General features: G+C 44.5%; 1 protein-coding gene across 1 annotated transcript; it reads left to right on the top strand.

Annotated features, from left to right (window-relative positions):
* Window positions 1–67180: 67180 nt before the first annotated feature.
* Window positions 67181–143210, top strand: RSPO1 (R-spondin 1). Its single transcript, XM_030219912.1, has 6 exons — window positions 67181–67694; window positions 112983–113340; window positions 130450–130644; window positions 134851–135000; window positions 136706–136894; window positions 142512–143210. Exons 2-6 carry the CDS (start codon window positions 113247–113249, stop codon window positions 142670–142672), a joined length of 789 nt encoding a protein of 262 aa, XP_030075772.1. The 5' UTR covers window positions 67181–67694; window positions 112983–113246; the 3' UTR covers window positions 142673–143210.
* The last annotated feature ends 969 nt before the right edge of the window (window positions 143211–144179 follow it).

Here is a 144179-nt window from a genome sequence, read left to right as displayed (position 1 = left end):
TGTAAAAAGAATTGAAGCGGTGCAAAGAAAAGCTACGAGAATGGTATGGGATTTCCGTTACAAGACGTATGAGGAGAGACTTGCTGACCTGAACATGTATACCCTGGAGGAAAGGAGGGTGATATGATACAGACGTTCAAATATTTGAAAGGTATTAATCTGCAAATGAACCTTTTCCTTAGATGGGAAGGTGGTAGAACAAGAGGACATGAAATGAGATTGAAGGGGGGCAGACTCAAGAAAAATGTCAGGAGGCGGGGCTAGTCGTTGGGAGGCGAAGCTAGTGCTGGGCAGACTTCTATGGTCTGTGCCCTGAAAATGACAGATACAAATCAAGGTCAGGTATACACATAAAGTAGCACATATGAGTTTATCTTGTTGGGCAGACTGGATGAACCATACAGGTCTTTCTCTGCCGTCATCTACTATGTTACTAAGTATGTAATATCGTCTGATAATAAGTAGTGGCCTGTCAAAGCTAATGGGCTGTATGTATTCACCAACATTTAATTTGCCTGTAATTCTTTCTTTTCAATGCAACATGCAACTAACTGTGGATAATTACTGCTTCTGGCAAAAGTCTGACCTTGAGATCAACAAGAGAGAGAAGGCGCATACATCAACGTACAGGATTACGTCTCTATGCATGCAAACATTGACAGGTAACAAGAAAAGCAAAGATCACCAAAGATGGATGAAGGAATGCACTGTATTATTTAGTTCACTTTGTTTTTATTCTCAAAAATTAAGGGCCATTAGGTCAATGGTTCTATTTACATTTCCCTCTTTAAAAACTATGAAAAGAAGTAGGGGGGGTCCTTTTACTAAGGCGTGCCGAAAAATGGCCTGTGCTAGTGTAGGCACATGTTTTGGACGCGCGCAGGTCCATTTCTCGGCGCGCCTGCAGAAAAGGTGTTTTTTTTAAAATTTTCAGCTGAAAATGGATGTGCGGCAAAATAAAAATTGGCACGCATCTATTTTGGGTTTGAGACCTTACCGCCAGCCACTGACTTAGCGGTAAGATCTCACGCGTTAACCGGGCGGTAATCATCAGCATGCGTACGCTGCCAATTACCGCCTAGTTAGCACCGCGTGCCAGAAAATAAAAATAATATTTTCCGGTGCATGTATTGGATGCGCTTAAAAATTAGAATTACCGCCTGGGGCACAGGGTAGCCGGGCGGTAATTCTTAATTTGACGCACATTGTACTCGCGTAGGCATCTACACGCCTTAGTAAAGGCCCCTCCCTAGGCTATTAGATAATCTTTTCTCATCTCAAGTTCAGACTCTTTTGTCTTCTGCTTTATGCTATTTTTCAGTTTTGAAAGCAAATCAAAACCTACCTATTCAAGAAATATGTTTGGCAATCTAATAATTAGTTCTGGGTTGGTATATATATTATTTTGAAGTTTAATTTAGTACGTGCATGCCGTTTTGAGGTTCGAAAGCCGTATCTCCTGGAAATGTCCAGCTTCTTCTATAACGTGATCCGATTTGAACCGTGAGGTATATGGCGAAATACAAGCTACATTGTTAATGTTATTGTTAATGTTAAGAGTGCTGACTACTGCTGGGCAGCTCTCAAGACAGTGATGAATGAGCTGAGCTTAAGTGGGACTGGACGCAGTTTCCAAATAATGCTATCTAATACAACACATATTTTTACAAAGCCAGTTAGTTAACTGCTCCATTTTCCATTCTGATATGAACTCATAGTCTACCGTCGGTCAAGTTTTCTGCTGCTCCTCAGAACTTTATCCAGTTCCCACTACTGAGTAATATAACCTTATAAAATCTGTGTTCTGTTTAAAGGTTGATTAAGGACTGAAACTGGCAAAATGAAGAAGTTGGCTTTATCTGGCCTGTTATAATAATTATTTTTTTTTAAAGGCAAGAAAGTTACTTTAGTTGCTTGTTCTTAGAAAACCTCGCTTTCTGCATATAACTGAGGAGTTCTTTTACTAAGCTGTGGGAAAGAAGGCCCTGCAGTAGCAGCAAAGACTGTTTTTCCCACATGCCAGGGCCCTTGTTACCGCAGTGGCTAAAATGACCCCCCCCCCCCCCAAAAAAAAATAGCCATGCAGCAGGGATCACTTACCGCCACCCATCGAGGTGGCAGTAAGGGCTCCCACGGTAACCCAGCGATAACCGGGCAGCACGATGCGATGCCTGATTACCGCTGGGTTAGCGCCTCGCTACAAAAAAAGAGCACAACTTCTTAGTTGTCGGCAAGTGGTCCCATGCTGTCTGCAAAAGTCCTGATTACTGTGCATAATATTTGCAGCATTACTTGTTAAATTAATCAATACACATTAACCCCCCAAATTCTATATATATGTCACTCAAAATTTCACACACAAATTTGGGCCCGTGCCCTATTTGCATGCACAATTTAATTGAATAAATATTCAATTAGCGCTGATAATTGGATACTAACAATCAATTATCGGTGCTAATTGGCAACAATTTGCATTTTCATGCGCATCTTCCTAGTCGGTATTCTTTAAAGATGTGCACATCAATATTTATGCATGGATCTGAAAAGTGGGCGTGACCATGGAAGGGCCATGGGCGCTTCAGGGGCGTTCTTAGAATTTGTACACGCTGTTATAGAATACGGCAGATCTGTGCCTAATTTAGGAGCGAGGATTTATACCAGGGTTCGGCTGGTGTAAATTTTTGTGCCCAAAACTGGACACAGATCCCAGCGCTATGCACTATTCAATAAATAGGACCCAACTCAGAGTACAGTTTATAGAATAGCGCTCTTAAGTTGATTTTACAAGATTGGAAGCATTTTGATTTATGATACAAATTAGCTGTGATTAGATGCTGTGACGATTTGGCTTATATAACTTTGGAACCCCCTACAGCAAGTAATTATTGACGTGTATCTAATGGATCCTGAGGGGTGGAGCTGGGGGTGGAATAGTATGGGCTTTGTTCTTTCTTTTTTTATGGATCATTAGGATATGAATGGTACTGGCCTGGTTCCATGTATTCTCCTCTCCATGATAAAATTCAATAAAGTATTCGAACAACAAATTTCTACGCCCTGGCGAAAAATTTTTGAGGAGAGACAGAGAGAAGGACAAATGTATTTGGAGGGCACTGCAACTCATTGTATGTCAAAGGATTCTTGGATTTGCTAGATTGTTGCAGTAGGTATACACATCAAGGATTAAGAGTATGAAATCTCTTTACAGTTTACCAATGCACAGTGACATGTAGCAAAAGCCATGTCTGGACTTAATGATCTCATAATGAAATTGACATGTGTTTGCTTACTGGCAAGTCTACTCTACATCCCCCTTCTCTGGCAATAACACTTGCTGCATTTGGAACTGAAGTATTTGTTCATCTTTACCGCTGTGTAATTGAAATTTCAAGCCATTTTTTTCTGTAACTTAGCACACAGTTGACCTCTTGAAGTGAGCAATGTTAATAAAGTCTCATAAAAGTGAGGATGAGAACAGCCATTTATTGCCAAAGAAAAACAAACGTTCTGTGGGTGATGTGGGTTTGCCATAACATGAAATGTTACATTTTATTCTTTCAGCCATTCAACTGAATTCAAACATTAAAAATGAGTCATGTTAGCTCTTGTGCTATATTTTAACTTGATAACTGGTGTTCGTTTTGCATCAACCTTTCTAGCATGGTGTAGGCCAGGGCTTCCAAAACTGTGCAAGATCCATTGTGGGTTTTCAGTATATCCACAATGAATATACATGAAAGAAATTTGCATATATTGGATGCTCACCATATGTAAATTTCTCATAATGGATTGTGATGTGCCCAGGCTGGGTTATCTCAACTGGTTATGGTATCCCGAGGATGGGCTATTTTTATGACTGTCTATGGTGTCCCCAGGATAGGTTATTTCATGATTGGTTGCAGTGTCCTCAGGATGGGTTGTCTCATAACAGGCTGTGAGGTCCCTACAATGGGTTGACTCATGACTGATTATGATGTCTCTAGGATAGGTTGTCTCATGACTGGTTGCACTGTCCCCAGGATGGGTTATCTCATGATTGGTTGTGATGTCCCCCAGATGGGTTGTCTGATGACTGGTTGTGGAGCCCCCAGGATGACTTGTGAAAGCTCTGGTATACTTGGTTTCCCACTGGGCAAGAGGGGGGGGGGGGTTAAGTAATTCAAAAGAAAAATAGCATAATAAGACATCAGAGTTTATTAATAAACATGAGTTCCCATTGGTTGAGGAACAAGGACAAGGTGGGTGAAAGAACATTGCTGAGGCATATTCAGACTCAAGAAACAGAATATGGCAACTCAAGAACCAAGTGGGACTTCCCCCCCCACCCCCCAAATAAATACATAAATAAATAAAGGAAGGAGCAGGAAACATAAAAATCATCTTCTGAGGAAGGGGCATTCTGTAGGACATTTTAACAACTTTTCTTTTTTAACTCCCCCAGCAAACATGCTTTGACTATCAGGTGGTTTGTATTACATACAGTGCAGGAAGAAATGCGTTTCTCTTTCTTGTAAAGTCTCACGCAGTAACCGGGCGATAATGGCCTACGCTCATCAAATGCCACTTGGAGTGCGTCCGATAAGCGCATCCGAAAATAAAAATTATTTTTCAGATGTGGGTATCTGACACACACAAAATATGAAATTACCGCAACAGCCACACGATAGCTGGGGAGTAACTCCATTTTGGTGCATGTAGGGCGCATGTAGACGATTACACGGCTTAGTAAAAAGGCCCCCAAGCCGGTAAAAACTAGTGGAAGACTGCTTAAAAAGAGTAATTCTATAAGACGCTCACTAGTTTTAGGAGACAGGAACGCGCATAAATGGTGGCATTGAATAAATTGCTCTTATAGCAACGAAGTTTGTGCCAGGATTATTAGGGACAGGCACCCCACAAAATTTAGTGTTCATGTTTGTTTTTCCATTGGCAGACTAATGCCTTTATGATTCCGCATTAAGGGCTAGATTCTATATATGGCGCCTGAAATTTCTGTGTGGAAAAGAAATACACCTAGGTTTAGTCTATAAAGTACGCCTACAATTTATAGAATATGCCTAATATTCTGCCTGGTTTATAGAATATGGCGAGCATCCATCCGCGTGAATAATTTTAGTCGCGGGCAGTTGCGTCAAGTAAAACTTGGTGTAAATGCCAACACCTGAATTAGGCGCAGACTGGGTGCATTCTATAACAACGCGCATAGATTTTAGAAAATGCCCACGCCACACCCCCTTTTCAACTGTGCGGCTTAGAATTTACGCACAGCCCTCGGCTTCCAGAAACCAAACCAAGATATACGTTGCTTTGACAAAGCATAAACCAGGGTCCCATAGCACGTTATTGCCATTCACTGCTGGATACCCTGACCTAGCAGCTCTGACAGTTTTTAATAAGTCACCACTGTATCCTGATTTATTGCATGAGAGATGAGGCCAGGAACCCCTCCAGAGCACAGCATTAACTCAGTCTGAAATGGTGGATTATGTAGTGCTGTCAGAAACTAAGTGACAAGACATACTTTGCGGCTAGTAGGAATGTTATTTATGAGCCTGCTAATCGGGGACACAGTGGACTGGGAGGTGGATTTATAAGTACATTTTCTGAACACTGAGAGGCCCTCAAAATTATTTCCCACATGATGCTACCGTGGTGGGTTTTCACAGACATCAAAATTTGAAAGAGAATACTGCTCAACAGTAATTCATCCTTGGGGAAAGATTTTACAGTGGCCAGACAGAAGCTATAAAGATGCAACCGCACAGCTTGGCAAATAATCTATCTCATTCCAAAGATTAGAGGCCGTAGGATCAATGCAAGCTAAGAGGACCAAAGAACAATCCACACCCAAATCTGCTCCCGAGAACAAAACCTACTGCAGACATCGTGTCAGGTTTTGAAGTTTATGTAGGAATAAACTTTTTCATTCAAGGGAGCATCAAAAGGAGTATAGTTCAAATTCCATTGCTGCTCCTTGGGGTCTTGGGTAAGATACTTAACCCTTCATTGCCACAGATACAAAAATAAGGGACCCTTCTACTAAGCCGCATAAGCGTCTGTGCGCGCCAAAATGGAGTTACCGTCCGACTACTGCGTGGCTCTTGCGGTAATTTCATTTTTGTCATGCGTCCGATATGCGCATCTGAAAAATATGTTTTATTTTCGGGCGCGCGTAACGGACGCACGCCAAGTGGCATTGGCGCACTTAGGTCATTACCGCCTGGTTATCGCATGAGTCTTTACCGCTAGGTCAATGGCTGGTGGTAAGATTTCAGACCCAAAATTGATGCGCAGCAATTTTCATTTTGCTGCACGTCCACTTTCGAGAAACAAAAAGGCCTTTTTTACAGGCGCGCTAAAAAATGGATCGTCGCGCACCCAAAACCTGCGCCTACACTACCGCAAGCCATTTTTCAGCACGCCTTTGTAAAAGGACCCCTTAGGTTGTGAGCCCCCCCCAAGGACAAGGACCTGAAAGTAACTGAAATAGGTGGGAGAAAAATCCAAAGAAAGAAGTAATACCCATTACAGAAACCAAGTAAGTAAATGAGATGTCTAGTTCACAGATATTGCAAAAGTGTAATATGCAACATACATTTTTTTCACAGCTTACGTCTTTGGAGCTTTGCATAGGCTTCTCCGTTGACCTACAGGACCATATGGGGCTTCACTGTTCTTTTTCTGTACATCAGATGATTCTCTAGACCTTCACCATTCTGTAATGGAATCTGGGCATCCAGATGTCCTTATACATTAGGCTTTCACTGTGTGGCATCAGGGTGTCACTTATAAAACTGTCCCCTTAGAGGGGAATTCTATAAAGAGATATCTAGATATGGGCATTAGGAAAGTACCTATTTATGAAGCCTATTCTATAAAGACAAAAAAGTGCTTATTTTTCTACATAAAATACTAGCAAAAGTGGCCAGAATGTTCCTGTATTTAAGGTATGGACACTTAGACCAGCGAGAGAGCTAGTGAAAATCTGCGAGCCTAGATTGCAAAAGACTGTGTGTAGATTATTATTATTGTTATCAGTAGTAGTTTAAATAGGTAGAAGAGTCTGACTCATAGCAAGACTCATAAAAGGTTGCAAGGGAAGTGACTACATCACACCATTTTTGCAAAAACTTCATTGGTTACCAGTACAATACAGGGCTAAATTTAAAACTCTATATCTGATCTTCAGGGACCTGAAAGGAAATGGCCTTGAGTATATGAAGAATAGGATGATCCTCCACGCACCGCCAAGGACACTAAGGTCCTCCCAAGGACTTTCACTAACCACACCCTCTCCAAAAGACACAAGACTACCTCTACTTCAGGAAGCAGGTGAAAGCTTCGCTCTTCAACCAAGCCTTTAATAGAAGAAGTAACTAACTTGTTAGTCTCACTCAAACACACAAGGAGTGACTCGGGCTGCAGATACTGCAGCAGGACATGTTAATCCACTCCTACCCTAGCTGAGATAATATTTAACAATGCTCAAGTGCAACTTTCTTCAAATCAGTGCATCTACAAACGTCAAATCTAAGACCCCTGAGGAAGGCCTGTTGGCCGAAACACGGACCGTGTAGGGTCCCAATAAACTTTTCTGGTGCTCTTACTCCCTATGGTCCTTCTCTGGTCTGTTTTGGTTCATCATCCGCTCTTTTTGTGGTTTTCATTACAAGTAGTATACCATGCCATACTTTGTATTGTTATTTGAATATTTTTACTGCTGTAAATTGTCTATTGCTCATGTTTGATCTATTCTTACTGTACACTGCCTTGAGTGAATTCCTTCAAAAAGGTGGTAAATAAATCCTAATAAGTAAATGAACTTAATTATTTCTGAAGCTAAGCAGGACAAAGCCTGGCTAGGATTTAGATAGGGGATCTCCAGGGAAGATTGGGTAGTGTGAGCTGCAGCAGGTAATGGTAAACCTTTGCAGTATTTTGCTAAAAAAAAAAAAGTTTCACAGGTCTATGCTGCTCCAGACAGGGGTAGAAGGAGAACAGAGAGAATTTGATTTTGTTGACTTAAATTTAACCACCCTGTATTTGGATTTTGCTCATGGCCTTCCTCGATAGTTTAATGGTACAGTATCAGGTTTAATTTCGAAAGAGAAGGATGCCCATCTTTTGACACAAATCGGAAGATGGGCGTCCTTCTCCCAGGGTCGCCCAAATCAGCATAATTGAAAGGCGATTTTGGCCGTCCCCAACTGCTTTCTGTCGCGGGGACGACCAATGTTCCCGGGGGCGTGTCGGAGGCATAGCTAAGGCGGGACTTGGGCGTGCCTAACACATGGGCGTCCTCAACCCATAATTGAAAAAAGTAGTGTGTCCCTGACAAGCACTTGGACGACTTTACTTGATCATTTTTTTGTTATGACCAAGCCACGAAAAGGTGCCCGAATTGTCCAGATGACCACCGGAGGGAATCTGGGATGACCTCCCCTTACACCCCCAGTGGTCACTAACCCCCTCATACCCTCAAAAATATTCTTTAAAAATATTTTTTGCCAGCCTCTATGCTAGCCTCAAATGTCATACTCAGGTCTATCGCAGCTGTATGCAGGTCCCTGGAGCAGTTTTAGTGGGTGCAGTGTATTTCAGGCAGGCGGACCCAAGCCCATTCCCCCCCCCCCCCCCCCCACCACCTGTTACACTTGTGGAGGTAAATGTGAGCCCTCCAAAACCCACCAGAAACCTACTGTACCCACATCTAGGTGCCCCTCTTCACCCATAAGGGCTATGGTAGTGGGTTTTGGGGGGGCTGAGTGGCTCAGCACACATGGTAAAGGAGCTATGCACATGGGAGCAATTTATGAAGTCCACTGCAGTGCCCCCTAGGGTGCCCGGTTGGTGTCCTGGCATGTCAGCGGGACCAGTGCACTACGAATGCTGACTCCAAATCCCGCGACCAAAGGGCTTGGATTTGGTCGTTTCTGAGATGAGTGTCCTCAGTTTCCATTATCACCAAAAATCAGAAATGACCAAGTCTATGGACAACCATCTCTAAGGTTGACCTAAATTTCCAGATTTGGGCGTCCCTGACCATATTATCAAAACGAAAGATAGACGTCCATCTTGTTTCGATAATACAGGTTTCCCCGCCCCTTCACGGGGATGTCCTGCGAGGACGTCCTCAGAAAAACTTGGGCGTCCCTTTTGATTATGCCCCTCCATGTATTTATGTCCCCAGAAGGCTTATAATCTAAATTTGTACCTAAAGCAATGGAGGACTGCGTGACTTACTCTAAATCACATCGAGCAGCAGTGGGAATTTCACCTGGTTTTGTTGGGTTGCAGTCCACTACTCTAATCATTAGTCTACCATGCCCCTGTAGTGTGGAGGTAAGCAGATGATGAGGGAGGGAGATTTAAACAGCTGACCCAAAAGTCACATAGGGAAACTGAATCTCTTGGGTTTTCAAGTTCTTCTCCATAATACACTTTAATCATTACACGTGTCAAGCTTTGCTTTGACAGAACCCTTCCAATTAGGACAAAGATGGGCAAGTTCACTGTATCTGCTTGGCTTGGATCCTGTAACCAAACTCCTGTATTTAACCCACACCAAGATGATTAAAGTCAACACAAATGATCAAAGCAGTATTCTAAAAGCCTGTAAAATTGAAAGAAGGTGTACAAACTTTGATTGTGCTTCTGAAGCAGAGCATCAGTATTTGAAAACAATAAATACATTTAGAAAAATATTACAAGAAAAACACATACAAACCCAAATTGGCAATGAAATCATTTTATTGTGTTAGTAATGAATGCTAACAGACCCTTAGATTTCTCCATGAACCCTAGTGCCAAGTGCTTAACAATGAAATATGTGTTTTTGTTCATAAAAAGAGAACTTTAGAGATAAAACAATAGCTTTATCCAGAACACCGTATTATCTCTTCTTAAGATCAATATAAAAGTGACTTCAAAATTGTAACTCAACACAAAGTCTTGTCATGTTCCATTATAACCAACTTTGAACAACTTCTCCACAAAGACTGCAGTTAAAATGTTTACCTTTGAAGGCAAATGATCCTTGAAATTTTTAAAATTGATAAAAAATAAAGCTGAAAAGGAGCATTTGGTCTTGTGTTTTTCTTCTTATAATGAGCCAAGAAAGAGGTTTTCATTAGAAGTCTGGCAGGGTTGGTTATCCTGATGGACATAGGAGAGGAGGATGGAAAAAGAAGTCTGGTTACCCGAACATAGAAGAAGTCAACTTGTATATTTGATTACGACTTTGGTTCCCCTTTAAAGAACTCTTCTGTCAATTCAAGGACACATCAACTTAAATTATACTGCAGAAACATTATTACATTTTAATACTACAGGACTGTCCCTACGACCCCAGTTGCCTAATAGAAAGATGTGTGTTTTCTATTATATCAGAGACAGAAATAAAAGTCAACTCAATAAACAAGTTGTAGGCAATATCTTTTTGGTGGACTAGTTTTCAAGAGCTTTCTTCCCTTCCCAACCTTTATTCCTTTTCACCCAATGGACTAACACAGTAACTAGACTACAGAAGACAGAAGACATTGCATATAGCCATGTTAAAAAGCAAGTGAACATAGGTCTCAAAATGTAAATTACCTTCAACTCCGAAACTCCACAGCCTGAATGTCCTTGAAATGAAAAGCATTTGAGACATAAAAATGAGGATGCAAAATGACAAATCCAGAAACCTTAAAGTACTTCTAAATTGAAATAAATATTTTCTTGGGGAGGCAGGATGCAAAAAGGAACACAGGCTGGAAACAGATCACCCTCAGGGAAAGGGGTAGGTGGGAAATGTGAGCCCTTTTCTATGTCTGAGTTATTCAAAGCCAGTATAGGGGTGTGTAGGTGGGGAGGGAAGAGGAGCTGGAGATTGCAGCAGGAACCGTCTCCCACCTTGCATGGGCAGATTGTTTGCATCTGTTCTTGAAGGATGAAAGTCAACCTGAGGGTTTACCAGAAGTTCAACTTGTGTAAGACATTTTACCTTAAAGTTCTGTATATGAGACCTTCGGGGAATAAATATCGAAACACAGAGACATGAGCAGATAAGGATTACTTGCTCCACCCAATCTGTTCATTTCATGCCTATGTATCGCTCCATGGTGCGACCGCACCTGGAGTATTGTGTTCAGTACTGGTCTCTGTATCTCAAAAAAGATATAGTAGAATTGGAAAAGGTACAGCGAAGGGCGACGAAAATGATAGTGGGGATGGGACGACTTTCCTATGAAGAGAGGCTGAGAAGGCTAGGGCTTTTCAGCTTGGAGAAGAGACGGCTGAGGGGAGATATGATAGAAGTGTATAAAATAATGAGTGGAATGGATCGGGTGGATGTGAAGCGACTGTTCACGCTATCCAAAAATACTAGGACTAGAGGGCATGAGTTGAAGCTACAGTGTGGTAAATTTAAAACGAATCGGAGAAAATTTTTCTTCACCCAACGTGTAATTAGACTCTGGAATTCGTTGCCGGAGAACGTGGTACGGGCGGTTAGCTTGACGGAGTTTAAAAAGGGGTTAGATAGATTCCTAAAGGACAAGTCCATAGACCGCTATTAAATGGACTTGGAAAAATTCCGCATTTTTAGGTATAACTTGTCTGGAATGTTTTTACGTTTGGGGAGCGTGCCAGGTGCCCTTGACCTGGATTGGCCACTGTCGGTGACAGGATGCTGGGCTAAATGGACCTTTGGTCTTTCCCAGTATGGCACTACTTATGTACTTATGTACTCTGCTGTTGCGGGTCTTACTTGTTCTGGGTTCTTTCCTCCAACCTCTTCTCTACCCTATGATCAGTCCCACACGTCCAAAAATTCATGTAGGCATGGCAGTTTGCTCTATGAACAATACAAATTCAAATCGCGTTCACATTACGAAGTGAAAAGCAGTGGGTCCTCTGAACTACCATGCATTAGCAACTGCAACCTTTCAAGAACTCTGGATGCTGGGGTCAGTGCATCGGTGCCAGTCCAACCTGGAGCACTCTTCGACGAGAAGTTTTGCATTGCATGTCTTCTACAGGAAACTATTGTGGTCAAGGTGGCAGGATATTTATGTGTGTGGTATCGTGTGATGTCACTGCGAAAAATTCTGCTGTACCTAAAGAACAGTTGGTTTATCAGTTCACTCTTTTAGCTAATGTTAATTAGATGAAGTATAAAGCAATCCCTTGCTGAAGCTCTGGGGAATATAATCTTCAAGAGTTCTACAGTTTTACAGCTGATTGTATTATCATAACAGTAAATTAAAGAAAATAGGATTTAAAAATGTAAGCATGTGAAAAACATAAAATGAAGCACTCGTAATAAGACAGTAAATAAACCAAAGGATATATCCTAGTACTACTACTTATCATTTCTATAGCATTACTAGAGGAAGGTAGTGCTGAACACAAACACATAAGACCCAGTCCCTGCTCGATAGAGCTTTTAATATAATCAACAGGATAAATAAGGGATTAGAGAGTTTAATTTATTGTGGGAATGACTAAAACAGTGTGGGTACTGAACAGGTGAATAAGGGGTGAATAAACAACCTTAAAAAGGTGGGTTTGCAGCTTAGACTTGAATAGGGCTAGAGATGGAGCATGACGTACCAACTCAAGAAGTCTATTTCAGGCGTGTAGCAGTCTGGTGTTGGCAATGGAGTAGAAGGGTACAGCTCCTAGTTACTCTGGGCAAGTCACTCAAGCCTCCATTGCCCCAGGTATAAATAAGTACCTGTATAATCCACACAACAACCCACTCAATTAAGATAACTCATCTACTATAACTCAGTTAAGATAACTCATCTACTATAACTACCTATATCACTCCTCTCCTTCTTCTTCTACCCTAATTTAACCTCTACACAACATTAAATGTATATGTCACCTTGCAATGACAATGTTAACAAAACTCTGTAAGCCACATTGAGCCTGCAAATAGGTGGGATAATGTGGGATACAAATGAAATAAAATAAATAAATAAACCACTTTGAATGTAGTTGCAAAAACCACAGAAAGGTGGTATATCAAGTCCCATTTTCCTTCCCTTCCCTATCTGATAAACGGTGTTCCCAAGTAGGAAGAAAGAGTGAGGAGCTGCAAAGTGAATACACTTGTACATCAGTAAGAGATGTATATATCTAGCTTCCACAGTGAAACCTCTTCTGTAGTGACAGTAAGCAAAAGAACATCATTCAAGGCGGAGCAGGTGGGGGAAGAGAGGTTGGTAGTTGGGAGGCGAGGATAGTGGAGGGCAGACTTATACGGTCTGTGCCAGAGCCGGAGGTGGGAGGCGGAACTGGTGGTTGGGAGGCGGGAAATACTGCTGGGCAGACTGGTACGGTCTGTGCCCTGAAAAAGGCAGGTACAAATCAAGGTAAGGTATACACATATGAATTTATCTTGTTGGGCAGACTGGATGGACCATGCAGGTCTTTTTCTGCCGTCATCTACTATGTTACTAGTGAGGAAGGTCTGTGCCAGAGCCGGTGGTGGGAGGCGGGGCTGGTGGTTGGGAGGCAGGGATAGTGCTGGGGAGACTTATACGGTCTATGCCAGAACCGGTGGTGGGAGGCGGGACTGGTGGTTGGGAGGCGGGGAATACTGCTGGGCAAGACTTATACGGTCTGTGCCCTGAAAAAGACAGGTACAAATCAAGGTAAGGTATACACATATGAATTTATCTTGTTGGGCAGACTGGATGGACCATGCAGGTCTTTTTCTGCCATCATCTACTATGTTACTATGTTACTAGTGAGGAAGTTCTGTGCCAGAGCTGGTGGTGGGAGGCGGGACTGGTGGTTGGGAGGCGGGGATAGTGCTGGGCAGACTTATACGGTCTGTGCCAGAACCGGTGGTGGGAGGGAGGCAGGGATAGTGCTGGGGAGACTTATACGGTCTGTGCCAGAACCGGTGGTGGGAGGCGGGACTGGTGGTTGGGAGGCGGGGAATACTGCTGGGTAAGACTTATACGGTCTGTGCCCTGAAAAAGACAGGTACAAATCAAGGTAAGGTATACACATATGAGTTTATCTTGTTGGGCAGACTGGATGGACCATGCAGGTCTTTTTCTGCCATCATCTACTATGTTACTATGTTACTAGTGAGGAAGGTCTGTGCCAGAGCCGGTGGTGGGAGGTGGGACTGGTGGTTGGGAGGCGGGGATAGTGCTGGGCAGACTTATACGGTCTGTGCCAGAACCGGTGGTGGGAGGCGGGGCTGGTGGTTGGGAGGCGGGGCTAATGCTAGGCAGAATTCTATGGTCTGTGCCCTGAAAAAGACAGGTACAAATCAAGGTAAGGTATACACATATGAATTTATCTTGTTGGGCAGACTGGATGGACCATGCAGGTCTTTTTCTGCTGTCATCTACAATCAGGCTCATTTTCAAAGCACTTAGACTCCTAAAGTTCCATAGAAACCTATGGAACTTAGCCTCGCAAAGTGCTTTGAAAATATGCCTCTATGTTACTATGTTTATACCTCCAGGAACTCCCTCTTGTTTTTAACAACATACGAACAGAAGAGCTGTTATACTGGATCAGACCAAAGGTCCATCATGCCCAGTGTCCTGTTTCAAACAGCGGCCTATCCAGGTCATGTGTACCAGGTAGGATCTCAAGAAGGAGATGGATTCCATATTGCTTGCCTCCAGGGAAAAGCAGTGGATTTCTCCAAGTCTACCTTCTTAATATTGGTTATGGACTGTTCTTCTAGCTGCTTTTACCACATCCTCCAACAGTGAATTCCAGAGCTTGATTATGCACTGAGTGAACAAATGTTTTCTCTAACTTAGTAACGTCATGGCATGTCGCCTAGCCTCTGTACTTTCTGAAAGAGTGAACAACTGATTCTTGTCCATTCATGGCTTTGTAGACCTCTATCTTACTACATCTCCCCTCGGCCATCTCTTCTTTGTTGGAGACATCTAACTTCTTTAGTCTTTCCTCTTCAGGGAGTTATTTTGTCTCCTTTATCATTTCTGTCATGCTTCCCTGTACCTTTTCTAATTGTGCTGTATCTCTTTTAAAGTATAGTAGTGACTGGAACTACATAGAACATTCTAGGTGCAGTCGCACCATGAGCCAAGACAGAACCATCGTGATATTCTCTGTTCTATTAGATCTTATGGTTGCTTTGACACCCTAAATGAAGGATTTCAACATATTGTCTATGGTGAAACCTAGATCCTTTTTTGGGGTGGTGACTCTTATAAGCTTGTCCAGCTTTCTGAATCTTGAATTAGATGCGTTTCTTTGGTAGGTCTTTCATAATGAAATGTTCTTTCTTCAAGCCATAGAAAAGAGAAGAATCATTTATGCTTTCATGAAGGGATGACAGAGCCATAAAAGACTCTATTTTTTTTCAATGATCCAAGATGGCCGCAGTCCATTGAGGCGCAGCAAGTCGCGCTTTACCTTTGTTCTTACAATGCCTAAACGACGAGGGCGAGTAGCAGCCAGAGCCCCGCTAGCTACCCCCTCTTTACCTGGTCCAATTGACCGCTTCGTTCGACCTCAGAGTGTTGCATTTGAAAGCGGGACGCCGCCAGTTCGGATGTCCGGTGAGTTAGGAGACTCGGTCTCCCCTGGCTTGGAAACCACCCTTAGCCCCGCTATGCGGACTCCGCCTCCCCAGCCGGTTGGAGCAAGCTCCTTTCTTGCTGACTCGATCGGGTCTCCCAACGAAGATGTGAGGGACCCGGAAGGAAATCGAGTGGAGAGCTCATTTTTATCTCAAGCAGGAGAAATGCTGCCTTCGTGGAACGCGGGGAGAGGTATCGAGGAACAGAGAGAGTTCCATGCGTTGGTTCCTGAAAGGTTTGAAATGCCTAAAGAATTAATTACTAAACCAAAAGAGGTTACTTTGGATAAATTATGGGACTTGGTTTCTGCCCTGGGACAAACTTTTTTGAAACAGACAAACGAGATTGTTCCAAAAGTAAATTTATTAGAGAAAGATTTGAGACAACTGGAGGGAAAAACTAAAGAAATAGACAATAAAGTTGAAAAGGCTGAGCAAAAAATTGAAAAATTGGAAACATTACAACCTTTGATGATAAATGACTTGGCTAATCTTCGGAAAAAGATGGAAACATTTGATAATTATACCAAAAGTCACAATTTAAGATTTGTAAACTTTCCCAGGATCCAGACAACACCTCCTCTTGATATGTTAAAGAGATATTTCCGAGATGTTTTGAATGTAACAGATCAGAATTTACCACCATTTACCTCTGTTTATTATGTCCCAGGAAAAGAGCTGAATCAAATTCCTGAAACCCCTTTAGATGTATCATTATTGCTTGAGACCTCTGATTCCGAGCAGGCAACGCCCGCAACTTTGGTTGCTACCGTTGCTTTGCTGCCGGACAAGGGTTGGATCTTCCGTCTTTTCTTTCGTAATAGAGAAAAACCCTTTTTGGGTTATAAGATATTATTATTTCCTGATGTCTCTAAGGAGACAAGAAAACGGAGGAAACAATTTTTGCTCCTGAAGTCTGGAATAATGCAGTTGGGGGGTACCTTTTTTTTAAGATACCCCTGCAAGTGTATAGTAAGACTTGATGGAAAGAAATATGTGTTCACAGAACCTATGCATGTATCTGCTCTTATAACTTCGAGTAAAAAGGACAACGCTTAAATATATAAGTAACACACCTCAATGGTACTAGCTTAATCCTGCTATTTTTTTTTTTTTTTTTTTTTTATAATTTGATTAGATTCTCCTTGTATTCCTGAATCTTGGATCTTCAGTTTATGGACTTGAGTAGCAATTATTTCCTTTAGATTGTTTAATCTTTAGTGTTATGTTATATGATACCTTTTTATGTTCTTTTCCGAACAAGATGTTTTCTTGTGTTTTTGATGAAAATGAATAAATAAAAAAAAAAAAAAAAAAAAAAAGACTCTATTTTTTCCTTGAGGTTTATGATTCTAGGGAAGATGCTATTGGTGTCCTTATTGGGAGGGAAGAAGTTTACGGAATGTCTCAATTATGGTTTTTTATTTGTTTTCTTTTTCACTGAAGAATTATTTTAATAGGTTTGTGTCTTGGGGGTTGATTTTATACCTGTTTGTATGTTTTTATGATGTGATTTTATGGTCCTTATTATAATTTGCTGAGGAGAAGGTCCTCTGTATTATTATTATGGTTGGAATAATAATATCTAATATAATAAAACGCACCGTGAACGTTCTGAAGACAACGTTCTGTGAAGCCGGAAGCTTGAAGCCGGAAGTCTGAAGCCTTGAAGCCTGAAGCCTGAAGCCTTGAAGCCTTGAAGCCATCTGACGTCACTCCCAGGCTGAGGCTGAAGGGTTCGGGGATTCGTGGTGTGAAGCCTTCAAGCCAGCCAGCCGTCTCTGCCCCGCCCTCGCGACAAAACAAACAAATCCGGAAGCGAAACGTCAGGGAAGGAGGCGGCGCTCCCGACGTCTAGCCTTCCCTTCGCTGTGTTCCGCCTTCAAAACAAGGCGGAACACAGCGAAGGGAAAGCTAGACGTCGGGAGCGCCGCCTCCTTCCCTGACGCTTCGCTGCACGAACCGCCACGGAGGTAAAGTTAAAAAGAATTAAAAAAAAAAAAAAGGGATGCATGGATGCGAAGGGGTGGGGGGGCATGGATGCGAAGGGGTGGGGGGGAAGAAGAGGGCGGGCCAGGCTGGGACATGGGAGAGAGCGTAGCATGGATGCGAGGGGGGGGGTCATGGAAGGGCGAGAGGGGACTTGCTGGAAAAGGATGAATGGAGGCGGCAGGGGACAGAGGAGCATGGATTACAGAGCAGGCCTCAGGCAGAGAGGGGAAATGCTGGATAGGGAAAAATGGAGGGGCCAGGTGACAGATGAGCATGGATGGGCATGGATTGGAAGGGCAGGACTCAGGGAGAGGGGAATTGCTGGATAGGGATGAATGGAGGGGACAGATGGGCATGGATGGATATGGATTACAGAGCAGGCCTCAGGCAGAGAGGGGAAATGCTGGATAGGGAAAAATGGAGGGGCCAGGTGACAGAGGAGCATGGATGGGCATGGATTGGAAGGGCAGGACACAGGGAGAGGGGAATTGCTGGATAGGGATGAATGGAGGGGACAGATGGGCATGGATGGATATGGATTGCAGAGCAGGCCTCAGGCAGAGAGGGGAAATGCTGGATAGGGAAAAATGGAGGGGCCAGTTGACAGAGGAGCATGGATGGGCATGGATTGGAAGGGCAGGACTCAGGGAGAGGGGAATTGCTGCATAGGGATGAATGGAGGGGACAGATGGGCATGGATGGATATGGATTGCAGGGCAGGCCTCAGGCAGAGAGGGGAAATGCTGGATAGGGAAAAATGGAGGGGCCAGGTGACAGAGGAGCATGGATGGGCATGGATTGGAAGGGCAGGACTCAGGGAGAGGGGAATTGCTGCATAGGGATGAATGGAGGGGACAGATGGGCATGGATGGATATGGATTGCAGGGCAGGCCTCAAGCAGAGAGGGGAAATGCTGGATAGGGATGAATGGAGGGGGCAGGTGACAGACAAACATGGATGGCCATGGATTGGGAGGGCAGGGCTCACGGACAGAGGGGAATTGCTGGAAAAGGATGAATGGAGGGGGCAGGGGACAGATGGCCATGGATTGGGAGGGCACGGCTCACACTCTCTCTCTCATATACAATGTCTTTCTCACTCTCACACACTCTGTCTCACACTGTATCACATTCACTCTCTATGTGCCACACAGTCACTCACACACTCGCTTGGTCTCATACACTCACTCAAACAGAGAATCTGTGTCTCACACACACTCTCTCTCTCGCCCACACACACACACTCTCACTCACACTGTGTCTCACATACACACTTGCACACACTCTCATTCTCACACACACACTCTCTCACAAACACACTCACACCCAGACTCACGCTCTCTCTCACACAATCACACTTTCACTCCGACTCTCAAACAGTCACTCTCACATACACTCTCCCAAACATACACACTCCGAGGAAAACCTTGCTAGCGCCCGTTTCATTTGTGTCAGAAACGGGCCTTTTTTACTAGTTTGCTAATAAAACACAGGAAGCTAGAAAACTCATTCCCAGGACAATCATTTAAGATTTGGGTTCCTCTAGGCAGGATTGAAAAGTAGGGGGATCCTACTCTGAACAAGAGTGGGGGGTGGGGAACAGAGCACACCAACCTATATAGCAGGACCAGAATCCCTTTTCAGTCTGGGCATTTGACATTTTCAAAACATCTCACCCTTGGCAGTTGTCTATCTTAAGCAGAGGCCTAGTATGAGATGATTTTTGAGGGGGTTGATGGCTGAATTGTTTTAAAACAGTGTTTGAATTAAGTTATTCCCCACAACTATTTTGCCCTGACCTACTGCAAGAGGCATAACCCTGGGAAGCTCTTACCACACACGAGCTATTCCAATGGCAAAAGCTTCACCTGACATTTTTAAAATTTTATCCAAGTCAGATTTTTGAGATAACACTTCTAACATGTCCTCAGTCTGGCACATTGGGAAATTAACAATAAAAAGAAGAAAAAAAGAGTAATCAAACAGACAACAGACCGCTGTAAATTTCAGTCAGGGATCCTCTGAAGTCGGCATTCTTGGGATTCTAGGCAACAGTCTAGTGCAATCACCAGTTGCACTTCTTAATTTAACACAGCTTGTTCAAAAATGAGATTCCACCTAGCTGCCAGTTGTTTAGCATTGATCACAGCTGCCAGTGATCTCATCACTGTTAATTATAAACAAAATTGTTCATGTGTTTCATAGGCATTGGGACAAAGGGGAAAAATCCTTCATTGAAAAGCCATCATGGTTTAGCTCTTCCAACGTTTGGGAAGTTGTGACGTGAGGTTAACTGAAAAGTCAGCCAAGACTTTACTTAACTGCTTTGGAAAATTAAATGTGATTTTTTTTTTTTAGAACAAATGTATAATATGTTCATTATACTGAGAAATTTCTAAGATAAGTCATAATGCTCTTATGTACAGAATGATAGGGAGGGGTATGTACCTCATGTTTGGATCCTCTTCCTTCCTTTCCTCACCCCCCCCCCCCCCACCCGGTCCAAAATAAGGTAGCCTGATAGTTCCATGGGTGGCATAAGGAGAAACCTTTGTCAGACCTGTGTTGTGTATGGGCCAAGGTGCATGCGTAATTTTGTAAATCTCAATTCCCTATTATAAACAGAATTGCAAACAATGGAGCAACACTAAAACCAGTTCTCAGCCTGTTCTGAAAGAAGAAAAAGAGACCAGCTAGTGACCCTAAATCAAAGTCATTGGATTTCACCATGAAATAACCCTCTGTCAGAGGATTAAAATATGCAACAAACAAGAGGAAACTGTAGGTTGAGGGCAAACAATCTGGACCCTATCTGGACCCTATGCAGACTGTGAAGGTGCTCAGGATCACTGAGGTTTGAATCCTTTTCTAATGGTTTGAGTCAATCTGCTATGGAAAGATCATGTGAATCAGATCTGGACCAGTTCTGAGATATTAAGGAACATAGTTATCAACGTGAGCTGTTGTTGACTGGATATTTTACCTCTAACTCATGCTATTTCAGCACATGTTAGTACATAAGTAATGCCACACTGGGAAAAGACCAAGGGTCCATCAAGCCCAGCATCCTGTCCACGACAGCGGCCAATCCAGGCAAAGGGCACCTGGTGAGCTTCCTAAACTTCCATTTTATGCAATGAGACCTAGCTACTAATAGTAACCCAGGAGATGACAGGCAGATAAAGACCTGAACAGTCCATACCATCTGCCCAACAGTCACACTCATTATCAATTCTCGCTGCACCCTACGCCTGGAATAAACGTCCTGAGCCCCTACGTCTTGCCCCTTCCTTGGCCACCTTTAAATCTAGACTGAAAGCCCACCTCTTTAACATTGCTTTTGACTCGTAACCACTTGTAACCACCTGCCTCCACCTACCCTCCTCCTTCCTGTACACATTAATTGATTTGATTTGCTTACTTTATTTTTTGTCTATTAGATTGTAAGCTCTTTGAGCAGGGACTGTCTTTCTTCTATGTTTGTACAGCGCTGCGTACGCCTTGTAGCGCTATAGAAATGCTAAATAGTAGTAGTAGTAGTAGTAGTAATGTGGTAGAAATTCTTGATCCTGGTCTTACTTTGCCATTAAACCTTGGAGACAGGACCCGTTCGACCCGGCATACCCCTCCACCCCCCCCCCCCTCTCCCTTTTCCCCATCACCTTTCCCATTACCAATAACTCACTTCACACCTGAGGTGGGTTAACCTAGGCCGCAGCTTGATTTATTATTAACAGTTCAACTTTAACATTATAACAGAATAGCCCCCCCCCACCCCAAGCTACAAGTGTCCGGGCATAACATCAGCAGTCAAACCCCCCCCCCCCCCCCCCCCGCTCACCCTGTTAGCAAAACGGCACTTCCGCCTCTGGCCGCCACCCTCCGGGCTCCGCCTTCCCAGCAAGAGCACCGATACCGTGTGGACCTCCACACAATTTCCGGGTCACCCGACCCGCCTTTCAAGCCCTGGCTCAGACCCCCTGAGCCCACTCTCCGTAGCTCGGGGTTTGTTTGTTTGTTGCCACTGCGACAACTCTGCTGTCCTCCATCTGAGACACAAGAACAAGACTTCACCGCAACCCTCCACCCCGCCTCCCACACCCGTTATGAGGGTGGGAGGGTGGGCAAACCTCCTCCGCAGGTCAGGAAATGCCCTGAGCCTTGGAGGAGCCCTGAGTTTAATTTTCTTCTTTAGCCCCGCCCTCGAGCCGCCTCTCCTCCAATGGGCAGCTCCGTTGCGTTACCAGGGCACTCTAGCATCCTCTGCTCAGCCAATCATGCTCTCCTCCTTCCCTCACTCGAGGTCGTACCTCCCCCTGTCTGATTTCTCGAATGGGCCCGACACCCTCGTTTAAGGGGGGCCCTTCGAGACAAGCTCTCGGGCTGCTTTTTCTGGGACACACACCATAGAACTCCGCTTCAGTACTGTCCTCACATCCCAACTACTGAAGTTGCCATTGAAATCCTTTCCAGACCAATATACAGAACAGGGGTTAACAAGTAAAATAACCCATCTTAATGACATCCCATATTGATAATTCCCCCCCTAAATTTTGCAACAGTCTGCCTAACTTGTGAAAAGAGTATGCACCTAGGTTACAGCAAGTATGTACTTACTTTCCCATTGAAAATTATCCCATGTGAGTACACACATTGTAAAAAGTTACAGATACTCCAGAATGTGGGGGGAAATGCTTGGGAGCATTTCCTATGAAGGAAAGTGCTAAATTTAAACTATTAACTTTCAACATTTATTAGAAACCTAAAGGAGAAACGTACATTTTATATGCCTAATCAATCCTTGAGGTCCACACAGGGGAATTTGTTGGAAGTTTGTTTATTTATTTATTTATTTGTTACATTTATATCCCACATTTTCCCACCTATTTGTAGGCTCAATGTGGCTTACATAGTACCGTAGAGGCATTTGCAAACTCCGGTGTAAACAAATACAAAGTGATATTGTGGTAAGATAAAGTTCATGTGGCACAGCCACAATTAGGGAAACGTACATCGGAAGAGTTGTGTTTTGTCCACTACGTACTTTAGTTTTGTTGCAGGGATCAGGCTTAGATAGCATAAGGAAGGTTGGATGACAATCTAAGGGACCCTTTTACAGAGCGTTGGTAAGCCCAATGTGGGTTTACCGCATGCTAAATTGGAACTACTGCCAGCCCAACAAGGCCACCGGTGGTAGTTCTGGCTTGAGTGCACGCCATTCCTGGCACACCGGGAAACGTTTTTTTTTCTAACATGGCACTAAGCCAGCGGTAATTGGGCAGTCTTGTGCAGTGCCCGGTTACCGCTGGAGCCCTTCCCACCATCTCAATGGGTGGCGGTAAGTGCTCCCTGCCGCATGGCCACACGGTAAGACTTATCTTGCCGCATGGCCATTTTTGGGGGAGGCTTTTTACCTGGCGCAGTTAGTGATTACCACAGCTTGGTAAAATGGTCCCTTGGTATTTAGGAAAAAAATGTAAATGTATTTATTCCCCCCCCCCCCCCCCCCCCAATTTATGTATTTATTTATTTAATTTGTATCCTGCCTTTGCCCAAAGCAGTCAACAAGAAAAACACACATAATCAATAAAACACAAAAACATAACAATAAAAATAATAATAATTAATACATTCATTCAAGTAACTAAAAAACAGTCATTACAATACCCTTCATTCTTCCAAAAAGGCCTTCAAAAAATAATGAGTCTTCAGAAAATGTTTAAATTGTTGAACTTTTTCACAAGATCTCAAAGGTCCTGGCAAAGCACTCCACAGTGATGGACCAGCAGTCGAAACTGTGCGCATTTCCTAATTAAGATGACTGGTTGTTTTGATTAGAAATTGTTCTGTAGTGTTTTCCTGCTTTTATTATCTTTTTATCATATGTAAACCATTTTGTATGGTATCTTTTTTTTTTTTTTTTAGCCAGGAAAATGATATGGAAATTTAAATAAAATAACATAAAGAAATAAAATGCAGCTGCTAGTTAATGCACTCAATATTTCCTCCAAAATATATGCACACAGTTCCAGAGGTATGTGCCTAACTCCAGTCTCTGCTCCGTGTAGGTACAATTGCATAACACACATATTTCTACCTGCATCATCTCTTTTATGAGATAAATGGTTTTTAAAATTACCCCGTACATTTGAATAAAAATCTGTTTTCTTCCATCGGGAATATCTACATGAAGCAACAATTCGTATGTTGGAAGAAAACAATGAACGGATAGATTTCATTATTTAGAAATGCCATGGCCCGCTGTACTTCCAAAAATTATGTGTAATGAAGCCGCTTTGAGTAAAATCATGAAGTAGAAGGATTACCTTTGAAAGCTAATCAAAAAATGTATTTAAGGGCCCTTTTACTAAGCTGCGTAAGCGTCTACGCACGCCCAACGTCTGCCAAAATGGAGTTACTGCCCGGCTACTGCATGGCTTTTGTGGTAATTTCATTTTTGGTGCGCAGCCGAAAAATAATTTTTATTTTCGGACGCGCGTATGAGAGGTGTGCCAAGTGGCATTTGACGTGAGTAGGTCATTACCGCCCGGTTACCGCATGAGACTTTGCTGCTAGGTCTGTGGCTGGCGGTAAGGTCACAGACCCAAAATGGATTCACGGCAATTCTGATTTTGCCGCATGTCCATTTTCGGCAAAAAGTTTAAAAAGGCCCTTTTTTTACAGGTGCGCTGAAAAGTGGATCGGCTCGTGCCCAAAACCCGCGCCTACACTACCGCAAGCCATTTTTCAGCGCACCTTAGTAAAAGGACCCCTAAGGTAGTCCAATAAAAAAGGTATTGTTTTATTTTCTTTTCTATGTTGTATTTTATTTCCATTTCTTACCAGTAAAAACATGGAGACTAAGAAATAACTCAAAGGTAAGGAAGACATTTTTAAAAACTAGGTCTAGCTAATATTCAAGGGGTAATGGGCTCTAGTGCTGGAGTACCTGTAATTGTGAAGGCATACTGCTTTTGATATTCAAGCACCCCTTCAGCTCTTGTTTGATGAGAGTGTATGCAAGTACTAGACTTTCAGCTTGAAAGTACTGATCAAAGGCAAAGCCTTAGAGCAAGCTACTTCTAAGGCCTACCTATCTCTGTAGTACTGTGAAGCAAGACTCCGCAGGAAGGATAATGGCTTCTTTCTGTCTTACTTTGGGTTCTCCATACTCCACGCTCAAAGTTAAAACGTCTTTGAACAATGAAGCAATAATGATAGGGCGCTCTCCTCCACTCAGTGGACATGAGAGGACTTTTATTGGGATCTTCTGAAGCGTGGGCGTCGGAGAGTAAAAGACAGCTTTTTTAGCTTGGGAAGCTTAACAAAGAAACGCCAAACTTGTCATTGAATAGCATTTCATGTATTTCTAGTCAAACATACGGTAAGATGCAAAAAACACCTCCTAGATTTTTTGTCTAAATGGTTTATTGCTTGTATTTCTATTGATCTAGTGAATTAAAAAAATAATGTCCATATCACTCATGACACCTAGGACTTTTCTATAATATCGTTTCTGACCTATCAAATCTTTTTAATCTTAGTGAATTACTTCTTTGTGTCATCTTTTAATCATCCTCATTCATCCCACGCATGTCAATGTCTCTTGCCAATCTAATCTTCACATTTAACCGTCTTCTCCTCACAATCCCACATGCTTCCTGTTAGCAGTAGTTGCTATCAGGGGCTCTTTTACTAAGCTGTGTATGTGCCTACGCATGCCCAACACGCGTCAATTTTTAATTACCACCCGGCTACCGCATAGCCCTTGTAATTTCATTTTTGACGCTTGTCTACTATGCACGCTGGAAAATATTTTTATGTTCTGGCACACGGGCGGTAATCAGGTGGTAATCGGTGTTTTATACGCGTAGACCATTACCGCGTGAGACCTTATGGCTAGGTTAATGGCTAGTAGTAAGGTCTCAGACCCAAAATGGACGCACGGCAATTTTCATTTTGCCGCATGTCCATTTTCGGCAAAAATTTAAAAAAAGGCATTTTTTACAGGTAGGCTGAGAAATGATTCTGCATGCGCCCCAAAAACGCATCTACACTACTGCAGGCTAATAAAAGGACCTCTAAGAGCAGAACAGTGTTACCCTGTTGGCCTTCATAAGAACGTTAAGAATTGCCATAATGGGTCAGACAGAAGGTCCATCTAGCTCAACATCCTGTTTCCAAAGTGGCCATCCAGGTGACAAACACCTGCTGGAATCTCCCCAAAAATAGCAAGATTCCATACTCCTAGGGATACGTAGTGGCTTTCCCTGTGTCTACTTCGATAAAGATTTATGGACTTTTCCTCCAGGAATTTGACCAAACCTTTTTTCAACCCAGCTATACTAACTGCTTTTAACATATCCTCTAACAACGTTTCACAACTTTATATGTTGAGAGAAAAAAATGTTTTCTCTAACTACTTAGTAACTTCATGTTAACGATTGATGTTTACCCATTCCACCTTACTCAAGATTTTATAGACCTCTATCATATCTCCCCTACAATCCAGTCCCATGAAGAGTACTGACTGGGACTATATTTTGAGAGAGTGAGAGAGACTCTACAGCCTTTTTGGTGTACATAAATAAAGTACTTTTGACTTTTGCCTGCAACCTGTGTGTATGTGTATGTGTGTGCGCATTTCTGTGAGGCCCTCTTCAGCCAGCCGTGAGCCACGATGCTACAACTGCTTTGATTGTAACCACAGAAAGGCAGTATATCAAAGACTATCCCCTTCCCCTTAAAATGGAAAAAAACAAATGACTGATATTCAAATGCACTGATCCCAGTAGCAGTGGCTGGAACCAACCCTTGATTTTCGGCAGCATTGTCATTGCAGAGTGCCAGGGGAGTCCATAAAGCAATAAAGCTGTCCTAAATTAATCCGGATAGTGGGCTAAATATCACTACTAGTGAGAATGCTGGCATTGACTGCCCTATCCAGATATTCAGTTCCAGCCAGTATCCGGATAACCCGCATTGAACACCTGGGGGCCGCAAATGCCGGATAGTCCATGCTGGGCTATTTCTAGTGACCAGCATTGAATACCCAGTTTAATTTGGGTTGGTTTGAACTTAACTGACCAAGATGATATTCAGCGCTGGCCAATTAAGTTCAAACTGATCAAATATATTACCAGCTATACACGTGGCCAAAGATGGCCGCCAAACCCACACCTAAAAAAATCGGTGGCTAGTCAGTTATATTGTGCGATATAACCAGCTATCTGCTAGCCACTAACCAGCGATAGCCAGTGGGAGAAGGGGGGAAGAAGGTGTACAGATTGGACTCAGCCCCTAAGGGTAAGTTGGTCTCTAGGAACTTGATCAGTTGGATGCGGTTCCTTCTTGCATTTGGCCAGTTTGTGGGGGTACAACACGCCTACGCACTACAGGAGGTGACAGACTGTGACTGTATTCAATTCCTTGTTGTTCCCAATTTGCAGTTGTCCCATATGTAGTGCCTTTTGCCTTCATTGGGTCAACAGCTTGAGTTCACAGGTTAAGAAAGGCCCCAGGCTTATTGCCAAAGGCTTTATGAGCAATCTACAGAATTATAGAGGTCGACCACTGATAGGGAGACACTGAATGAAAAATCATTGGAAACCTATGTAATGTGCTTTGAGAATAAGCCTCTAAATATCTTTTCATCCTCAAAAGTATTCTCCAGAAATGATAAATCATGCAACACCAAGTCCTTGAAAGTGGCAACCACTGGGTTCATCCTGTCCTCTCCCAGCCCCTCAGCTGCCTCCATTTTATCATATTCCATAGCCTCCTCCCCACAAGGTTCCCCCAGCTGCTTCTCATCATCCTGATCAGAGACCATTCCTCAATCATCTCCCCCGCCCTCCAACTCCTGAGAGTCTTGCATGGGAAGTGATGGATTCTGGAGATGGTAGTTCCTACCCTTAGTCAATATGCTGACCGGCCTCTTGGCCACTAGGGGGCGAATTTCATGTCTACTAGGAACCTGTGAGTGAACCTTTCTCTTCCTTAAGAACACCTCTTCCTCGAGCCCCTGCCTCAGCCCTCTTTTAGTCAGACTTTTTTCCAACCCCTTACAATATAGGCTCACAAACTGAACCATCCAAACCCGACGGATTGTCTTTGAAACAGATCTTCAATTGCAATTTCCGCAAAAGTCTAAAAAAAAAGCTTCCCTCAACTGAAAAGGATCATAACGTCCAGCTGGTACAAAACCCCGACCTAACTACGTGTTAATTCAACGTCAGCCAATAATATTAGTGATGATGTTGATTCGTTCTCATTCTTACTGCTGATGCCCCTGGCGGTCTGTCCTGAGGTCTTAGATCTCCTTTCATCTGACCTCTGGTAGAGTTCAACTTCTCTGATTGGGAATCATCCCCCGATGATTTACTTCCTTGAACTTCACTTTTCCTTACTACCCTTGACAGACCACCTTATAATCGAAAGAGAAAAACGCCTAGATTTCGACCCAAATCGGGAGATAGACGTTTATCTCACAAAAACGAATAAATCGGTATAATCGAAAGCCGATTTTGGACGTTTTCAACTGCACTCCGTCGCGAATGCGGACAAAGTTGATGGGGGCGTGTCAGAGGTGTGGCGAAGGTGGAACTGGGGCGTGGTTATTGGCCGAGGAGAGATGTACGCGTTAGGGTGATAATCGAAAAAAATAAAGGCGTTTTTAGCGAACATTTAGGACACTTTTCCTGGACCCTGTTTTTTCACGAATAAGGCCCCAAAAAGTGCCCTAAATGACCAGATGACCATCGGAGGGAATTGGGGATGACCTCCCCTGACTCCCCCAGTGGTTACTAACCCCCTCCCACCATAAAAAAATGATGTTTCACAACTTTTTATTTTCACCCTCAAATGTCATCCACCTCCCTGGTAGCAGTATGCAGGTCCCTGGAGCAGTTGTTAGGGGGTGCAATGGACTTCAGGCAGGTGGACCCAGGCCCATCCCCCCCTACCTGTTACAATTGTGCTGCTAAATGCTTATTAGTCATCCAGCCCCCCCAAACCCACTGTACCCACATGTAGGTGCCCCCCTTCACCCCTTAGGGCTATAATAATGGTGTAGACTTGTGGGCAGTGGGTTTTGAGGGGGATTTGTGGGGCTCAACACACAAGGGAAGGGTGCTATGCACCTGGGAGCTCTTTGACCTTTTTTTTTGTTTTTGTAAAAGTGCCCCCTAGGGTGCCCGGTTGGTGTCCTGGCATGTGAGGGGGACCAGTGCACTACGACTCCTGCCCCCCCCCCCCCCACAAACAAATGCCTTGGATTTATTCGTTTTTGAGCTGGGCGCTTTCATTTTCCATTATCGCTGAAAAACAAAAACGCCCAGCTCACAAATTGTCGAATAAAACATGGACATCTATTTTTTGCGAAAATACGGTTCGGTCCGCCCCTTCACAGACCCGTTCTCGGAGATAAACGCCCATGGAGATAGACGTTTTCGTTCGATTATGCCCCTCAGAGTCTCCCAAGGACCCCTCCGAGACCAGCTTCTTTCTCAAAGGCTCCTGATTCCATAAATATACTCTATCCAATTGGTAATCACGTTCATCACACTTTAATTTCTTTATTTTAACTTGGAACTTAGCCATACTTTGTTGCAATTCCTGCATCTGGTTTTCATATTCTGAGGTCCTTTGAAAAAGATTGTGAAGAAGTGTTTTTGCTTTGATAGTGTTAGTATGCAGGCTCTTTCGAAAGATTATATTGCCTTGATTAGTTTTAGTTATAGAATAAGGTCAGTTGTGTTTGTAACTTAATTTAATAATGAGCTGATAATTGGTGTTAATGAGTAATAAAAGGCTATAATTGGCCTCTATTAGCAGTTACATTTGTAACTGCCCTTAGTCACTATTCTATAAGTTACACACTCCACTTCAAGGGGGACATGGACCTGGGAGGGGCATGGGAAGATCAGAGACATGTCAAAGTTATGTGCACGGGTTATAGAATACTATCGTTTACATACCTAACTGCCTACAGTTAGGCATGTAAATGTGGACATGCTGCTAGCATAGACTTTGTGGTGGTAGTCATGGCCAGGTGGTTAAGGAGTCTTTCCACATGGGTTCAAGTCCTGCTGACTACAGGGCTGTACATTTGATCATTTTTACGTTCTTATCAGAGAAAATATTTCTTCACCCAATATGTAATTAAACTCTGTAATTTGTGGCCAAAGAATGTGGCAAAAGCAGTTAGCTCAGCAGGGTTAAAAAAAAAAAGCTTTGGATCATATTTTGCTATTATGTAATTGTATTTTCCTGATTTTTCTTAAAATGTTACCTTTGTAATGGATGTAAATTGCAATAAAAATATAAAATAAAAAAGGTTTGGATAATTTCCTAAAAGAAAAGAAGTCCATAAACCATTATTAAGATGGACTTAGCAAAATCCACTGCTGAATATCTAAATTCTGTTTGAAAATTGACTTCCAACTGTCCTTGCACATTTGCACCCGCTGTTTCTGTATAAAACTGTTTATATACAGTGGGGGAAATAAGTATTTGATCCCTTGCTGATTTTGTAAGTTTGCCCACTGACAAAGACATGAGCAGCCCATAATTGAAGGGTAGGTTATTGGTAACAGTGAGAGATAGCACATCACAAATTAAATCCGGAAAATCACATTGTGGAAAGTATATGAATTTATTTGCATTCTGCAGAGGGAAATAAGTATTTGATCCCCCACCAACCAGTAAGAGATCTGGCCCCTACAGACCAGGTAGATGCTCCAAATCAACTCGTTACCTGCATGACAGACAGCTGTCGGCAATGGTCACCTGTAAGAAAGACACCTGTCCACAGACTCAGTGAATCAGTCAGACTCTAACCTCTACAAAATGGCCAAGAGCAAGGAGCTGTCTAAGGATGTCAGGGACAAGATCATACACCTGCACAAGGCTGGAATGGGCTACAAAACCATCAGTAAGACGCTGGGCGAGAAGGAGACAACTGTTGGTGCCATAGTAAGAAAATGGAAGAAGTACAAAATGACTGTCAATCGACAAAGATCTGGGGCTCCACGCAAAATCTCACCTCGTGGGGTATCCTTGATCATGAGGAAGGTTAGAAATCAGCCTACAACTACAAGGGGGGAACTTGTCAATGATCTCAAGGCAGCTGGGACCACTGTCACCACGAAAACCATTGGTAACACATTACGACATAACGGATTGCAATCCTGCAGTGCCCGCAAGGTCCCCCTGCTCCGGAAGGCACATGTGACGGCCCGTCTGAAGTTTGCCAGTGAACACCTGGATGATGCCGAGAGTGATTGGGAGAAGGTGCTGTGGTCAGATGAGACAAAAATTGAGCTCTTTGGCATGAACTCAACTCGCCGTGTTTGGAGGAAGAGAAATGCTGCCTATGACCCAAAGAACACCGTCCCCACTGTCAAGCATGGAGGTGGAAATGTTATGTTTTGGGGGTGTTTCTCTGCTAAGGGCACAGGACTACTTCACCGCATCAATGGGAGAATGGATGGGGCCATGTACCATACAATTCTGAGTGACAACCTCCTTCCCTCCGCCAGGGCCTTAAAATGGGTCGTGGCTGGGTCTTCCAGCACGACAATGACCCAAAACATACAGCCAAGGCAACAAAGGAGTGGCTCAGGAAGAAGCACATTAGGGTCATGGAGTGGCCTAGCCAGTCACCAGACCTTAATCCCATTGAAAACTTATGGAGGGAGCTGAAGCTGCGAGTTGCCAAGCGACAGCCCAGAACTCTTAATGATTTAGAGATGATCTGCAAAGAGGAGTGGACCAAAATTCCTCCTGACATGTGTGCAAACCTCATCATCAACTACAGAAGACGTCTGACCGCTGTGCTTGCCAACAAGGGTTTTGCCACCAAGTATTAGGTCTTGTTTGCCAGAGGGATTAAATACTTATTTCCCTCTGCAGAATGCAAATAAATTCATATACTTTCCACAATGTGATTTTCCGGATTTAATTTGTGATGTGCTATCTCTCACTGTTACCAATAACCTACCCTTCAATTATGGGCTGCTCATGTCTTTGTCAGTGGGCAAACTTACAAAATCAGCAAGGGATCAAATACTTATTTCCCCCACTGTACATTTGAAAAATCATGTACTCAAATTCCTTTTCAACACATAAGCAGCAGTCAATAGTAAATACCACCCTCCTTCACTCACACTTCCCATGCCCTCTCTTTTGAACCCAGCAGTGAGTATGTGCACAAAGGTACAGAAGTACATAAGTATTGCCATACTGGGACAAACCAAAGATCCATCAAGCCCAGCATCCTGTTTCCAATAGTGGCCAATCCAGGTCACAAATACCTGGCAAAATCCCAAAAAAGTACAAAACATTTTATACTGCTTATCCCAGACATAGTGCAGAAATAGTGGATTTTCCCCAAGTCCAGTTTAATAATGGTCTATGGACTTTTCCTTTAGGAAGCTGTCCAAATCATTTTTTAAACTCTGCTAAGCTAACTGCCTTATTTTTGGAAAGCATAAACAGATGCTTCACATCTACCCGTTCAACTCCACTCATTATTTTACAGCCCACACATATTTTTAGCCAGCCTTGAGGTAGGAGGGGTAATTTTCAACTAGGACAATCTAGTCATGTAAATATCTACTGACCCAGCTGGATCCCTTTGAAAATTGATCTGTAGGGAGGCAAATTTCATCCTAATTGCTTTATTATTATGAATCTGTGGCTACTCTTTTGCACCATATTTTCAAAGGGAAGGTGCATATGCATTTTCCTATTAAAAATTGCTACTAATGCAAAGTCACTGCAGCTGTTTGCCCCTGTTTTTTGTGCAGGTAGAGTTGGAATGAAAAATAATGGGCACAGATTTCAATATTCATTGTACAGCTGTTATTTTCCAACCCTACCCAAAACAGCCCCTCTGAAACATCTCCCCCAAACGCAGCTAAATATATAAGCATTGTTGAACACAGCGAATGGTGGAGGAAGCAGCAATATTCAGACAGCTGCCTTGGGAGGGTAAAGTGCTATTTTCCCAAGCAAATGCCTTGAAAATAACCCCCTATAACTCTGAGAGCAAGTGAATTGCTACAGGCTCCTCCAGTGGCTGATCGATAAAGAGATCCAGATCTTGCATTTGTCTTCACATGCATGATGGAACTAATTAATTGCATTTATTGTTCAAGTTTGATAAATTTTCTCCCATCTTTTCCTCTCACTGTGTATGGATTTGCGAGGGAGAAGGAGCTCAGATCACCAATTTTTTTTTCAGGGTGCACAAGGAGAGATCTGCATTCTTGAAAAGCTGATGTGTTACTTACAGAGAGGCCAATCACAAATGAACTCACAGACTCTGAGTGGGGGGAGGGGGTGGTATTTCCTCATACTCTGAATCCTGGCTGCTTTCTGCCAGCTATATTTTCTTTATGAAATGAAGGGGCTTAGAATGACATTAGTGTTTGATACCATATGGAGCGCCAAACATCTAAAAGCCCGAGAGAGAGGCTGCAAACCGATTAATGTAGCTCCCTTTTGCTTTGGAGCACAATGATCCAATTAGCCCTCCTGCCACATGCTCCGAAATTTCACAGCTGCTGAAAATCTGACTCAACAAAAGCGTCTTATATATTAAAGCATGAAAAGGCAAGGAAATTAATTATAGGAACAGTTTAGCCAAGGTAAAGGAAATGGGTGATGTTCTTGAGCCAATAAGATCTAGGATGGAGGAGTGGCCTAGTGGTTAGGGTGGTGGACTTTGGTCCTGAGGAACTGAGTTGGATTCCCACTTCAGGCACAGGCAGCTCCTTGTGACTCTGGGCAAGTCACTTAACCCTCCATTGCCCCATGTAAGCCACATTGAGCCTGCCATGAGTGGGAAAGCACGGGGTACAAATGTAACAACAATAAAATAGATACTATTGGAGATTCTACATTGAATATTGCTACTATTGGACATTCTACATGGAATGTTCCTATTCCACTAGCAACATTCCATGTAGAAGGCTGCGCAGGCTTCTGTTTCTGTGACTCACAGAAGCAGAAGCCTGCGCGGCCACATTGGTGATCTGCAAGGGCCGACTTCTACATGGAATGTTGCTAGTGGAATAGCAACATTCCATGTAGAATCTCAAATAGTAGCAACAGTGGAGGAGTGGCCTAGTGGTTAGGGTGGTGGACTTTGGTCCTGAGGAACTGAGTTGGATTCCCACTTCAGGCACAGGCAGCTCCTTGTGACTCTGGGCAAGTCACTTAACCCTCCATTGCCCCATGTAAGGTGCATTGAGCCTGCCATGAGTGGGAAAGCGCAGGGTACAAATGTAACAAAAAATAAAAAAAATATCTGCTAGAAAAAGGGAGTTCTCACAACTTCAATGAGTTCACGATACTTAGTTTAGTTTAATCACGACTTATACGGTCTGAGCCGGTGATGGGAGGTGGGACTGGTGGTTGGAAGGCGGGGAATCCTGCTGGGCAGACTTATACGGTCTGTGCCCTGAAAAAGACAGGTACAAATCAAGGTAAGGTATACCCATATGAATTTATCTTGTTGGGCAGACTGGATGGACCATCCAGGTCTTTTTCTGCCGTCATCTACTATGTTACTATCAAGTTACTTATATTTCACCTATATCTAAGCGGAGCACAAAAATACAGAACAACAACACAATCAAAATAAAATAACATCCAAACCCGTAGCCCCCTGCCCATCACAGGCTGCTATAAACAGAGACCAAGAACACTAAGGTCTTACTTTACAAAGGTTGTGCTCCTAAATTTACGAGCATAATATATGCTCGTAAATTTTCGCTCGTAAATTTAGGAGCGTAATTTATGCTCCTAAATATATACTAAATCTGTGAGCGTAAAAGGCCCTAATTAAGAGCATAAATTTAGCATACATCACTCTCCTGATTTAAGAGCATAACTTTAGGAGTATAACCTTTATAGAATAAGGCCCTAAGCTTACAGTAGTTGGTAAACCTTTACAAACAAATGATGTTTCAGCATTTCTTAAATCGCATTGTATCTGTAACCTTTCCCCTTTCTTGTAGGGAAAACGGAGCTGTCAGCTAAACGCAAGACACATTGGAGGTAATTCTAGAAAGAGGGAAAGGGAAATGGGACTTGATATACCACCTTTCTGAGGTTTTTGCAACTACATTCAAAGCGGTTTGCATATATTCAGGTACTTATTTTGTACCAGGGGCAATGGAGGGTTAAGTGACTTGCCCAGAGTCACAAGGAGCTGCAGTGGGAATTGAACTTAGTTCCCCAGGATCAGAGTCTGCTGCACTAACCACTAGGATACTCCTCCACTAGCAACATTCTATGTAGAAGCCTGCCCTTGCAGATCAGCAATGCAGCCTCGCAGGCTTCTGTTTCTGTGAGTCTGAGGTCCTGCACGTAATTAGAATTTACACACACAACTGTCTGAGACCTGTGTTTACAAAGTCATCCTATAGGCATGTTAGTGCTTTTGACGTGTGTTAATGGTTGACGCGAGTTAAACGCTAACACACCTATAGGAATGTATTGGTGCGTTAGCGTTCAATGTGCCTTAACTTTAAAAGCACATTAAAAATGCTAATGTGCCTTAGTAAACATACCCCTAAGTGTATTCTGTAACATGATGTGCATAAATTGTATGTCGCATAGTTGAAAAGGGGGCATGGCCATGGGTGTAGAATGGGCGGGTCATGGACGTTTCTAAAATCTATGTGCATTTTTGTAGAATACACCTGGCCCCACGCCTAATTTAGGTGTCAGCATTGGCGTAACTGCCTGTGACTAAATTTAGTCACGCAGGTGGGCGCTCAGCGTATTCTTTAAACCACGCTGAAATTTGGGTATATTCTAAAAAGTACACCTAAATTTAGGCATACTTTTTCGGTGTCATTTTTTTCAAAGTGATATATAGAATCTAGCCCATAATACCTAGGGAGAGAGGACAGAACAATGACAACAAAGGGGGAAGGGAAGGACAGGAAAAAGGGGGGGGGGGCAAACCAAAGGGGGGAACATCAATGGTGAGCACAGATTTGCCTAAGTCGATTCAAATGCTTGTGTAAATAGGTTTTAATCTGATAAAACTCTGACCAAATGGAGAGAGGGAGGGACTTCCAAAATGATGGTGCTGTAAAGTAAAAAGCACTACACCAAGTGGGCTGAAGCCGGGCCAAGTGGGGACCCGGGAGAACCGAATGACGATCATTTATAGAGTGAAACAGCCATGTGGGTGAATACGGACCATATGGGTGTGGAAAGATAAGGTGGCAAACCTAGTCTATAAGCCTTAAATATCAGAGTGAGCAGTTTATAGATTATATGTTGTTTAACTGGAAACTGGAGCAACTTACACAGGTGGGGGGGGGGGGGGGGGAACATGATCTGTTTTACAGAGATGATACAAGAGATGAAAAGGCAGTATTTGAAATGATTGAAGTTTCTGTAGCACTGATTGAGAGCATCCTAAGTATGCGATATTACAATAGTCTATTTTAGTAATTAGTAACGCTAGAATGAGGGAATGAAAATGGGTGTACACAAGAGTGAAATCTGGGTGAAGCAAGGGCAGTGTGTAACTTATAGAAAACTATCATTTTTTTTTTTTACATTTGTACCCTGCGCTTTCCTACTACTACTACTATTACTACTATTTAGCATTTCTATAGCGCTACAAAGCATACGCAGCGCTGCACAAACATAGAAGAAAGACAGTCCCTGCTCAAAGAGCTTACAATCTAATAGACAAAAAATAAATAAAGTAAGCAAATCAAATCAATTAATGTGAACGGGAAGAGAGGAGGGTAGGTGGAGGCGAGTGGTTACGAGTCAAAAGCAATGTTAAAGAGGTGGGCTTTCAGTCTAGGTTTAAAGGTGGCCAAGGATGGGGCAAGACGTAGGGGCTCAGGAAGTTTATTCCAGGCGTAGGGTGCAGCGAGACAAAAGGCGCAAAGTCTGGAGTTGGCAGTAGTGGAGAAGGGAACAGATAAGAAGGATTTATCCATGGAGCGGAGTGCACGGGAAGGGGTGTAGGGAAGGACGAGTGTGGAGAGATACTGGGGAGCAGTAGAGTGAGTACATTTATAGGTTAGTAGAAGAAGTTTGAACAGGATGCGAAAACGGATAGGGAGCCAGTGAAGGGTCTTGAGGAGAGGGGTAGTATGAGTAAAGCGACCCTGGCGGAAGATGAGACGGGCAGCAGAGTTTTGAACCGACTGGAGAGGGGAGAGGTGACTAAGTGGGAGGCCAGCAAGAAGCAGATTGCAGTAGTCTAAACGAGAGGTGACAAGGGTGTGGATGAGGGTTTTGGTAGAGTGCTCGGAAAGAAAGGGGCGGATTTTACGGATGTTGTAAAGAAAGAAACGACAGGTCTTGGCAATCTGCTGGATATGAGCAGAGAAGGAGAGAGAAGAGTCAAAGATGACCCCAAGGTTTCGAGCTGAGGAGACAGGGAGAATGAGAGAGCCATGAACAGAAATAGAAAACGGGGGGAGCGGGGAGGTGGGTTTGGGGGGGAAAATGAGAAGCTCGGTTTTGGTCATATTTAATTTCAGGTGGCGTTGAGACATCCAGACAGCAATGTCAGACAAGCACGCTGAAACTTTGGTTTGGATGCAAGGTGAGATATCAGGGGTAGAAAGGTAGATTTGGGAGTCATCAGCATAGAGATGGTAGGAAAAGCCATGGGCTTTCCCACTCTTGGCAGGCTCAATGCGGCTTATATGGAACAATGGAGGGTTAAGTGACTTGCCAAGAGTCACAAGGAGCTGTCTGTGCCTGAAGTGGGAATCGAACTCAGTTCCAAAGTCCACCACCCTAACCACTAGGCCACTCCTATCTAGACAGAAGCATTTACACCAGCTCGATGGTATGAATGATTGCACCTAAAATATGTTTGGCTTTGACCTGTTACACTAGTGTTATATAAAGAAAGATTGGTGCCTACAATCCTTCATAGAATAGGTTCCAGATAGGTGCCAAAATGTAGCCCCTCCCCAATTATAGTATTGCCCTGAGGTAATGAGGATTGATTTTTATTCTTCTGCAGTGTTTAGTTTGATGTAATCTAGAAGGTATCGGACTACACTGGAAGAGAAATTAGAGAAAACTCCAGAGTCAGGGTAAGGGTATTAGATGCTATAGGCAAATATGCAAACTTGCCCCCCCCCCCCCCACCCCTTTAATTAACTTCAAGATCCATAAGAACATAAGCGTTGCCTTACTGGGACAGACCGAAAGTCCATCAAGCCCAGGTATCTTGTTTCCAACAGTAGCCAATCCAGGTCACAAGTACCTGGTAAGATCCCAAAAGAGTAAACCAAATTTAATGCTGCTTATCCTAGAAATAAACAAGTATATGGCTTGACTTACTCCTATTATAATGTAGGCTACTAAAAAATATATAGATTGAGGAGAAAATCACTAAGAATACTTGCAGTTAACAACAAGGTGGAGTCTCATATCTTTTTGCACGGATATTCATATCACTCCCCTGGTGACTCTATCAACATGCATAGGTTTAATCATCGACTAAAACCACCTCCACCCTAATGTTGTAATTGCAAAATGTAACTTGTATTGCCACACCATCATGTGCAAATATACATGAATATATACCAAACAAAAGACACTTAGCTTAAGGAGCATATAAACTCCATCATTCAGACTGGCGTGTGTAGAAGCCCCGACAGTGCCTGTTTCGCTATGCTTCTTCTGGGGGAACCCACACCATTTAGCTGAATCGTGTCTGGACACGGCTTCTTAGCTATCCAGAAGAAGCATAGCGAAACAGGCACTGTCGGGGCTTCTACACACGCCAGTCTGAATGATGGAGTTTATATGCTCCTTAAGCTAAGTGTCTTTTGTTATATATTTATGTATATTTGCACATGATGGTGTGGCAATACAAGTTACATTTTGCAATTACAACATTAGGGTGCAGGTGGTTTTAGTCGATGATTAAACCTATGCATGTTGATAGAGTCACCAGGGGAGTGATATGAATATCCGTGCAAAAAGATATGAGACTCCACCTTGTTGTTAACTGCAAGTATTCTTAGTGATTTTCTCCTCAATCTATATATTTTTTAGTATCCTAGAAATAAGCAGTGGATTTTCCCAAGTCCACTTAATAATGGCTTATGGACTTTTTTTTAGGAATGTGTCCAAACCTTTTTAAAACCCCGCTAAGCTAAATGCTTTTACCACATTCTCTGGCAACAAATTCCAGAGTTTAATTATATGTTGAGTAACAAAATATTTTCTCCAATTTGTTTTAAATTTACTACTTAGTAGCTTCACTGCATGAACAAGTAATTCATGTCTACCTATTTCACTCCACTCATTACCTCTATCAATTTTTTCACGGAGAGGGTGGTGGATATGTGAAATGCCCTCCCACAGGAGGTGGTGGAGATGAAAACAGTAATGGAATTCAAACATGCGTGGGATAAACACAAAAGAATCCTGTTTCGAATGAATGGATCTACGGAATCTTAGCAGAGATTAGGTGGCGACGCCGGTAATTGGGAAACAAAACCAGTGCTGGGCACACTTCTACAGTCTACGCCCTGATCATGACTGAATAGATAGGGATGGCCTGGAGTGTAAATTTTAAGGGGCTTCGACGTTAGCTTCAGAACTTAGTACAAGAACAGTGCTGGGCAGACTTCTATGGTCTAAGCCCTGATCATGACTGAATAGATATGGAAAGGCTGGCGTGTAAATTTTTAAGGGTCTTCAACGTTAGCTTCAGAACTTAGTACAAGAACAGTGTTGGACAGACTTCTATGCTCTGTGCCCTGAGAATGGCAAGGACAAATCAAACTCGGATATAAAGTATCACATACAGTACCATGCAAAATGAGTTTATCTTGTTGGGCAGACTGGATGGACCATTCAGGTCAGGTTTTATCTACCATCATTTACTATGTTACTCTTTGGGGTTCTACATGGAATTTTGCTACTAATTGGGATTCCAGAATCTTGTAACTCTTTAGGATTCCAGAATCTTCTGAACTTTTAGTACAAGAACAGTGCTGGGCAGACTTCTACGGTCTGTGCCCCGAGAATGGCAAGGACAAATCAAACTCTGGTATGCATATAAAGTAACACATACCATGTAAAATGAGTTTATCTTGTTGGGCAGACTGGATGAACCGTTCAGGTCTTTATCTGCTGTCATTTACTATGTTACATATCTCCCCTCAGCCGTCTGTTCTCCAAACTGAAAAGCCCTAGGCAGTTTTGCCTTTCCTCATGTTAGTATACTTTGCCATACTTTGTATTGTTATCCAAATAATTTTACTGTTGTAATTCTCTATTGCTGTACACCACCTTGAGTGAATTCCTTCAAAAAGGCAGTAAATAAATCCTAATAAATAAATAAATTAAATATGCACTGTTTGTTTTATTATGTTAGATTCTATAAATTATGTATGTAATTCTTGTGAACCACCACCTAGGCTTATAGAAAGTGCAGATCACAAAATATTTAAAATGGGACTGGAAGATTCAGGGGATAGGTGAAGGGATACAGAGTATGTCAGGTCTAGCACTGAAGGGTGTAGAGACAGGACCAGGGATGCAGAGTCTGTCACTTCAAGAAGTGGATGGCTTAGGTAATGCAAATGAGACTCCAGAAGGAAAACTTCTTTAATTGGATGCATCAGGCCAGGAATTTCTCATTAATGTAAATGATTCCTAAGTTCTTGCACAGAGTTTTGAGAGCAATGAATGGTGAAATAACAAGACATTACACCATGTGATACCCGCAAGGGAGCCTTCTCTGGAGTAGCCCCCACACTCTGGAATGCACTGCCTTAAAGGCTGGGCTTAACACAAGACTATCTCTACTTCAGGAAGCAGGTTCAAGCTTAGCTCTTCAACCAGGCCTTTAATGGGAGAAGTAACTAACTTATTAGTCTCGCTCACACACACAAGGAGTGACTCGGGCTGCACATACTGCAGCGGGACATGTTTATCCACTCCTATTCTAGCTGAGATAATATTTAACCATGTCAGCGTGTAATTAAACTCTGGAATTCGTTGCCAGAGAATGTGGTAAAGGCGGCTAGCTTAGCGGAGTTTAAAAAAGGTTTGGACGGCTTCCTAAAGGAAAAGTCCATAGACCGTTATTAAAATGGACTTGGGGAAAATCCACTATTTCTGGGATAAGCAGTATAAAATGTTTTGTACATTTTTGGGATCTTGCCGGGTATTTGTGACCTGGATTGGCCACTGTTGGAAACAGGATGCTGGGCTCGATGGACCTTTGGTCTTTCCCAGTATGGCAATACTTATGTACTTATGTCTTTGACCTCATGTGCAACTTTCTTTAATTTAGTCACTTTACTTTCTAACTTCTCTTACCTATCTATGGGGGTCCTTTTACTAAGCTGTGTAGGCGCCTATGTGCACCCAATTGCGTCAATTCAGAGTTACCGCCTGGCTACCGCGTGGCCCAGGCGGTAATTTTGTTTTTTACACACGTCCGCTACGCGTGCCGGAAAATTATTTTTATTTTCTGGCACACGGCAGAAACCGGGCAGTAATCGTCATTCTATGCACATAGATGATTACCGCCCGGTTACCGCGTGAGACCTTACCACTAAGTCAATGGGTGGCGGTAAGGTCTCAGACCCAAAATGAACGCGGGCCAATTTTTATGTTGCTGCACGTCCGTTTTCTGCAAAAATGTTTAAAAGGCCTTTTTTACAGGCGCACTGAAAAATGGATCTGTGTGCGCCCAAAACACACGCCTACACCAGCGCAGCCCATTTTTCAGTGTGCCTTAGTAAAAGGACCTCTAAATGTTCTGTCTTTGCGTATACCCTACGCTGTCAATTAAAATGTTCTATTACGTATTGTGTTGACATTGTAAGTAGTATACTATGCCATGCTTTGTATTATTTGAATAGTTTTACTCCTGTAATTGTCTATTGCTCATGTTTGATTTATTCTTACTGTACACCGCCTTGAGTGAAAACGCAGTAAATAAATCCTAAAATAAATAAATAAAATGTGTGATGTACTGTTTCTTATCGAGGAAAGGGAGGATAGGTGAAAATGTTCTTATATATGGAATTTAACATATCAGGGCATAATCCTGTTATAAAGTGGAGTGGAGGAGTGGCCTAGTGGTTAGGGTGGTGGACTTTGGTCCTGAGGAACTGAGTTCGATTCCCACTTCAGGCACAGGCAGCTCCTTGTGACTCTGGGCAAGTCACTTAACCCTCCATTGCCCCATGTAAGCCGCATTGAGCCTGCCATGAGTGGGAAAGCGCAGGGTACAAATGTAACAAAAATAAAATAGATACTATTGGAGATTCTACATGGAATGTTGCTACTATTGGAGATTCTACATGGAATGTTGCTATTCCACTAGCAACATTCCATGTAGAAGGCTGCGCAGGCTTCTGTTTCTGTGAGTCTGACGTCCTGCACGTGCAGGACGTCAGACTCACAGAAGCAGAAACCTGCGCGGCCACATTGGTGATCTGCAAGGGCTGACTTCTACATGGAATGTTGCTAGTGGAATAGCAACATTCCATGTAGAATCTCAAATAGTAGCAACAGTGGAGGAGGAGTGGCCTAGTGGTTAGGGTGGTGGACTTTGGTCCTGAGGAACTGAGTTCGATTCCCACTTCAGGCACAGGCAGCTCCTTGTGACTCTGGGCAAGTCACTTAACCCTCCATTGCCCCATGTAAGCTGCCTTGAGCCTGCCATGAGTGGGAAAGCGCAAGGTACAAATGTAACAAAAAAAAAAACCTACACTGTTACATTGTATCAAAATATCAGCATACATTCCTGTTTGCAGTATCATTTTTCCTGCTAACATTTAATAAATGGTCTCCTGAATTCTCTTTTGGAGAGGCATCTTGGTCTTATATCAGGGTTGAAGGTAAAGAGAAAAACTAACCTCATGGTGAAAAAAGTCTTCCAGTGTTTAAAAAAAACATAAAAAATCTTGCCAGGAAGCAATTTCTACAATATTTCTGAATGGACAGAGGCACAGCTTCCTCTCATGCTACCCCTAGAGAACTCATGAGGAGGCAGAGTCTATGACAGCCGCATGGAGGAACGCCAGCTCCACTGTGAGACTTGTCTACCTTCCCCTGCTTGTTAGGTAATGGATTCCAGTCCTCTGAACCTGAGACTTGCTCAGCAGCTTCCCAAACTGCTTAAAGGCAAAATGCTAGCTGGAGAGAGAAAAGGCAGCTGTTTGTCAGTTCAGAAACCACATTCATTTTGCTTGCAAATACCTTTCATGCCATGCAGAAAAAGTCCGTACCATGGGCCGATGCTGGAGACAAACCCGCCAATGTAAAAGAACATTGTATCATGTATGTTTTTGTACTAGCAGAACCCCAAAAACATTCGAGGTGAAATGAAGATAGTGGAACACATCCCTCCCCTTCCCTTTTATTCCTTGCCCATCATCTCACATCAGCACCCATCCATCTTACCCCTCTCTCAGTTCTCTTGCCCTTTTGTGGAGGAGTAGCCTAGTGGTTAGAGCAGTGGACTCTGATTCTGGGGAACTGAGTTCAATTCCCACTGCAGCTCCTTGTGACTCTGGGCAAGTCACTTAACCCTCCATTGCCCCTGGTACAAAATAAGTACCTGAATATATGTAAACCACTTTGAATGTAGTTGGAAAAACCTCAGAAAGGCGGTATATCAAGTCCCATTTCCCTTTTCCCTTATGACATCACAATATCAGAAGTGAGCCAAGTATCAGGCAATCAAGCCATTGTGACATCACTGATGAGGTTGGCTCTTATTGGTGGAATGAGTTGAGTAGCCTAGTGGTCAGTGCAGTGGACTTTGATCCTGGGGAACTGAGTTTGATTCCCACTGCAGCTCCTTCTGATTGGGCAAGTCACTGAACCCTCCATTGCCCCTGGTACAAAATAAGTACCTGAATATATGTAAACCACTTTGAATGTAGTTGGAAAAACCTCAGAAAGGCGGTATATCAAGTCCCATTTCCCTTTTCCCTTATGACATCACAATATCAGAAGTGAGCCAAGTATCAGGCAATCAAGCCATTGTGACATCACTGATGAGGTTGGCTCTTATTGGTGGAATGAGTTTAGCCTAGTGGTCAGTGCAGTGGACTTTGATCCTGGGGAACTGAGTTTGATTCCCACTGCAGCTCCTTCTGATTGGGCAAGTCACTGAACCCTCCATTGCCCCTGGTACAAAATAAGTACCTGAATATATGTAAACCACTTTGAATGTAGTTGCAAAAACCTCAGAAAGGCAGTTGATCAAGTCCCATTTCTTTTTCCCCCTCCCCTTTCTCTTATGACGTCACAATATGAGAAGTGAGCCAAGTATCGGGCAATCAAGCCATTGTGACATCACTGATGAGGTTGGCTCTTATTGGTGGAATGAGTGTAGGAGTAGCCTAGTGGTTAGTGCAGCAGACTTTGATCCTGGGGAACTGAGTTCAATTCCCACTGCAGCTCCTTGTGACTCTGGGCAACTCACTTAACCCTCCATTGCCCCTGGTACAAAATAAGTACCTGAATATATGTAAACCGCTTTGAATGTAGTTGCAAAAACCTCAGAAAGGCAGTTGATCAAGTCCAATTTCCCTTTCCCTTTCTCCCTGATTCTTCTTCCTCTCAATCTGTCCCCCTCCCCTTCCCAGCGCGAGCCCTGCCCTCTCTCCTCCCCCCAATCAAGCCCCCACAGTGGTTTCCTCCTGCCTTCATTTACAGAGTCTGTTTTAAGCAGTAACAAGACAAAAAGCCAAAATGCACTAAAAATAAATAGTTAATCTTAACACCCTGTCTGTCCCCTTGAAGCCATAGCTAAAGCTACATGGACAGATATATATCAAAGTCCTCCAGTGCATTACATAGAGGCAGATGTGTGAAAATTGGGGACAGATATTAAATTGATTCCTGTCTTATCGTTATTATTACATTTGTACCCCGCACTTTCCCACATAATGCAGGCTCAATGCGGCTTACATAGTAATTTAAAATACAAAGTTAATAGAATTTTAATAAAACAGTAGTAAAACAATGTAAAGTTGGGCTTAGTAGTGTATGATAAGTTGAGCTAGATAATAGATGACTAGGATAAAAGAGGGTAGACAGGATAGGATAGTGTAATTTGGGAGAAAGGGTAAGGAGGGATAAAATTAAGGAGAGATGGAAAGAGAAGGATGGGAGGTTAGTATTTAAGTCAGAACAGAATTGGGGGTGGAAGTTGGCGAGATTAGGTTGGGGCATTTGGGTTGACTTAAAAAATGAGTTTTGTGAGTCCTGTTTAGCTGCCAGAAGACACTACATCACTAAGACCATGGGGAAAGGGGAGCCAAGATGATGAACCCAACTTAAATGCCTCGATCCCACAACACAACGAAACTAAGACTCGAATTGATCACAACTCAACCCTTCCTCCTTATTCCCTGATGTGTTTATCCTATACGAACCTTCTACATTGTCACTCTGTATCTGCTATACCAGAACTGGCGATCGCCATCACGGTTACTATGTAAGCCACATTGAGCCTGCAAATAGGTGGGAAAATGTGGGATACAAATGCAATAAATAAATAAACATTACTGCCATGTCTCTCTGAAAATCTGCACTTGACTGGCTAAATACCAACTCCACCTGTTGAATGCCCTCAAAATAGCCAGTTTTGGCTTAGGTGCTAACTGGGCATTTTCAGCAGCACTATCCAGTCAGAGGACACATTGATTCAGTCCAGGTTTTGCTTCCATTGAAAGCAATGGAAGTAAAACCCAGACTGGCTCAATCTAAGTCATGTGCCATTGAAAATGCCAAGTTAGCCCCAGCGAGAGGTGATTTAAACAGCCAGGAGCCTCTACTGGCTTTTTAAATCATTTTGAATATGGGGCCCTTAGTCCCCATTTCAGAAGGAGACTCTACATCCTAAAAGATCAACCTGCAATCAAGCACATTTAAGATATGGGAAACAGCTGCTACTGAGCAGCACCACAGTGGAGGGATGGGGGTTCTTCCCTTAATTCCCAGTGGTTTATGTCTCCCCCCTCCCCCCCCATGCCAAACTGACAGGGGAAACTGATCACACTGTGACAGCATCATGATAAAACTGTTATGTTTCTAAGCTTGTAGAGGAAAATCATAAGAGACCTACAGCCGTTACTCCAGGAGGATGAATTACTGAAAGAGATATTCCCATCCCCACCAGTGCTGGCCTTCCGACAGCCACCAAACTTAAAACACAAGCTGATCAGAAGTAAACTCCCAACACAGACTGAAAAAGAAAAGGGCACGTTTCCCTGTAACACATCCAGCTGCAAGCTATGCCAAAACATTTCACAAGACCCCACAGTCATTCACAAGGGAAAAATATTCAACATAAGGGCCTATTTTACATGCTCATCTTCCGATGTGGTACATATCATTCAGTGTAAAAAATGTAACGAAGGATGCTATATTGGAGAAACAGGCAAGATGCTTAAGACAAAATTCAATCTGCACAGACATCACATGAAAATAGCCAGTGCCAGTCAAGTCCCCACCCCTGTGGGCCAACACTTTACAAGACCAGAAAACTGCACCAGTGATTTCACAGTAAGAATACTGAAAGGTAATTTTAAAACAATACAGGGACGTAAGACCTTTGAAATAAGAATGATTGAATATTTTAACACCCAACAGACAGGACTTAACAAGGATCTGGGTTTTCTAACCCATTATAAACCATAAAGTTGTATTTCTCTGTTTATTACCCTCCTCTCACCTACCAACACCCATCCTGTTAGAATATCAATGAAATGCTTTGATGTCCCAATGCATACCCCCACCCTCCCACTCTGTCAGACTGTCAAAGTAATGCTTTGATGTTTCTCTCATATATACTATCTGCTAACACATTTGCTTATTTCCGATCTGACGAAGAAGGGCAACCTTCGAAAGCTAATCAAGAAATGTATTAAGTTATGTCCAATAAAAAAGGTATCATCTTATTTTCTTTTCCATGTTTTCTTTTGTTTGATTTCTATTGATAAGCTTGTAAAGATAACCAGTTATGCGCTGGCTTTGAACCCATCAATATTACATACATTTATTTCCCTAACATGGAGGTTTATGCTGCACAGCCCCATGAATATCCAGTTCTCCTGTATTTCAGCAGATTCTGATGCAAAATACTTGTGAAACTTGAGACGCACTGACCTGCAGATCTCAATTCAAAGCTGGCCACTCCTCTAGCCAGTGGGGAGGCAGTGAGGGGTGCAGAGATTTTATTTTTCTCCTGGTAAAAGGGCCACAAGAAACAGACATGTTATGAGAATCAGGTGCTCAACATTTAGAGTTTTTCTTTATTTACTTATTTATGACATGTATATCCCACATCGAATATGAATTAGGTTGAAACCTGGGAGCATTTCAAATCTTTTTTTTTCCTAGATCAAAGGAGAAAGATGGTTTGTGGGACCTTACTCCTTTTTTTTTTTGTTACATTTGTACCCCGCGCTTTCCCACTCATGGCAGGCTCAATGCGGCTTACATGGGGCAATGGAGGGTTAAGTGACTTGCCTAGAGTCACAAGGAGCTGCCTGTGCCTGCAGTGGGAATCGAACCCAGTTCCCCAGGACCAAAGTCCACCACCCTAACCACTAGGCCACTCCTCCACTCCACTTTTGTTTTATGGATTGCAGTGGTATATTATAAAAATGCACTTAATTTTGTTTATTACTACTATTTATAAGAGAGATATTGAATAATGCATAAGATATGTCCTTGGGGATAATGATGGATAAGGGAAAGCAGCAGTAGAAGAGTTAGAACTGAATGACATTTATGTTTTCCAAATGGTGATCCATAGCTTGATGGGTTTTCTTTGTTGTAAGACCAGAGTAAATCATTTCTTAGCTTCTCCTTTAAAATCAAGTAGGAACAAATCTGGTGGATGGGGAAATGAGTCAGCATGAGTTCAGCAAATAAAATCTAGCCTTAAAACTATTATCTGGTTGATTGTTCAGCAGAAGTTAACCAAGTTGACTTCAAGCTTCCTAATATAATTTGATAAAAGCATTTTCTCAGTTATTACCCAAATGCAAAGACAATTATAATGTTAATTATACGATAGCGTCTGCCTCTGATGGTAGTTAGGCTAACCCAGTGGTTCCCAAACCTGGTCCAGAGGCACTACAGGCAGTCAATGCATGCAAATCTCTAATGAATATTCATTGTGGATATCCTGAAAACCTGACTGCCCGTGCCTCCAGGACCAGGCTGCATGTTTCCACCATATTCGTGCTAATGCATTATGAATCCTGTATTACTATTTAGGAGGAAGATAAAAAAGCAGATCGTGTAAAAGGACAAATGTAATTTATTTCAAACAATATACTAATGCTTATATAAATATAGACAGCCCGACACAGGCCGTGTTTCGCCCAACTGGGCTGCTTCAGGGGCTATAAAAAACATATAAATTGTCTGTTATAATATCAAACTACACACATAAATAACATATATAATATATATATATATATACAGTGGTGGAAATAAGTATTTGATCCCTTGCTGATTTTGTAAGTTTGCCCACTGACAAAGACATGAGCAGCCCATAATTGAAGGGTAGGTTATTGGTAACAGTGAGAGATAGCACATCACAAATTAAATCCGGAAAATCACATTGTGGAAAGTATATGAATTTATTTGCATTCTGCAGAGGGAAATAAGTATTTAATCCCTCTGGCAAACAAGACCTAATACTTGGTGGCAAAACCCTTGTTGGCAAGCACAGCGGTCAGACGTCTTCTGTAGTTGATGATGAGGTTTGCACACATGTCAGGAGGAATTTTGGTCCACTCCTCTTTGCAGATCATCTCTAAATCATTAAGAGTTCTGGGCTGTCGCTTGGCAACTCGCAGCTTCAGCTCCCTCCATAAGTTTTCAATGGGATTAAGGTCTGGTGACTGGCTAGGCCACTCCATGACCCTAATGTGCTTCTTCCTGAGCCACTCCTTTGTTGCCTTGGCTGTATGTTTTGGGTCATTGTCGTGCTGGAAGACCCAGCCACGACCCATTTTTAAGGCCCTGGCGGAGGGAAGGAAGTTGTCACTCAGAATTGTACGGTACATGGCCCCATCCATTCTCCCATTGATGCGGTGAAGTAGTCCTGTGCCCTTAGCAGAGAAACACCCCCAAAACATAACATTTCCACCTCCATGCTTGACAGTGGGGACGGTGTTCTTTGGGTCATAGGCAGCATTTCTCTTCCTCCAAACACGGCAAGTTGAGTTCATGCCAAAGAGCTCAATTTTTGTCTCATCTGACCACAGCACCTTCTCCCAATCACTCTCGGCATCATCCAGGTGTTCACTGGCAAACTTCAGACGGGCCGTCACATGTGCCTTCCGGAGCAGGGGGACCTTGCGGGCACTGCAGGATTGCAATCCGTTATGTCGTAATGTGTTACCAATGGTTTTCGTGGTGACAGTGGTCCCAGCTGCCTTGAGATCATTGACAAGTTCCCCCCTTGTAGTTGTAGGCTGATTTCTAACCTTCCTCATGATCAAGGATACCCCACGAGGTGAGATTTTGCGTGGAGCCCCAGATCTTTGTCGATTGACAGTCATTTTGTACTTCTTCCATTTTCTTACTATGGCACCAACAGTTGTCTCCTTCTCGCCCAGCGTCTTACTGATGGTTTTGTAGCCCATTCCAGCCTTGTGCAGGTGTATGATCTTGTCCCTGACATCCTTAGACAGCTCCTTGCTCTTGGCCATTTTGTAGAGGTTAGAGTCTGACTGATTCACTGAGTCTGTGGACAGGTGTCTTTCATACAGGTGACCATTGCCGACAGCTGTCTGTCATGCAGGTAACGAGTTGATTTGGAGCATCTACCTGGTCTGTAGGGGCCAGATCTCTTACTGGTTGGTGGGGGATCAAATACTTATTTCCCTCTGCAGAATGCAAATAAATTCATATACTTTCCACAATGTGATTTTCCGGATTTAATTTGTGATGTGCTATCTCTCACTGTTACCAATAACCTACCCTTCAATTATGGGCTGCTCATGTCTTTGTCAGTGGGCAAACTTACAAAATCAGCAAGGGATCAAATACTTATTTCCACCACTGTACACATACATGTATATGCACATATAAAACCCTTTGGAAATTATATTAAATATTAATATTTAATATAATTTCCAAAGGGTTTTATATAGAGCATGTTTTGGTATGTATCATTTTAGATTTATGTATGTATATTGATATAGACACTATATTTGTTGTATGTGCATATACATGTATGTGTATATATATATATATATTATATATGTTATTTATGTGTGTAGTTTGATATTATAACAGACAATTTATATGTTTTTTTATAAGCATTAGTATATTGTTTGAAATAAATTACATTTGTCCTTTTACACGATCTGCTTTTTTTATCTTCCACCTTGGAGTTTGCAGACCGTCTGCCTTTGTGCTTTCTTGGACCCTTACTATTTAGGAGATGTCTTGTGTTAGAGGCTGTGAATCATTATCTACAGCCCAAAGTCTGTAGTAATTGCACAGTTCCAGACACTCAGATAAGACAGGAACAAGCAACAACAAAATTCTGACCCCTTATGATGCTTGTTTAGTAATCAGAGAAATGCCTGAAGTCAATGTCTTACCGTCTGAATATTTACTTTAAAAGTAAACTTCAAGTTACTACATGAAGGTATAACATATCTGAAGGCAAATTAACTCTGTGTCATTGGACAATTTCAATCTGGGGCTGAATTTCTAACTCTCTGCATAGTGTATTTGGATTTAATTGTGTGTATTTTCCAAATCCAGGCTAAGGTGGGTTAGTTACATTTATGAACTCTAAGTATTTCCATGTCCCTGGAAGGTTTATGGTTTAAATTTGTACCCAAGGCAATATAGGATTAAGTGACTTTTCCAAGCTTATATGGACCTTCAGTGGCTTCCCTGGATTTCAGCCCATTACTCTATTGGGCTATTCTAAACTCAACTTGCCAAAATGGAAAACACAGAGACACAGTGGTATGCATTCTGCCTAAGTAGCCCATGGGGTGGGGGCACAAGATAGAAGAGGGCTCACTGTTAACCACTCTTCAATCTCCTGAGATGAGCCCCCTGCCCTGGGGTCACCTTTCTGAAACTGCTGCCTGGCGGCTCTTAATTTGTCATTATGCTGCTGTTAGGGTGAGAATTAAACAGCCAATAGCAGCACTGAGAGTATCCCACCCTGGTACCATCCCTTTCAAGGTTGTCACCTCGTCCTAAGCCCACAAAACAGTCTGATCCAGTTATGTTTTAGTCCCATTGCATGGATTTGCACACAACACACTTTTCAAACCAACTCCAGGCTCCGCCCTTTCTGCCTCGCCTCACCCCATGCTTGGAATAAACTCCCTGAGCCCATACGCCAGGCCCCCTCCCTGCCCATCTTCAAATCCTTGCTCAAAGCCCACCTCTTCAATGTCGCCTTCGGCACCTAACCACTATACCTCTACTCAGGAAATCTAGACTGCCACGACTTGTCATTTCGTCCTTTAGATTGTAAGATCCTTTGAGCAGGGACTGTCCTTTTTGTTAAACTGTACAGCGCTGCGTAACCCTAGTAGCGCTCTAGAAATGTCAAGTAGTAGTAGTAGTAAATTGAGAAAAACACAACACACATATGCACAAATTGTTACTGAGATTTTGTACAGTCAAAATATGGTGAACATTTTATAAAACAAAACACAAAAAAACAATTTCTCAGTAAAACAATATGAAAAAGCAAATTTTCCAACAATTTTGACCTTCTCCCCAAATTTTACCTGGAACCAATGGATCTCTGAGAATGTGTTTCTGAGTACAGGGCAAAGATTTACAGTATAAAGCGGGGATTTTACACGAAATACTGAAAGGGGCGAAAGTGCCATGTTTTTTTTTAGAATTTTTGCAAAAAACAAACAAACCTGTTTATATCTAAATTCAGGTATCCAGGGGGCTTGAGTCACCATATTCTTTCTCCAAGAGATATGGAGCAAAGTTATCAGAGAACTCTCTAGGAGTATAACCTGGAAAAAAATGACGTTTTTGGTAACTTCGATTTTTCCTTACGATTTTTTTCTCATTTCACTTGTTTATTCTGTTTCATTTGAATCAAAATGAAATAAAATGAAAAACAAAGAAAAAGTAAACCAAAAAAGCACATTTGAGTCCAGTCTAAAGCTCCACCCACTTGAGTCAGCTCATGAAGATGAATTGCTACCTCACCCCTCCACCCCAGTGACCCACAAATGCCACAGACACCTCCTAATGGCACCAGCCAACCCAAGGCTGGTACCATTAGGAAAAAAGCACCAGCAGGACAGGAGCAACTAAGGATCATTCCTGGCCTTTGAGATAAGAGCTGGATCCTCGGGTGCTGGCCACAACCCCAAGGGGCATTTCTTCATTTAAAAGACATTTGGGAAGAGGGGGGGTTACACTACTTTTGAAAATGAAACAAACATAAAATTTTGTTTGTGCAATGGTACTAAAGTAATTTTATGATAGTAACATTGCAAATGGCAGTAGATCAAGGCTTTAAAAATGGTCTGTTCAGTCTTCCCAGCTGAGATTTATCCACTCTGTATAACTGCACTTACAAATTATATGCAACCCAGCACTAACACCCCGCTCTCATCTTGTGTTGAGGACATGAAACGAGATTGAAGGGGGGTCAGACTCAAGAAAAATGTCAGGAAGTATTTTTTCACGGAGAGAGTGGTGGATACTTGGAATGCCCTCCCACGGGAGGTGGTTGAGATGAAAAAGGTAACGGAATTCAAACATGCGTGGGATAAACATAAAGGAATCCTGTTCAGAAGGAATGGATCCTTAGCCGAGATTGGGTGGCAGAGCCGGTGGTGGGAGGTGGGGCTGGTGGTTGGGAGGCGAGGCTAGTGCTGGGCAAGACTTCTACGGTCTGTGCCCTGAAAATGGCAGATACAAATCAAGGAAAGGTATACACAAAAAGTAGCACATATGAGTTTATCTTGTTGGGCAGACTGGATGGACCCTGCAGGTCTTTTTCTGCCGTCATCTACTATGTTACCACGTTACCTGACCCGCACCCTTGTCCGACCATTGCTCTTCATATCTGTCCCATGTGTGCCCAAAATCTATTATCGTGCTTCCATTTGCCACTTCCACTAAATAATTCATATCAAGCCTTCTTGTTTTCAGCTTCCCTTGCAGGAAACATGCTGAAGCCATCTCTCAGACCCCTTTCTACATCTTATTAACAAGGTTTGTAATAATCCCCAGGTATCTAAAAATACACCATACATTTTATTCATACTGTATGTGAAGCATTTTTCATAACATACTTTAGAGGTCTGCAGGATAAATCTCTTTGGTCAAGTATGTTTTTAAACAGTTACATCTGTGGCTTGTGGTTTCTAAGATGTGCTCTTTGAATTTAAATTACTTTCAAACATTTAACAAAGAAAGGATATCTAACCCTTGCATCCTTCAGTCTTTAAATATGGGTCTCTCATATTTTTTTTATTTTTTGTTACTTTTGTACCCCGCACTTTCCCACTCATGGCAGGCTCAATGCGGCTTACATGGGGCAATGGAGGGTTAAGTGACTTGCCCAGAGTCACAAGGAGCTGCCTGTGCCTGAAGTGGGAATCCAACTCAGTTCCTCAGTTCCCCAGGACCAAAGTCCACCACCCTAACCACTAGGCCACTCCTCCTCCACTGTTGCTACTATTTGAGATTCTACATGGAATGTTGCTATTCCACTAGCAACATTCCATGTAGAAGTCGGCCCTTGCAGATCACCAATGTGGCCGCGCAGGCTTCTGCTTCTGTGAGTCTGACGTCCTGCACATACGTGCAGGATGTCAGACTCACAGAAACAGAAGCCTGCGCAGCCTTCTACATGGAATGTTGCTAGTAGAATAGCAACATTCCATGTAGAATCTCAAAGAGTAGCAACATTCCATGTAGAATCTCCAATAGTATCTATTTTATTTTTGTTACATTTGTACCCCGCGCTTTCCCACTCATGGCAGGCTCAATGCGGCTTACATGGGGCAATGGAGGGTTAAGTGACTTGCCCAGAGTCACAAGGAGCTGCCTGTGCCTGAAGTGGGAATCAAACTCAGTTCCTCAGTTCCCCAGGACCAAAGTCCACCACCCTAACCACTAGGTCACTCCTCCAAGTCTTCCCTATTAAAAGGATTACATTTTTGCTTGATACAGGTAAAATAAATTGTGACAGCCTTTAAAAAGAGCTAATAAGTGTGTGTGTGGTGGGGGGGGGGGGGGTTGGTTTTAAAACAATACTAAAGTAGATTTCAATTTTAAACTTTCAGAGGAGGTTCAGAACTCCTCAAATTCTGTTAATCCTAAGAGATCACACATGGAAATTGCTCAGCTGTATCATTTGTTTTCAACGCCCCTCCTGTCAGCACCAATCTTTTGGTAATATTTCTTTGTGGTTTCAATGCTAGGATAAGGCCCGACAGCCTTTCTTCAAAAAATTTACCCAGATAGAAAGATTTCATATGGTGGCAGGATTAATAAAAGGCCTTTTGCTTCCTCTCCACAGCCCTTCTAGTAGGAAAAGGGTATGGAATTTGGTACAATCAAAGCAGTTTACATATTATATAAGGGTACTTATTTTGTACCTGGGGCAGCAGAGGGTTAAGTGATTTGTCCAGAGTCACAAGGAGATGCAGTGGGAATTGAACCCAGTTCCCCAGAATCAAAGTGTGCTGCACTAACCACTAGGCTACTCCTCCACTAGCAACACTCCATGTGGAACCTCAAATAGTAGAAACATTCCAAGTAGAACCTCAAATAGTAGCAACAGTCCATGTAGAATCTCAAATAGTAGCAACAGACTCAAATAGTAGCAACATTCTATGTAGAACCTCAAATAGTAGCAACATTCCATGTAGAATCTCAAATAGTAGCAACAGAATCTCAAATAGTAGCAACATTCCATGTTGAATCTCAAATAGAGAAAGGGAAATGGGACTTGACATACCACCTTTCTGTGTTTTTTTTGCAACTACATTCAACGTGGTTTACGTTGTATATTCAGGTACTTATTTGTACCTGGGGCAATGGAGGGTTAAAGTGACTTGCCCAGAGTCACAAGGAGCTGCAGTGGGAATAGAACCCGGTTCCCCAGAATCAAAGTGTGCTGCACTAACCACTAGGCTACTCCTCCACTAGCAACACTCCATGTGGAACCTCAAATAGTAGCAACATTCCAAGTAAAATCTCAACTAGTAGCAACATTCCATGTAGAACCTCAAATAGTAGCAACAGTCCATGTAGAATCTCAAATAGTAGCAACAGACTCAAATAGTAGCAACATTCTATGTAGAACCTCAAATAGTAGCAACAGAATCTCAAATAGTAGCAACATTCCACGTAGAATCTCAAATAGTAGCAACATTCCATGTAGAACCTCAAATAGTAGCAACAGTCCATGTAGAATCTCAAATAGTAGCAACATTCCATGTAGAGCCTCAAATAGTAGCAACATTCCATGTAGAATCTCAAATAGTAGCAACATTCCATGTAGAACCTCAAATAGTAGCAACAGAATCTCAAATAGTAGCAACATTCCATGTTGAATCTCAAATAGAGAAAGGGAAATGGGACTTGACATACCACCTTTCTGTGTTTTTTTGCAACTACATTCAACGTGGTTTACGTTGTATATTCAGGTACTTATTTGTACCTGGGGCAATGGAGGGTTAAAGTGACTTGCCCAGAGTCACAAGGAGCTGCAGTGGGAATAGAACCCGGTTCCCCAGAATCAAAGTGTGCTGCACTAACCACTAGGCTACTCCTCCACTAGCAACACTCCATGTGGAACCTCAAATAGTAGCAACATTCCAAGTAGAATCTCAAATAGTAGCAACATTCCATGTAGAACCTCAAATAGTAGCAACAGTCCATGTAGAATCTCAAATAGTAGCAACAGACTCAAATAGTAGCAACATTCTATGTAGAACCTCAAATAGTAGCAACAGAATCTCAAATAGTAGCAACATTCCACGTAGAATCTCAAATAGTAGCAACATTCCATGTAGAACGTCAAATAGTAGCAACATTCCATGTAGAATCTCAAATAGTAGCAACATTCCATGTAGAACCTCAAATAGTAGCAACAGAATCTCAAATAGTAGCAACATTCCATGTTGAATCTCAAATAGAGAAAGGGAAATGGGACTTGACATACCACCTTTCTGTGTTTTTTTGCAACTACATTCAACGTGGTTTACGTTGTATATTCAGGTACTTATTTGTACCTGGGGCAATGGAGGGTTAAAGTGACTTGCCCAGAGTCACAAGGAGCTGCAGTGGGAATAGAACCCAGTTCCCCTGGTTCTCAGGCCACTGTACTAAACATTAAGCTAGCCCTCCTCTTCATCAGGCTACTCCTCATCATTTGTATCATGTTACAAGATGCACACACTGTACAAAAACACAAGAGGCAGTCCCTGCTAGACAGAGGTCGCAATTTTTTCAAGACTGTCAAAAAAGACAAATAAGGGATTAGGGAGTTACATGTACTATGAGAATGATGAAAACAAAAAAGGCATTGAACAGGTGAATAAGAGCTTAAGAGTTAAACACAGCCTCAAACAGATGGACTTTTAGTCTGGGTTTAAATAGGATCAGAAACAGAGCATGACGTACCAACCCAGGAAGTCCATTCCAGGTATATGGTGTAGCAAGAAATGGAAGGAACAGGGTCTGGAGTTGGTGTGGAAAAGAAGGGTATAGGTAACAGTGACATAAGAACATAAGCGTTGCCATACTGGGACAGATCGAAGGTCCATCAAGCCCAGCGTCCTGTTTCCAATAGTGGCCAATCCAGGTTACAAGTACCTGGCAAGATCCCAAAACAGTACATTTTATGCTGCGTATTTTAGAAATAAACAGTTGATTTTCCCCATGGCCATCTTAATAATAGCTTATGGACTTTTCATTTAGGAAGTTATCCAAACCTTTTTAAAACCCTGCCAAGCTAACTGCTTTTACCACATTCTCAAAGAAATATTTTCTCTGATTTACTACTTTGTAGCTTTATTGCGTGCCCCCTAGTCCTAGTATATAGTCCTAGTCCTAGTCCGAATATATCAGCTTTTGTCTCACCTCCAGCCAGAACAAATGATTCCCCTATTCTGATAGTATCATTTTGGCAGTTTGTGAATAAAGTAAGATCCACTGTGGATTTTTTTTAAAGCATTTTTCAGAGATGCCAAGTTACCCAGTTCGGACACATTTTGGCCATTCCTGGTTTTGAACTTACATACTACTACTACTACTTAACATTTCTAGAGCACTACTAGGGTTACGCAGTGCTGTACAGTTTAACAAAGAAGGACAGTCCCTGCTCAAAGGAGCTTACAATCTAAAGGACGAAATGTCAAGTTGGGGCAGTCTAGATTTCCTGGTATAGTGATTAGGTGCCGAAGGCGACATTGAAGAGGTGGGCTTTGAGCAAGGATTTGAAGATGGGCAGGGAGGGGGCCTGGCATATGGGCTCAGGGAGTTTATTCCAAGCATGGGGTGAGGCGAGGCAGAAAGGGCAGAGCCTCATGGTGGGATTTATAGTGCCTGGTCCTATCCAGTGAAATCAGTGCTGCAGGTCCCATAATGTACCAGGATGGGGTGGCCAGAAATCCAGAACTGGCCCGAAATCTTCAACCTGGAACTAGGTAACTTGGCATCTCCGGAGCTTCCAAGTTACCTAGTTCCAGGAGGGAGACTTTTTGGCTGGTCCTGGTTTCACACTCACATCCCAGAGCAGTGTGGAATTTGTAGTCTCTGATTATTCTACCCATTGAAATCAGTATTTCAGGTCCCATAATGCATCAGGTCGAGATTGGCAGAAAACCCAGGTCTGGTCTAAAATCACCCTCCTGGAACTGGGTAACTCCGGAAGCTCTGTATCTCTGATTTTTGCAACCGGCACCACTGCAGACCCAAACCGACCTGCTCGTTTTTAGAAAATCAAATTTCTTACTGGTGGAGAGGTTGCTCTGAAGCTGCGAAGTGCAATGTTTCCTTCTTGTGGTGCCGGCTCCAGAAAGGCCTGGGAGGCCTGAACCCTTCAAGGGGCCAGTCCTATCCTGTGCGTGACAGGATCGGCAATGAGCTGAGAGCGCATACTGGGAATTCCAGTGCTACCTTTCCATATTCACAGCCATATCTGGGAGCAGGTTGTCATGGCAGCCAAATAAACAGCTGCTTTTGTTTGTATCTTCTGTAGTTTAAAATTAATACCTATTGGATCAAGTATTTAAAAACAAAAAAGCTTCTTGTTTTTTTTCAACAGATCGACAAGAGCACTACAATGAATCTACTTCCCTCAGAAGACTCAGATGAAGACTCAGATTCCCGTGCAGGGGCATAATCGAACGCGAACGCCCATCTCCATGGGCGTCTATCTCCGAGAACGGGTACGTGAAGGGGCGGGACAGACCTATTTTCGAAAAAGATGGGCGTCCATCTTTTTTTTTTCGATAATACGGGTCGTGCCGGGCAAATGCACCGGATTTGTGCGGATTTGAGCTGGGCGGTATCGTTTTTCAGCAATAATGGAAACCGAAGGCGCCCAGCTCAAAAACGAACACATCCAAGGCATTTGGTCGTGGGAGGGGCCAGGATTCATAGTGCACTGGTCCCCCTCACATGCCAGGACACCAACCGGGCACCTAGAGGGCACTTGTAACAATTAAAAAAAAAAGTAAAATACCTCCCAAGTCCATAGCTCCCTTCCCTTGGGTGCTGAGCCCCCCAAATCCCACTCCCCACAACTCTACACCATTACCATAGCACTTATGGCTGAAGGGGGGCACCTAGATTTGGGTACAGTGGGTTTTGGGGGTGGTTTGGAGCGCTCCCATTTACCAGCACAAGTGTAACAGGTAGGGGGGATGGGCCTGGGTCCACCTGGCTGAAGTCCACTGCACCCACTAACAACTGCTTCAGGGACCTGCATACTGCTGTGATGGAGCTGGGTATGGCATCTGAGGCTGGCAAAAAAGTTTTTAAAGTTCTTTTTTTTTTGGTGGGAGGGGGTTAGTGACCACTGGGGGAGTCAGGGGTGGTCATCTCCGATTCCCTCCAGTGGTCATCTAGTCATTTAGGGCACTTTTTTGGAACTTGTTCGTGAAAAAAAGGGTCCAAAAAGTGATCTAATTTCACACTAAAAATGCCTTTTTTTTCCATTATTGGCCGAGGGCACCCATCTTTCCTCGGCCGATAAAAACGCCCCAGTCCCGACTTCACCACGCCTCCAACACGCCCCCGTCAAGTTTGCCCATTTCCGCGACAGATTGCAGTTGAAAACGCCCAAAATCGGCTTTTGATTATACCGATTTGAGCGCCCACGGGAGAAAGACGCCCATCTCCCGATTTGGGTCGAAATATGGGCGTCTTTCTCTTTCGAAAATAAGCTGGATAGTCATTTCTCTCCCTTAAGGCTGCCAACTGGATCCAGATTCACAGGACAGGGTTCTCCTAGTCCTGGGTTTACCCCATTGCATGCAGGGAGTTGGCAGTTCGGATTTCCCCATTGCATTCCCTAAGAAAAGCAATGCACTGGGGTAAACCCAGGACTGTTCTACAATTCTGGATCCAGTTCCTTTTCTCCTTTAGTCAGCTGAGTCATTGGGGGAAGCAGCTTATTTAGTTACTTATTGCATTTGTATCCCACATTTTCCCACCTATTTGCAGGCTCAATGTGGCTTACAGAGGTCTGTTATGGCATTGCCATCCCAGGGTGTCAGATACAATTGGTGATGCAAAGAGATTAAGGATGGAAAGAAGTACTAAGAAAGCAGATATAGAAAGATGACTTTCGGATTGGTGGGGTGGTATAGTTAAGCTATGGGTCCTCTTTGTAGGCTTTATTGAAGAGATACATCTTCAGGGATTTACGAAAGTTGGATATTTTGTCGATTGTTTTAAGATCAGCTGGTATTTATTTATTGTTTATGTATTTATTGCATTTGTATCCCACATTTTCCCACCTTTTTGCGGGTTCAGTGTGGCTTACAATACGTTATGAAAGCTGGAAGTACAGTTTGTTACAACTCAGTTATGGATTACATTGTGATGAGTTATGCGAGACGTGGAGGGGCATAATTGAATGAAAACGTCTATCTCCATGGGCGTTTATCTCCGAGAACGGGTCCGTGAAGGGGCGGACCGAACCGTATTTTCGAAAAAAATAGACGTCCATGTTTTATTCGACAATTTGTGAGCTGGGCGTTTTTGTTTTTCAGTGATAATGGAAAATGAAAGCGCCCAGCTCAAAAACGAATAAATCCAAGGCATTTGTTCGTGGGAGGGGCCAGGATTCGTAGTGCACATGCCAGGACACCAACCAGGCACCCTAGGGGGCACTTTTACAAAAACCAAAAAAAAGGTAAAAGAGCTCCCAGGTGCATAGCACCCTTCCCTTGTGTGTTGAGCCCCCCAAATCCCCCTCAAAACCCACTGCCCACAAGTCTACACCATTACTATAGCCCTAAGGGGTGAAGGGGGGCACCTACATGTGGGTACAGTGGGTTTGGGGGGGTTGGACGACTAAGCATTAAGCAGCACAATTGTAATAGGTGGGGGGGGGATGGGCCTGGGTCCACCTGCCTGAAGTCCACTGCACCCCCTAACAACTGCTCCAGGGACCTGCATACTGCTGCCAGGGAGGTGGGTATGACATTTGAGGGTGAAAATAAAAAGTTGTGAAACATCATGTTTTGTGGTGGGAGGGGGTTAGTGACCACTGGGGGAGTCAGGGGAGGTCATCCCCGATTCCCTCTGGTGGTAATCTGGTCATTTAGGGCACTTTTTGGGGCCTTATTCGTGAAAAAACAGGGTCCAGGAAAAGTGCCCTAAATTCTAGCTACAAACGTATACTTTTTTTCCATTATCGGCGAAAGGCGCCCATCTCTCCTTGGCCGATAACCACGCCCCAGTTCCACCTTTGCCACGCCTCTGACACGCCCCCGTCAACTTTGTACGCTTCCGCGATGGAGTGCAGTTGAAAACGTCCAAAATCGGCTTTCCATTATACCAATTTATTCGTTTTTGTGAGATAAACGTCTATCTCCCGATTTGGGTCGAAATCTAGGCGTTTTTCTCTTTCAATTATAAAGTGGATAGTCAAAGTATCGTTAAGGAATATAGTAGTGGAAACGAGCATTGGAAGGAAATAACGGAAACAAAAAGGGCAGTATATAATAACAGGAAAACATTTGGTATACATTTTCTGTGAGTAAAGGTATGAGTGTGGTGAGATTACGGGGGATGAGAATTCAGAAGTGGCTGCATTGATGCATTACTGAACAGTGAGTGTGGGCTTTATGTGTTTTGGTTCTTTCCGTAAATTTTCTCAAAAAGATGGGTCTTCAATAGTTTGCGGAAGGTGGCTTGCTCGTAGATCGTTTTCAGGTTGCGCGGCAGTGTATTCCAGAACTGCGTGCTCATGTAAGAGAAGGTTGACGCGTGCAGCGCCTTGTATTTCAAGCCCTTGCAATTAGGGAAGTGGAGGTTGAGGAAAGTTCGGGATGATCTTTTAGCGTTTCTGGGTGGTAAGTCTATTAAATCAGACATGTAGGCTGGGGCTTCACCGTGAATGATTTTGTGGACTAATGTGCATGCTTTAAAAGTAATGCGTTCCTTAAGTGGGAGCCACTGTAGCTTCTCTCGTAAGGGTTTTGCACTTTCATATTTTGGTTTTCCGAAGATGAGTCTGGCTGCTGTATTCTGGGCTGTTTGAAGTTTCTTCAGTATTTGCTCTTTGCAACCTGCGTATAGTGAGTTGCAGTAGTCCAGATGGCTGAGTACGAGGGATTGCACTAGGCTGCAAAAGACAAAAAAGAAAAAAAAGACAAAAAAGTAGTGCATTCCACAACTGCGTACTCATGTAGGAGAAGGAGGTGGCGTGTATAAGCTTGTATTTAAGTCCTTTACAGCTGGGGAAGTGCAGGTTAAGAAATTTTGGGGATGATATTTTGGCATTTCTGGGAGGCAGGTCCACGAGGTTTAGCATGTAGGTCGGGGCATCAGAATGAATGCCAGAACTAAGGGTTTCTGCATTCGATAGGATAAAGCCAGGACTGGATCCACCTGTCCTCCAGAAACGAAAGTAGCTCTAGACTAGGAGTTCTCAAACCAGTCCTCAGGACATATCAGCCCAGTCTGATTTTCAAGACATCCACAATGAATATGCATGAGATACATTTGCATACGCTGCCTCCATTGTTTGTTAATCTGTCTGATGCATATTCATTGTGGGTATCCTGAAAACATGTCTTGGCTGGATGTGTCTCCAGGATTGGGTTGAGAACCACTGCCCTAGACATACCTCGGTCACCCATGTGCTTCACCCTCTAACAGGTGGATTCTGCGTCTCCCCAGCTGCACTGGATGAGTGCAGAGGATTAACAGTAAAAAGCATCCAGATGTGAAAATGAAGATGTGTTGCCTTCTTCCCTGGCAAATTTGGGCCAAGTACCTTTGATTTTGCCTCAGGGTCACAGAGCCAGTTTCCAGTGGCAGTTCGATGAAATCGCATTTTGGATTTTATGTTTACAATGTTCAACAGAGTTTGTTTTGTTTAGTAATGTTATAAGAAACTTTTAACAGTCGTCCGAAAATTGCAGGCAGCCTGTATCATTCTGTGAATTGCACCATATCATAAAAAACTTACAATTTTGTTAACATCGTAACCGTAGTAAAATGACCAAATCTAAACATAAATACAGTTAGTGAGGGACTTGTCTATGGGGCATTTAGTCAAGCACATGGCTCAAAATTGATACCTCATTAGTCTAATTTCCTCCCACCCTATTCAGCCATTGTCACAAGTTGGGTTGGTTCAGTAGCGATAAAGTGCCAAATGTATCCCACGACACTGTAAAGGCCAATGTGTCTAATATTAGTGTTACTGCCTGATGGTCTGTACAGAACAGAAACAGTTACCTCTGCCTGGAGCAACCATAATTAAAGATACATAACCTTAACTCAGGGAAAGAAAAAAAAATCTAGAAAATGGTTTCATGAGTTGTAGAGATGGGGGAAAAGATAACCATAGGTCAGGCTCTACCAAGCCCTTCTCACCACCCTAGGGGTCATCACACCTGGTTAGTCGAGTGGGATTTAGAGACCATGACCCACTATCATAGTACTGACATACCACCATCTTGCAAGTCACATGGGGTTCACTGAAGGACAAAATGTGGCTCATCACCCCCCTCTCCCCCCCCCCAGAACACAAGCATTGCCATATTGGGGCAGCCCAGTATCCTGTTTCCAACAGTGGCCAATACAGGTCACAAGTATCTGGAAAGATTCCAGAACAGCAAAACAGATTTTATGCTGCTCATCCTAAAATATGCAGTGGGTTTTCCCTAGTCCATCTTAATAATGGCTTATGACCTTTTTTTTTTTTTAAAGGAAATTATCCAAACCTTTTTTAAACCCTGCTAAACTAACTGCTTTTACCACATTCTCTGACATGGAGCTCTTCAGCTCCTCGCTGTCCCACCCTCAGCTGCTGTTTGCATATTTTTAAAACTTCTGTGCCAGATCTTATGTATCATGAGCAGCAATTAGGAAACTCCAGTCCAAGAGTTTTAAAAATATAGCATTGGCATCGCCCACCACTAGGTGAGCTAGGCATCCACCTAGGGTGGCAGGCTTGAGGAAAGGCAGCCCTGTACAGGTAATGTCAGTGACATATCTTTGATCATCTAAATGAGTGTTCAAGGCATGCTGCATCCCACCCCTTCTGACATGATACCAAAGACCCATCACTGCATTTTCCTTTCTATTAATATGCAGTTTCCATTCTGACAGCAGTTCAGGTAGGATGGCAACAGCAGCGGCAGCTGACAGGGGAAAGAAAGAGTGGTACGATGCTGGAAACCTTGGGAGTGGGAAGGAAAGGGGGAGAGATGCTAAATACTTGGGGAAGAGGAGGAAGGAGGACAACTTGGGGGCAAGAGAGGAGCAAGATGCTGGACAGCTGCAGGAGAAGGATAGAGCTGAACTAGGTGGTGACCTAGGGGATCAGACATCCTTGGGCCAGTCCTGATAGAACCCACCTGCTGGCCACCAAAGAAATGCAGAAGGAGGTCCAGGGCAGATGCTGGACCCCATATGCTAGCAACCAAACACTGGAGGAGGTTCAAGTAAGCTAAGAGACAGCCCATGGGGGGGAGGGGTTGAGAAACTGCATAGGGAGAGAGAGAAAATGGGAGGAGAACAAGAGAGGAAGAGGTTGGGTAGCATGTATGAGGGGTAAAAGAGAGAGACATATGTGGGCCAAGTGTGGGAGAGAGAGGAAGGAGAGGAGGAGAGGGAAAAGAGAAAAGGAATAAGAGAGAGGCTGCCCGGGGTGGGAGATTTGGAGAGCGAGACTGGTGGGGATAAGGACCCGATGCTTCAAAATACTGCCAGAACAGCGCAGAACAAAGCCCTAAAGCTGAACCCTAATGAGATGCAAATATAGGCGCGCTCATAGCGTTCAGCATTAGGGAGTTCGGCGGGAAGATTGTGCTTGGCGCATGCGCAGAAGAGTTCCGCGGTAACCTCAGCTCCTGTGCGCATGCGCCTGGTAAAACCCGAACGCAAAGCGTACATTGGCATCCGTGTTCTGCAGCCTAAATATAAGCGTTTTTTTTTTTTTATTTACTTATTTTTGCTTGAATGCTTATATTTAGGTGCAGGAAACAGTCGCCAATGTGTGCTTTCACTGGGAATTTTATTTATTTATTTATTTATTTTAGCATGGACACTTTAAATTTAGATGCAGGAAACAGACGCTGACAGGCGCTTTCACATGGGGCTTCTGTTTCTCACGACCAGTACTTAAGGGCTCGCACGGGCTCCCTTCTTCTTCCAAAAATCCTCTCTTCCAACACCCTAACGCCTGCTCTGACCTAGCGTCATTTTTAGCAGCGGTAAGGCAGTTTTGTTCCGGGCGCTCTTTTCTGAGCATTGGGGGAGGAATACAAAATGACCTCATTTACATGAGCTGGACTACATCTGCGCTAGTGCCTGGCACACTTGTTTCCCGTGCTAGATAAATGCAGGCGCTAGTGCAGCGCTAATGGCCTCTAGCACCCGCGTTTAATTTTGAGCATCGGGGCCCGAGAGAGTTTGCAGCCTCCAGCCCTAGCCACACTCCCCATGTTCTTACTTTTCTTCCTAGTTCTTTGGTTCTTGGCGCGTGAAAGGTCGGTTACCCATGCACTGTCGCAGCCTTGCTGCTTATCTCAGGAGAGCTGTATTGCTACAGTCAGTGCCTTGGGATCTGCAGATTGAAGGTTTCTGCCCATGTCTTTTTAGGTACCAAAAATATACCTTTCTCTTTTGCTGCATCCAATTGAGAACTTGGTAGCTGATACACAATAGATAGGTATCAACTTATATATTGTAAGTATCAACTAATTTTGCACAGTGGGTTGATACAGTTTTTGCCCATCCTTCCTGTTAGACTAACTCAAGCTCTTCAAGTTGGCTAGGGATTATCTGTGAACTACAACTGGGTCACTTGAACTTTCACTTTCTTCTGAATCACTTCATTGTTACCTTGCTTTGTGCCTAGGATTCACTTGTTCAGAACCCTTATTTTATCATCCTCTCTTTAATATTCCCTTATCTCTTGTTTGTCTGTCCTAATTAGATTGTAAGCTCTGTGGAGCAGGGACTGTCTCTTCGTGTTCAAGTGTACAGCGCTGCGTACGTCTAGTAGCGCTATAGAAATGATAAGTAGTAGTAGTAGTCTTTGGGATTCCGGAAACTTGCTACTCTTCGGGATTCTGCACAGAATTTTGCTACTCTTTGGGATTCCGGAATCTTGCTACTCTTCAGGATTCTGCACAGAATTTTGCTACTCTTTGGGATTCCGGAATCTTGCTACTCCTTGGGATTCTAGAATCTTGCTACTCTTTGTCCTTATCCCTTATTTGTCTTGTTTGTCTGTCCTAATTAGATTGTAAGCTCTGTGGAGCAGGGACTGTCTCTTCGTGTTCAAGTGTACAGCGCTGCGTACGTCTAGTAGCGCTATAGAAATAATAAGTAGTAGTAGTAGTCTTTGGGATTCCGGAATCTTGCTACTCTTTGGGATTCCAGAATCTTGCTACTCCTTGGGATTCCAGAATCTTGCTACTCTTTGTCCTTATCCCTTATTTGTCTTGTTTGTCTGTCCTAATTAGATTGTAAACTCTGTCGAGCAGGGACTGTCTCTTCGTGTTCAAGTGTACAGCGCTGCGTAGGTCTAGTAGCGCTATAGAAATGATAAGTAGTAGTAGTAATAAGAAACTCAAAACTCACACTGTCACACTAACTGTGTTTATTATAAGATACAAGAGTCCGTTGTCGCCCACAGATCAATACAAGTCTTTCAGCATGTAAAGTGGAGAAAAAAAGGGGATTCTGTAACGCCACCCAGCCAGCCCAAGATCATCGGACTATAAGGCATGGGCAGGGCGCAGCATCATCTAACCCCCCCCCCCCAAAAAAAAAAAACTCCACACTATCAAATGTCCAATATTATCAAAAAAATAGACTTGAAGGGTAGACACTGAGTATATCCCTGTATCAAAAAGTTGAGATCACAGAGTATATCTATCTCAAAAAGTATGTTAAGTATTTCTGCTTTACAATATGCTATTGTCGAAACGCCACAGGTTACTTATCTTGACTCCCAGGGTACTGGTGTCAAACACCCGATCTGTAGCTGATACACAATGACATCTTCTGCCGGTATTTTCATACTGTCTAAAATCAGAGATCTGAACAGCCTCCTAGTGGAGGTAATGGAGACAATGACAGTTTTCTGAATTCAAGAACCCCCCCCCCCCCCTAGGACAAGCTCAGAGGATCTTTCAGGGAGAAAAATAAAGTTAGAGAGCTGATTATTTGGTGAGGACGGGCACACTAGCTAGGCTGTATGTATCATATGGTCTTGTTCTCTGCTTGTTAAACACTATGCAGTAATTTCAAATTCCTAAGGACCCCCTAGTTTACAAACATAAACACACACCAGCCCACAAAACAGGTCTAATTTTCAGGCTATCACCTACCGTTCCTCTGCATTCTACAGAAAAGGAAACTTTCTCATTAGAAGGACACTGGGAATGAACTCACCAACTCAGGACTGGGCCAGTACTTTATACTGACGGAATGTGGTGTTTGGCAAGTTCTGATTACCTTTGCATCTGAAGGTTTCATTTTCAGTAACCGGCACACAAGAGGAATCCCATGTTTGTAAAATAATAATTAAAAAAATAATAATAATAAAGTTTGACCAGAAAGAGAAACTGGACCAACATCAGCACAGAGGGAAAGTGGGAATAAAGTTGGTATTTTGAGGAGGGGCTTTCAACATCCCTTTGGTTGAGGGTTTATGTTAAAAGCAAGGCTTCCCTAACCTGTTCTGGGAATCCCATGGCACCAGCCAGTCCAGGTTTTCTGGATCTCCACAATGACCACACATGAGGTAAATCTGCATGCAATGGAAATCCAGCATATGCAAGCCCAGCTCATGCATATTCATTGCGGAGATCCAGGCTTGGGAAGCCCTGCCTCAGATCTCTGTGGTCGTTGATTGCCCTATAAAGGCAGGGTCCTGAGGCTGCTCCACTCCTGGTCTTGCAGGGAGCACTGGGTCTGGCATCTTTGGGGCTGAGGAGGTGGTCCGTGAGGTGTGGAGTTGCTCCCGCATGCTGCAGTCTGCTTTATACGTCTTAGTACAGCTGGATGCAAAAAAATAAAAAAATTAATCCACTTCTGCGTGATTGGGGATGGCACCGAAAGCTGGATTTATGAACCTGCAAATTGCTCAGAAATGATTCCACACTATCAGATTTGGAGGAGATAGGGAGACGTGGGCACACTCATCCATCCCTGGATCCTTAAACAGGTCGGGTTTGATTTGGGGGTTTTTCTGTTGTTTTTCCTGCGCAACTCTTCCAGGCTGCAGACTGAAAAGTCGTAGAAGCAGCAGTGTGGGGGATAATTTGGATAACGCGGGGATTTTTTTCTTCTCCAAAAGAAAGCCCAAGCACTCGGAAAGAAGTACGGATTTTAAGTGCAGTAGGAACCCCCGGGATCGGCGAGCCCTGGATGTCAGCTGCGAGGTAAGGACGGTCCCCTCCCGCGGGACTTTGCAAAAGCCAATTGACTCCTGCAGAATCTCGATTAAGCGTCCAATTCCTGCGATCAGAACGCGCTTTATTTTTTACGGGGTTTTTTTTTTCTTGTACGTTTCAGATGCACCGTGGAAATTCTTCTGTGCTCACGCAACCCTTTAAAGAAATGATTTTAAATGGGGGGGGGGGGGGGGGGAGAATTAAAAAAAACGCACCAGAGAGGAGAGAGATTGAAATCTGGCTGCGTCTGCTCCGGTTTTATTCTGATTTATCCCAACGTTTGGAACAAATGGCCAAGCGGGTGGGGTCAGCCGTTTGTAAGTGCGACTTGGCTCCTCAGTGAGGAAGAGGGGGCTCACCCCCTCCCCCTTTTTGACAACTTTTTTTTCTCCGTTTGCAATGCGAGCAATGCGAAACATTTGAAAAATACATAAACAGGGGAGAGGGGGCTGCATGGGGGGGTGCTTTTGCGAGCCGAGTGCTGGGAATGAAATATGAGGGCTTTGCAAAGATTGAAGCTTCCTAGAACCAGTTTAAAACCCACGTTACTGTGCGTGATACCCTGGAGCTCCTTGGTGGTTTCGGCTTTTTCTTTCTTCTTTTGATAGGTGGGATGGCGTTAGAAACAGGTTTTCTCCTCTAACACAGATCAAACAGAATTTGTCCTGGCAAAATTCGGCTCTGCATGGGAAAAAAAAATGTGAGTTTGGTGGAAACTGCCGAAAATAAAGAATAAAAATCTACCGTGCTTTAGCGCAGGTACCATCCCAAAGTCTGAACTTAACCAGCTTTTGCAAACTTTTCTCTTTCTCACACCCCGCCCGCCCCAACTTTACACTTGCTTAAAATACCTTCTGCTTAGATGCAATAAGATGCACCTCGCTACATTTAAATGTAACCCCAAGTCGATTTCAAGACATGAAGCCCAGCATTTGTGGTGACGTCTTTCACTTGGTTTCACGACTGCCAAAGTGCAAAACTTGGCAGAACCCTTGACCGTGGAAAAAAACAACAACCCAAAAACGTGTTTGTTTCGCCCATCCTTTGCTCGGTTCTAGATGCTCCATGATGCAGACTTGGGAATTTTGGAGGAAACTGGCTGATGGGCAAATAGACCTTTTCCCGTTTCCCTCCTCCACCTTCTGCCCTGCACACTTCCAATAACCCTAATGACCCCGGGGAGAAAGCTGGAATCCTACAACAATTTTTAAAAAAGGGTGGGGGAGGGAGAAAAATAACGCAGGGACTTTTCAGAACCACACAGATCCCTTCTTCAGATTTCACCCCCCCCCCCCCCCACCCATCCATTTTTTCCCTGCGAAGTTGGATTTGCGATCCAGATTTTTGCCCAAATAAAAGAAAACTTGGCACGTGGATAGAAAAGTCAGTGGTTACTGCAGAGACATCATCCCAGGATTATTTTCCTGTGTATCGTTACAGAAACTTCCTGATCAGAGAGGGGGTGAGGGGGCGAGGGGGCGTAATAACTCTGCTTTTACCCGAAGCTGCTAAAGGCTTTGCCTGGTCCAGGGCTGTTTCTCGCTGGCTGTCTTCCAAGGGGAAGCTGGGCTTTTTGGTGTTAGAGGTTGTTTTGCCAGGTTCAAAACAGTGTGGCATTTTTAAAAATGGGTTGCGCAGAGATGAAATGTGAACCGTGTATACGTTTATGTTTAGTAGATGCGTCATTTCTCCTCCAGTTTTGTATCGAGAAGGCGATGGTGGGGGGTGTGTATGTGTGTGTGTGTGTGTGTGTGTGGGGGGGGGGGGGGGGGGGAATTATCAGTGCCCTGGCAGTGAGCAAAAACTTTCGTGTTTCCGGAGCGAGAGGGGAAAATGTTGAGGAGTCTGAAACTACAGAGTAGTAAATTTAAAACAAATCGGAGAAATTTTTTCTTCACCCAAAGCATAATTAAACTCTGGAATTCGTTACCGGAGAACGTGGTGAAGGCGGTTAGCTTGGCGGAGTTTAAAAAGGGGTTAGACGGTTTCCTAAAGGACAAGTCCATAAACCGCTACTAAATGGACTTGGGAAAAATCCAAAATCCCAGGAATAACATGTATAGAATGTTTGTACGTTTGGGAAGCTCATCAGGTACCCTTGGCCTGGATTGGCCGCTGTTATGGACAGGATGCTGGGCTCGATGGACCCTTGGTCTTTTCCCAGTGTGGCATTACTTATGTACTTATGAACCCCTCCGAATCGTGGTGGCTCTGGTATGTCACCTAGGCACCCAGAAAACAAAATTTCTCCCCTCGCCAGGGTGTTTTGACGCTGCTATGGGGTTGTTAACTCTTTGAGATTTGTCTTTGGTGAAATGTTTTTTTTCTCAATCTCCTTTCAGCTAGTGAAAAAGCATAGAATGGTTATTACTGTGCAGCAGCAGCAGCAGGGCAAATGAAAACTAGGGTGAGAGGGGGCAGTGGACATTTTAGCCCTAGGGAAAGAAGCCTACTACTACTATTTAGCATTTCTATAGCGCTACAAGGCGTACGCAGCGCTGCACAAACATAGAAGAAAGACAGTCCCTGCTCAAAGAGCTATGTAATAAAAGTGAGCCAAGTATAGGACAATCAAGCCATTGTGACATCACTGATGAGGTTGGCTCTTATTGGTGGACTGAGGCATTATGACATCACAATATTAGCTCTGGTTACAAGAGACTACTACTACTACTATTTAGCATTTCTATAGCGCTACAAGGCGTACGCAGCGCTGCACAAGCATAGAAGAAAGACAGTCCCTGCTCAAAGAGCTTACAATCTAATAGACAAGAAATAAAGTAATCAAATCAATTAATGTGTACAGGAAGGAGGAGAGGAGGGTAGGTGGAGGCGAGTGGTTACAAGTGGTTACGAGTCAAAAGCAATGTTAAAGAGGTGGGCTTTCAGTCTAGATTTAAAGGTGGCCAAGGATGGGGCAAGACGTAGGGGCTCAGGAAGTTTATTCCAGGCGTAGGGTGCAGCGAGACAGAAGGCGCGAAGTCTGGAGTTGGCAGTAGTGGAGAAGGGAACAGATAAGAAGGATTTATCCATGGAGCGGAGTGCACGGGAAGGGGTGTAGGGAAGGACGAGTGTGGAGAGATACTGGGGAGCAGCAGAGTGAGTACATTTATAGGTTAGTAGAAGAAGTTTGAACAGGATGCGAAAACGGATAGGGAGCCAGTGAAACGACTTGAGGAGAGGGGGTAGTATGAGTAAAGCGACCCTGGCGGAAGGCGAGACGGGCAGCCTACAGAAGGTATCGCATATCCAGCCACTGGATTAACAGCTCCATGAAACCATCGTTTTCCAAACAGAGAAAATGTACAGGTGTTGGATTTAGGGGAACAGGGGTACTTGAGTCCAAAGCAGTTTTCCACATTCTTCTAAAAAAAAAAAAACCAATTCATTCTGTTTACCTGCTGCTATCATTCTAAATATGAGTAAATTGTGAGCTGCTATATCCTTTTTTTTTAATCAATGCAGATGTCACGTGGATACAGCACAGACAGATGCTTTCATAAAGTACAAAGAAACACCATGAATGTACACAGTGCATTTTAAACAAATAGGAGAAAATATTTTTTTGTCACGCAATACACTGATAACTTATGGAACTACTACTACTACAAATCATTTCTATAGCGCTACCAGTTGTACGCAGCGCTTCACAGTTGAACATGAAGAAAAGACAGTCCCTGCTCAAAAGAGCTTACAATCTAAATCAGGACAGACAGACAGGACAAAGAAGGGGTAAGGGTAGGACAGACAGATAGGACACATAGGAATGATTCTAAATGGAATGTTGCTACTATTGGAGATTCTGTTGCTACTATTTGAGATTCTGGAATGTTGCTACTGTTTGAGATTCTACATGGAATGTTAATGTTCCTATTCCACTAGCAACATTCCATGTAGAAGTCGGCCCTTGCAGATCAGCAACGCGGCCGCGCAGGCTTCTATTTCTGTGAGTCTGACGTCCTGCACGTATGTGCAGGACGTCAGACTCACAGAAACAGAAGCCTGCGCGGCTGCGTTGCTGATCTGCAAGGGCAGGCTTCTACTACTACTACTACTACTACTACTACAAATCATTTCTATAGCGCTACCAGTTGTACGCAGCGCTTCACAGTTGAACATGAAGAAAAGACAGTCCCTGCTCAAAAGAGCTTACAATCTAAATCAGGACAGACAGACACCAATAAGGATAAGGGTAGAAGGACACATAGGAATGATTCTAAATGGAATGTTGCTACTATTGGAGATTCTGTTGCTACTATTTGAGATTCTGGAATGTTGCTACTGTTTGAGATTCTACATGGAATGTTAATGTTGCTATTCCACTAGCAACATTCCATGTAGAAGTCGGCCCTTGCAGATCAGCAACGCGGCCGCGCAGGCTTCTATTTCTGTGAGTCTGACGTCCTGCACGTATGTGCAGGACGTCAGACTCACAGAAACAGAAGCCTGCGTGGCTGCGTTGCTGATCTGCAAGGGCAGGCTTCTACTACTACTACTACTACAAATCATTTCTATAGCGCTACCAGTTGTACGCAGCGCTTCACAGTTGAACATGAAGAAAAGACAGTCCCTGCTCAAAAGAGCTTACAATCTAAATCAGGACAGACAGACACCAATAAGGATAAGGGTAGAAGGACACATAGGAATGATTCTAAATGGAATGTTGCTACTATTGGAGATTCTGTTGCTACTATTTGAGATTCTGGAATGTTGCTACTGTTTGAGATTCTACATGGAATGTTAATGTTGCTATTCCACTAGCAACATTCCATGTAGAAGTCGGCCCTTGCAGATCAGCAACGCGGCCGCGCAGGCTTCTATTTCTGTGAGTCTGACGTCCTGCACGTATGTGCAGGACGTCAGACTCACAGAAACAGAAGCCTGCGCGGCTGCGTTGCTGATCTGCAAGGGCAGGCTTCTACTACTACTACTACTACTACTACTACAAATCATTTCTATAGCGCTACCAGTTGTACGCAGCGCTTCACAGTTGAACATGAAGAAAAGACAGTCCCTGCTCAAAAGAGCTTACAATCTAAATCAGGACAGACAGACAGGACAAAGAAGGGATAAGGGTAAGACAGACAGGACACTAAAAGACAGGAAGACAAGATAAAGGTTACGAGCAGGTGACAAGTTAGGAATTAAAAGCAGCATCAAACAGGTAGACCTTTAGCCCGGATTTGAAGGCGGCCAGGGATGGAGCTTGACGTAATGGCTCAGGCAGGCATAAGGTATAACCTTTAGAATATTGAGAAGCACTCAGTTTTGAAGCTGGGTGTTGCAAGATGATGTCCTGCTGAATGTATCAGTACTACTACTACTACTAACGAACATTTCTAAAGCGCTACTAGGGTTACGCAGCGCTGTACAATTTAAACATAGAAGGACAGTCCCTGCTCAAAGAGCTTACAATCTAAAAGACAAGAGAACAATCTAAAGACAAGTGTACAATCTAGAGGACGAGTGAACAGTTAATCTGATAGGGTGGATAGATTGGGGTATTTTATATTTCTCGAGCGGTTAGACGCCGAAGTCAGCATTGAAGAGGTGAGTTTTAAGCAGAGATTTGAAGATGGGTAGGGAGGGGGCATGGCGTATGGGTAAAGGAAGATTATTCCAGGCATAGGGTGAGGCAAGGCAAAATGAGCAGAGCCTGGAGTTGGCAATGGTGGAGAAGGGTACTGAGAGGAGGGATTTGTCATGTGAGCGGAGGTTACGGGCGGGAACATAGGGGGAGATGAGGGTGGAGAGGTAGTGAGGAGCCACAGACTGAGTGCATTTGTAGGTAAGGAGGAGGAGCTTGAATTGTATGCGATATCTGATCGGAAGCCAATGAAGTGATTTGAGGAGAGGGGTGATATTTTAGTATATCGGTTCTGGCGGAATATAAGACGTGCGGCAGAAATGCAGAAAAATAAATAAACTTGGACAAAGATTTGCTCAGAACACAAGAATAGCTATATCAGGTCAGATCCAGGGTCCAGTAAAGATGGCAGAAACAGGAATAAGCATAAAAATAACTCATTGAAGGAGCAAGTGATAAAAGAGTTAGTGTAGCTATGTTTAAAAAAGGTTTGGATAAATTCCTGGAGGAAAAGTCCCATTAACTGCTATTAAGGGGACGAGAAGAACGGAATCTTGCTACTGCTTGGGATTCTGCCAGGTTCTTGTGACCTGGATTGGCCACTGTTGAAAACAGAGTCAGAAAACAACCAGGCAGCCGGTCTGCCAAATCCAATACAGAAGATAAAAACAATGAGGCAGACCTTGTAAAAAAAAAAACCTGTCTTTATTTGTAGATTAAAAGCTCCCAGGTATTCAACACAAAATGCCCAACATGGCCATGTTTCGCCAGTATAAAAATGGCTGCGTCAGGGGCAGTGGGTCACTGTTTTATCTTCACCATTGAAAACAGGACCCTGGATCTGACCTGATATGGCTATTCTTATGTTCTGAGCAAATCTTTGTCCAAGTTTATTTATTTTTCTGCATTTCTACCCCACATTCTCCCACCTAATGCTAGGTTCAATGTGGCTTACAGTCATCTAAAAGTTTATCCGCTCCTACCCTAGCTGAGATAATATGTAACCACCTCTCTGACCTCATGTGCACCTTTCTTTAAATTAGTCACCTTACTTTCTAACTCCTCTTACTCTCTTACCTATCTATATGTTCCATCTTTGCTTATACCCTTCACTGTCTATTAAAATGTTCTATTACGTATTGTGTTGACACTATAAGTAGTCTACTTTGCCATACTTTGTCTTGTTATTTGAATATTTCTACTGCTGTAATTATCTATTGCTCATGTTTGATCTATTCTTACTGAACAACCGCCTTGAGTGAATTCCTCCAAAAAGGCGGTAAATAACCCCAAATAAAGAAATAAATGGTTTGCATGTTTATAGGTTCAATGTGGTTTCTAATTCACTTAAAGTAAGCAGGTTGCTTACTTTAAATGTGTTTCATGAGGGCATCACTAAATCTAAAGCATGTATATATATACAGATAACTAAAGCATGGATCCTCATCAGAGCCCCATAGGTGTATCATCCTGATCCCATTGAACCATGAATACAGCATGAGTGGCTGATAACTGCATTCACTCTGCCGCTCCCCAGTACCTCTCCACTCTCGTCTCTCCCTACGCCCCCCCCCCTCGGGTACTCCGTTCTGTTGATAAATCTCTCTTATCTGTCCCCTTCTCCTCTTTTGCTAATTCCAGACTCCGTTCCTTTTATCTTGCTGCACCTCACGCCTGGAATAGACTTCCCGAGCCTGTACGTCTAGCCCCCTGTTCGGCCATTTTCAAGTCCAAACTTAAAGCCCACCTCTTTACCACTGCTTTTGACTCCTAACCACTGCTCGCTTGCCCTGTCCTTTTATCCTCAGCTCTTTATTCCCTTGCCCTTAATTGTTCTGTCTGTCTGCCTGTCTTATCTAGATTGTAAGCTCTTTGAGCAGGGACTGTCTTTTTTTGTGTATGGTGTACAGCGCTGCGTATGCCTTGTAGCGCTATGGAAATGATAAGTAGTAGTTGGTGAGCTCAGAGAAAGGCAGTTTTAAATAAACAGCGGACATGCTCATAATAATAGAAGCACCTACAATTAATGCCTTGTGAAGATACGAAATAAGAGAAATAGAAGAAAGGAGACCTAAGACTGAGACAGAACGGGGAAGCAACTGAGTGAACATAGAAAACAGTCAATTATAATGACATTTGTATCCCACATTATCCTGAGCAAGTTCAGATTCAATGTGGTTTACATTCAAGAAAAGCATCAAAAATATGATACAGTCAGATAATTAACTATAACATTTTAACATATTAGGAATAACTGTGTGTCATGAAGCTAGGCAAGAGTATTGGTTACGTTGAAACATAAGAGAGACGGAAACATTTTATTGTTATTAGATCTTTTGAAGCCTATTCGCAATTTTAAGATGCTGCTGTGCTGCTTTACACTAGGAAAGACAAGTGACTCAGTTTCTGGAGGGATACTAGGTTTTCTGATGCTGTGCTCTCCCCCCCCCCCCCCCCCCCCCCCCCCAGTGCTTTTGTAGCTACAAGTGGAAGAAGTCAGGACTAAAAGTATCTGATTGAACTGAGCTGCAAATGTTAAGAATATATGGAGGGGCATAATTGAACGAAAACGCCTATCTCCATGGGCGTTTATCTCCAAGAACGGGTCCGTGAAGGGGCGGACCGAACCGTATTTTGGGAAAAAAATAGACGCCCATGTTTTATTCAACAATGTGTGAGCTGGGCGTTTTTGTTTTTCAGCGATAATGGAAAATAAAAGCGCCCAGCTCAAAAACGAATAAATCCAAGGCATTTGTTCGTGGGAGGGGCCAGGATTCGTAGTGCACTGGTCCCCCTCACATGCCAGGACATCAACCGGGCACCCTAGGGGGCACTTTTACAAAACCAAACAAAAAGGTAAAAGAGCTCCCAGGTGCATAGCACCCTTCCCTTGGGTGTTTAGCCCCCCAAATCCCCCTCAAAACCCACTGCCCACAAGTCTACACCATTACTATAGCCCTAAGGGGTGAAGGGGGGCACCTACATGTGGGTACAGTGGGTTTGGGGGGGTTGGACGACTAATAAGCATTAAGCAGCACAATTGTAACAGGTAGGGGGGATGGGCCTGGGTCCACCTGCCTGAAGTCCACTGCACCCTCTAACAACTCCTCCAGTGACCTGCATACTGCTGCCAGGGAGCTGGGTATGACATTTGAGGGTGAAAATAAAAAGTTGAGAAACTTCATTTTTTGTGGTGGGAGGGGATTAGTGACCACTGGGGGAGTCAGGGGAGGTCATCCCCGATTCCCTCCAGTGGTCATCTGGTCATTTAGGGCACTTTTTGGGGCCTTATTCGTGAAAAAACAGGGTCCAGGAAAAGTGTCCTAAATTCTAGCTAAAAACGCATACTTTTTTCCCATTATCGGTGAAATGCGCCCATCTCTGTTCGGCAGATAACCACGCCCCAGTTCCGCCTTCGCCACACCTCTGACACGCCCCCATCAACTTTGTACGCATCCGCGACGGATTGCAGTTGAAAACGTCCAAAAATCGGCTTTCGATTATACCGCTTTATTCGGTTTTGTGAGATAAACGTCCATCTCCCGATTTAGGTCGGAACTTGGGCGTTTTTCTCATTCGATTATAAGCAGGATAGTTTCTCTTCAAGAGTAGGGCACAATGAATCAAAACCTTCTTGAAACTATTTTCTCCCAAGTTTCCATCTTGCCCACCAGTTTGGAATCTGTAGTGTGAGGATTTAAACCAGATCTTCCGAAGCACTAGGCTTCCTTGACCTGGCACCTTCTCCTCCTGTGAACTTGGGAGAGATGGAGGTAGTGGCAGCCTGTAAGCAGAGTAAGACTTCCTAGCACAAAGTTTTACGATACTACAATTACTGCCGGCGAACAGAATTCTTGCATACTGTCTGCTCAATAAACCACTTTTAAAATTGCTTTTATTGGGAACTGTTGTGCAATTTGGATTTGAGAAGGATGAGCACGGGTACTGCTGTGTCTTTAGTGCTAGTTAAAGGGCACAAAATGATAGGGATGGGCACGGAAAAGAGCGCAATCAGCAGATGTGACGGTCACGTTGTGGAAAAGTGTGAGGCCAGCGCTGATAAGTTGCATTAAAATTCCAAATCATAATCAGACACTTTGAAGACCACTGAACAGTTCAATGCAACTTTGCTCAACTTTGCACCTTCACATAGCCAGATTTTGGTGTTCATCGTCTAAACAGAATCCCTATGGGTTATAGTACAAATAAAAAAGTAGCACATATGAATTTATCTTCTTGGGCAGACTGGATGGACTCTGCAGGTCTTTTTCTGCCGTCATCTACTATGTTACTATAGCACCACAGTTTGTAAGGAATACATGCAGCCTCCTCTGGGGTGGATAACTGAGCACATAGGGGTTAATTTTCACAAGGACACCGACATTAAGATGCCAGGGTGATGCGTGCAAAGGAGGGATTTTACATATGGTGCCTAAAAAATCAGCACGGAAAACATTTTCACCTAAGCGTATTCTATAGGCGATGCCTAGGTTTAGGCGTGATATATAGAATACATTTAATTGATATCCCAGCACCTAAATCTACGCACCTCTATTTACACCAACGAAAACATGGCGTAAATCCCAGCGCAAAGATTTAGGCACAAAGGGCCATATTTAATAATGACATATGTAAATCGTGGAACACCCACAAAACACCAATTTCCCCGCCCATAACCACACCCTTTTGTCTGCATGCATTAGAAGTTGGGCACAGTGCATTACAGAACACGCTGAGCAAGTTGTGTGCATACATTCCAATTAGTGCTTATTATTGCTTGTTAAGAGCTATTATCAATGGTAAATAGCTTGTTACGCCAATTAAGTGACACGTGTTGCTATAGAATCCGCTTGGATTTTGGTGCGGATCTGTAGCGTGCTATATAGAATATGAGGGATAGTGTGAATGCTATAATGGCAGTTGTGCACCTAGTATAAGTCTGTAATATGCACCTAACTTTAGGCACTGGCACTTGCGCCAGCTGAATGGCTGGCATAAATTCTCATGCCTAACTATAAGCAGTTAGGGGCATAAACGATAGTATTCTATAACCCATGTGTGTAACTGCCTGATAGTTCCCCAACCCACCCATGCCCTTCCCAGGTCCACATCCCCTTGAAGTTGTGCTCTCTGGAATTTGAGTGTGCAACTTTTAAAATAGTAACTAAGGGCAGTTACGCATGTAACTGTTAACTTGTACCAATTATAGCCAATAACTGGCTGTTAATTCCAATTATTGAATGAAGTTACATCTGCAACTGACCTTGGGGGTCTGTAGCAGGACCCATAGGAATAACATGGGCACTGTTGCAGATAACTCGAGCTAAGCTTTAGTAAACCTCCCCCCTCCCCACCCCCTTATTCTACAACTTATGTGCACAAATTTTCTCACTAGTTGGAAATCTGAGCGTGCAAATTCATAGAATTAGGGGGGATGATATATTGAAAGATGACCGTTCCCAAAAGGAAGATACGTGAGTAATGGTTTTATCATCTCTCTTACATGGATGCCACATTCTTCCAGTCATAAATTGGTTTGTCTTGTGTCAAGCTTCCTGCTTGAGTTCCAATCCCGCCCCTTCCTCTGCCCCCCCCCCCCCCCTAGATCTGTGATGTGAGCAGGTAGGAAAAAGATTTTCCTCCTGTGTCTTTGGCAGGTTTCCAGAACAACAGTTCCTAAAGGAATAATACATTACTGGAATAACATCAAGAAGCTCCAATTAAAACTTCAATAACATGATATAACATCCAACATTAAAATCCTGACATGGCCATTCTTCTCTCGTAGGCTGGTTCTAACAGTTCTGGTTCTTAAAAGAAAAGACACTCCTTTGTACAGCTGTCAGTGCTTGGAATTGCTCAACCTTATGAAATATTTCTTTAATATCAAAAAATTTGAATGCAATCCTGAAAAGCGCAAGCAACTTAATTGGGTATCAAGCCAATCAACTACACTAATTGGGCGCTAGAAAGTGTAAATCTTTTTTCCCAAAGTTGGACGTGGAACTCTGAGCTAAGCACAAGTCTATAAAGGGTCAAGCAGCCTGTATAAAATTACACTTAGTGTGGATTTTTTATGGTAAACAAATTTTGGTGCCATTCACTGAATCCAGTCTTATATATCAAGCATAAATATATTTATAGAATAGTGCTTAGGCACCCCAGCCTGCCAGGTTTTCAGGATACCCACAATGAATATTCATAAGAGAGATTTGCATGCACTGCCTCCGCTGCATGCAAATCTGTCTCATGAATATTCATCATGAGTATCCTCAGCTTGTTAGGTTTACAGAATACCCACAATGAATATTCATGAGAGAGATTTGCATGCACTGCCTCTGCTGCATGCAAATCTGTCTCATGAATATTCATCATGAGTATCCTCAGCTTGTTAGGTTTACAGAATACCCACAATGAATATTCATGAGAGAGATTTGCATGCACTGCTTCTGCTGCATGCAAATCTGTCTCATGAATATTCATCATGAGTATCCTCAGCTTGTTAGGTTTACAGGATACCCACAATGAATATTCATGAGAGAGATTTGCATACACTTCCTCCACTGCATGCCATTCCAATCTATCTCATGAATATTCATTGTGAGTATCCTGAAAACCTGACTGGCTGGGATACCTTCAGGACCAGGTTTGGGAACCACTGGCTTAGGCAGTTATGCCTGGGTGTCTGCACACATATATACCTAAATGGCATTATTTTAAACATTCACACAAATGTTAGCTTCTACAATCACCCACTTTGTGACTTTTTTTTTCCCAGCTGCTACTATACTTTTTCAAATCTTAGGAAACGAAGTTTCTGATGGTGCAGAGGTTGAATATCAATGATTCTAGAATGATTCAGAGCATCGTTGCATGCTGGAGTTTAGCTGACTTTTCATTATTCACACTATGCTTGTGTAATTCTAGAATTAATTTAGTCCTTTTTCATTTCCTTCCACGGGTCTGGTAGAGCTTAAGATCTGCTTTCTTAACAGCAAAAGCAAGTGGCATGAAAAATGCCACCATGGGAAGTTCAAATCCTAGGAAAGCTCAGCTGAAAACCACATAGGCAACCATGGGGTGGTACATTTAGGAACACAATCAGTGGGGTAGGTCCAGTTCTCTATTAGGGACGGAATGGATTCAGTAGGACCTGACATTAGCTGATACTAACTTATGTGCTTCAAAGGGGCAAAGACCCAGGCACGAGTAGGTCTGGAATGGAAAGAGAGTAAGATACCCCGGAAAATTTCCATCACACCTAGACAGGGAAAGGGGATGGGGTTTGATGGAGGGCAGAACAGAGTGGAGGAGTGGCCTCTTGGTTAAGTGTAGCCTGGGCAAGTCACCTAACCCTACATCACCCCAGGTACAAAATAGGTACCTGTATATAATATGTAAACCACTTTGCTTTTTGCTACAGAGAGCTGGTATATCAAATCCCATCCCCTTTCCCTTTAAGTCACTTGTCCTGAGTCACAAGCAACTACAGTGGGAATGGAACCCAGTTCCCCCCCCCCCCCCCCCCCCCCCCCCCCCCCCCCCCCGATTATCATGCTGCTGCACTAACCATTAGGCTGCTCCTAATTGCTCATAAAGCAAAAAAAAAAACCCCACAATATCAGAAGTACAAAAATGCGTTATTCTTCTCAATGAACAATCATTCATGATTTATCGTTCCCACCTTAGTAATTCCCTTATCTCTTATCTGTCCTGTTTGTCCTAATTAGATTGTAAGCTCTGTTAAGCAGGGGCTGTCTCTTCATGTCCAGTGTACAGTGTTGGTACGTGGAGTAGTGCTATAGAAATAAGTAGTAGCAGTCTTTGGGATTCCGGAATCTTGCTTTTTCAGCTTGGAGAAGAGATGGCTGAGGGGAGACATGATAGAGGTATATAAAATAATGAGTAGAGTGGAACAGGTGGATGTGAAGCGTCTGTTTACGCTTTCCAAAAAATGCGATGAAACTACAGTGTAGTACATTTAAAACAAATAGGAGAAAATCTTTCTTCACCCAACGTGTAATTAAACTCTGGAATTCGTTGCCGGAGAATGTGGTGAAGGCGGTTAGCTTGGCAGAGTTTAAAAAGGGTTTGGCCGGTTTCCTAAAGGACAAGTCCATAGACCGCTACTAAATGGACTTGGAAAAATCCACAATTTCGGGAATAACATGTATAGAATGTTTGTACGTTTGGGAAGCTTGCCAGGTGCCCTTGACCTGGATTGGCCGCTGTCGGGGACAGGATGCTGGGCTTGATGGGCCTTTGGTCTTTTCCCAGTATGGCATTACTTATGTACTTATACTATTCTTTAGGATTCCTGTATCTTGCTACTCTTTGGGTTTATGCTCAGAATCTTACTACTCTTTGGGATTCCGGAATCTTGCTAGTCATTGGGATTCCAGAATCTTGCTATTCTTTGGGATTCCAGAATCTTGCTACTCTTTGAGATTCCGGAATCTTGCTATTCTTTGGGATTCTGGAATCTTGCTACTCTTTGAGATTCCGGAATCTTGCTATTCTTTGGGATTCTGGAATCTTGCTATTCTTTGGGATTCTGGAATCTTGCTACTCTTTGGGATTCCGGAATCTTGGTACTCTTTGTCCTTTTCCCTTACTTGTCTTGTCTGGCCTAATTAGCTTGTAAGCTCTCTCGAGCAGGGACTGTCTCTTCATGTCCAGTGTACAGTGCTGCATACGTCAAGTAGCACTATAGAAATGATAAGTAGTAATAGTCATAGCCAGGATCCCAAATTCTCAAAAATAATTATAAACAGAACTAAAACAATGATTCCATTGTTCCTTTGGAAGATGGATGGATGTGCAAGACAGGCATAGGTTGGGAGGTACTAGTGTTACACTGGGGGTCCACTCCACCACCACCCGTCAACTGCATTGAATAAAATAGGAACTAGTAAGCCCAGCCTTAGCTCTCGGGGGGAGAGACCTACTTGCTATGCCTGAATTTTTAACTTCGCCTTGATCTTCTTTTAAAAATGTTAAGTGATCATATCCAAATCCAGTACAGCAATGGCTGATTCCCTGACAAAGCAAAAGTTCATTTTTTTTTTTGCCCTTCTGACTCATTGAAAACAGATCTTTCCCAGATTATTTCACCACTGGCCACAGCAGCTTGTCCTAGTGCCGTGAGCCCAGTTTCCTGATGTTTTCACTGTTTGCAGTTTCAGTTTATGAACCAGTAAAGTGACTGGACTGCTTTAGGAAGTGTTTATTGCTCTACAACAGACTGTCTTAATTTATTGCAGAAATCTCAAAAACAATCAATCCCCTGCGCTGATCGGAGTTCAAAACAGTGTCTCTTCTTTTAAGAGCCAGAACACACTGTTAGGACTATTGTGGGGTTGAGAAGAAGAAAAGGTGAATGTTCTGTACACCATTACTAATCCCCGAAGCAGCCTTTGGGCAAAACATGGCCGTATCAGGTTTCATTGTTTGATGCTGTATGATTTCATTAAAGTTTTTAGTGGTACTTCTTCCTCTTTCTTGATATTAGGGCAGGGGCGTAGCCAGAAAACAGATTTTGGGTGGGCCTAGGCAAGAATTAGGTGGGCACCAAGTGTTCTCCCCCACCACCAAAAAAAAAAATCTCAGCTAGCGGGAAAATGCTTCTTTCCACCTTGGCAGTCTGCAGCAGGCATGCGCAGGTGCTGGTATCACGGAGAGTAGCGCTTTCGTTACCATCGGGGGAAGCCTTCAGCTGGCAGAGCTTGGGATCCCCACCAGCTACCACTAAATATGCGGTACTGTTGGGTGGGCCTGAGCCCTAAGTGGCCCACCTGTGGCTAGGCCACTGATATTGTACCCTGTGTGTGGCTTGGTTGCCTCATTTTGAGCTTATGTTTACTGTCTCACAATCCAAGCTTGTGTTGTACCACAATGAAAATATCAGAAGCCTTAGCCCTGTTTAGCCAACAAGAGTCAATATGCAAAATATTTTCAGCACTGGAACATCTAGAGTTATTGTTTGGAACTTTATGTGGTGGGGCGGCGCAGGCAGACAGTGGGTAGCTGTGAAACATGAGACCTCTCAGCAGAGGTCGCCCAAGGCAATCTGCGGCATGAAGCAGGGATGAGATGGCACCCTGGCACGCCCCCTCCCCCGACATCTCGCCCCTCCCCAGTCCAATATCTTTCAAAAATTCTCTCTGCTAACTCCCTCCCCCCCTCCCCCAGCCACAGTCTGGCATCTCCCCCCTTCCCTTCCTTCCTCCCCCAACCCCCCTCCCTGCGCCTACCTTCTTTTTTTGTTGTTGTTTTGAAAAGTTGGCAGCGGCAGCGATCCCCATATGCTGCCCTGCAACCGGCACAGGCATCTCCTCTGTACTGCGGCCCGCCTGTGAGGAAACAGGAAATGACATCAGAGAGGGGGCTGGCAGCAGGGCAGAAGATCACTGGCACCGCCAACTTTTGAAAAACAAAAAAAAGATGGTGGGGGGGGGGGGAGTTGAGGGAGGAAGGGGGAAATGATGCCACTCCATAACGAGTGTCACCTGAGTCCCACCTCAGTTGGTGTATTGTTAGGGCCTCTCGGGTTCCAGAATCCAGACCTGTCCTTGCCTCTGGGGTATTACATGAATGGTCTGAGAAGAGCCACTTTAAAACATTAAAATAATATGTGGAAATAAGACCTTTTTTTATTGGACTAGATTAATAAAAAAGGCATCATCTTATTTTCTTTTCTATGTGTTGTCTTACTTGCATTTATTACCTACCACTTTAAACAATAAAATGATTGAACCCCGATCACACAGTCTCAAATGTTTGTGCCGTGTCTATTCTGCGTCCTCCATGATCCAGACGTCTGGCTCTCATCCTTTGACAAAGGACAGGCCGTTTCAAGACTGAGGGGTCCTTTTATTGAGCTGTGGCAAAAAGTGGTCTTAATTGCGCCCCTTACTCAAATCTTTTCTGCACGATAAGGCCACGTCCAGAAAATGACTGATTTTCCATTTTCCAATTCAATGGCCATTAGCAAAGATTAGTACACGAGCCCTTACCGTAACCTCGTTTGTAGGTGTTAAGGGATCACATGCTAATCAGTTAGCACACGGTAATGGAACTGTGCTAATGGATTAGTGCAGACAAGCCCACTCTCCGCCACCCCCCTGAACATGCCCTTTGGCAAAAAAATATATATTTTATTTTTGAGTGTGCCAGTAGAATGCACACATGTTGAAAATATCGCGAGCCACCTCAGCGCACCCCACGGTTCATCACTTTAAGGTGCGGGAAGCACAAGTTAGTGCTAACTGAAGCTTGGTAAAAGGGCCCCTGAATTTGTATATTTTTCTGGTCTTTAATTTGCTTGTTACACATGTAATGTACATTTTTTATATAAAGATCATACATGATTGGATTATTAGTTTTTCATATTTCTGTCCCATATGATTATTATTTTAATTATTATTTCTGCACATTAAGGTCCCTGTTTACTAATGTATGCTAGAGTTTTTACTGTGTGCTAAAAATCAGTGCACGCAAGCACTAGAGACACCCAAAGGAATATATGGGTTTCTCTAGCATTATTGCGCTAAAAACACTAGCGTGCCTACAGTGTGACGTGGATAGGCATAATCGAACGGGGGCGCCCATCTATAAGGGCAGCCATCTCTAATGACGACCCCGTAAAGCGGCGTACCCGACCGTATTATTGAAACAAGATGGCTGGCCATCTTTCGTTTCGATAATACGGTCGGGGCCGGGCAAATCTCAACATTTGGGCCGCCCTTAGAGATGGCAGACATTGGTTTTCACCGATAATGGAAACCGATGCCGGCCATCTCAAACCCGGCCAAATCCAAGGCATTTGGTCGTGGGAGGGGCCAGCATTTGTAGTGCACTGGTCCCCCTTACATGCCAGGACACCAACCAGGCAGCCTAGGGGGCACTGCAGTGGACTTCACAAATTGAAGCCAGATACATAGCTCCCTTACCTTGTGTGCTGAGCCCCCCAAAACCCACTCCCCACAACTGCACACCACTACCATAGCCCTTAAAGGGTAACGGGGGGCACCTAGATGTGGGTACAGTAGGTTTCAGGTGGGTTTTGGAGGGCTCACATTTACCACCACAAGTGTGACAGGTGTGGGGGGGGGGAGTTGGGCCTGGGTCCGCCTGCCTGAAGTGCACTGCAGTACCCACTAAAAAGTGCTCCAGGGACTTGCATAGTGCTGTGATGGAGCTGGGTATGACATCTGAGGCTGGCATATAGGCTGGCAACAAAATTTTTTTATATTTTTTTTTGGGTGGGAGGGGGTTGGTAACCACTGGGGGAGTAAGGGGAGGTGATCCCCGATTCCCTCCGGTGGTCATCTGGTCAGTTCAGGCACCTTTTCAAGGCTTGGTCGTGAACAAAAAGGGACCAAGTAAAGTTGGCCAAATGCTCATCAGGGCCAGCCTTCTTTATTCCATTATTGGCTGAGGATGGCCATCTCTTAACCACGCCCCCGACCTGCCTTTGGTACACTGCCAACACGCCCCCTTGAACTTTGGCCAGCCCTGCGACGGAAAGCAGTTGAAGCTGGCCAAAATCGGCTTTTGATTATACCAATTTGGCCGGCCTTAGGAGAAGGCCGGCCATCTCCCGATTTGTGTTGGAAGATGGCCGCCCTTTTCCTTCGAAAATAAGCAGGATAGTAACATAGTAGATGACGGCAGAGAAAGACCTGTACGGTCCATCCAGTCTGCCCAACAAGATAAACTCATATGTGCTACTTTATATGTATACCTGACCTTGATTTGTCCCTGCCATTTTCAGGGCACAGACCGCAGAAGTCTGCCCAGCACTAGCCCTGCCTCCCAACCATTAGCCCCGCCTCCTAACCACCGGTGCTGCCACCCAATCTCCGCTAAGCTTCTGAGGATCCATTCCTTCTGAACAGAATTCTTTTGTATTTATCCCCCGAGTGAATTCCTTCAAAAGGCGGTAAATAAATCCTAATAAGTAAAATAAAAAATGAATGGGAAAGGAGAATATTCTGGGTGTTAGAAGGGATAAGTGGAAAGCACATTCCTCTGATGCCTAATGTATGCCACCCGTATAAATTCAGAAATGCCTTCAGGTTGGAGGACTGTGAGAGAATTTTGAAGGGCAGCCAGGTCTGGTTGGAAATCTGCTGTAATTTGCAAGAAAACTTTGAAGTCGATCCAAGTTGGCAGTGGAGCCAGTTAGCTTCACGTATTTATACATCCAGTGTCTCTGTCTTGGAAGAGCCATGTTCAAGATTCAGGAGGTGTTGGGGAACAGTTAGAGCTATAACCATTCTTCTTTGAGACAGCAAACCGTTCTTGCCATGAGTTGAATACCATTGGCAGCCATATTTGTTCAGGGAAGAATGTGATCTATTGAGATCATCTGTTAGAACTGTCCGACAACTGAGCTTTTATGAGAACCGTTTTGGTCTGCTTGTGTGCATCATCTGTGACTGATTTCAGACTACATTTGCAACCCTGAGATTACTCTAAGACTGCAGAAACTTTATTTTTAGGGAGATTTTAATGCAAAAGTAGAATAGCACAATGTTCAAAGAGTCAACAAGTTCTTTGGAAACAGCCAGCGTATGTGGTAAAGTTATTCACCCTTGAGTGAAAACTGAACTGCACTGGAGTTGCTGTAACCCAGAGGTTCTCAACCTGATCCTTAGGATACACCCAACCAACCAGGGGGTCCTTTTACTAAGGTGCGCTGAAAATTGGCCTGCACTAGTGTAAGCGTGTGTTTCGGACAGGCGCCGATCCATTTTTCAGCGCATCTGTAAAAAAGGCCTATTTTTTGGCCAAAAATGGATGTGTGGCAAAATGAAAAAAAATTTTAATTTTTTTTATTTGAATTTTCACCTTTACATTTATGCAATAAACATAAATCTTGAAATATGGAAAATACAAATCAATGAATTATATCAAAATTAGGCAATTATATAAATGCAATTCAGTCCACAATTAATGATCCAAGATCTAGGAAAAGAAATTTATACAGAATTCAAATGAATTATAAGAAATAATATATCTAAGCATGGAAGGAATTAGAGCTAGCGCAGCCGACTTATAGCGCTTAATCTAAGAAATATTCAAAAACCCTGCTCTTTACTAGAAATAAATTCTAACAACTTCCCTGGATCAAAGAAAATGTAATTAGTGGATTGCAGCAAAATGAAAATTGGCGTGCGGCCATTTTTGGACCTGAAACCATACCGCCACCCATTCACTTAGCAGTAAGGTCTCACGCGTTAACTGGGCGGTGATTGTCAGCGCACATACAATGCCAATTACCACCTGGTTAGCGCCAATGCACCAGAAAATAAAATAGATTTTCTGGCACGCGCAGTGAATGCACATAAAAAATGAAATTACTGTCCGAACCATGTGGTAGCCAGGCATTAGTTCTGAATTGGCGTGCATTGGGCGCATGTAGGTGCTTACGTGGCTTAGTAACGGGGCCCCCAAGTTTTTAGGATGTCCTCAATGAATATGCATGAGAGAGATTTGCATATAATGACAGCAATGCATGCAGCTGTCTCAAGATTCTTGATGTCACTTTTGACTCTACCCTTCAAACCTCACATAGATTCGATTCTTCGTGCTTCCTTTTTCGCTCTTCATCGTCCTCGGTCTGTCCGTTCCATCCTTCCTGCCACATTTGTACGTCCACTTATACATGATTATTTCTCATTTGGACTATTGTAACTCCCTTCTTGCAGGCCTAACTTTAAATTGTATAAAATGCTTACAACTCAACCAATCAACGGCAGTCAAATTACTTCACAATGCACAACGTCTTGATCATGTCACTCCTCTTCTGATTTCAGAACACTGGCTTTCTATTTCCTACCGAATAAAATTCAAGATTCTACTGTTGGTGTATAAATCTAGGTCCCTTCTCTATCTGAACAGATGTCTTATTCCCTACTCTCCTTTACGTTGTCTTAGATCGGCTGATAAAAATCATCTTTCCTTACCAACGCCCTCTTCTAACCGTCTCACCAGTACTCGAGATTCTATTGTTAGCTATTTAGGTCCTAAACTCTGGAATGAGCTCCTACATCAGATCTGGGATCAAGTCACCATTGCATCTTTCAAACTGGCACTAAAAACTCTCACCTTTTCAGAACTGCATTTGACCCTCCTTCATAGGGTTACCATATTTACGGAGACAAAAAAGAAGACAGTAAAAAAATAAAAATGGTTGCTTCCTTTGCTACAGAAATATTTAATCATAGCCTTTAGTTAATGAACACACATCATAGTAACATAGTAGATGACGGCAGAAAAAGACCTGCATGGTCCATCCAGTCTGCCCAACAAGACAAACTCATGTGTATACCCTACCTTGATTTGTACCTGCCTTATTCAGGGCACAGACCGTACAAATCTGCCCAGCAGTATTTCCCGCCTCCCAACCACCAGTCCCGCCTCCCATCACCGGCTCTGGCACAGCCCGTATAAGTCTGCCCTCCACTATCCTCACCTCCCAACCACCAAACCTCTTCCCCCCACCTGCTCCGCCAACCAATTTCATCTAAGCTTCTGAGGATCCCTTCCTTCTGCACAGGATTCCTTTATGCATATCCCACGCATGTTTGAATTCCGTTACCGTTTTCATCTCCACCACCTCCCGCGGGAGGGCATTCCAAGCATCCACTACTCTCTCTGTGAAAAAAAATACTTCCTGACATCTTTCCTGAGTCTGCCCCCCTTCAACCTCATTTCATGTCCTCTCGTTCTACCGCCTTCCCATCTCTGGTCTTCCCATCAAACAGGGACTTACTTACAGTCTAGAAGTAGACAATCTACTTTTCAAGAACTTCTGGATTTGAGTTTGATTGAGTCTGAGCCCAAGCGTACTTGTCAGAAGACTGGATATCCCTCAACAACTTTGTCTGGCTTCTGAGATACATGTGAAAGAGTCGTGCTGCACAAATTTCATTTGACAGATTCAACCAGCAGGAGAACAGAGAGGGGATCAGCAATGCCTTTCTCTCTTTAGCACCCCATTGACTAATAGGCCAGAAATGGTTTCTTTCATTATATGGGTAGGTGTCTTGGTCATAGGCACATAAAAGAAAAAGAGGACATTTCCCTAAAAATTAAAAAAACCTGGAGGACATATCTAAAGAAGTCCAAAAGGAGGACATGTCCTCTTAAGAGGACATATTGAGGGGCATAATCGAAAGGGACGCCCAAGTTTTCCTGAGGACGTCCTCGCAGGACGTCCCGGCGAAGGGGCGGGGAAACCCGTATTATCGAAACAAGATGGGTGTCCATCTTTCGTTTCGATAATACGGTTGGGGACACCCCAATCTTGACATTTAGGTCGTCCTTAGACTTGGTCATTTCTGATTTTCAGCGATAATGGAAACTAAGGACTCCCATCTCAGAAACGACCAAATGCAAGCCCTTTGGTCATGGGAAGAGCCAGCATTCATAGTGCACTGGTCCCCCTGACATGCCAGGACACTACCGGGCACCCTAGGGGACACTGCAGTGGACTTCAGAAAAAGCTCCCAGGTACATAGCTCCCTTACCTTGTGTGCTGAGCCCCCCCCAAACCCACTACCCACAACTGTACACCACTACCATAGCCCTTATGGGTGAAGGGGGGCACCTAGATGTGGGTACAGTGGGTTTCTGGTGGGTTTTGGAGGGCTCACATTTACCACCACAAGTGCACTGCACCCACTAAAACTGCTCCAGGGACCTGCATACTGCTGCAATGTACCTGGGTATGACATTTGAGGCTAGCACAAAATATTTTTAAGTTCTTTTTTGAGGGTGGGAGGGGGTTAGTGATCACTGGGGGAGTAAGGGGAGGTCATCCCCGATTCCCTCTGGTGGTCATCTGTTCAGTTCAGTTCGGACATATTTTTGTGCCTTGCTCGTAAGAAAAACTGGGCCAGGTAAAGTCGTCCAAATGCTCGTCAGGGACGCCCTTTTTTTTCCATTATGGGTCGAGGACGCCTATGTGTTAGGCACGCCTCCAACACGCCCCCGGAAACTTTGGTCATCCCCGCGATGGAAAGCAGTTGGGGACGCCCAAAATCGGCTTTCCATTATACCGATTTGGGCGACCCTGTGAGAAGGACGCCCATCTTCTGATTTGTGTCGAAAGATGGGCATCCTTCTCTTTCGAAAATAAGCCTGATAGTAACCCTACTCCTTCATAACCTTTCCCTTTTTGCCCAATTTTTCTGATTTCCTCCCTCTCCTTTCTCTGTCTCCTCCCCTCCTCCTTCTCACTCCACGGTGTCCCCCCCCCCCCCCTTTTCTTCTCCCTTTTTCTTCTTTTTCTCTCTTCCATCTTTCTTTTTCTTCTGTGCCCTAGCTTTTAATTTGTTTTTGTAAACCTCATTGAAGCCTTGGCTAAGTCCCATGTGGTGTATCAAGAAATAAATATTCATTTTGGATATCCTGAAAACCTGACTAGCCGGGTGTGTTCCGAGGACTGTGTTGAGAACCCCTGCTGTAACCTTCAATCTGTGCCAAAGTTCCGCCACCCAAATATGAGGTTATGTGCGTCAGCAAGAGGCTGTGAATCAGTCTTTAAAAACCTGGCGATTAATGAATACAATACTCAGGTATTCTTCTGTCTATCCTTATTCTTCTGTCTATCCTTATTCCTGAATCAGAACAGATTGAAGTGAAGGCCTCTGAGACTTTAACAATGCAGAAAGAGAATATCTACTTATCAGCCACAGATATCTCCAACCTAAACAGAAGAGCTCAATAGTAACAGTCCTGAAATATCTGTGTTCACTCAAGGGTCTGCCAGACTGGATAAATACAGAGTTGCCAAGGGTGCCAGTTCAGCCTAGGTCCAAATACTTTACTGTCCTGACTTCTCACTTTTCAGTGTCTTTGAGGTTCAGGTCAAGTGTCGGGTCTGACAAATTTATTTATTTTTATTTATTTATTGCATTTGTATCCCACATTTTCCCACCTCTTTGCAGGCTCAATGTGGCTTACAATAAATCATGGATAGTGGAAATGTGAGGAGAATAGACATTTGGTGTTACAAAAGGAATTGGGTTGCATGGTAATGTAATTCATAATAGTAGGAAAAAAGAAAAAAAAACAGAAGGCAATAATTTACATTCAGGGTATATGTGGGAAATTCAGATGACTTGGTCTTTGTGATAGGTCTTGTCGAAGAGTTGGGTCTTTAGCAGTTTCTGGAAGTTGGTCAATTCGTAGACCGCTTTCAGGTTACGTGGCAGTTCGTTCCAGAGTTGTGCACTCATATAAGAAAAGGTTGATGCGTGCATTAGTTTGTACTTTAGACCTTTACAACTGGGGAAGTAGAGATTGAGGAATGTGCGAGACGATTTTTTAGCATTCCTGGATGGTAGGTCTATCAGGTCTGACATATAGGCTGGAGCATCGCCATGGATGATCTTATGTACTAGGGTGCATACTTTGAACGTGATGCGTTCTTTGAGTGGGAGCCAGTGTAGCTTCTCTCGTAGGGGTTTTGCACTCTTGAATTTTGGTTTTCCAAATATGAGTCTGGCTGCCGTGTTTTGGGCTGTTTGGAGTTTTTTGAGTATTTGCTCTTTGCAGCCAGCGTAGAGTGAGTTGCAGTAATCTAGATGGCTGAGTACTAATGATTGTACCAGATTACGGAAGACTGTCCCTGGGAAGAATGGTCGTACTCTTTTTAATTTCCACCTTGATTGGAACATCTTTTTGGTTGTGTTTTTCGCGTGATTCTCAAGCGTTAGGTGCCGGTCAATGGTAACTCCGAGAATTTTCAAGGTTTCCGAGATGGGTAGGTTTAATTTTGGTGTGTTGATGGTGGTGAATTTGCTCGTATTGTGTTGAGAAGTAAGTACTAATGACAAATGATCCGAAGAGTCTCTTACGATGAGATCTGGTGTAGTACGAAGGAAAGGAACTTGAAATAGCAAACCAAACCTGTTGGAGTAAACCCTGCTATTAGAAAAATATAGAACATTGCAGTCCTGTTTTTTTTTATTTTTTTCCATTTGAATTCAGTGCTGGAGGAGCCTCCACCTACCCTCCTCTCCTCCTTCCTGTACACGTTAATTGATTTGATTTGCTTACTTTATTTCTTGTCTATTAGATTGTAAGCTCTTTGAGCAGGGACTGTCTTTCTTCTATGTTTGTGCAGCGCTGCGTATGCCTTGTAGCACTATAAAAATGCGTAGTAGTAGTAATCTCAAGGAGTATCAACATTCCATGTAGAACCCCAAAGAATAGCAAGATTCTGGAATCCTAAAGAGTGACAAGATTCCATGCAGAATCTCAAAGAGTAGTAACATTCCATGTAGAACCCCCAAAAACAGCAAGATTCTGGAATCGTAAAGAGTGACAAGATTCCATGCAAGATTCATAACCACTTGTAACCACTCGCCTCCACCTACCCCTCCTCTCTTCTTTCCTGTACATATTAATTGATTTGATTTGCTTACTTTATTTCTTGTCTATTAGATTGTAAGCTCTTTGAGCAGGGATTGTCTTTCTTCTATGTTTGCGCAGCGCTGCGTACGCCTTGTAGCGCTATAGAAATGCTAATAGTAGTAGGAGCCAAAAAGGATCAGAAACCATATCAGAAAAACCCTCTGGACCTAGCCTCAAATCTCCATCCAGTGACTGGATCTCTGGGCAGTCTACAAATGTCTACATACAGACCTGAGATAATCTAATCAATACATGTATTCTTCACAGCGTGGAGTCATAAGAACGTAAGAGTAGCCACACTGGGTCAGACCAATGGTCCATCTAGCCCAGTATCCTGCTTCCAATAGTGGTCAATCCAGGTCACAAGTATCTGGCAAGATCCCAGAACAGTACAATACATTTTATGCTGCTTATCCTAGAAATAAACAGGGGATTTTCCCCAAATCCATCTTAACAATGGCTTATGGACTTTTCTTTTAGGAAGATATCCAAACCATTTTCAAACCCTGCTAAGCTAACTGCTTTTACCACATTCTCCGGCAATGAATTCCAGAGTTCAATTACACATTGAGTGAAGAAATATTTTCTCCGATTTGTTTTAAATGTACCACTTTGTAGCTTCATTGCATGCCCCCTGGTCATAGTATTTTTGGAAAGAGTAAACAAGCGATTCACGTCTACCCGTTCGACTCCATTCATTTTTTTTAATAGGCCTTTATCATATCTCCACTCAGCCATTTTTTTCTCCAAGCTGAAGAGCCCTAGCCGCTTTAGCCTTTCCTCATAGGGAAGTTGTCCCATCCCCTTTATCATTCTTGTTGCCCTTCTCTGTACCTTTTCCTGAAACCCATGGTTGTACTGTTGGGGGGCTGCATCCACCTTACAGAACTGCTGCATCTCTGTTTATCTAGACTGCATGGGACCAGTAGAACTATGAAGAGATTCCTCAAGTGTTGATGCGTTTGTTAAAAAATTACCTTCCACACCACCTCCCTGTCTTGTCTGCACTACAGCAGCCCAGACATCTGTCTCCCCTTTCCTTGATAGAATAATCCTTTAAGAAAATTCAGTTTACATTACACATAACTTGTTTCATGAAACGAAGTGTAATATGTCAGTGATCTGGGTAGCAGGGGATTATTTTTGAGATATTTGTGGTATTATTACAATCTTTATTTTACAGATGTGGGAGGACTGATGGTCTGGTTTACATTTTATGCCCTCTGTCAGCGTTCTTCCAGGCAGATTTATCTGCTGGGATTTATGCTGAGTATCTCTTATGTTAACACGGTGCGGCCACACAGAAATGTGCATGGAGGAATTCCTGGTCTTCCCGTCTTTTTAAAATTTCTAATCAAATGGTATCTGCGAACGAGGTGGTGAGCCTTGTACCTGCTCGAGGCATTTTGCCTTGATAGACGCATGTCTCAATGACACAGTAGCTGTCAGCAGGTAAGGGCAACTCAATACGTCCAGTGGAAATTCTGTAAAGACTACTATTACTACTATTTATCATTTCTATAGCAGCGCTGTACACTTGAACATGAAGAGACAGTCCCTGCTCCACAGAGCTTACAATCTAATTAAGACAAACAGGACGAATAAGGGATAAGGACAAAGAGTAGCAAGATTCCGGAATCCCAAAGAGTAGCAAGATTCTAGAATTCCAAACACTACTACTACTACTTATCATTTCTATAGCGCTACTAGACGTACACAGCGCTGTACACTTGAACATGAAGAGACAGTCCCTGCTCCACAGAGCTTACAATCTAATCAGGACAGACAAACAGGACAAATAAGAGATGAGGGAATATTAAAGTGAGGATGATAAAATAAGGGTTCTGAACAAGTGAATAAGGGTTAGGAGTTAAAAGCAGCATCAAAAAGGTGGGCTTTTAGCTTAGATTTGAAGACGGCCAGAGATGGAGCTTGACGTACCGGCTAAGAAAGTCTATTCCAGGCATATGGTGCAGCAAGATAAAAGGAACGGAGTCTGGAGTTAGCAGTGGAGGAGAAGGGTGCAGATAAGAGAGATTTACCCAGTGAACGGAGTTCCCGGGGAGGAATGTAGGGAGAGATGAGAGTGGAGAGGTACTGAGGAGCTGCAGAGTGAATGCACTTATAGGTCAATAAGAGGAGTTTGAACAGTATGCGGAAACGGATAGGAAGCCAGTGAAGTGACTTGAGGAGAGGGCTAATATGAGCATAGCGACCCTGGTGGAATATTAGTCGTGCAGCAGAATTTTGAACAGATTGAAGAGAGAGATGGCTAAGTGGGAGACCTGTGAGAAGCAAGTCACAATAGTCTAAGCCAGAGGTGATAAGAGTGTGGATGATGGTTCTGGTGGTGTGCTCAGAAAGGAGCCCCCAAAATTAGGCACTAAGATGCAGCATGCTAAGTGTTAATTCTGTAACAGCATCTGAGTACAGAAGTCAGCATTTACACATTCCCACTTACACTACATCAATAGCAGGTGTAAATCAGGGCCGCCGAGAGGGGGCAGGGGGGCCTGGTGCTCCCTCAGTCTCTCTCTCTCCTGCTCCTGTGTGTCAGGACCTGGTGGATTGTGTTAACACGATAATAACCCGGGTCCCAGCACACATGAGCCAGGAGAGTGACAGACCAAGGGAGGAGCAGACGCAGGAAGGTCCGTGGGCGGTTGCAGCCCGAGTGAGGGGGCAGTGTCCCTGCCCCGGCTCTGTCCCTCGGTGACCCTGGTGTAAATGTGGGACTTTAGCATCTAATGTACAGTATTGTGTTACATGTGTAAATGTGGGGCCGGCCCTTTGCGTTTAAATGCATTACAGTTACGGTTTATTAAAACTTAATACTTTACCAGATCAAGGCGTTTAGAATAAAAGAAAAAAACAAAACATAAAATTAAAAAAAGAACTCCATAAAGTTGATGGGAAAGACCTAAACACATCCATTCTGACAAAAAGACAAAACCAAAACAACCATTCTAACAGAAAACCAAACACTAGAAAACATATGTTATAATGTGTTTTCCATTCTACATCAGTATATTTTTCTCTCCCCCTCTGGTACAATATTAAAAGCTAACAAAAAAAAAGATCTAGCAATCAGGGGCATAAGTTCTGGCAACCTATTACTTGTGCACGCAACTGGCCCTGACCTGTTATAGAACGAGGGGCCGAGCTGACCAGCTTCACCAACATACTGTCTTAGCAGAGACCCTGCTCCATTTTCATCATCTTCCTGCCTGGCGCTCACCAGTCAGCGCTGCTAGAGAATGACATAAGGACAAAGTTTGTCCCCATCCCGGCAAACTCAAACTCCATCTCCAACCCGTCCCCACAAGCTATGGCCTTATCTCACCCCATCCCCATGGGTAATTCCATTAAAATATTACCGATACTGCGGTTTACCATGGGATTACCGCCCACCCCCATCTCCATGTCATTCTATAACCACTGCCCTATGTATCTGTCCCAAACACAGGGGTCCTTGTACTAAGCTGCGCCAAAAAATGGGCTGAGCTAGTGTAGGCACGTGCTTTGGCCAGGCGCAGATACATTTTTCAGTGCGCCTGTATAAAAAGGCCTTTTTTAAAATTTTTCCCAAAAATGGATGCGCGGCAAAATAAAAATTGGCACGTGTCCATTTTGGGTCTGAGACCTTGCTGCCAGCCGTTGACTTAGCAGCAAGGTCTCGTGCGGTAACCGAGCGGTAAATCATCTACATGTGTAAAATGATGATTACCACCCAATTTCTGCCGCACGCCGGAAAATAATTATTTTCCGGCGCGTAGCAGACGCATGTCAAAAATGAAATTACAGCGAGGGCCACACGGTAGCCGGGTGGTAACTCAAAACTGACGTACATTGGGCGCACATAGGTGCCTGCATGGCTTTGTAAAAGGGCCCCATAATTAATTAATTTATTTATTTATTTGCTGCATTTGTATCCCACATTTTCCCACTTATTTGCAGGCTCAACGTGGCTTACAAAATGTTATAAAGATGATCACATTAATGGAATAAGAATTTCAGAATATTGTTGCAAATAAGGTGCATAAGAATATCATGTAGGATTAGAAGTAGATAAGTAGATAAAGCATAACATAATGAGATGTGTAATTAAAATGACCAAATTAGAAGAGTTCCAAGTAGTTAAATCTGATGAAGTTTAGGAATCAGTTCGTTATGGAGGATCCTTTATGTATGTCTTTTTGAACAGGTTAGTCTTCAATAATCTCCGGAAGGTTGTCAAATCGTGTGTTGTTTTTATGGTGGTCGGTAATTCATCAAATCAAAAAAATCCGCTGTTCAGTGGAGAACTCGAACGCCTCATGGGAGAACACAGGTATGGAAGAAAGTGGGATGTTTGGCCACGGAAATACAAGACCTGGAGAGATGGATCTTAAAAATACTTGTTTATTGATGAAAAAAAGACTCTACACAACTGTTGTGGTTCGGCCGTTAGGCCTGCATCAGGAGTCTCACTCGACGTGTTCCGTATAGTGGGTCTCAGACGTCGTAAATCAGCTGATGCGTGCGCTGGGAAACACTTAATGTGATAGTCTATAGAGTGGGTCTTTAAAAAGACCTTTATGAAAGAACTTGCGCGTAAACAAACAAAATGTCCGCGGACCCATAGTTGTGTGCAGATGTATGAGAAGCTAGATGTATGTATAGATTTGTATTTAAGTCCTCTGCAGTTGGGATAATGGAGGTTTAAGAAGGTACGTGATGAACTTTTGTTGTTTCTCTCTGGTAAATCTATCAGGTCAGATATGTAAGATGGGGCATTTCCATAAATGATTTTATGAGCTAACGTGCAGATTTAGTTCTACTACCTCTGCATTAGGCAGTTCCAAGCGCATGTTACCCTTTCACAGCGGCGTAGCAAGGGCGGGGCGGTGGGGGTGGTCTGCCTTGGGTGCATGCCGCTGGCTCCGCTGGTTCCATGCTCCCTCTGCCCCGGAACGTGGGGAGCCAGCGGAGCAGAGAGCCACGTGGCTGCTCCCAGCAGCCAAGAATGCACCCGGGGGGGGGGGGGTTGATGCGCTGGAGGGGGTTGTCATTGCACCGCAGCCGACCTAGGATCGTCACTGCCCTTTCAGTAAAAAAGTGTTTCCTCACATGTTTTCTGAGCTGCCCCTCCTTCTAACTTAATATCATCAGCCCCTTTCCGTTGCATTTCTTTTCACTAATGTTGCCTTGAGTACTCAGTTGAACCCTCCTATATAGTTACATATTTTTAATTTAATTTTTCAATAATCAGTTCAAACCACCCTAGTCCTAGTATTTTTGGAAAGCGTGAACAGACGCTTCACATCTACCCGTTCAACTCCACTCATTATTTTATAGACCTGTATCATATCTCTCCTCTCTATTACTTGTAGAGAACGATCACCACAGACAGCTCACAGCTATCAATTGGACCCTTCAATTTTTTAGTGATCTTTGCCAAATAAGCATTTGCACACTTTTTTTTTTTGGGGGGGGGGGGCTATTTATTTATTTATTCAGGGGCCCTTTTACTAAGCCGCGTAAGCGTCTACACATGCCCAATGTGCGCCAAAATGGAGTTACCATGTGGCTACTGCGTGGCTTTTGTGATAGTTTCATTTTTGGTGCACGTCCGAAAAATAATTTTTATTTTCAGACGCACGTATCGGACGCGCGCCAAGTGGCATTTGACGCGCGCAGGTCATTACCGCCCGGTTACTGCGTGAGACTTTACCGCTAGGTCAATGGCTAGCGGTAAGGCCTCAGTCCCAAAATGGACGCGCGGCAATTTTCATTTTGTCGCACGTCCATTTTTTGGCAAAAAAGTTTAAAAAGGCATTTTTTTTACAGGTGCGCTGAAAAAAATGGATCTGCGTGTGCACAAAACCTGCACCTACACTACCGCAGGCCATTTTTCAGCGCACCTTAGTAAAAGGACCCCTTATTCTTATAACCCACAATTATCTGTATTTTCTGTGCCAAGGATGCTGGTTGACCCATCAAGTATTATTCTTTTTTGGTTCTTTGAGCAGTTTGCTTCTGTTTTGTTTCCTGCCTCTCTGGTTCACCTTGTTAGAGACATTTAAATACCTTTGTGACATAAATGCACGGGAGGCGAGTCTCTTCCAATTTAAAAGGAAGCTCTGGAACAAGGGGGAATAGGATGAAGGTGAAAGGAGACAGACTCAAAAGCAACCTGAGAAAATACTTCTTCACAGAAAGGGTGATGAATTCGTAGAACGGCCTCCCGGTGGAAGTGGTGGAGATCAAAACAGTATCTGAGACAAGTACACAAGATCTCCAAGGGAGTTATAAGGAGAGTAGATGCCACAGATGGGAAGACTGGATAGGCCATATGGTCTTTATCTGCCTACATTTTTCTCTGTTTCTATGATCAGGACCGCCGAGGGGGGGGGGGCAGGGGGGACAAAATTCCCCAGGCCCAGGCCTCCAAGGGGGACCCAGTGCTGGGGTCAGGCCACCAGCGCTGCAGTCCCTGGTCTCACTTGCCTGCCCTCGGCTTCGTCTGCCACCGGGCCCTCTACGTTAAAATCGGCAGCACCGCAGCTCTGTTTGGAAAGGCAGACCGCCTCCCTATGTCCCGCCCTCGCGGAAACCGGAAGTTACATCAGACGAGGGCGGGACACAGTGAGGGAAGGCCCGAAGGGAGGCGATCTGCCTTTCCAAATTGAGCTGAGGCACTGCCGATTTTAATGTAGGGGGCCCGGTGGAGGACAGAGCAGAGGGCAGGCAGGTGAGACCGGGGACTGCAGCGGCAGTGGGGGGGAGGGGAGGTCGGTGAGGGCGTCGACAGGGGGGGGGGCAGCGGCCTTGCCCCGTGCCTAGCTTAGTCTCTTGGCTGCCCTGTCTATGATCCCTTCTGAGTTTCTGTTTCCAATTATCCAAAAACAAGTTTCGGTTCAGCATGGCTTACAATTGATAGGAGAGGTTACATTTTTGGTATACAATTACAAGCCATATGGAACTTTGGTAGCACATTCGGTTAGCTGTAGAATTTATTGAAAAGGTAGGTTTTTAGTTCTTTTCTGAACTGGAGATAGTTGGTAATGCTTCTTGTGATCTTGGGTATTGAATTCCACCATTTGGAACCCAGATAACTAAACCCAGCCATGTACATGGATTTGTAGGTTATGTTTCTGCAATTTGGTAGATGGTTCCTGGATTTGCATTTCTTGGTGATAGTTTGATCGAGTCTAACATGTAATCAGGAGACATCCCAAATAGTGTTTTGAAAATTATGGTGTTAGTTAAAAAAAAAATAATCTAGCCTTAATTGGGAGCCAGTGTAACATTACAAGTAGTGGGGTTACTCTTTCGTATTTTGACTTTTTGAATATTAGTCTTACTGCCGTGTTTTGAACGGTCTGCAGTGATTTTATTATGTTTTCTTTGCATCCTACATATGCTGCATTGCAATAATCTAGTTGGGGTAATATCAAAGATTGTAGTATGAGACGGAATGATTGTCTTGGAAAATATTCTCTGATCCTTCTCAATTTCCATAGAGTGTTGAAACACTTAGATGTGGCCTGCTGAAACCTGATTTTCAACAGATAGATGTTTATCAAGAATGATTCCTAATATCTTTAGCTGTGATTCAGTTGGGTTATGTTGTTTGGTCGACTGTGAAATTTTTTATAAGGGGTAGAATTCTGCAAGCTAGACAGACCCAGGAATTTGGTTTTATCTCTGTTCAGTTTAAGTCTGAAAATTTTGGCCCCATGTTCCATGAAGTCCAGACCTTTTTAAATCTTGTTCAATATTTCTGTGAGATTGTTGTTAAAAGGTACGTAGACAATGTGCTAAATCCCATCTGAGTTTTTCCAAATGGGTTAGATTTGCACATGCTGTGATAGGAACGAACTTCACTTCTAAGCCAGGATATGTGGCATATTATCCCAGTAATGCATTATTTTGGGGACTGATGTGGGATCCGTGTCCAAATTTGGGTGACCTTCACAAAATTTGGTGGAATGTGTGTCCTTTGTGCACATAGGAGGCCTTTTTACTAAAGGGTTGCCACTCGGCAACCTGGAACTTCTGCCATCCCAATGTTGAAGCCAGCGGCAGTTCCGCCTTGAGCGCGCACTGCTTCCAGTGCTATGGAAAATAATTCCATCATTTCTAGCACAGCACTAACCTGGTGGCACTGCCTAGTTACCGCCCGGTTACCGTGGGAGCCCTTACCACCACTTCAATGGGTGGTGGTAATTGCTCCTCCTGCACAACCATGTGGTAAGAATAATCTTACCGCGTGGCCATGTCTTTTTACTACTACTACTTATCATTTCTAAAGCGCTACTAGACGTACACAGCGCTGTACACTTGAACATGAAAAGACAGTCCCTGCTTGTCAGAGCTTACAATCTAATTAGGACAGACAAACAGGACAAACAAGAGATAAGGACAAAGAGTTTCAAGATTCCGGAATCCCAAAGAGTAACAAGGTTCCGGAATCCCAAAGAGTATCAAAATTCTGTGCAGAATCCCGAAGAGTAGCAAGATTCCAGAATCCCAAAGACTACTACTACTACTTATCATTTCTAAAGCGCTTCTAGACTTACGCAGCGCTGTACACTTGAACATGAAGAGACAGTCCCTGCTTGTCAGAGCTTACAATCTAATTAGGACAGACAAACAGGACAAATAAGGGATAAGGACAAAGAGTAGCAAGATTCTAGAATCCCAAAGAATAGCAAGATTCCGGAATCCCAAAGACTACTACTACTCATAATTTCTATAGCACTACTAGATGTACGCAGCGCTGTACACTTGAACATGGAGAGACAGTCCCTGCTCCATAGAGCTTACAATCTAATTAGGCCAGACAAACAGGACAAACAAGAGATAAGGGAATATTAAAGTGAGAATGATAAAATATTGCTTGTTCACTCTTTCCAAAAATACAAGGACTAGGAGGCACACAATGAAGCTAGTAAGTAGAAATTTAAAACAAATTGGAGAAAATATTTCTTCACTCAGTGTAATTTAACTTGAATTCGTTGCCAGAGAATGTAGTAAAAGAAGTTAGCTTAGCAGGGTTTAGAAGAGGTTTGGACAAGTTTCTTAAAGAAAAGTCCTTAAAACATTATTAAGATTGACTTTGAAAAACCCACTGCTTATTCTTTTTGGAGAAGCAGCATAAAATCTGTTTTACTCTTCTGGGATCTTGCCAGGTACTTGTGACCTGCGTTGGCTACAGGATTGAAACAGGATACTGGGCTTGATGGATCTTCAGTCTGTTCCAGTATGGTGATGCTTATGCACTTATGCACTTATTTTCAGCAGATGGTAGTGAAAAGGCTTCTCCAGTTGTAGGTTGATGAGTCTGTGTGACTATAGTGATTAAATGGTGATAGACTAGTGTTTCAAAAGTGACACATATCCTCTTAGTAATTCTTAAAGTCTATTTTCAGCCTTAGTAGGTGATAAACATCTTTCAGAACTGAGCCTCTTGATGACATACCAACAGATGATAAGGACTCTTATGCCGATAATTTTTGAATTGCGTCATTTCTCCCTGAACAGTGAAATCAAGCAAGTTTTACAAGGGTTCAGAGATCATATATATAAGTAATGCCACACTGGGAAAAGACCAAGGGTCCATCGAGCCTAGCATCCTGTCCACGACAGCGGCCAATCCAGGCCAAGGGCACCTGGCGAGCTTCCCAAACGTACAAACATTCTATACATGTTATTCCTGGAATTGTGGATTTTTCCCAAGTCCATTTAGTAGCGGTTTATGGACTTGTCCTTTAGGAAACCGTCTAACCCCTTTTTAAACTCTGCCAAGCTAACCGCCTTCACCACGTTCTCCGGCAACGAGATACTGTATGATGTTAATCTAGTCATTGACTTTTTAGGGGCTTTTTACCCACAGGGCCCTTTTTACCGCAGTTCGGTACAAGGACCCCCCATAAGCCCACCCTCTTTCAAAAGACTTTGCTCCAGCGATGAATAAACGGCCAAATGAAAACAAATAAAATGAACATTCCCAGAAATGACATGAACCAAAAGTTGTCTGGCTGCCCAGCCGTACTTTTAACCAGCTATGGGGACATATTTTCTGCATTCTCAGGGCTTCTGAAAATAGCAGCAACCATCACTGGCACCCTGAGAGGCCATGGTTTATCTCACTTCTCAGTTTAGATGTTCCAACTTGTGTAATTACAATGAAAAAAGTTTGGAAGGATGGTTTTGGACAAGGCTGTGCTCTGCATAATTTGTCTTTACAAGGCTGTTTACACATCACCAGCTTCAACACTTGCAAAATAAACATGGTTTTAAGTGTTTAAGCCAGAACTTAACAATGTTTACAGAAGATGATCTCTGCCTTATGCCGTCCTGGACTGCTGCTTCTTACCATTTCCCATGACGCTTTTTTGCCTAACCCAACCCAGCACATAATTTCATTGGCTGCTGTCATGAAGCCTGGGTGTACTGTAGAATGCAAGGCAGGGCCGCAGAGAGGGGGGGGCAGGGGGGACAAAATTCCCCAGGCCCGGGCCGCCGGCGCTGCAGTTCCCGGTCTTACCTGCCTGCCTCCTCGGCTCCGGGCCCCCTGCATTCGAAGCGGCAGTCACAGCTCGCCTCCCTTCAGGCCTTCCCTCCCTGTGTCCCGCCCTCGCGGAAACCGGAAGTTACATCAGATGAGGGAGGGAAGGCCAGAAGAGAGGCGATCTGCGACTGCCGCCTTGAATGCAGGGGGCCCAGAGCCGAGGAGGCAGGCAGGTGAGACCGCGGACTGCAGTGGCGGGGGGAGCAACAGGGGGTGGCAGGGGGAGCGACGGGGGGCGGCAGCGGCGGGGGGCAAAGGCAGGGTGGCTTTGCCCCGGGCCCAGCCTAGTCTCTCGGCAGCCCTGACGCAAGGATCAGAGCAAAATAAGGGACCCTTTTACTAAGACTTGTAGTCGTCCTACATGCGTACAATGTGCGTCAAATTAGAACTACTGCTTGGCTACCGTGTTCCCCGGGCAGTAATTCTAATTTTCACGCACATCCAAAACGCGTGGCAGAAAATAATTTCTATTTTCTACTGTGTGCCGCTAACCGGGCGGTAAGCGTCAGTGTACGCGCACTGATGATTACGCCCGGTTAACGCGTGAGACCTTACCACTAAGTCAGTGGGTGGCGGTAAAGTCTCAGGTCCAAAATGGATACACGGTGGTTTTTATTTTGCTGCACATCCATTTTTGACAAAAAAAAAGGCCTTTTTTGCAGGCGCACTGAAAAATGTACCTGTGCACGTCCAATACACATGTCTACACCAGCTCAGGCCATTTTTCAGCGCATCTTAGTAAAAGGGCCTTTAAGTGAAAAGACCTGCCAGTCTATGGGCTTGGGGACATTTAAAATAGTACATTTGTTTTCCCAGAGATTTCATGTCCTGCAAAAAAAATAATCCACAGATAATGATATGCAAGTAAAAACAATCCACCCGATATTTAGCACTATTTAACTGGTCAGAGCGGATGCTGACCAGTTAAATAACGCTTAACTGGCTGTCCGCCAATATTCAGCGGGGAATAACCAGCTATCCTCCATATCTGAAGAGCGTGACCATATGCTGTCATTCTTTGGAGCGTATTTATAGACACCATCCTGGAGGAAGTCTATCTGCTGGGATTTTTGTTCTCCTGCTGTTTTGCTTTACTTCGCACTGCATTCAAGCCCCTGACGCAGCCCCTTGTGGGCGAAACACAGTCTCTGTCGGGACAATTATTTTACAATAAAGTTTGAACTGTACTGCTGATTGTAAACATAGTAAACATAGAAGATGACGGCAGAAAAAGACCTGCACGGTCCATCCAGTCTGCCCAAGAAGATAAATTCATATCTGCTACTTTTTTATTTGTACTGTCCTCTTCAGTGCACAGACCGTATAAGTCTGGCCAACCCTATCCCTGCCTCCCAACCACCAGCTCTGGCACAGACCCTATAAGTCTGCCCAGCACTATCCCCGCCTCCCAACTACCAGTCCCGCCTCCCACCACCAGCTCTGGCACAGACCGTATAAGTCTGCCCAGCACTATCCCCGCCTCCCAACTACCAGTCCCGCCTCCCACCACCAGCTCTGGCACAGACCGTATAAGTCTGCCCAGCACTATCCCTGCCTCCCACCACCGGCTCTGGCACAGACTGTATAAGTCTGCCGAGCACTATCCCCGCCGCCCAACCACCAGCCCCGGCACAGACCGTATAAGTCTGCCCAGCACTAGTCCCGCCTCCCAACCACCAGCCCCGGCACAGACCGTATAAGTCTGCCCAGCACTAGCCCCACCTCCCAACCACCAGCTCAGGCACAGACCCTATAAGTCTGCCCAGCACTAGCCCCGCCTCCCAACTACCAGTCCCGCCTCCCACCACCAGCTCTGGTACAGACCGTATAAGTCTGCCCAGCACTATCCCCGCCGCCCAACCACCAGCTCTGGCACAGATCCTATAAGTCTGCCCAGCACTAGTCCCGCCTCCCAACCACCAGCCCCAGCATAGACCGTATAAGTCTGCCCAGCACTAGCCCCGCCTCCCAACCACCAGCTCTGCCACCCATTCTAGGCTAAGCTCCTGAGGATCCCTTCCTTCTGCACAGGATTCCTTTATGTTTATCCCACGCATGTTTGAATTCCGTTACCGTTTTGATCTGCTTTGTTTGTCTCCACTTGGATTTTGCGGCTCGTCTGCCTTGCTCTGTCTGAATATTGACATAGCCGGGTATCTTCAAACCGGCTAAAAAAAAAACGAAACGGCCCGGCATTGAAAATCTGGGTTCAGTGTGGACTGTGGGAGACAGCCCAGCTATCTCCTGCATTCTGAATATCGGGGCCAATGGAGTCTTTTTGCAAAGGAGCAGTACAAAATAGCTTTAGTGTGTCTTTACGCGGGTCTTTCCCACACGCTTAGGCCATTTTTACTGCTGCTGTAAAACGCCCTGTTTTCTAATGTATTGTATTAATGATTCCTGCCACCCATTTTGTAGGTGATAAGGACTCATGCTGTATCCTTGCGCAAACCAGCTAGTACATGGTAATGTAGATACAATAACTGGTTGGTACAGGAATATCCACTATGCACATGTTGCCAAAGGACGCCTGAAAGCATCCTATGATATTCTGTTTTCAGGTGTGCTAGAGGCAGGTCTTTTTTGAGGGGGTACTTGGGGGTACTGAGTACTGGCACCTGTTCCATTGTCTGCTAAAATTGACCCAGGGACCCAAATTTTAATGAAAGAGCTGTGCCTTGTCATAGATTCTGAAACTGGTTGCAGGGGGGCCTGGCTATTGTGGGGTGGGTTCCTCAGTGATCACCCCACCCCTGAAGGGTGACCTAGCATTTGAGTACCGGCATCTTTTTTGCTAGAAAAACACACACTGTATATATATATATATATATATATATACAGTGGTGGAAATAAGTATTTGATCCCTTGCTGATTTTGTAAGTTTGCCCACTGACAAAGACATGAGCAGCCCATAATTGAAGGGTAGGTTATTGGTAACAGTGAGAGATAGCACATCACAAATTAAATCCGGAAAATCACATTGTGGAAAGTATATGAATTTATTTGCATTCTGCAGAGGGAAATAAGTATTTGATCCCCCACCAACCAGTAAGAGATCTGGCCCCTACAGACCAGGTAGATGCTCCAAATCAACTTGTTACCTGCATGACAGACAGCTGTCGGCAATGGTCACCTGTATGAAAGACACCTGTCCACAGACTCAGTGAATCAGTCAGACTCTAACCTCTACAAAATGGCCAAGAGCAAGGAGCTGTCTAAGGATGTCAGGGACAAGATCATACACCTGCACAAGGCTGGAATGGGCTACAAAACCATCAGTAAGACGCTGGGCGAGAAGGAGACAACTGTTGGTGCCATAGTAAGAAAATGGAAGAAGTACAAAATGACTGTCAATCGACAAAGATCTGGGGCTCCACGCAAAATCTCACCTCGTGGGGTATCCTTGATCATGAGGAAGGTTAGAAATCAGCCTACAACTACAAGGGGGGAACTTGTCAATGATCTCAAGGCAGCTGGGACCACTGTCACCACGAAAACCATTGGTAACACATTACGACATAACGGATTGCAATCCTGCAGTGCCCGCAAGGTCCCCCTGCTCCGGAAGGCACATGTGACGGCCCGTCTGAAGTTTGCCAGTGAACACCTGGATGATGCCGAGAGTGATTGGGAGAAGGTGCTGTGGTCAGATGAGACAAAAATTGAGCTCTTTGGCATGAACTCAACTCGCCGTGTTTGGAGGAAGAGAAATGCTGCCTATGACCCAAAGAACACCATCCCCACTGTCAAGCATGGAGGTGGAAATGTTATGTTTTGGGGGTGTTTCTCTGCTAAGGGCACAGGACTACTTCACCGCATCAATGGGAGAATGGATGGGGCCATGTACCGTACAATTCTGAGTGACAACCTCCTTCCCTCCGCCAGGGCCTTAAAAATGGGTCGTGGCTGGGTCTTCCAGCACGACAATGACCCAAAACATACAGCCAAGGCAACAAAGGAGTGGCTCAGGAAGAAGCACATTAGGGTCATGGAGTGGCCTAGCCAGTCACCAGACCTTAATCCCATTGAAAACTTATGGAGGGAGCTGAAGCTGCGAGTTGCCAAGCGACAGCCCAGAACTCTTAATGATTTAGAGATGATCTGCAAAGAGGAGTGGACCAAAATTCCTCCTGACATGTGTGCAAACCTCATCATCAACTACAGAAGACGTCTGACCGCTGTGCTTGCCAACAAGGGTTTTGCCACCAAGTATTAGGTCTTGTTTGCCAGAGGGATTAAATACTTATTTCCCTCTGCAGAATGCAAATAAATTCATATACTTTCCACAATGTGATTTTCCGGATTTAATTTGTGATGTGCTATCTCTCACTGTTACCAATAACCTACCCTTCAATTATGGGCTGCTCATGTCTTTGTCAGTGGGCAAACTTACAAAATCAGCAAGGGATCAAATACTTATTTCCACCACTGTATATATATATATATATACACTGTGATACATTGTACCATACTTTGTATTACCTCTGTGATACATTGTAACATACTTTGCACTGTCTCTCTGATACTTTCTAACATACTTTGTATTGTATCTGTGATACTTTGTACCATACTCTGTAAGCCGCACTGAACCTGCTATCGAGCGGGAAAGAGCGGGGTATAAATGCTACAAATAAATAAATAAATTATGTTATATTAATTGGCAAGCATTTATACCCTGATAATAATGAAAAACTCCCACCCTCAGCAGATAGCAATTAAAAAAAAACCATAGAATTACAATTAACTAGCATTCAACAAATATTAAAAACTCCAAACCTGTAGCTCTTTCAACACCCCCCTCCCCGGCTCTCTGCTGTTATGAACAAGTGACCTGTACCGTCCTCAAGTTCAACCATTTGTGAGCAGGAGAAACCTAAACATGATTGGGTTATTTTATTTCGTTTTGCTGAGTAGGCAGTTTCCTCCCATCTCTGCTAGAGCTTGGCAGTGCCTGATAAGCAGGGTAATTTGTTTTAAGCCTGTTTATTTATGACAGTTCAAGCCTAAGGGGAAGTTGTTACTGTTTGGGATTCTGTAGGTCAAATGCATCCAGTGTATTCTTTTCTTCTGCCAAGAACAATTTCTGTTTTAGGACTGGAGCCTGGTACAAACAGGAGGAGAAGGTTGGTCCTAGAAATATATGGCAGAATTGCATAACTGGTACCCAAAGTCAGGGATCCTTTCACTAAGGAGCGCAGAAAAATGGCCTGCACTGGTGTAGACCAGGGCCGCCGAGAGACTAGGCCGGGCCCGGGGCAAGGCCACCCTGCCTCCACCCCCTGCCACTGCCGCCCCTGTTGCTCCCCCTGCCGCTGCCGCCCTCCGTCGCTCCCCCCCCCCCCCCCACTGCTGCCATCCCCCACCGCTGCAGTCCGTAGTCTCACCTGCGTGCCTTCACAGCTCCGGGCCCCCTGCATTCAATGCGGCAGTCACAGATCGCCTCTCTTTTGGCCTTCCCTCCCTGTGTCCCGCCCTCGTCTGATGTAACTTCCAGTTTCCGCGAGGGCGGGACACAGGGAGAGAAGGCCCGAAGGGAGGCGATCTGTGACTGCCGCTTCGAACGCAGGGGGCCCAGAGCCGAGAAGGCAGGCAGGTGAGACTGCGGACTGCAGCAGCGGGGGGTGGCAGCAGTGGGGGGGGGGGAGCGATGGGGGGCGGCAGCGACCGAAGACTGCACAACTCAAAAGGTGGCACAGCCAGGGGTGGTAGGGGTGTTCCAAAAATTTGCACACGGCGTTATAAAAAAACGCTATTCCCACACCCAAATGCCAAGAGTTGGGCACCAGCACTTATACCAGGTTTCAGCTGGCGTAAATTTGGGCATGGGAATGCGCTCAAAGCGCTCAACTCAGGGCAACTCTTTATAGAAAACATCTGTGCCAAATGGCACCGTGTAATGAATCCGGGCCGTAGCTTTAGGGCAGACCTCTGCAGCCAGATTTGCCCACCCGAAATATCTGGTCTACCAATAATCGTTGCTGAGCAAATCAAGGGCCCCTTTTACTAAGCCGTGTAGGTGCCAACGCACGCCAAATTGGAGTTACCGCCCAGTTACCATGTGGCCCCTGCGGTAATTTCAATTTTGGCACGTGTCCGCCACGTGCGTCTGAAAAATATTTTTTTATTTTCTGGCGCTCATAACGGATGCGCGCCAAGTGGCATCTGACGCATGTAGGTCATTACTGCCCAGATTCTTTACCGCTAGGTCTATGGCTGGCGATAAGGTCTCAGACCCAAAATGGACGTGCGGCAATTTTCGCAAAAAAAAAAGGGCTTTTGTACCGGTGCGCTGAAAAATGGATTGGCGAGCGCCCAAAACCCACGCCTACACTACCGCAAGCCATTATTCAGCGCACCTTTGTAAAAGGACCTCTAAGTTTTGCTGTGGCATGCAAACCCTCCAACCAGCCTATTTTTATGCGGAGATGGAGGTGGTGGATGCAGGAATGACTGATAAGTCTTGCTGAGTCAGTTTTGTTTTCTTTTCTAAAATGTAGATCAATTTAAAACATCAGGCTTTGGTTAACTCCAAAAATTATCCAGAAAAATCCTTTGAATGTTGACCCCATAATGCATATTTTGATAATGCTCCCTATCTCTATGACACTCCAGCTTATAATCGAAAGACAAAAACGCCTATATTGCGAGCTAAATCGGGAGATAGGCGTTTATCTCCCAAAAACGAATAACTGGGTATAATCGAAAGCCGAACTTGGACGTTTTCAACTGCACTCCATCGCGGAAGCGTACAAAGTTGACGGGGGCGTGTCGGAGGTGTGGTGAAGGCGGGGACTGGGGCGTGGTTATCACCTGAACAGAGATGGGCGCCTTTCGCCGATAATGGAAAAAAAGTATGCGTTTGTAGCTAGAATTTAGGGCAAATTCCTGGACCCTGTTTTTTCACGAATAAGGCCCCAAAAAGTGTCCTAAATGACCAGATTACCACCAGAGGGAATCGGGGATGACCTCCCCTGACTCCCCCAGTGGTCACTAACCCCCTCCCACCACAAAATATGATGTTTCACAACTTTTTATTTTCACCCTCAAATGTCATACCCACCTCCCTGGCAGCAGTATGCAGGTCCCAGGAGCAGTTGTTAGGGAGTGCAGTGGACTTCAGGCAGGTGGACCCAGGCCCATCCCCCCCCCCCCCACCTGTTACACTTGTGCTGGTAAATGGGAGCCCTCCAAACCGCCCCCCAAACCCACTGTACCCACATGTAGGTGCCCCCCTTCACCCCTTAGGGCTATAGTAATGGTGTAGACTTGTGGGCGGTGGGTTTTGAGGGGGATTTGGGGGGCTCAACACCCACGGGAAGGGTGCTATGCACCTGGGAGCTCTTTTACCTTTTTTTTTTGTTTTTTGTAAAAGTGCCCCCTAGGGTGCCCGGTTGGTGTCCTGGCATGTGAGGGGGACCAGTGCACTACGACTCCTGGCCCCTCCCACGAACAAATGCCTTGGATTTATTCGTTTTTGAGCTGGGCGCTTTCATTTTCCATTATCACTGAAAAACAAAAACGCCCAGCTCACAAATTGTCAAATAAAACATGGACGTCTATTTTTTTCGAAAATACGGTTCGGTCCGCCCCTTCATGGACCCGTTCTCGGAGATAAACACCCATGGAGATAGACGTTTTCGTTCAATTATGCCCCTCCACGTACCATACTTTGTAAGCCGCACTGAACCTGCTATTGAGCGGGAAAGAGCGGGGTATAAATGCCACAAATAAATAAATAAATAAATAGACCATGCCTAGCACTGCACAATAGTGATAAACCTGCAGGTATGATAAGTCCATACCCCAAACAGATTACAGTCTAAATAGGTATCTGAGGTCATGAGAGAGAAACTCATGTGCCCAATGCCACAAGGAATGTTGGTGGGTGAAGTGGGATCTGAGCACTGATGTGCAGATCGTTGCTCTAACCTCTGCGCTATGCAGCCTCCTGAAGGGTACAGATGAAAGAGTGCAAAATTTCTAATCTAAATTCAGATTCAAAAAACCCCACATACAGGAGAAGCGGCCTAATGGTTAGTGCAGCAGGTTGTTGACCTGGGGAACCATGTTCAGTTTCCCGCTGCTGCCTGACAGTCGGCAGTGGGTTGAGATCCTGGGGAACTGGGTTCAATTCCCTCTGCAGCTCCATGTGATCCCTGGCAAGTCATTTAGGAGGTGTTTTACAAAGGCAAGCTAGCATTTTTAGCACATGCTAAATGCTAGAGACGCCCATAGGAATATATGGGCATCTGTAACATTTAGCGCACGCTAAAACCGCTAGCGTGCCTTTATAAACTGGGCCCTTAGCCCTCCATTGCCCCAGGTACAATATATAACTTAGATTATGAGCCCATTAGGGCCAGTGCAACATACCTGTAATAGAAATTGTAAACCACCTGGAGGGGCATAATCGAACGGTGCAAGCCATCTATATGGCTGGCCCCATAAAGCAGTGCCCCAACCGTATTATCGAAATAAGATAGCCGGCTATCTTTCGTTTTGATAATACGGTCTGAGCCGGCCAAATCTCAGCATTTGAGCTGGCTTTAGAGATGGCTGGCATTGATTTCCGGCGATAATGGAAACTAATGCCAGCAATCTCAAACCCGGCCAAATCCAAGGCATTGGTTGTGGGAGGAGCCAGCATTTGTAGTGCACTGGTCCCCTCTCACATGCCAGGACACCAACCGGGCACCCTAGGGGGCACTGCAGTGGACTTCAAAAATTGCTCCCAGGTACATACCTCCCTTACCTTGGGTGCTGAGCTCCCCAAATCCCCCCCAAAACCCACTCTCCACAACTCTACACCACTACCATAGCCCTAAGGGGTAAAGGGGTGCATGTGGGTACAGTGGGTTTGGGGGGGGGTTGGATGGCTCCCATATACCACCAAAAGTGTAACAGATAGGGGGGGATGGGCCTGGGTCCACCTGCCTGAAGTGCACTGCATCCAAAAAAAACTGCTCCAGGGACCTGCCTACTGCTGTCAGGGAGCTGGGTATAACGTTTGAGGCTGGCATAGAGGCTGGCAAAAAAATGGTTTTTAATATTTTTTTGGGTGGGAGGGGTTGGTGACCTGGGGGAGTAAGGGGAGGTGATCCCCGATTCCCTCCGGTGATCATCTGGTCAATTGGGGCACTTTTTTGAGGCTTGATCCTAAAAATAAATGGACCAAGTGAAGCCGGCCAAATGCTCGTCAGAGCTGGCCTTCTTTTTTCCATTATCGGCCGAAGCTGGCCATCTCATAACCACGCCCCCGCCCCGTCTTCCGTACCCTGCGGAAACGCCCCCTTTAACTTTGGCCGGCTCTGCGAAGGAAATCAGTTGGAGCCGGCCAAAATCGGCTTTCGATTATACTGATTTGGCCGGGTTCATGAGATGGCCGGCCATCTCCCGATTTGTGTCGGAAGATGGCCGGTCATCTCCTTCGAAAATAAGCAGGATGGTCAACTCAGGGATCAACTTGCAGTATGTCAAGTGCTGAAAATAAATACAATTTAAGATGATAGACCTGGAAATTTTCTAGAACTGAACTGCCAAAGAATAAAAACCAACTGAGCCCTTTTGCAGTCTGTCCCTATTGGGGGGAAAAATGAGATAAACTTGTAGGATATGAAATTGATGAAGCAAAAAGTGTGTCCTGCATGGTTTCCATCTCTTCTTGGTAACTGATCATCTTCTGTTCCCCTTTTCGTTTTAGGTCTCTCGGAGGACAGAAGCAATTCTTCTCGATGGGCCTCCGTAGAGACTCCTGTGGTCCTTACAGGGGTAGAACCTCAGTCATGTTGCCTGCCACCTAAATCTTCAGCCGCTGTTATGGTTCATAGCTGTGGTCCTAGACCAGGCATGTACAGACTTGCTTTATTGATCAACCTCTGTGAGCACCAGCAGTCACCTGCATCCTGGAAGTGACCGCCCCAATCGGCCCGCTCTTGAAGGACCACCACAGCCCTGGGAAGTTACTATGCATTTTGGAGTGCTACTGGCCCTGCTTTTCCTGAGCCTGATGGATGGAGCAGACTGCAACAAGATTGTCAAGGGGAAGAGGCAGAAGCGAAGTATGTATGGACTTTTCTGGTTGCTTTGCTTCCCTCACTTTCTTCCAAGCTGCAACTTTTGTTTTCTGTTACTAATACATTGGTCCTAATGCGCATTTTATGCAAAGAAAGATAACAGAGTTTTGCAAGTATATAAATACATAATGACAGAGGCAACGTTACTGTTTTAGTAAAATATTTACAAGACTGATCAGACAGCTGTCTAGAAAGCAAAGTGCACTGGTGCTTTAACCCCTGAGAGAGGCTTTAGGATTTTCAGGGGAGTGTGAACGGATAGCGAATGGCATTTACATGTCCTCACAAATGACACTACATTATTTAAATCCAGCGCCACTAAATGGAAGAATGCGCAATGGGTTCTATGAATCATAGTCTAAAAAGACTGCTAAAAGAAATCAGCTCTAGAATGTCAAGGAGTTTTTTCAGGGCTCAGTGAAAGTCTTTTGATGGGGAAGTCCACCGAATTAGCGGCTAAACGCTATAGCTGTTTGATTAAACTGCATGAGGGGAAACGTCGAGATCCCACATGCACAGTAACTGCAACACAATGCAGGATAATGCGTATTTTGATAATGCTCCTTAGAACATGCCTAACGCTGCACAATAGTGATAAGCCTGCAGGTACGATAAATCCGTACCCTAAACAGCTTATAGTCTAAATGGGTATCTGAGGCTGTGAGAGATAAACTCATTTGCCCAACATCACAAGGAATGTTGGTGGGTGAAGTGGGATCTCCTTCGCTGGCTCTTTATTTCTCCTCTTCCCGCCGCTGTGCTTGGGCCACACCCCTTCACCATCTTCCCCACCAATCCCTGCTGGGGTTTCCTGTGAGATCACTCCGTGCAGCGGGAAAGCCGAGAGAGGGCAGAACATGAGTTGGGAGCTCCCGCATGGCAGCCGCCATGTTATTTTTGGCTGCTCGCAAGTCAGTTCGCCGGCCTTCTTAAATGGGTATCTGAGGCTGTGAGAGATAAACTCGTTTGCCCAACATCACAAGGAATGTTGGTGGGTGAAGTGGGATCTGAGCACTAATGTGCAGATCATTGCTCTAAGCACTACAGGATCATTTTTATTTTCTGGCATGCGGCAGAAACCGGGCGGTAATCGTCATTCTACGCTCGTAGACGATTACCGCACGGTTACTGCGTGAGACCTTACCACTAAGTCAACAGCTGGCGGTAAGGTCTCAGACCCAAAATGGATGTGCGCCAATTTTTATTTTGCTGCACATCCATTTTCAGCAAAAGATTTTAAAAGGCCTTTTTTACAGGTACGCCCAAAATACGCGCCTACACTCCCGCAGCCCATTTTTTGGTATACCTTAGTAAAAGGGGCCCTACTACTACTACTACTACTACTACTACTATTTAACATTTCTAAAGTGCTACTAGGGTTACGCAGCGCTGTACAATTTAACATAGAAGGACAGTCCCTGCTTAAAGAGCTTACAATCTAAAGGCACCTTCCTGAAAGGTACAAATGAAAAAGTGTAAAATTTCAAATCTAAATTCAGATTCAAAAAACCCACACACAGGAGTACAGGATGTCAAAAATGTGTTTGTTTATTTTGTGAAGGGTAATTTTATAAATTGACGTCTAAAGATAGGCGCCAATCGTACGCATAAGTTACAGAATAGCGCTGATTGGTACTACTGACTGGCAATTACATACATAACAGCTAAGTGCTAATCTGTAATGTACATGACATCACTTATGGGAAAATTCTATACATGATGCCCAACGTTAGGTGTTACTTCTGCACTGAATTTTCGGCAGAAGAGCCTTCTAACGGATGCAGAAGTACTGAAATGGGTCACAAATTGCAGATCTGCGTGAAAACAAATTTAAAACAAATAACAGGAAATATTTTTTTCACTCAAGGAATAGTTAAACTCTGGAACTCTTTACTAGAGGATGTGGTAACCGCGGTTAAAGTATCTGGGTTTAAAAAAAGTTTGAACAAGTTCCAGGAGGAAAAGTCCACAGTCTGTTATTCAGATGGACATGGGGGAAGCCACTGCTTGCCCTGGGCTTGGTAGCATGGAAATCTTGCTACTCTTTGGGACTCTGGAATGTTGCTACTCTTTGGGATTCTGGAATTGCTACTCTTTGGGATTCTGGAATGTTGCTACTCTTTGGGATTCTAGAATGTTGTTAGTCTTTGGGAATGTTGCTACTCTTTGGGATTCTGGACTCTTGCTACTCTTTGGGATTCTAGAATGTTGCTACTCTTTGGGATTCTGGAATGTTGCTACTCTTTGGGATTCTGGAATTGCTACTCTTTGGGATTCTAGAATGTTGCTAGTCTTTGGGAATGTTGCTACTCTTTGGGATTCTGGACTCTTGCTACTCTTTGGGATTCTAGAATGTTGCTACTCTTTGGGATTCTGGAATGTTGCTACTCTTTGGGATTCTAGAATGTTGCTAGTCTTTGGGAATGTTGCTACTCTTTGGGATTCTGGACTCTTGCTACTCTTTGGGATTCTAGAATGTTGCTACTCTTTGGGATTCTGGAATCTTCCTACTCTTTGGGATTCTGGAATCTTGCTACTCTTTGGCATGGGCGGGTTAGGGGCCATCCCTTAAATTGTGCAGTGTTATAGAATAGTCCAGATCCTGATTTCAGTTGGTTTAACTCCTTGTGCCCAAAGTTGAGTGCAGATTCTGGTGCTATGTGCTGTTCTGTAAAGGGCACCAATCCCGGTATTAAGTGCTGCCTCACAGCCTCCCTAGTGCAAGAAGCAGGAGATAGGAGAAGAAATGGATCCCAGATCTCCTGCCCAGCTGTACTGGGCCATTGGGTCACCCTTTTTTCTGTATAAGGAAGAGATTCTGGATTTAGTTCACACCTTTTTAAGCAGTAGCTCAAGGTGACTTACATTCAGGTAGAATAAGTGGTTTCCTGTCCCAGGAGGACTCACAAACTAAGCGTGTACCTGAGACGAGGGAGGGTTAAGTGACTTGCCCCACATCACAAGGAGCTGGGACCATGCTCTAAGCAGGGGATCTCAACCCAGTCCTCAGGACACACCTACCCAGTCAGGTTTTCAGAATATCATGAGATCCATTTGTATGCACTACCTCCCTTCTATGAAAATCTATCTCATGCATATGCATTGTGAATATCCTGAAAGTCTGACTGGCTGGGTGTGTCCCGAAGCCTGGGTTGAGAACCCCTGGGTAAGACTAAAGTCAGCTATTTACGCGGCTGCAGAAGGGGGGACAAATTTATCAGGTTAGTACTGACTATCTTGGTGAACTAGTTAGATTTGAAAACCTCATCTGAGCTCACCTGCCCCATCCCTTTTTTTTGGTCTGGTTAGATCTGTGCACACACAGCATTTCCTGAATGTAACTCACCCTGGGCTACTACTGAAAAGGGGTGAGCTAAATCCTGAATCCAAATCCCCCCACAGTGATTTCCTCCAAGCGTACTTTTTCTTTTAAATTATTTGGAAAAACTGCTAACAGATTTTCGTTGCGTAGGGGAAAAAATGTGACCAGTCGGATTTATGCCGTTTAAAACTGATTAACCACATCAATCTTTTGAACGTCAACCCTATAGTTTTCTCTCTTGATGAAGTTATTTTGTTGTGCATTTTAAGGGCAATTACGCAAATAGCCCACCTAGCTGCAAAGAGCAGCCGCATTGACCACATGCACTTATGGTTAAACTTGAAAGAAAAACTACCCTGGAAATTTCTCTCTGAAAATTAGTATCTATCAATGTTCAGTCTAAAAGTCCCCTTATACTCCCCCCCCCCCTGCTTTTTCCAGTGGTTAAAATAATCCCCACACTTTAGTAAATCCCAAGCACACGGTCTGATGTCCTCTTTCAGCTTAAACCCATTCCAGGAAAGCGGCTCCTTTTAAGTCAACTAAAATACTGTGCACACTTTGAGAGCCCACCGACGTTCCGTCTAAGGCAGGGGGTGGGCAGCCATGATCCTCGAGGGCCACAACCCAGTCGGCTTTTCAAGATTTCCACAATTGATTTGCATGTCCTGCTTCCATTGTATACAGACAGATCTCATGCATATTCATTGTGGAAATCTTGACAACTCAACTGGGTTGTGGCCCTCAAGGATCGTGGTTGCCTGCCCCTGCTCTAAGGTGCCCAGGACCAGGAGTCTGTGGCCTGTGTTCTTAGCATTTGGGATCAGAAGTGTCCTAAGATGGAATCGTACTCCATGTGACATGCCTTCTGGTACCCCCACTCCGCCCCCATGGGGTGGTGCTAAAATTCCAAGGTTTCAATCACGCAGGGCAGGCAGAACCCCAGGAGTCCTGCAGAACCTGTCTCCTCCATGTGGTTGAAACTACCAGATTGCAGCGCCCCCCCCCCCCCCCCCCAATGATAAGAATGCCAGCAGTGGCCTCCCGTACAGCTTAGAGGAAATGCCAAATCCCATGTATGTTTTAGCTGGACTGTGAGGCGGTGTACCTGAGTAAATAATCTACCGATGTCAATGCCTTTGAGAATGCCCCCTGCTCCATGAGAGATGGAAAAAGGAAGCCTAGCTTCGATGTAGTAAATTTAAAACGAATCGGAGAAAATGTTTCTTCACTCAACCTGTAATTAAACTCTGGAATTTGTTGCCAGAGAATGTGGTAAAGGCGGTTAGCTTAGCGGAGTTTTAAAAAGGTTTGGACGGCTTCCTAAAGGAAAAGTCCATAGACCGTTATTAAATGGACTTGGGGAAAATCCACTATTTCTTGGATAAGCAGTATAAAATGTTTTGTACATTTTGGGGATCTTGCCGGGTATTTGTGACCTGGATTGGCCACTGTTGGAAACAGGATGCTGGGCTCGATGGACCTTTGGTCTTTCCCAGTATGGCAATACTTGTGTACTTATGATGGTATCCTGGGATATTGTACTCCCAGCTAGGATGGGCAGGCTGCATGGAACGTCTCCTAAGCTCTTTCTTCAGCTGTTTATTCCTCTGGGTAAAAGTCTCTGAGGGCTAACCCCAAAACCCTTGCCCTTCCACCTGTCAAATTTGTAACAACTTGTCCAGCTGTTAACATTCTCCTCTCTCACACATAAAGCTCTCCCCTTTTCCACTGCTGCGTCCAATATAAACGCAAGGTATTTGGGACTAGTAACCATGGCGGTGTTTTCCGTTATACTGTGCTCACAGTTACAAGGTACCAATTTGAGTAGTATCACTTCATTAATCAGAGAACATGATGGCATGTAGAGACAGTCTGGCCCATCCAGCCTCTGCGCACGTTCACAATTATAGCATCACAAACCCCATTTGATTTCCAGCTTCTCTCTCACTGGTCCATCGCTAGGGAGAATCCTCAATGCTTACCCCGGGTATTTTTTTTTTTAATTCCATTAGTGGTTTTGCTTCTGTTGTCTCTGCATGAAAGGTCATTCCGTGCGTCTACCACCCATTCGTCTGGAAGTAAGATCTGTCATTGAAATGTATCTCTGGCAAGGGGAGGTTCTGAAGGAGAAGGCCACACAAAGCACAGCGAAAATGACACCAAAATATCTTTCTACAGACCACTACAAAAAAGCATAAAGACTCCTCAGGCAGGCCGGTTGGCTGAAACTCAGCCGTGTCGGGTCCTGTAGATTCACATGATTTATATGGACCCATCAATACATTTGAATTTATTCTACATCGTCGAAAGACTATATTTTTGTGTCGTCTTCGCTGTGTTCTGTTTGGTTTCAAGCTTGCGAAGACTGGGTTCCTCTGTGTTTACATCGATCTGAAGGGGAAGCACAATACACTGAGAAAGCCCAGATGGATGTTAAGTCGCATTGGATTCTGATGGTGTTATGATTGTTTATGCATTGTTTATGATCAGGTTGATGGTATTTGTGTCACTGACAACCTGCAGGCTATCGGATCATAGTAGATGACATAGTAGATGACTGCAGAAAAAGACCTGCACGGTCCATCCAGTCTGCCCAACAATTTAAACTCATATGTGCTACTTTATGTGTATACCTTACCTTGATTTGTACCTGTCCTTTTCCGGGCACAGACCGTATAAGTCTGCCCAGGACTATCCCTGCCTCCCAACCACCAGCCCCGCCTCCCACCACCAGCTCTGGCACAGACCGTATAAGTCTGCCCAGCACTATCCCCGCCTCCCGCCACCGGCTCTGCCACCCAATCTCGGCTAAGCTCCTTAGGATCCATTCCTTCTGAACAGGATTCCTTTATGTTTATCCCACGCGTGCTTGAATTCTGTTACCGTTTTCATTTCCACCACCTCCCGCGGGAGGGCATTCCAAGCATCCACCACTCTCTCCGTGAAAAATACTTCCTGACATTTTTCTTGAGTCTGCCCCCCCCCCCCCCCCCCTTCAATCTCATTTCATGTCCTCTCGTTCTACCGCCTTCGCATCTCCGGAAAAGGTTAAGCTGTTTGACAGTTTAACACCTAGAGCAAGCCAATATATTTGTGACCTCCCCACCACCAGCACCCCCAGTTCCCTCTACTTTGATCTCTTTCACCCTGTTAGATGCTTTTCCCCCTGCTTACTCCTTGTATACTTTTCTAAGCTTCCTATTCTGTAATTTTAATTCATGTTTTGTAAGCCACATTGTGCCTGCATGAGTGGGAAAATGTGGGATATAAGCGAACAATAAATAAATACATCTCCAGTCCTCTTTCCCTTTCTGCCCAGATGCTAGAATTATGACCTCTTCCTAGCACCTTGGATAAAGTTATGCTGACCCATGGTTGGACATTTGTATAAAGGACCTATGGAACTTTGGCTTTGAGATGTGAACTATATATATATATATATACGTACACAAGTGAATTCTTTTGGCTATATACAGGTATAAGTGAAGACATTTATGTGTAATTTTTGTCTTGGATGAATGAACTTCAGTTCTTTTTCCTTCAAATTCTAGGAATTATGCTTAGAACATTTTAATTGAGTTTTTAAACCCAGTTAGCCTACAAGCTATGGGTTCAGACTGATATCATTTTTCTCTTAACTTTGAACGTGTGATCATTTGGTTAAAAAAAAATACCTTTTCTGTAGGATATTTTGGGTGATTCCTTCATTGTTACTAACTCTGCTGAGGACATTATTAGATACCAGTTACATTGAAAACATCAATCCTGCGACTACCGTTCAGACTTGCATTGATATAGTGGAAACTTCGGCTATTCAATATTGCCTAAAAATTGAACACTGGAAAACTAAAATGTTATGTTAGGACCAACTTTAACTTCTAAGAGTAAGGTATTACCTCTAAATACTCTCTCTTTTCGCATTGAATCTACTCTAAAACTTCTAGGTATAACATAGTAACACAGTAACATAGTAGATGACTGCAGAAAAAGGCCTGCACGGTCCAACCAGTCTGCCCAAGAAATATGCCACTTTTTTGTGTATACCTTACCTTGATTTGTACCTGTCTTTTTCAGGGCACAGACCGTACAAGTCTGCTCAGCACTATCCCCGCCTCCCACCATTGGCTCTGGCACAGACCGTATAAGTCTGCCCAGCACTATCCCCGCCTCCCATCCACCAGCCCCGCCTCCCACCACCGGCTCTGGAACAGACCGTATAAGCCTGCCCAGCACTATCCCCGCCTCCCACCATTGGCTCTGGCACAGACTGTATAAGTCTGCCCAGCACTATCCCCGCCTCCCATCCACCAGCCCCGCCTCCCACCACCGGCTCTGGCACAGACCGTATAAGCCTGCCCAGCACTATCCCCGCCTCCCACCATTGGCTCTGGCACAGACCGTATAAGTCTGCCCAGCACTATCCCCGCCTCCCATCCACCAACCCCGCCTCCCACCACCGGCTCTGGCACAGACCGTATAAGCCTGCCCAGCACTATCCCCGCCTCCCACCATTGGCTCTGGCACAGACCGTATAAGTCTGTCCAGCACTATCCCCGCCTCCCACCATTAGCTCTGGCACAGACCGTATAAGTCTGCCCAGCACTATCCCTGCCTCCTACCACCGGCTCTGGCACAGACCGTATAAGCCTGCCCAGCACTATCCCCGCCTCCCACCATTGGCTCTGGCACAGACCGTATAAGTCTGTCCAGCACTATCCCCGGCTCCCACCATTAGCTCTGGCACAGACCGTATAAGTCTGCCCTGCACTATCCCTGCCTCTCACTACCGGCTCTGGCACAGACCGTATAAGTCTGTCCAGTACTATCCCCGCCTCCCACCACCGGCTCTGGCACAGACCGTATAAGTCTGCCCAGCACTATCCCTGCCTCCCACCACCGGCTCTGGCACAGACCGTATAAGTCTGCCCACCACTATCTTCGCCTCCCCACCACCAACCCCTCTTCCCCCCACCGGCTCCACCACCCAATTTCGGCTAAGCTTCTGAGTCCATGTTATTTCGAACTCCATGTTAACTTCCCGAGAAAAAGGATACACTGGAAACTCAAACAGCTCCCAGAATTAGAAAATTCTTTCATTTGGAACATTTCAAAATGATTGTGCAATCCTGTGTAATGGCCCAATTAGATTATTGTAATGTAATTTAATTTATAAAGGCTGCTCTGAGAAGATCAGGAAGCAATTATGAACAATGCAAAATGTCTCAGCTAGGGTTATCTTTCCAGCTGGAAAATGAGAACCGGCTACCCCTCTTTGAAAATCTTTACGTTGGTTGCCTAGGACGCTGTTCAAGACCTGCTCTCTGGTATTTAGAATTATTCATGGCATGGCACCATCCTGATACTTTTAGTTTATCCATCACCTTCTGCAAAGACAATCAAACATATAAATGGCAAGGGGCGTACTCACTCGCAAATACGCAGTAGAGACCCTCTCTGTCCCGCCCCCGCGTCAATATGTGATGACGGGGGCGTGACAGAGAGGGAACCTGCACACCTGTGAGTGAGGGAACCGCCGTCGCCACCACTCCCCCCCCCCCACCCAGGGTTGCAGCTACCGCTCCCCCCACCCACCCGGAGTAGCTGCCGCCACCCACCCTCCACCCGGCCACCTGGCTTCACTATTCAAACTGCCGGAATGCAGCACACAGCTCATCTGAGCTGCCGTTGGCCTTCCTTACCTGCCTGTGTCCCGCCCTCGCCGACGTTACATCACACGAGGGCGGAACACACGCAGAGAAGAAGGAAGGCCGACGGCAGCTCAGATAAGCTGTGTGCTGTGTTCTGGCGGTTTGAATAGTGAAGCCAGGTACCCGGCCCGGGTGGAGGGGTGGCGGAGGGGACTCTGGGGGGGAGGGGCGGTGGCGGCAACCTATCCAGGGGGGGCCTTTCAACCCTCCCTCCTCCTTTACTAGCCCGTTTTTACGGGCTCAACGGCTAGTCCACAGTATAAACCACTTAACTGTACACTTTCCATCAGAGCCGGTAGTGGGAGGCGGGACTGGAGGTTGGGAGGCGGGGATAGTGCTGGGCAGATTTATACGGTCTGTGCTAGAGCCGGTGGTTGGGAGGCGGGGCTGGTGGTTGGGAGGCGGGGATAGTGCTGGGCAGACTTATACGGTCTGTGCCAGGGCTGGTGGTTGGGCAGCGGGGATAGTGCTGGGCAGACTTATATGGTCTGTGCCAGAGCCGGTGGTGGGAGGCGGGGCTGGTGGTTGGGAGGCGGGGATAGTGCTGGGCAGACTTATACGGTCTGTGCCAGAGCCGGTGGTTGGGAGGCGGGGCTGGTGGTTGGGAGGCGGGGATAGTGCTGGGCAGACTTATACGGTCTGTGCCAGAGCCGGTGGTTGGGAGGCGGGGCTGGTGGTTGGGAGGCGGGGATAGTGCTGGGCAGACTTATACGGTCTGTGCCCTAAAGAGCATAGGTACAAATCAAAGTAGGGTATACACAAAAAGTAGCACACATGAGTTGTCTTGTTGGGCAGACTGGATGGACCGTGCAGGTCTTTTTCTGCCGTCATCTACTATGTTACTATGTAGCTGAGAACATAAAATTCTATTCTTCTTTGCTTTTAAACCAGGCTGCAAAGATATGGAATTCTCTGCCCCTAAATATCAGAATGAATCCAGATTACTTAAACTTTAGAAAACAGCTAAAAATTTACTTGATTAAATGATTTCTTGAAAGTTACCTTTATATTTAAAGATTTTATTTTGGTTTTAATCTCTGTTGAATATAACACTCCCAGGAAATGTCTGGTCTCTTTTTATTATTATTCACATTGACCTATGTGTCTGGTATTTTGAGCAATATAGGTCAATATGGGGCCCTTTTAATAAGCCGCGTAAGCGTCTACGCGCGTCCAATGCACGCCAAAATGGAGTTACCACCTGGCTACTGCCTGACTCTTGTGGTAATTTAACTTTTGGCGTGCGTCTGATACGTGCGTCCGAAAAATAATTGTTATTTTCTGCCGGGCGCAGGTCACTACCGCCCAGTTACCGCGTGAGACTTTACCGCTAGGTCAATGGCTGGCGGCAAGGTCTCAGACCCAAAATGGGCGCGCACCAATTTTGATTTTGCCGCATGTCCATTTTTGGCAAAAATATTAAAAAAGGCATTTTTTCCAGGCACGCTTTCGTTGGTTGAAGTTCCTTTCTTGTTTGTTTTTCTTGTTATTTTTGTTGTTTATTGTAAAGGCAGTATATTGTTTTAATTAAATAAGGTTAGCCTTTATTTAGGGATGTATCATGTTTGCTTGTGCTAATCTAACCACACTTGATGTTGTGTTGTGTGTTGAGGCTTAAACAAACAGGTGACAACTTCTATGTTAAATCCGTCTGACATTTACTTAACAAAATGCACGAGTGTGCAAAAACATACCCAAAGGAGTCAGTCTCCGCAGGACAGAGGTAAATATCTCCTGCACTGTCTGGTCCAAATATCCATTTTTGGAGTGTGAGTTAAAACTGGAAGGGCAAAGGCTGAACGCCTGCAGACATTTGGCTATTTGCAAGACTGAAGAATTTCACAGGATTGAAGCCTATGAACTTCAGGACTCTTGTTTTCCTCCTTCTGTACTGGAAGTAGGCTGCGTCTGACATCTAAACTCTTTGGTTGGGACCTGCTACAACTGTACAAATCTTTATGCAAGAAGCGGTTAACAGTTCTGATTTACCAGACTGCAAATCCTTTTATAGCTCCTGGGCAGGCATCCAAAACACTGTGGGTAGACCAAAAAACCCACCTCTCTTCCCTGGCTGGTGCAAAGCCATAATCACCTCAGCCACCCAAACAGGACATCTCCTCCCCAGCTCAGGAACAAGTCCCCTTCCTTTGGTGGCCAAGATCCAATTCTACTTAAATTTTCCACTTCCTTTTGCTGGTGGCAGGTGGGCACAGTTTTCCTTTGAGATTATTTCGGGGATCTGAAAAGCAGCCCCCACAGCTGCCACCCTTCACTAAAAACTTCCTCTCAAGGGGAAACTTCTTTGACTAATGTTCCGATCTCCAAACTGCACTGTCCAAAGCAGGATTCCAGTTTGCCTGTGTGAGGGTCGCTCTGCAACTCAAGGCTGAAAATCATTTTAAAGCGTTCGGCAGGAACAAACCGTGGAACTAGTTTATAGGGCTTGGATGGTTAATCAAGAAACATGGAGCCCAATATTTAGAAAAAAGGTGAGCTCCTAAATTTATACTCCTAAATTAGGATCCTTAATTTTTGCTATTTTCAGCCAGATTTAGGAACATAAATTTTTAGCTGAAAACTCATCTGAATTTAGGAGCTTAGAGCTAATATTCAGTGATTTAACCTACCAGAAATGGCTCTGGCTGCCAGTTATACCATCTGTTGCGGGGCTAACCGCTAATTTTCAGTGGCACGTGGAGGCTCATTTCAGAGCACTAGGAGCATAACTTTCGAAGTCAGGAGCATAAAATCTTTTGAATATTGGGCCCATAATACATTGTCATAAATAAGGACCTTAAGATCCATCCAGTCTGCCCGTGAAGCTACAATGTAGTAAATTTAAAACGAATCAGAGAAATTTTTTCTTCACTCAACATGTAATTAAACTCTGGAATTCGTTGCCAGAGAATGTGGTAAAGGCGGTTAGCTTAGCGGAGTTTAAAAAAGGTTTGGACGGCTTCCTAAAGGAAAAGTCCATATACCGTTATTAAATGGACTTGGGGAAAATCCACTATTTCTGGGATAAGCAGTATAAAATGTTTTTGTACATTTTGGGGATCTTGCCGGGTATTTGTGACCTGGATTGGCCGCTGTTGGAAACAGGATGCTGGGCTCGATGGACCTTTAGTCTTTCCCAGTATGGCGATACTTATATATTTATGATGCTTCCTGGTGCAATTCCACAGTCCTTAATTTGTTGCTGCCTTCCCTTTTTCCTTGCAACTTTGCTCATCTCAGGCTTCCTTGTATTTTACTACTGTTTTTCCCTAGAGCATCTCCGTCCCACAGCTTACTGACCTACCCATTAATTCCGTCTTGTTGGAGAGGTGATAAATCCAAAGGAAGCCTACTGACCTCTTAAATAGGCTATTTACTTCCACAGTCTTCTGTGGCATCACCCCTCTTAACCAGATTATTCACCTTTATAGACTATGGTACCATTACCCTCTTAACGATTAGGATATTCCTATCAGAATTATTCAAAATAACAAAACCCTCGTTCATTCAGGAGTGATTGAGTTGAGAGTTTTGTATCAAATGACTGTTATCTTGTTGTCCTGAACTCTGAAGCACAAACCAGTATCTTTCACACTTAACAAGTTCAGTCCAATCCAGCATCAAATATTTTGGGGCCAAACCAGGGGCTTCACACAAAGGATTACTTGCTTTCTAGATGAACAAAAAAAAAAGCTATTTCTTTAGAGTCACACTTTTTAGTCACTAAACTATGAGTAATCTGGCCCCTTTTCTTTCATAGTATGAAAGTCTTCCGGTTCTGAGATACTCTCTCCTAAAACGTTTCAGTTCCAGATGGAAAAACGGTGAGAAGCTCATCAGAAAGCAGAACCGTTCCAGAAATTCCAGGTTAATGAGATTGGTTTTACAGTCGTAAGGCTGCAATCTTTGTAAAAAAAAAAAAAAGTCTCCAGATATACGCAACAACTTTTATTAAATCTAACCAAGTTGTAATATCTGCTTGGCGCTCGATTTCCCAGGGATGTACATCTGGATCAGCAGTGGGTCCCACGGCAAAACTGAGGGAATAATATTTTATAAGAAAAGAACAGAAGCAAAGCCATGCTGAGTCAGACCAAAGTCCATCAAGCCCGACATTCTCTCAGTGGCCAGTCTGGGTCGCAAGTACCCGACAGATCCCAGAAAGTAGATCTATATTCCGTAGTTCATTTTCAAAGATGAACAATGACTCCCCCCGAGTCAACCTGGCTAATATTGTTTTTATGGATGTTTCTTCTACGATTTTGCTCAATCCCATCCTATTTTAAATATGTCTGTGCTGGTCACCTTGACCACATCCTCTGGCAACAGATTCCACACTTTAAAAAATGTCTACGATTTATTTTCAACCTGCTTGTCCTCTTGATTTTCTGTTGTCTGACTGGTACAACCATTCTCTACTTATCTGTACATCTATTTATTTATTTATTTGCTGCATTTGTATCCCACATTTTCCCACCTCTTTGCAGGCTCAATGTGGCTTACATTATGCCGAAATGGCAGTAGCCATTTCCGGAGAAGAAATACATATTATTCTTAATTAACAATAAACTACAAAAGATATGAGGTAAATTAGAAGTAAATGTATATAATATAATACTATGTTATGCTCCCTAAATTGTCTTTTTCACCAAGCTGAAAAACCCTAATCTGTTTAGCCTCTCTTCATAAATATGCTCCACTGGGACTAGTCTGGTACTATGACAGTACATTCCTGTAGCACAGCCAGATGCACACGTTACAATACCTGCCTAGCTGATACTAGAGAGAGGGGGGGGGGGGGCTACGTAAGTACAGCCATACTGGGACAAACCGAAGGTCCATCAAGCCTAGCATCCTGTTTCCAACAGTGGCCAATCCAGGTCACAAGGACCTGGCAAGATCCCAAAACAGTCTAATACATTTTATGCTGCTTATCCTAGAAATAAGCAGTGGATTTTCCACAAAGTCCATTTTAATAATGGTCTATGGACTTTTCCGTTAGGAAACCAGCCAAACCTTTTTTTTTTAAACCCTGCTGAGCTAACCACTTTAATTAGCCAGAGTTTAATTAGCAGACACCCTCCCGAGACTGAAAAGTGAGGAGGGCGCTGTGCCGATGCCTCTGGCGCATGGACCATCACAGCTCCAGTTCTCCAAAGGAAATCATGCCACACTCCCCCAGGCCAGGATGGGCCCCGAGTCCCTGCTTTATGTGGCTTACAATCTAGTCAACACACACTTATGTGTCTAAGATCAGGGCCAGACTTTAAGAATTAAAAACCCTGAAGGGGGAAAGATTTTAGCTAGGATTTTGAATATAGATAAGAGTTAGGAGTTGGTGAGGGGAAGAAGACAACAGATAAGAGCGACCAAGCCAAACAAAATCTTCAACCTTTGAAAGCCTTAATGTGCACAGGGCTGGCCGAACCATTAGGCAAGGTTAAGTAGTTGCTTAGGGCAGCAGCTTCTCAGAGGTAAAAAACAAAGCCTGACAAACTGAAAGAAGCACCAAACGCATCCTTTTACTGCAGGAAGGGTGAACAGTTTTCGACTTTTGGAAACTGTCCTCATTATTTGTGTATATGTGACATATAAGGGAAAGGGGATGGATTTGATATACTGCCTTTCTGTGGTTACAAGTGAGGTGGTTTACATATTTTATACAGGTACTTATTTTGTACCTGGGGCAATGGTGACTTACCCAGAGTCACAGGGAGTTGCAGTGATTTCCCTGGTTCCCTGCGCTACCATCAGGCTATTCCTCCAAGCCATTGAAGTATGATGTCTGGGTGGAGAGAGGGGGAGCAGATTAAGGACCTGAAAGTTAATTGAAGGGGGGCATAAGTCTAAAGGTTTCCCGAGGGCCCCCAGTACTCTTGCACCGGCCTTACATAGTAACATAGTAGATGACGGCAGAAAAAGACCTGCACGGTTCGTCCAGTCTGCCCAACAAGATAAACTCATATGTGCTAGTTTTTTGTGTATACCTTACCTTAATTTGTACCTGTCTTTTTCAGGGCACAGACCGTATAAGTCTGCCCAGCACTAGCCCCGCCTCCCAACCGTCTCTGCCACCCATTCAAGGCTAAGCTCCTGAGGGTCCCTTCCTTCTGAACAGGATTCCTTTGTGTTTATCCCACGCATGTTTGAATTCCGTTACCATTTTCCTCTCCACCACCTCCCGCGGGAGGGCATTCCAAGCATCCACCACCCTCTCCGTGAAAAAATACTTCCTGACATTTTTCTTAAGTCTGCCCCCCCTTCAATCTCATTTCATGCCCTCATCGTTCTACCAGCCTTCCCATCTCTGGAAAAGGTTCGTTTGCGGATAATACCTTTCAAATATTTGAACGTCTGTATCATATCACCCCTGTTTCTCCTTTCCCTCCAGGGTATGCATGTTCAGGTCAACAAGTCTCTCCTCATACGTCTTGTAACGCAAATCCCATACCATCCTTGTAGCTTTTCTTTGCACCGCTTCAATTCTTTTTGAAGCGGTGCAAAGAAATGCTACGAGGATGGTATGGGATTGGTATGGCCTTGGAGTGGCTAATCCCTTTGAGTTTGTTTAGTATTGGCCAACTAATTTCAAATATGGCTAGAGAGGGATAGTAGGATGGAAGGTGAAGACGGCAAGGCCTACCTTGTCTGCCCATTTCTCCGACCCGCTGCAGTGCTGCTGACTTCACTGAAGCTCAGAAATCCTCAGTTCCTCCCTACTAATCCCCTGCATTTGTCCCAGGCTGTCTTGAATTGTCTCCACTCCTTCCATTATACATTCCTCATCCTTTCTCTGAAGAAATGTTTCCCAGTGTTTCAGTTTGACAGCTCCCAACTTCCCTTCTCCATTTCTTATCCCAAACTGATTTTTTCCACATGTCCTTCCAAGAAAGCCAGTGTCAAATGGTGATTTAATAGTTTAGAAACTGGATGGTTTCAATGAGTATGAGGCGATAAGTGGTGAGAAGGAAGCATGGTAGAAATCTCCCCAAAGCCCTTTTGAAATCCATTGGACTCCACTAATTTCTTGCAAGACAGAGACACGATTATTTCTTCTTTATTCATCTTAACTAAAGTGAAGAACTGTCCCTTCAAATACAGCCACCCTCCTTCCACGCAGACGGCTGCTCTGGCTCTAATGTTTCCAGTGGGAGATGATAGAGGCAGGTCTTCCCTCTTTCTCTCGCCCAACCATCCCCCCAGGGCCAGTCAAACCCGGTAAGTGGGGTAAGCACCGCAGGGGGGCGCCTGCCTTCAAGGGCGCCGCTGCGGCGCTGTGCCACCATACTGCACCGCCCTTGGTGCTTTAAATCTTTAATTACCTCCATTCCAGCAGCCGCATCATTTGAAAGCCCTGCCCCATCTCTAGCCTTCCCTCCCTTCGTGAGTTCATCCGCAGTCCCGCCTTCTGATGTCATTTCCTCGAGGGCGGGACTGCAGAACGAACTCACGAAGGGAGGGAAGGCTAGAGACGGGCAGGGCTTTCAAATGATGCGGCTGCTGGAATGGAGGTAAATTAAAGATTTAAAGCACCAAGGGCGGCGGGGGATGGGGGCGAAGGAGAATCGCTGACAGGGGCAGGGTGGGAGAAGAGAGAAAGGAGATGCTGGGGGGGGGGCGGGGGCGCACGGGTGCTGGAGGGGGGGCACGCGGGCGCCAACTCATAGTCTGCAGGGGGGCGCCAGAGACCCTAGGACCGGCCCTGCATCCCCCTAAGGACAGTGGTTACCAAACCTGGTCCTGGAGGCACCCCCATCCGGTCAGGTTTTGAGGATACCCACAATGAATATTCATGAGATAAATCTGCATGTAGTGAAGGCAGTGTATGCAAATCTCTCTCATGAATATTCATTGTGGGTATCCTCAAAACCTGACCGGATGGGGGTGCCGCCAGGACCAGGTTTGGGAGCCACTGCCCTAGGAGATTTCAGCAGCAGGCATGTGACATCGCTCTCTCTCTCTCTCTCTCTCTGTCTCTCTCTCTCTCTCTCTCGCTGTCTCTCTCTCATACACACACACACCACACATAGAGTCACCTGTGCTTATAATATTTTCTGTTTACAGGAAGCATTGAAGTGAGCCTAGTATGCACCAAGGGCTGCATGAAGTGTTCGGAGTCCAATGGATGCCTCCAGTGCTCCCCTAAGCTCTTCATACTCCTGGAGAGGAATGACATTCGACAGATTGGAATCTGCTTGCCGTCCTGTCCGGAAGGCTACTTCGGGGTGCGCAATCCAGATATGATGAACAAGTGCATCAGTAAGTGAGGAAGAGGCATGCTGAAGGTAGACTCCTAGGCTGGGTCAACAACATGAGAGTATAGTTTAGAGTTAGCGGAAGGCTTTAGGAAAATTGTTCCATCTATCTTTGGGTAAAATGACATGCGTTGGCAGAGGCACTCCTGGGGTTGGGGGCAGGGCAGGGTTTAGAAATAGGTGTGTACAGGGCCGGTCTTAGCAATTGCGGGGCCCTGTGCAGACCAGTTCCATGGGGCCCCCTGCCCCCACCTAGCCCCACCCAGAAGCTCTCCCTCTGTTGCAGTGTCCCGCCTATGCAGGATAGGAAATTGCAGCAGAGAGAACGCTTCCAGGCAGCGTGCCTACCTTACTGACGCTGCCGGCAGCCCGGAAAATTGAAGAAGGCAGCGGTGCTGCAACCTGGAATTAAGGGAGTGGGTAGGAGAGAGCTGGAGGCGGTTAGATTGAGAACAGGAGACAGCTTCTGAAGCAGGGAGTGGGAGGGAGATGCTAAGACTGCCGCAGGTCCCCTGGGAGCGCGAGGCCCTGTGTGACCGTCCCTGTTATCCCTGCCTAAGGCCAGCCCTGGGTGTGTAGTTTTCCCTTTGTATCGCTCCATTGTGCAACCGTACTTTGAATATTGTTGCATATGCATTGCTCCATTATGTGCAATTCTGATCACCACATCCCCAAAAAACAACATAGCGGAATTAGAAAAGGTGACCAAAATAATAAAGGGGATGGGATGAGTTCCCTATGAGGAGAGGCTGCAAAGGCTAGGGTTTTTCAGTTTGAAGAAGAGACGGCTGAGGGGAGATATGACAGAGGTCTGAATAAAATTCTGAGTGGAGTGGAACAGGTAGATATGAATCATGTGTTTATTCTTTCCAAAAACACAAGGACGATGGGGCACATTATGAAGCTATTAAGTAGTAAATTTAAAACAAAAATAAAAATATATATATTTCTTCACTCAGGGGTCCTTATACTAAGGTGAACTGAAAAATGGCTTGTGGTATTGTAAGCTCGGGTTTTGGGCATGCGCCTATCCATTTTTTCAGCATGCCTGTAAAAAGGCCTTGCTTTCATTTTGCCGAAAATGGATGTGCAGCAAAATCAAAATTGCCGCGTGTCCATTTTGGGTCTGCGACCTTACCGCCAGCCATTGACCTAGTGGTAAAGTCTCACGGGGTAACCGGGTGGTAATGACCTATGTGCGCCAAATGCCTCTTGGCATGTGTCCAATACACGCACCAGAAAATAAAAATCATTTTTCGGCCGCGCGTATCGGATGCGCGGCAAAAATGAAATTACTGCAAGAACCAACACGGTAGCCGTGCAATAACTCCACTTTGGTATGCATTGGGCATGTGTAAATGCTTACGCAGCTTAGAAAAAGGGCCCCTCAATGTGCAATTAAACTCTGGAGTTCACTGCCAGAGCATGTGGTAAAAGGAGTTAGCTTAGCAGGTTTTAAAAAAGGTTTGACACGTTCTTAAAAAAGAAGTCCATAAATCATTATTAAGATGGGACCTGGTAAAATACACTGCTTATTCCTGGGATAAGCAGCATAAAATCTGTTTGACTTTTTTTCACTTCTGGAAATAGGGTACTGGGCCCGATGGTTCTGTAACTTTTGCATTTTTTTTTTCATATAAAAGGATGGCGCTTGAACTGTTGTTTGCTCTAACAGAATTCATTATAACATCACTTTTTTCTTTATGGTGACTTTAGGACATGGTCACATTTAGGGGGTAATTCTGTAAATAAGGGGTTAAGCTTTATGCATGTTAATGATTAGAAAATTGGCATATACTTGTGTAAGTGACAGATGCCAAAACTATTCTGAGAAGTCATTCGTGTGGTATATAGCATGTGTTTTACATGTAGGCAGAGTCTGGATGCAGCGTACAATGATGTATGTAGCTTATAGAAGATTATCGGTTACATGTGTATCTCTGGCTTTAGGCAGAAACATTTCCATCAGCTCTACGGGCGGTAGAAGTGCTCATGCCTGGTCCCAAACGCACGTATATACTACTACTACTACTACTAATAACATTTGTATAGCGCTACCAGGCGTACGCAGCGCTGAACATGAGACACACAGAGACAGTCCCTGCTCAAAGAGCTTACAATCTAGATAAAAACAGACAGTGGTACCCAAATCTGTCCTCGGGAGCCCTCAGTCAGTCAGGATATCCTCATAAGTACATAAGTATTGCCACACTGGGACAGACCAAAGGTCCCTCAAGCCCAGCATCCTGTTTCCAACAGTGGCCAATCCAGGTCACAAATACCCAGCAAGGTCCCGAAAAAGTTCAATATATTTCATGCTGCTTATCCCAGAAATAAGCAGTGGATTTTCCCCAAGTCAATTTAATAATGGCCTATGGACTTTTCCTTTAGGAAGCTGAACAGACTTTTTTTTTTAAACCCCGCTAAGCTAACCGCCTTTACCACATTCTCTGGCAACGAATTCTAGAGTTTAATTACACGTTGAGTGAAGAAAAAATTTCTAGTGTTGTGTATTTGTAGATCTTAATCTTTTTTTTTTCTTTCCTGAATTGCACTGTTGTTTGAATGATATATTATATTTGTCTTGATTCCTCTTTGCTTGTTAGCCACATTGAACTCAAATTGTATGGGATAATGTGGGAAATAAATGTCATAAATACATAATAATCAAGAGAGAGATTTGCATGCCCTTCTTCCACTTCATGCAAATCTCTCTCATGAATATTCATTCTGGATATCCTGAAAACTTGGCTGGCTGGCGTTCTTCCAGGACAGGTTTGGGAATCATTCCCATAAAGGGAAGTTAGGTACCTGCTTTTAAGTGCCACATTGTTGCACTGTTATGGAACTGCCATCGTACTGGATATCCTTAGTGGATCGACCTAGGCCCCTTTCCCAGCCCAGGCTATAGTTATACAGACAATATCTATCCATTTAGTAATTTAAATGGCCTGATACTGTCCGTATAAATTTTTAATATGTACAGATAAGCAAGTCATGCATTCAGCAGTCTCCGACAAGCGCATAACTTGCTTTGATATCGGGCAGATTGTATTCAAATCCAGCTAAGGTATTTAATTTTGAAGTTGAGCGGGTGAACAGAGAGAAAATGAGTTGCACCCACCCATTCTATCCATTGGCCAGTCCAAAAATTGCCTTCTGGCTATGTCACTGCTGGGATGCCTGAACCAATCTATCTTCATCCCAAAGCATTCTGGGATTAGGGCTTCAGAACCCTGGACAATGTCTAGGGAGCCACTCTTGCCAATCTCACTTCACGGTGTCCTGAAATATGGACTTGATAATTCTGTGGAGGAGTAGCCTAGTGGTCAGTGCAGTGGACTTTGATCCTGGGGAACTGAGTTCAATTCCCACTGCAGCTCCTTGTGACTCTGGTCAAGTCACTTAACCCTCCATTGCCCTTGGTACAAAATAACTACCTGAATATATGTAAACCACTTTGAATGTAGTTGCAAAAACCTCAGAAAGGCAGTATTTCAAGTCCCATTTCCCTTTCCCTTATGAAATCACAATATCAGAAGTGTATCGGCCAATCAAGCCATTGTGACATCACTGATGAGGTTGACTCTTATTGGTGGAATGAGTGAAGGAGTAGCCTAGTGGTTAGTGCAGTGGACTTTGATCTTGGGGAACTGAGTTCAATTCCCACTGCAGCTCTTTGTGAAGTCACTTAACCCTCCATTGCCCCTGGTACAAAATAACTACCTGAATATATGTAAACCACTTTGAATGTAGTTGTAAAACCTCAGAAAGGCAGTATATCAAGTCCCATTTCCCTTTCCCCCTTTCCCTTATGACATCACAATATCAGAAGTGAGCCAAGTATCGGGCAATCAAGCCATTGTGACATCACTGATGAGGTTGGCTCTTATTGGTGGAATAATGAGTGGAGGAGTAGCCTAGTGGTTAGTGCAGTGGACTTTGATCTTGGGGAACTGAGTTCAATTCCCACTGCAGCTCCTTGTGACTCTGGACAAGTCACTTAACCCTCCATTGCCCCTGGTACAAAATAAGTACCTGAATATATGTAAACCGCTTTGAATGTAGTTGCAAAAACCTCAGAAAGGTGGTATATCAAGTCCCATTTCCCTTATTTTATATAGAACCTGTAGGCTTTGTATGAATATTTTTATAGTGGTCCTTCATCGTTAGTGTTTTAACTTATTCACCCTTGATTTCTCCAATCCAGGATGCAAAATTGATAACTGTGAGGCCTGTTTCAGCAGGAACTTTTGCACAAAATGTAAGGATGGTCTCTACTTGCACAAGGGGAGATGCTATTCCTCCTGCCCGGAAGGCTTTGCCTCTGTGAATGGCACCATGGAGTGCAGCAGCTCTGGTGAGTGGCAGTGGCTTAGCTAGACCTGACATTTTGGGTGGGCCCAGAGCTAATATGGGTGGGCACTGTGTATATAGGTATGAGTAATGTTTCTTGGGATACTACAAAATAACGCTGTGTACCCAACAGCTGTACTGCAGAGCCCACCTGCACCCAGAAACCCACCTACATAAAATTTAAGACTGGGTGGGCCCATAGCTACGCCCCTGGTGAATGGGCATCGGGCTGGTTGGGTGTGGGGGTAGGGGCGGGCTTCACGGCAAGTTTCAGTGGTAAGCAGCAGAGGGTGCAGATTAATAGAGGCAATTGGGGTAAGAGCGGCATTGGCTCAGGAATTGACAGTCTTGACGGGGGAGGGGCTTCCATACGTTCATCAACAGTTGCATTACCTGGGTCTTTTGCTCCAGTGTGAGTCTTGCTTAACTGGTTCCATTTATAACATGGAGCAAGTGGTGACCGACCCTTGCAGTTGAGCATCGGGTGTACGCTAATGTCCATTATGCTTCTGTAATGCTGATACTAATGCATGAAACCTGCAAATTCGGACTGCAAGTGAGTCGCACCTAATGCTGTGATTAATGCATTAATTATTAATCGTGATTTTGAAAATGCATCATGTCGCGGTATCTCCTGTCTTCTCCCAACATCTCTTCTTCTCTCTTCCAGTCTCGACCCCTGTCCTCGGCACAATCTAGCAACTTTACCCCACCTGTGATTCATCACCCCCCCATACACGCACACACACTGGTATACTTTAAAGGTGGCCTTTTGTCAGCAGTGGTAGTCTTGCACATACGCTGCATGCAGCCTCGTCCGAAGCTTTCTGCGTCAATGGCGGTATTCTATAACTTTGCACATGTGATCAGCCTGTGACGGAATGAGGGGGATAATGTGGTAAATTTACCAGGTTACCTTTTCACCGATATTCAGCCATGCTTAGTCGGCTAGTTCTGGTTAACTCTTTCTGCTGACTTGGGCCTGCATTTAATTGGTTTGAATATCACCCGACTGTCTTATTTTTTTCTGCTTTAGACTTGGCTCCGCTTTTACTCAGATCGGTTTACGGACTTGGCAGCGTTAACTCACGTTTACTCGGCTAAAACCCAGTTTCTGCTAAGGAAATCTTTAGCTTACTGACCACCCCAGGGGCAGTTCTACGAAGTGCATGAAAAGTTAGACGCCAAAATGGTGGACACGAAGCGCAAATTGTATAACAGGATCTGGGCACCCAGATTTCGTTATAGTACACTAGCATAGGTTGGCATTTACCCCCAGCATTTAGGAGAACCAACTTACGCCATGTCTACGGCAGATGTAAATGCGCACACATTTTTAGATTGTAAGCTCTTTTGAGCAGGGACTGTCTCTCTCTACGTTGGATGTTCAGCGCTGCGTGCGTCTGGTAGCACTATACAAATGTTATTAATAATAATGATGCATGTGCATGCAATTGTGAGAGACATCCATGCCCCGCCCGTTCCCCCCCCCCCCCACATGAACACCTCCCCCATACATTTGTGCACTATGCAAGGTATGCGACAACTAACACTATAGTCTGTATGCGCATATGGTGTTACAGAATGAGGGGCTTAACATAGAGAATACCCTGCATCTATCTGAAGACCAGGGGGAAGGGGTCTCTGCAAGGAAAGCGAATGTATATCATTGAACAAATGAGAACCAGAGTTTGTCTTATCTTTGACAGCACAATGTGAAATGAGCGAATGGGGCCCCTGGGGCCCCTGCTCAAAGAAACGGAAGACCTGTGGGTTCAAGAAAGGCAAAGAGGAGAGGAGCCGGACAATTTTGCAAGCGCCTGCGGGAGACACGTCCGTGTGCCCCAGCATCACAGAGAGCAGGAAATGCACCATGCAGAAAGTACCGTGCCCTGGAGGTAGGTGATGCTGAGTATCCAGGACCCAACCCCTCCTCCTAGAGAGGTCCTGAATTTCCAGTTCTGGAACTCGCAGATTGATTGATTTAGATTTATTCACCGCCTTTATGAAATCATTCACCGAAGGCGGTGTACAGTAGGTTTATCCCCTAGACTAAGAAATGGACCTAGGTTTCCAGAAAAACATTAAAAAAAAAAAAAAGGTGCAAGCAGTGAGCCCCCAGCACTTTTAGCAGAACATAATACTTGCATGGTATGCTTTTTTTTCCTCCCCCTTTATGAACTTGCAGGGCCAAAGGTGCACTAAATTAATAAAGTGAACTGGTTTGGTGTCAGTTAAACACTTTGTGGTCCAAACTGAACTTAAATTCAGCTTTGTGCTTTACAATGTATATACCAATATGTAAAAAAAAAAAACAAGTAGAAACCAAACAGAAAAGTCCTGGGAGGCGTCCAGGGTTCAGGCTTTATCCCTTCTTCCGTGACCCTCCTCCCGCCTCCTCAGGCGCTGTTAAGAAATTAGCTATTTTTCATAGCAGCGGCTCCTGCTAGGGAACTGGCGGCAACCCCTGGCAAAAATTTTACACAGTCAGACGCCTTCCTTCTGGAAAGGATCCGACCAATGCAGAAAAGTTGAATAGCAGTGAATTATTACAGTGTAAAACTGGCAGACACCAGATATACACAGAACTACAGCTATTTACAATAGCCACAATGGCAATGAAAAAGGCTCATGTAGAGGTCAGAGCAGCAGGCTGTGAACAGGAGAGATCGGGGTTCAAATCCCACTGATACTCCTTATCACTCTGTTGCCTCAGCACAAAAATTTAGGTGCCTCCTGTATCTGAATGTAACTTGCCTTAAATTACCACTGGAAAGGCACGACCTAGGTTATCAATCAGGGGTTCGTAGCCAATGATGCAGAAAGAGTCTTGAAATCTGAGGCAATTTATTGAAACTTTCTAGACAGGTGAAGACAGTGATTGGTAGAATAACTCTGCACTACTGTAATCTTAACAACATGTGAGGAGTTAGCTAAGAGTGACATATGTAGCTGTCAGAGGTCACTAGTGAACATGTGGTTTAGGAACAGAGTGAGAGGGATTCATTGATCAGTTAAAGAGATGCAGGGAATCAAAAAAAAAGGTTAAGAATCCCTGCTATAAATAAACACTGAAAAGGGGCTGATTTACTAAAGGAGTGTACACTGCACTGAGAACAGTGAAAAAGAGCTGATTTACCAACGGGGCACACACAGCACCAATAACAGTGACAAGGGACTGATTTACCAAAGGGACATACACTGCATTGATAACAATGAAAAGGAGCTGATTTACCAATAGGACACACGTAGCACCAATATTATTGGCAAGGGGTTAATTTACCAAAGGAGCACACACTGCACTGATAACAGTGAAAGAGCTCTGATTTAACAAAGAAGGGCACACTGCACTGATAACAGAGAAAGGGCTCTGATGTAACAAAGAGGGCACACTGCACTGATAACAGAGAAAGGACTGATTTATCAAGGGACACAAAATGCACTGATAACAGTGGAAAGGCTCTGATGTAAAAAAGGAGGGCACACTGCACTGATAACAGAGAAAGGGCTCTGATTTATCAAAGGGAAACACAACACACTGATAACAGTGAAATGGCTGTGATGTACCAAAGGGACACACACTGAACTGATAACAATGAAAAGGAGCTGATTTACCAATAGGACACACGTAGCACCAATATTAGTGGCAAGGGGTTAATTTACCAAAGGAGCACACACTGCACTGATAACAGTGAAAGAGCTCTGAATTAACAAAGGAGGGCACACTGCACTGATGACAGAGAAAGGGCTCTGATTTACCAAAAGGAAACACACACTGCACTAATAACAGTGAAAGAACTCTGATTTACCAAAGGAGGGTACACTGCACTGATGACAGAGAAAGGGCTCTGATTTACCAAAAGGAAACACACACTGCACTAATAACAGTGAAAGAACTCTGATTTACCAAAGGAGGGTACACTGCACTGATGACAGAGAAAGGGCTCTGATTTACCAAAGGGAAACACACACTGCACTAATAACAGTGAAAGAACTCTGATTTACCAAAGGAGCACACACTGCAGTGATAACAGTGAAAGAGCTCTGATTTAACAAAGGAGGGCACACTGCACTGATGACAGAGAAAGGGCTCTGATTTACCAAAGGGAAACACACACTGCACTAATAACAGTGAAAGGGCTCTGATTTACCAAAGGAGGGCACACTGCACTGATGACAGAGAAAGGGCTCTGATTTACCAAAGGGACACCCACAGTGCTAATAATCCTGAAAAGGTGCAGACAGCGCTGAAGGTCTTTTTACCCCCCACTCTGTTTTGGCCTGGGCGTTCACTCTTGGTAGGAAGGGAATAACATCCTCATGTTGTTAATTCTTTCCATCAATTTTCTTTCCCTCATGCCTGATTTGCAACTGTCTCCAGGCAATTTTCTGACCTCCCAGAAGAGTTGGGACATGGCTGGTAGGGGGGAGAGGAACACAGACGTGAGCAGAACAGTCTTCTTAAAGGAGCACTTCAGCTTTGGTGACTTGAGGGCTGGAGCACGTGGCATGGGTGTGTGACACTAGAATAGTGCACTCTAGTATAGAGCAAAGCCCGGGGTGGAGTTGGTCACACACAGCCCTGAGCTTTCTCTTCACAGTAACGTAAGGGCCTTTTTTTAGTAAAATGTGGTAAGTTTTTCCACTTACTACAATTGAAAACAAAAATACACATGACAAGCAGGGCAGGAGTAACATTTACTGGGTTCTACGCAAACAAGTGCATTGGTCCCATCACCATAATAAAAATACAGTGTTAAACCCCCTCAAATATGTGAACACCAGTAGGTTAGACTGTATATCTAATGGGAATTGATATACCGCCTTTCTGAGGTTTTTGCAACTACATTCAAAGCGGTTTACATATATTCAGGTACTTATTTTGTACCAGGGGCAATGGAGGGTTAATTGACTTGCCCAGAGTCACAGGGAGCTGCAGTGGGAATTGTACTCAATTCCCCAGGATCAAAGTTCACTGCACTAACCACTAGGCTACTCCTCCACTAGCAACATTCCCCATAGAATCTCAGATAGTAGCAACATTCCATGTAGAATCTCAAATGGGACTTGCTATACCACCTTTCTGTGTTTTTTGCAACTACATAGTATATACAGGTACATATTTGTACCTGGGGCAATGGAGGGTTAAGTGGCTTGCCCAGAGTCACAATGAGCTGTGATGGGAATTCAACCCAGTTCCCCAGGATCAAAGTCGGCTGCACTAACCACTAGGCTACTCCTCCATTCCATGATAGATACCATACGTTACTGCCATGTACCCTCCACGCCCGTTCTCCAGCCATAACCCACCCAGTTCCCACCCCTCAAGTGGCGTGCAGTTGACAAAGCACGCTCAACACAGCAACAGTTACCACACTTGGGCTGCAGAAACGTGGGTTAACTGCTTAGCGAACGTTAGTAAAAGAACCCAACAGTAATTAAGAGTAAAGATGGAGGTGATCCATCCAGTGAAACAGAAAACACTTTTGTTTTGTTTTGTTTAACATTGAAAGCTGCTCTCAATGAAATCAGATGCTGGTCTGGTTTCACGGAAAAGGAACTGTTAGGTCTGTGTGGGTGATGTAAGGTCACTGCTCTTTTCTCTGAGAAGGGAAGGGTTTCTATGGATTTCTATACCTCAAGTGTCCCCTGCTGGCTTAATGCTGGCATTGATGGAGGAAAGTTATTTTAGCTCCCAACAGGCTCAGAGGCACACCACAGGCATAGAAATTAATAAAGGCTTAGCAGACGGGACGAGGCAGTAGAATATAAAGGCTCATCTCCCATTCTCTGGCCGTCACAAAATTACAAATACACAGCACTGCACTGCCCATTCCTGAAGCTCAGTGGTGTACCGAGGGCCGGGCGGTGGGGGCGGTCCACCAAGGGAGCACGCTGCTGGAGGGGTGCAGGGAGCAGCCGCGGCTCTTGGCTCCGCTGGTTCCCTGCTCCCTCTGCTCTTACTTCCTGTTCCAGGGCAGAGGGAGCAGGGAACCAGCAGAACCGACAGCCGCGCCTGCTCCCTGCAGGTAAGAATGCACTGGGGGGGGGGGGGGGGGCTTGGGTGATACGCTAGGGGGGAGTGATGCGCGGGGGGGGGGGGGCGGGACGCTGATGCGCTGGGAGAGTGACGTGCTGCACCCCGGGGGGGGGGGGGGTGGCACGCAGCGGCGATCTGTCCCGAGTGGCAGTCGACCAAGGATCGCCACTGCTGAAGCTCATTCACATCTGGTCAAACAGAGGCTTTAAGGGACACATTTTCAAGGATTCTGGGCCAGAGGACTCTGAGAGAGTCATTTCATAGAGACGGTAATGGAATTCAAACATGCGTGGGATAAGCATAAAGGAATCCTGTGCAGAAGGAATGGATCCTCAGGAGCTTAGTCAAGATCGGGAGGCGGGGCTGGTGGTTGGGAGGCGGTGGATAGTGCTGGGCAGACTTATACGGTCTGTGCCAGAGCCGGTGGTGGGAGGCAGGGCTGGTGGTTGGGAGGCGGGGATAGTGCTGGGCAGACTTATACGGTCTGTGCCAGAGCCGGTGGTTGGGAGGTGGGGCTGGTGGTTGGGAGGCAGGGATAGTGCTGGGCAGACTTATACGGTCTGTGCCAGAGCCAGTGGTGGGAGGCACGGCTGGTGGTGGGAGGCGGGGATAGTGCTGGGCAGACTTATACTATCTGTGCCAGAGCCGGTGGTGGGAGGCGGGGCTGGTGGTTGGGAGGTGGGGATAGTGCTGGGCAGACTTATACGGTCTGTGCCAGAGCCAGTGGTTGGGAGGCGGGGGATAGTGCTGGGCAGACTTATACGGTCTGTGCCAGAGCCGGTGGTTGGGAGGCAGGGCTGGTGGTTGGGAGGCGGGGATAGTGCTGGGCAGACTTATACGGTCTGTGCCAGAGCCAGTGGTTGGGAGGTGGAGCTGGTGGTTGGGAGGCGGGGATAGTGCTGGGCAGACTTATACGGTCTGTGTCAGAGCCGGTGGTGGGAGGCGAGACTGGTGGTTGGGAGGCGGGGATAGTGCTGGGCAGACTTATACGGTCTGTGTCAGAGCCGGTGGTTGGGAGGCGGGGATAGTGCTGGGCAGACTTATACGGTCTGTGCCCTGAAGAGCACAGGTACGAATCAAAGTAGGGTATACACAAAAAGTAGCACACGTGAGTTGTCTTGTTGGGCAGACTGGATGGACTGTGCGGGTCTTTTTCTGCCGTCATCTACTATGTTACTATGTTATATGTTTTGGCACCTTTGCGCCCGCTTATAAAATACTGACCAGAGTAAACGAATGGGATGATTGAAAATGCGTCAAATAAATAAATAAAGTTGATGAGAGAATTTGTGCACTGCTGGGGGGGTCATCACACAATCCTATTTTATAAAGACACCCAGATGCCTTTGTTAGACGCTTCACATAGGTGCCCCTGTTATAAAATTACCCCCCCCCCCCCCCCATTAGAAATTGCCTTTTTTTGTGGTTGTACCTCAGTTCTGGCATCATCTAACCGCTGCGCTGTTCCTCTGCAGGAACTGGAGAACGTAACCGAAACGGAAAGAAAGGCGATCAAGGAGTGCGAGACAAGAGCAGCAACCGAAACAATAAAGACACCAAAGAGGGCAGGAAAAAACAGAAAGGCAAGCAGCGAGGGACTGCAGCACCAGAGATGACAGCCAGCCCCATGCAGTGACTGTGCGAGACGGCCACAGGACGGCCAGAGATCGATGCTGCTATGTGTACGATAACCTTACCAAACTGTGGCGCTGCTGCCTGCCCGGCTGACCTGCACGGCAAAAAGTACTGCAAAGGCTCGGAACTGTCCAGAGAACAGCAGTAATAAAGAGCCCGGAGAGAAACAGAGACAAAAATCAAGCCCCACCCATGGCGCAGAATGCGCCACTTCCTGCGAAAGAGCGGAGGTCGCCAGCCAAATGTGTGGTGGTGTGAGTAGAGGAAAGAAATTTTGCACGATGATAAGCACAGAGAGAACTTTGCTGAGGAAGAACTAGGCCGGAACTGGTTAATAACCAATAGGAGGCGAGAGGGCTCTCAAAGCCTACAGTACTCCCACCCAGCACCCCACTCCCTCTGCTCCTCCGTGCTGTCTGTTTCACCCATCAGTTCTGTGTTTTCAGCTGTACAACTTAATCATTGAAGAGTATATGTTAAACGTTTGTGATATGGTGTCCAAGATAACTGCTTCAAATTTTATTTCAGATTAAAAAAGAAAAGAGTAAACCAGGAGCTGCCTTTAATCTCTGGGTGTAGGCGGCAAGCTGCACCTGCCAGTGGTTGACTAGAATCAAGTCAAAAGGAGACAACCTTTAACTGTCATCGTCTTGTTTAGGTTAGAGAGAAACACGGTACGGGATTTAGAATTTATTACGTGGAAACCTTTCCTTTCTCTGCTGTGGCGTCTGTTTCCTAGATCAAGTAGATCCAGTGTGTTTCTTCTAGCAAAAAAAGGTGCTCAAATGCCAGGCCACCCCTCGGGGGTGGGGTGATCACTGAGGGGCTCACCCCACAATAGCCAGGACCCCTGCAACCAGTCACAGAATCTATGATAAGGTAGAATTGGTGTGTAGAGCTGGAGCTCTTTCATTAAAACTTGGGGACCATGGGTCGATTTTAGAAGACAATGGAAAAGGTGCCGGTACTCAGTACCCCCTCAAAAAAAAGCCCTGAGTAGATCACTTTTCCCCATAGCAGTGTTGTCTGTTCCGCAACCTATCTGGGTTCCTACTGAGACAGGAGGTGACACATATGCTATGGTCCCTCCAGGCGATGCTACTAATATGCCAGTACCCTGCCCCCTCAGCTTCCCCAGCAGGGGCGTAGCCAGACAACAGATTTTGGGTGGGCCTAGGCAAGAAGTGGGTGGGCACCAAGTGTTTTCCCCCACCAAAAACATAGCTGGCGGGGAAAACACTTCTTTCCACCTTGGCAGTCTGCAGCAGACATGCACTGAAAACTGAGCATGAGCAGGTGCCAGTATCATGGAGAGTAGCATTTTCGTTACCATCAGGGGGTTGTCTTCAGCTGGTAGAGCATGGGATCCCCAGCAGCTACCGCTAAATGTGTGCTACTGTTGGGTGGGCCTGAGCCCTAAGTGGGTGGGCCCTGGCCCACCCAGGCCCACCTGTGGCTACGCCACTGTTCCCCAGTGCATCTAAATAACGGTGGACCACCAGACAGCA

Source organism: Microcaecilia unicolor, chromosome 11, assembly GCF_901765095.1.
Source record: "Microcaecilia unicolor chromosome 11, aMicUni1.1, whole genome shotgun sequence".
Lineage (NCBI taxonomy): Eukaryota > Metazoa > Chordata > Amphibia > Gymnophiona > Siphonopidae > Microcaecilia > Microcaecilia unicolor.
The sequence above is the reverse complement of the archived record's forward strand: the minus strand, read 5'-3'. Positions and strand labels throughout refer to the sequence as shown.

Coding starts and splice junctions, on each gene's coding strand:
- RSPO1 (XM_030219912.1), top strand. CDS start 113,247: ATGCATTTTGGAGTGCTACTGGCCCTGCTTTTCCTGAGCCTGATGGAT. Junction 113,341..130,449: donor GGGGAAGAGGCAGAAGCGAA/GTATGTATGGAC, acceptor TTCTGTTTACAG/GAAGCATTGAAGTGAGCCTA. Junction 130,645..134,850: donor TATGATGAACAAGTGCATCA/GTAAGTGAGGAA, acceptor TCTCCAATCCAG/GATGCAAAATTGATAACTGT.